The 143027-nt window shown below is 40.5% G+C and overlaps 11 protein-coding genes and 3 pseudogenes across 13 annotated transcripts; 3 read left to right on the forward strand and 11 right to left on the reverse strand.

Moving 5' to 3' along the window:
* Window positions 1-6697: 6697 nt before the first annotated feature.
* Window positions 6698-10610, reverse strand: LOC146501456 (leukotriene B4 receptor 1-like; annotated as a pseudogene).
* A 9529-nt stretch (window positions 10611-20139) lies between these two features.
* On the reverse strand, window positions 20140-22230 carry LOC146501457 (C-C chemokine receptor type 8-like). Its single transcript, XM_085133497.1, has one exon. The coding sequence runs from the start codon at window positions 21348-21350 to the stop codon at window positions 20418-20420; it is 933 nt and encodes a 310-aa protein (XP_084989623.1). The 5' UTR covers window positions 21351-22230; the 3' UTR covers window positions 20140-20417.
* A 1424-nt stretch (window positions 22231-23654) lies between these two features.
* LOC146501458 (leukotriene B4 receptor 1-like) lies at window positions 23655-26418 on the reverse strand. The gene has a single exon (XM_085131799.1). It carries the CDS (start codon window positions 26102-26104, stop codon window positions 25127-25129), a length of 978 nt encoding a protein of 325 aa, XP_084987925.1. The 5' UTR covers window positions 26105-26418; the 3' UTR covers window positions 23655-25126.
* A 2931-nt stretch (window positions 26419-29349) lies between these two features.
* Window positions 29350-32634, reverse strand: LOC146501459 (C-C chemokine receptor type 8-like). The gene has a single exon (XM_085131800.1). The coding sequence runs from the start codon at window positions 31933-31935 to the stop codon at window positions 30991-30993; it is 945 nt and encodes a 314-aa protein (XP_084987926.1). The 5' UTR covers window positions 31936-32634; the 3' UTR covers window positions 29350-30990.
* Window positions 32635-34628: 1994 nt separating this feature from the next.
* LOC146501460 (C-C chemokine receptor type 4-like) lies at window positions 34629-36269 on the reverse strand (annotated as a pseudogene).
* A 3125-nt stretch (window positions 36270-39394) lies between these two features.
* On the reverse strand, window positions 39395-46393 carry LOC146501461 (leukotriene B4 receptor 1-like). Its single transcript, XM_085134190.1, has one exon. It carries the CDS (start codon window positions 44987-44989, stop codon window positions 44015-44017), a length of 975 nt encoding a protein of 324 aa, XP_084990316.1. The 5' UTR covers window positions 44990-46393; the 3' UTR covers window positions 39395-44014.
* Window positions 46394-52052: 5659 nt separating this feature from the next.
* LOC146501462 (C-C chemokine receptor type 7-like) lies at window positions 52053-55428 on the reverse strand. Its single transcript, XM_085132607.1, has one exon. The coding sequence runs from the start codon at window positions 55237-55239 to the stop codon at window positions 54406-54408; it is 834 nt and encodes a 277-aa protein (XP_084988733.1). The 5' UTR covers window positions 55240-55428; the 3' UTR covers window positions 52053-54405.
* Window positions 55429-57614: 2186 nt separating this feature from the next.
* Window positions 57615-59946, reverse strand: LOC146501463 (leukotriene B4 receptor 1-like; annotated as a pseudogene).
* A 198-nt stretch (window positions 59947-60144) lies between these two features.
* LOC146501464 (clathrin coat assembly protein AP180-like) lies at window positions 60145-89417 on the reverse strand. The gene is made up of 25 exons (XM_085132615.1): window positions 88725-89417; window positions 88331-88607; window positions 78850-78992; window positions 78143-78218; window positions 76404-76506; window positions 76171-76264; window positions 75948-76059; window positions 75720-75826; window positions 75566-75607; window positions 74995-75068; window positions 74807-74812; window positions 74240-74252; window positions 74016-74149; window positions 73363-73436; window positions 73133-73147; window positions 72364-72534; window positions 69951-70049; window positions 67876-67950; window positions 67443-67529; window positions 66721-66795; window positions 63963-64049; window positions 63367-63428; window positions 62395-62478; window positions 62176-62287; window positions 60145-61540 (listed from the first exon to the last, which is right to left on the reverse strand). The coding sequence occupies exons 2-24, from the start codon at window positions 88458-88460 to the stop codon at window positions 62201-62203; spliced, it is 1950 nt and encodes a 649-aa protein (XP_084988741.1). The 5' UTR covers window positions 88461-88607; window positions 88725-89417; the 3' UTR covers window positions 60145-61540; window positions 62176-62200.
* A 3302-nt stretch (window positions 89418-92719) lies between these two features.
* Window positions 92720-98662, forward strand: pgm3 (phosphoglucomutase 3). Its single transcript, XM_085132608.1, has 13 exons — window positions 92720-93188; window positions 95180-95388; window positions 95490-95674; window positions 95778-95845; window positions 96014-96147; window positions 96292-96487; window positions 96570-96727; window positions 96811-96894; window positions 96985-97083; window positions 97189-97308; window positions 97393-97515; window positions 97776-97949; window positions 98073-98662. Exons 2-13 carry the CDS (start codon window positions 95182-95184, stop codon window positions 98160-98162), a joined length of 1638 nt encoding a protein of 545 aa, XP_084988734.1. The 5' UTR covers window positions 92720-93188; window positions 95180-95181; the 3' UTR covers window positions 98163-98662.
* A 3141-nt stretch (window positions 98663-101803) lies between these two features.
* Window positions 101804-107021, reverse strand: ngs (notochord granular surface). Of its 3 annotated transcripts, none has more exons than XM_085132611.1 (11): window positions 106107-107021; window positions 105810-105975; window positions 105432-105581; window positions 104220-104339; window positions 104019-104114; window positions 103594-103728; window positions 103396-103506; window positions 103208-103318; window positions 102992-103116; window positions 102196-102465; window positions 101804-102075 (listed from the first exon to the last, which is right to left on the reverse strand). In XM_085132611.1, the coding sequence occupies exons 1-11, from the start codon at window positions 106301-106303 to the stop codon at window positions 102072-102074; spliced, it is 1485 nt and encodes a 494-aa protein (XP_084988737.1). In that variant the 5' UTR covers window positions 106304-107021; the 3' UTR covers window positions 101804-102071. The 3 variants fall into 3 exon arrangements, with proteins under 3 accessions (XP_084988737.1, XP_084988736.1, XP_084988735.1); XM_085132610.1 differs by having other exon boundaries at window positions 101806-102080; window positions 105810-105972; XM_085132609.1 differs by having other exon boundaries at window positions 101806-102080.
* A 21-nt stretch (window positions 107022-107042) lies between these two features.
* On the forward strand, window positions 107043-118169 carry ccnc (cyclin C). The gene is made up of 12 exons (XM_085132614.1): window positions 107043-107191; window positions 107544-107650; window positions 107834-107918; window positions 108152-108221; window positions 108324-108375; window positions 108455-108510; window positions 112764-112799; window positions 112890-112981; window positions 113084-113151; window positions 113248-113327; window positions 114196-114314; window positions 116787-118169. Exons 1-12 carry the CDS (start codon window positions 107160-107162, stop codon window positions 116839-116841), a joined length of 852 nt encoding a protein of 283 aa, XP_084988740.1. The 5' UTR covers window positions 107043-107159; the 3' UTR covers window positions 116842-118169.
* A 1211-nt stretch (window positions 118170-119380) lies between these two features.
* faxca (failed axon connections homolog, metaxin like GST domain containing a) lies at window positions 119381-125969 on the forward strand. The gene is made up of 6 exons (XM_085132613.1): window positions 119381-119870; window positions 123040-123175; window positions 123357-123553; window positions 123645-123862; window positions 124429-124545; window positions 125473-125969. Exons 1-6 carry the CDS (start codon window positions 119611-119613, stop codon window positions 125775-125777), a joined length of 1233 nt encoding a protein of 410 aa, XP_084988739.1. The 5' UTR covers window positions 119381-119610; the 3' UTR covers window positions 125778-125969.
* Window positions 125970-132888: 6919 nt separating this feature from the next.
* pou3f2a (POU class 3 homeobox 2a) lies at window positions 132889-136816 on the reverse strand. The gene has a single exon (XM_085132612.1). The coding sequence runs from the start codon at window positions 136142-136144 to the stop codon at window positions 134753-134755; it is 1392 nt and encodes a 463-aa protein (XP_084988738.1). The 5' UTR covers window positions 136145-136816; the 3' UTR covers window positions 132889-134752.
* Between the last annotated feature and the right edge of the window lie 6211 nt (window positions 136817-143027).

The following is a 143027-nucleotide window of genomic DNA, read 5'->3' on the forward strand; positions in this document are numbered from 1 at the left end:
CTAGGGGTGCAACAATACTCGTATCGATATTGAACTGTTCGATACAGTGCTTTCGGTTCGGTACGCATATGTATCGAACAATACAACATTTTTATTTATTTTATCAAGTTTTCTTCTGACGATGCTGTCTGTGTTGAGCGCTCAGTGGATCTGTGTTCGAATACTCCGCCTAGGCTGCACTGTCGAGTGCAGATCCACTGAGCCCAGCACAAGCTAGCAAGGCAGAAGCTAAGCTCGTTGCAACATGGCAACTGCCTCAACGCTACCCGAAATTGAGCCTCCCCCACCCTCATTCAGATCTGGCGTTTGGAACTATCTTGGTTTTCATGTGAAGCATGACCCTGATGGTAAGCGCGTCATGGACAAAAGTAAACCAGTACGTCGGATGTGCCACGCAATGCTCAATTGGTGGGAACTAGTGCGTTAGCGCAGTTAGCTTGTTAACGTGTTGACGCCGTCCAGCCCCACGCACGGGGCGATCCGCAGTAACTCGTTAACGGAGATTTGCCGTGTTATGGCGTTAATGTCATTTTAACGAGATTAACGCTGACAGTAATTCAATTCAATTCAATTCAATTTTATTTATATAGCGCCAAATCACAACAAATGTCGCCTCAAGGCGCTTCATAGATACAGAGAAAAGCCCAACAATCATATGACCCCCTATGAGCAAGCACTTTGGCGACAGTGGAAAGGAAAAACTCCCTTTTAACAGGAAGAAACCTCCGGCAGAACCAGGCTCAGGGAGGGGCGGCCATCTGCTGCGACCGGTTGGGGTGAGAGAAGGAAGACAGGATAAAGACATGCTGTGGAAGAGAGACAGAGATTAATAACAGATACGATTCAATACAGAGAGGTCAGTTAATACATAGTGAGTGAGAAAGGTGACTGGAAAGGAAAAACTCAATGCATCATGGGAATCCCCCGGCAGCCTACATCTATTGCAGCATAACTAAGGGAGGATTCAGGGTCACCTGGTCCAGCCCTAACTATATGCTTTAGCAAAAAGGAAGGTTTTAAGCCTAATCTTAAAAGTAGAGATAGTGTCTGTCTCCTGAATCCAAACTGGAAGCTGGTTCCACAGAAGAGGGGCCTGAAAACTGAAGGCTCTCCCTCCCATTCTACTTTTAAATACTCTAGGAACAACAAGTAGGCCTGCAGAGCGAGAGCGAAGTGCTCTAATAGGGTGATATGGTACTACAAGGTCATTAAGATAAGATGGGGCCTGATTATTTAAGACCTTGTATGTGAGGAGCAGGATTTTGAATTCAATTCTGGATTTAACAGGAAGCCAATGAAGGGAAGCCAAAACAGGAGAAATATGCTCTCTCTTTCTAGTCCCTGTCAGTACTCTTGCTGCAGCATTTTGGATTAACTGAAGGCTTTTCAGTGAGTTTTTTGGACATCCTGATAATAATGAATTGCAGTAGTCTAGCCTGGAAGTAATAAATGCATGAACTAGTTTTTCAGCGTCACTCTGAGACAGGATATTTCTAATTTTAGAGATGTTGCGCAAATGGAAGAACGCAGTCTTACATATTTGTTTAATATGTGCGTTGAAGGACATATCCTGGTCAAAAATGACTCCAAGGTTCCTCACAGTGTTACTGGAGGCCAAGGTAATGCCATCCAGAGTAAGAATCTGGTTAGATACCATATTTCTAAGCTTTTCAGCGCCGAGTACAATGACCTCAGTTTTATCTGAGTTAAGAAGCAGAAAGTTAGTGGCCATCCAAGTCTTTATGTCTTTAAGACATTCCTGCAGTTTAACTAATTGGTGTGTGTTATCTGGCTTCATGGACAGATAGAGCTGGGTGTCATCTGCATAGCAGTGAAAATGTATGCTATGTCTTCTAATGATGCTGCCTAGGGGAAGCATGTATAATGTAAACAGAATTGGTCCTAGCACCGAACCCTGTGGAACTCCATAATTAACCTCAGTGTGTGAAGAGGACTCTCCATTTACATGCACAAATTGGAGTCTATTAGATAGATATGATACAAACCACTGCAGTGCAATACCTGTAATACCTACAGCATGTTCTAATCGCTCTAATAGGATATTATGGTCAACAGTATCGAATGCTGCACTAAGGTCAAGAAGGACAAGCACAGAGATGAGTCCACTGTCAGAGGCCATAAGAAGATCATTTGTAACCTTCAATAAAGCTGTTTCTGTGCTGTGATGAACTCTGAAACCTGACTGAAACTCTTCAAATAAACCATTCCTCTGCAGATGATCTGTTAGCTGTTTGACAACTACTCTTTCAAGGATTTTTGATATGAAAGGAAGGTTGGAGATTGGCCTATAATTAGCTAAGACTGCTGGGTCTAGAGATGGCTTTTTGAGTAAAGGTTTAACTGCAGCCACCTTGAAGGCCTGTGGTACATAGCCGATTATTAGAGATAGGTTGATCATATATAAGATCGAAGAATTAACCAATGGCAGGACTTCTTTGAGCAGTTTTGTAGGAATGGGGTCTAAAAGACACGTTGATGGTTTGGAGGAAGTAATTATTGAAGTTAACTCAAAAAGATCGATTGGAAAAAAAGAGTCTAACTTAACATCAATGGAACTAAGAGTAGCTGTAGATAATATTACATCTGTGGGATGATTATTGGTAATTTTTTCTCTAATGATAAAAATTTTATTTGTGAAGAAGTTCATGAAGTCATCACTAGTTAACGTTAAAGGGATGGTTGGCTCAAAAGAGCTCTGACTTTTTGTCAGCCTGGCTACAGTGCTGAAGAGAAACCTGGGGTTGTTCTTATTTTCTTCAATCAGTGATGAGTAGTAAGCTGTTCTGGCTTTGCGGAGGGCTTTCTTATAAAGCAACAAACTATTTCTCCAGGCTAAATGATGATCCTCTAAATTTGTGGCACGCCATTTCCTCTCCAGATTACGAGTCATCTGCTTTAGGGTACGTGTTTGAGAATTATACCACGGGGTCAGGTACTTCTGATTAGAGACCTTAGTTTTCACTGGAGCTACAGTATCCAGAGTCGTACGTAGTGAGGAGGTGAAATTATTAACAAGATAATCGACCTCTGTTGGGGTAGCGTTCAGATAGCTGCTCTGCTCTGTGTTGGTACAGGGCATTGACGATGATAACAGTGGCTGGATTATATTCTTAAACTTAGTTACAGCGCTTTCAGAAAGACATCTACTTTGATAAAGTCCACTCTCCACTGCTGCGTAATCAATTATTGTAAATGTAAATGTTATCAAGAAATGATCAGACAGGAGAGGGTTTTCAGGAAACACTGTTAAATGTTCAGTTTCTATGCCATATGTTAAAACAAGATCTAGAGTGTGATTAAAGTGGTGGGTGGGTTCTTTTACATTTTGAGAGAAACCAATTGAGTCTAACAACAGATTAAATGCCATGTTGAGGCTGTCATTTTTAGCATCTACATGGATGTTAAAATCACCCACAATAATTATTTTATCTGAGCTCAGAACTAAATTAGATATAAAGTCTGAGAAATCAGACAGAAACTCTGTGTAAGGCCCAGGTGGACGATAGATGATAACAAGTAAGACTGGTTTCTGAGTTTCACAGCTGGGGTGGACAATGTTAAGCATCAGGCTTTCAAATGAATTAAAAGTCTGTCTTGGTCTTTCATTAATTAATAGACTGGTGTGAAAAATTGCTGCCACACCGCCCCCTCGACCTGTGCTTCGAGATTTCTGGTAGTTAGAATGACTCGGGGGTGTTGATTCATTTAAACTAACATAATCATCCTGCTGCAACCAGGTTTCTGTAAGGCAGAGTAAATCAATTTGTTGATCAATTATTAAGTCATGTACTAACAGAGACTTGGAGGAGAGAGACCTAATATTTAATAATCCACATTTCACTGTTTTACTCTTTGGTTCAGATGTGGATACTGTATTGTTCTTTCTTTGTGATTGTTTAAGTTGTTTGTTGCTGGTTTTTAGTTTGTTTTTTGTCTTTTTGGAAGCAGACACAGTCTCTATGGAGATGGGTTTTTGGGGGGGTAGCAGGAGGAGAGAAGCTGCAGAGAGGCGTGTAAGACTGCAACTCTGCTTCCTGGTCCCAACTCTGGATAGTCATGTTTTGAGGGGTTTAATAAATTTGTCCATATTTCTAGAAATGAGAGCTGCTCCATCCAAAGTGGGATGGATGCCATCTCTCCTAACAAGACCAGGTTTCCTCCAGAAGGTTTGCCAATTATCTATGAAGCCCACATCGTTTCTGGGACACCACTCAGACAGCCAGCAATTTAAGGAGAACATGCGGCTAAACATGTCACTCCTGGTCTGATTGGGGAGGGGACCAGAGAAAACTACAGAGTCCGACATTGTTTTGGCAAAGTTACACACCGATTCAATATTGATTTTAGTGACCTCCGATTGGCGTAACCGGGTGTCATTACTGCCGACGTGAATTATGATTTTATTGAATTTACGTTTACCCTTAGCCAGCAGTTTTAAATTTCCTTCAATGTCGCCTGCTCTGGCCCCTGGAAGACAATTGACTATGGTTGCCGGTGTCTCTAGCTTCACATGTCTGAGAACAGAATCACCAATTACCAGAGTTTGACCCCCGGCGGGTGTGTCACCGAGTGGGGAAAAACGGTTAGACACATGAACGGGTTGGTGGTGTACCTGGGGCTTCTGTTTAGGACTACGCTTCCTCCTCACTGTTACCCAGCCTTTCCCCAGCTGCTTGGGGTCTGCCGGGGAACAGCTAGCGGGGCCTACGCTATCTTCGGCTGCACCAGCTACAGGGGCCTGGCTAGCTAAGGGTGAGAGCAGGGTGCAAAGCCGAGTCTCCAATTCAGTAATCCTGGCCTCCAGAGCTGCAAATATGCTACATTTGTTACAGATATCATTACTGCTAAAGGAGGCCGAGGAGTAACTAAACATCTGACACAATGAGCAAGAAAGTGCAGAAGGGACATGTGAAGTAGCCATGGTGCTAACGGGTCGGCTACGAGCTAAGCTAGCGAAACAGTACAGAGACAGTGAGTGAATACTATAAATTAGGTAGTGAGTACACAGAAAGTGTGCTTCGGATGAAGCACGTGAAGATTATACTGTGAAAAAAGAATGTATTTAAAAGTTGTTAATTAAACTGCTAAGCAAATAAGCTACTCAGAAACACCACTGTGTTTGAGCAGGAACAGGAAGCGATACTATACCACAGAGCGAGCGAGCGAACACCAAGTGACAGCGCCACCGACAGGCCCACTTGAGTCTCAAAAAGATCAAAAAGAAATGGGAGGAAACTAGTACTAGTGGAAACACAACGAATATGACTGCACATTTACACTGACATCATCCTAGTGCAAAGACAAGTGGAAGCAGACAAAAACAACAAGCACGCATGCTACAAACTTTACCCGAGTCATTTAGACAGCCGTTAGCACATGATTCTCCTTATGGGGACCTGATATGTTTAATATGCTGCTGAGAATATAGCCCAGAAGAAGCGTATAGTATAGCTTTTATTTTGGAAAGAGACATTTCTCTGTAATAAACTCTCTTTTCAAAAGATGATTGATTCCTCGATCAGATAGATTTATTTATTTTTTATTATTTTGTTGTTTCAGCAACATTAAATTTTAAAACTGTACTTTTGAGTTAAAATATATATTTATAATTTTAATAAATGACAAATTAAAAAGACATGAAAATTTTTTTGTATCAAAAAAATATCGAACCGTGACACCAAAGTATCGAACCGAACCGAACCGTGAAATTTGTGTATCGTTGCACCCCTACTACTCACCCGTCTTTACCACTTTTTCACGCTCGGAAGCTCAATCTCAATACTGAAATCATTACTCTAGCCCGATAATCTTCTCACTCCCCTTCTCTGAGCCAATCAGCCTCCGTTTCGCATGGTTTCAGTTGTTGCTGTCAGTCATTCTCCTTTTCAGAATCCCTTTCCATTTAACAACCTCCTTCCCAGCTCCACCTCAGACACCTCAACCAAAGCTCCATCCAGCCTCAGTCATCTTCACCACCACCAGTGTCTGGAGGGTCCTGTCCTAAATTCTATTGCTGCATGGATTCTGTTCTTACATGATGGGTCATCGGAGTCTAATTGCCTAGTACATTAGTTGCTCTTTCACAGTAAATCATGTTTAATTCCTCCAAGTGATTTTTCCTTTTTGAAAGGACTCATGCATCAGATGAATGAGAGGTGAAGAGCCTGTGTATTCATTTAACTACAGCTGCATGGGGCAGGAGACCAGTTGACTAAGATCTGATTTAGACTGATGGCTGTACTGTTTTAAGGCGCCAGATCTGTATCCACATGGTTTGAATTGCAATCTCAAGCTGTGGGGTCATGGTGCTGATTCAGAATCAGAGAGACTTAATTCCAGAGGGAAATTGAGTCTGGATGTCTATGAGGACCCTAAATGCAGCCCCGGTACCAATGAGTCCTTTGAGCCCCAAAAGTGATGGAACCAGTCATCGGAACTGGATTTTCTACAGTAATAACAATTTTAAATTTTAGTTTTTAAGATTTTTATTTTTATTTTATCTTTTGTTTTGTTTTTTGTTTTTTTCTGGTAGTAATATTACATATTTTTGTGATACTTTGGATTAAAGCTAGATTTACAAATTAAATTACAGATTTAAATTACAGTGATGAATGAATCTAGTAATTTTTTACATTTTTATTTTATTGACAAGGCAGACAAAATTTTATGTGTTTTGAATATGTTTATTCTGTTTGCATGTGAGAACTTTTTGAATTTTGCATTTTTGTAACACAACATAATTGAATGCTTTTCAGTGCTAACATAAAAGAAAAGAACCTATATTATAATGTTAGTAGTTTTTTATGAAGGTAGAAGTCTGCATCCATATATACTGCACTCGCTGATATTTAGATTAACATTTTATATTTTGCTACAGTTGAACTGTTTTAACCATCACACCATACAAGCTCATACAAAAAGTTTGCCTCTAAACAAAAATTAACCACAACTATAAAAAAAATCACAAGTCATGCAAAAATAGACACCAAATAAAACTAAACTATCATTCCCCTGCACAACATTCCTTCAGACGCTTTTCTATGAAAGGTAATCTGCCACCTCTCTCTGGCGATACCTTATACACAAGCCTTGTATTCCCCACTTGTTCCAAAACCACATTCAGCTCAGCATCCCAGTAAGTACAAAGCTCTCTCTCCTGATATCAATGACAATGCTATAACTAAAAGTAAGAAAAACAACAATCCTTGAATATAGAATGCTTTAAAAATAAACAAGAATTCAGAAAAAAAGAAAAACAAAACAAAAAAAGAAAACCGTCATGAAAAAAAAGAAAAAAAAAAACAGATTATACTATATGAAGTAAATATATAAAGTAAAAATTGTTAACATGTTCAATTCAATTTAATGTGTACATTGATTCCTTTTAATGCTTTTCCTTATTTCTTTTCCACAAACATCATTCCTCTGTCTGAGGACCAGCTGTAATCAGCACACAGATGATTTGAGGCAGGATGTTGCTTAACCTCAAAGTTTATCGTTACACCAGCAATCACCAACAGCTTTCTGTGATAAATAGAGCGGACGGGACACTGTGTGTATCAGTGGGATAGAGGAGGATTTTTGACTTAATTTCCCAATCAGCTTTTGTCATTGAGTTGCTTCTCCAGCAGTGAGATCTGTGGACATAGTTTGGGAAATTCTGAACTTCTGTATGAAAAGTTGAGCAGCTTTGTGGCACAGGCTGGACAAACGTAAAGTAAAAGCATACAGAAGTGGATTCAGGGCACTGTTTACAAATACTATTGCTGCAACAGTGTCCCTAATGTCATGAGAAAACTTCAGCAGGCCCTCGTTCTTTAGAGAAATCGCTGCCACACTAATTACATTAATGACAAGATATGGCACCCACAGGACAACCAAGGTCACAGTGATGCTGGTAATCAGTCTGGTGGTCTGTGGATTGCTGAAAAGTACTGCCCGACTCACTTTTCTGTACAGATTGATGTATGAAAAAACAATGACAGAAAGCGACACAAATCCTACAAGAGTCTCTGTCAACACCACAGCCATCTTCTGGCCCTCGGAGGAGTATTGATTACTGCATTTTGTCCATTTCTGATTTTCAGATAACTGTCCAAAGACTAAAGCAGGAGTGGACAGAATCATTGAAGCCAGCCAGAGTGGAAGTAGCAGAATCCTTGCTCTTACCCTATTTAAACTCCTCTGTAGGTTAGTGACCTGAAGGTTTCGCTGGAAACTCAGCACAGTCACAGTCAGCAGACTGGCATAAAGACTGCAATACACAAAGTATGTTATGATTTTACAGCCCACCAGCCTAAAGGTCCACCCATAGAGGAATGAGTAAATCCACAGTGGAAGGGTAACCAAGCAGAGCAGATCTGACACAGCTAGGTTCAGCATCAAACTCTGGCTCAGACTGGACATGGTCTTCCAGTTTGGCTTGAGAATGATCACAGCAATGTTTCCAGGACATCCCAGCAGGAAGCAGATGGACATCACTACTGCAGGAACCAGACCGCTGGAGTTCAAGGAAGGATAAGGTGAATCTCCAGAAGAGGAGGAGATGTTAGAAGTAACCGTGGTGGAGTTGAATTGTGCCATGCTGCAAACTTGCTTATTGTTGTGCACTGAGCAGGTGAGGATGATGATAAATGTGCAGCCACATGAACAAGACGTTACTTTTGATGAAGTGAAAGAGGAACTAATAATAAAGATACTGTCAGAGAATTGTGTCCTAATATGGTGTCATTGTGCAGGAGCTAGACGATTAGATGATTTATTTTCAGCTTTCTTAATTTTACACTGCAAGCATAGCCAGCTGCAACTTCCTGTTTTTATAAGTTTAGCAAAACTGCTCACTTCTGCTTTTTACATGCTTTGTACAACTTGGTTTGTTAAAGGGTCACGCCATAAATGTAGCGACTGAAAGACTGAAAGAGGTTGTGCCATAGTGACCAGAAATGTCACACACACATACAGTCCCTTAGAACTTCTGTATAACTTTGAAAGGAACATTAATACTGATAATATGCCATTTTCAAGCTGCCAAAAAGTGATTACCGCCTATAACTTGTCACTGAAATACTGTTACTACTTCAAAGTTGTTGGAAATCAGTTGTTGGAAATCAGTTGTTGGTGCTTTATATCTACATCATCATCATCAAGTTTGCTGATGGCACCATGGTAGTAGGACTCATCTCAGGGTATGCAAAAGAGCATCTCTCTCCAAGAACTGAGGCAGTTCAGAAGGAACACGGAAGTTCAGCATGTTACTAGGAAGAGATACCTCTTAAAGTGGCCGTGAGCATAGCTTATGTAAGAACAAAACAAAACACAGTTGCTTTGAGTATCCTTGTATCCCAAATTATTCATTTATTCGTTTATTTTTTAACCTCCTAGGACCTGGCGTCCAGATATGTGGACATCACATTTTGGGTTATTTAGACCAAAATACTCAATTTTGCTCTACAAGGGCCTGATATCCACGTATGAGGACATTATATTGCTACTGTTCTATCAAAATTTTAAACGAATATCCTCATATGTGGCTCTGATTTTTCATAAAAACAAAAATAAGGTAAAAAAAAAATCTGGTAATTCATTGTTTTTACATTCATTGGGCCCCAATCAGCCCAAATATAAAAGAGAAATTAAAAATGCATGCCGTGAAAGAGTTCGGGTCTTAGGAGGTTAATTCCTTCATTTATGTGTTTGATTCTGGATGAATTTCATTATTGTTCCCAACTTTTGAGTTCAGCTTTGCTTTCGATTGGTTTAATTATTCCAGTATTTTGTGTTTTTTTTACATGTTAGAGTTGTAGTTACTGGGGGCAAGGAATTTATATATATATATATACACGTAGTTCCTTGGTTTCCTTGTATTTAGCCTCCACTATACCCCCTGTTTCTGCTCTGTTAGTATAGTTCCATTGCCGTTCTCTTATTTACTTTGATGTAATTGTTGGGGTTTATTTGTTTTTGTTTTAATTCAAAGGTGCTTTATTGGCATGACATTTGTTTTTCCCTCGTGTTCTGTCTTTACTATTACTTACTGTCCCTGATTTGTTTAAGAAGATCTCCTCCCACCTGTTTACATTAGGCCATTACTCCATTTTTTGCGTTATTTTGTGAATTACAAGGTTTTGGACATTTGAGTTTCTTTGTTCTGTCCAATAAAGGCTAGCTTTAAATTTGGAGTATAATGTGTCACATATGACCCTTCTGAAAGATATCCAGCAAGTTTGAAGCAGAAATATTGTTACAGTGACAAGTTATGGGCAGCAATCCCTTTTTAGCAGCTGGAAAATGGCATATTAGCAGATTTAATGTTCCCTTAAAGGGTATTCAAAGGTTCCAAGGGATTGTTTGGGGTATAGGGTGTCACATATAACTCTTCTGAATGATTTCCAGTAAGTTTGGTGAAAAAAAAAGTATTTTAGTCACAAGTTATAGGCGGCAATCAGTTTTTGGCAACTGGAAAATTGCACATTATCAGTGTTAATGTTCCTTTAAAAGGTATTCAATGCTTCAAAGGGACACTTTGGGGTATAATGTGTCACATATAACCCTTCTGAATGACATCCAGCAAGTTTGAAGCAAAAATATTGTTTCAGTGACAAGTTATAGGTGGCAATCAGTTTTTGGCAGCTTGAAAATGCCATATTATCGGTATTAATGTTCCTTCCTGATAAGAGACAATATTATCAAGTAATCAGGTATAATGAAATAACACTCAGACACTTGTAACAGTTCAACGTGCACGGGTGGGAGCTCAAGTGAGGCCCACACCCTGGAGCAGTTTTCTGGCTTTATTTATACACAGCATGAAACATACAAGAAAGGAAGTAACATTCCCTAGCCAAACAGGCAGGTGTGAGATCTCGGAACTTATGTTCAAAAAAGGTTATGTTCTTACAAGGTCATTTCTTACTCTTTGGGTGGCGGTTTCCTGTGAGATAATGTGAGAGCAAAACAAGTCTTTTTAAGGCAAAGTGTAGACAGTTGTGCAAGTGGTTAAGTAAAAACAGAAATATGAACACTCTTAGCTTTAGTATATCAGCAATAATGATTAATAAAATGTCTTAATAATAAAAATCTTCTAACATCCCCTCTTGTTGTTCAAATTTCTGTAATAACAGCATTGCTATTGGTTCAATTCATAACCTCTTGCCTAAACATTTTCGGTCAGAACGTCATTGAGCAATCCTGGGTTCAATTAGACTTCAACATCATCACATGAATCCTTTTCCAAAACATCTTCCATTTGAGGCAGTGTTACATAAGCATTGATAGAGGTCATCACTATGTTTGATACCATTTTCTTCAGACAGGGTATTACACATGTTGTGAAAACACATAAAAGTAAAAGTAAAATTCCAACAAAAACAAGTCCTTTAATCAGTAGGGACTTCCAAGAACCACTTAGCAACCATGTGAGCCAATCTTCAGTGCTTGTGACATAGTCTTGTTGCTGAGCGTCCTTAATCTTTCTCAAAACGTTCAGAGCGTCAGTCATGTTTTTGTTGTGGTTGATACTTTACGTGAGTGAAGTCAGTTGCTTGGCTCTTCTGGTTTTACAGGTTAGATTGATCTCCTGTTTTTCTACCGGGCAGGTGGGGCCAGGTGGCTGTTTTCGCTGTGTCTTCAGTGGAGACCAGGAACACCCGGGCTTCCGGTGAGATGACTAAGAGCGAGAAGGTCAAGGGCGGGCGGGTTAGGCCCAATCAGCCCTTCCTCCACTCCTAGATCACCTTGGCCTGGGGGAACCGGCGTCTAGTCAGTTGGTGCGTTCTGCACTTTCTTTGTGTGGCTCTGATGAATCCACGAGGGTCGTTCTGCTATTTTGCATGCAGTTGGGGTCGTCAGCAGCACCTGATAGGGGCCCTCCCACCTCGGTGAACTCCAATTTTTCCTGTGGAGTACTTTAATCAGGATCCAATCGCCTGGTTTCAACCTGGAAGAGACTGGAGAAGAATCACTCGGCAGTTGGTTGTTTAGCACAATCTCTTTGTTTTCAAGCAGTTTGGTCATCCATTCAGCTAAGGTGGTTTCCCTTACTGATTTGTCTATTGGCTCGCTTGTGATTGGCAGTGGGAACGGTCTGCCATGAATGATTTCAAAAGGTGTGAGCTTCTGAGAGCCTTGCGTCAGTCTCATCCACATTTTTACTAGGCCTACACACTCGGGCCATGGCCTTCCTGTTTCTTCCATGCATTTTCTTAATCTTTGTTTTATTGTACCGTTAGTTCTTTCCACTAGTCCGGCACTTTGTGGATGGTATGCACAGTGATGTTTGATGCTAAATCCTAAGGCTTCAGAGACCTTGCTAATTATGTCATTTACAAAATGTATTCCATTGTCACTCCGTATCAGGCTAGGGATGCCATATGTGGGTATGAAATGATTGCATAAGCATTTTGCTACTGAAATTGCATCTGCTCTTTTTACTGGATAGATTTCTGGCCATTTTGAAAATACATCTATAATTACTAGAGCATATTTCGAATTTTGGCATTCATTCAATTCGATAAAGTCCATGTGGATTGTATGGAATGGGTGAGGTGGTGTGGGAAAATGACCTCTTTTGGGTCTGAGATTTCCCTGTGCATTGTGTTTTTGGCAAATCATGCATGTTCTGATAAATTCTTTTGCTGAATTTTCGAAATTTTGAGTGTAGAAGTGTTTAGAGAGAATATCTATCATCCCTCCTGTTGACACGTGCGTCGAGCCATGTGTCACTAATGCTGCTGTCTTGTGTAGAGATTTTGGCAATATTGGTTTGCCATTACAGGTCATTAAGTCATTTTTCAGTTGTGCGCCACATTTTAACCACTTGTTTTGTTTTGCAGTGGGTGCGGCTTTCTGTTCATCTTTCAGTACATCAAGTGGTATTAACTCTGTGGTTTCAGACATTAAGGTTTCTATTGGCTGATGTGCTGCCTTTTTTGCAGCTATGTCTGCAAAGTTGTTGCCTTTAGTAATTTCAGAGTCATCTTTTTGGTGTGCAGCACATTTGCATAATGCCAGCTTCTTTGGCAGAGTTATAACTTCTAGTAGTTGTTTTAAAAGATTTCCGTGTTGCACAGGGTTACCGGTAGAAGTAACCATACCTCTGTTTTGCCAGATTTTTGCAAAATGATGTACTGCTGCAAAAACATATTGGCTGTCTGTGTATATGTTTATCTTTTGTCCCTCATGTAGTTGACATGCTCTGATGACAGCCGTCAGTTCAGCTGTTTGAGCAGAGTGTGAGGAAGTTAGTGGTTTAGCTTCTAAAACCTTGTCAGCTGTGGTTACTGCATAGCCCACACAGTTTCTCCCCAAACTATTTTTGGATGCTGAGCCATCTACAAAAATGTTAGTGAAGGTCAGTTGCGGTGTGCTATGAATGTCAGCTCGTGGTTTCGTTTCCTCATCTAATTTTTGCATGCAACAGTGTTTTTCTCCGTCTGCTGAAGTGGGGAGAAGTGTGCTTGGGTTTAGTTGTCCACACTTCTCAATTGTAATGTGTGACTGTGATAGCAGAATGCCTACATATGAGAGCTGTCTTGCATGTGTGAGATAAGACAAGTTTGCTTGCAGTAAGATGGAGGTTACAGCATGGGGAACTTTGATAATTAATTTATGACCGAGAACAATGTCGGCAGACTTTTTTACTGCCTCTGCTGCGGCTGCACATGACTGTATGCACGTAGGCAAGCCTGAAGCAACTGAGTCTAATTTACACGAGTAAAAGGCGAGTGGCCGTTGTTTTTCCCCAAATGCTTGTGTTAGAACGGCCTTCATATAGCCTGCTCCTCCGTCTACATGCAAATAAAATAATTTGTCATAGTCTGGCAAGGCTAAGACTGTGCGTGTTTGTAGGGCAAGTTTCAAATCATTAAATGCTTTTTCTGCTTCTGGTGTCCATTCTATTTTATCTTTCAGTGCTAGATTTTTTCCATAAATTAAGTTTTGCAAAGGTTGAGCTAACAGAGCATATTCAGGTATCCAGCATCTGCAAAAGTTGCAGAGACCTAAATAACTCATCATCTGTTGCTTTGTGAGCGGTTTTGGAGCATTCTGTACTGCTAGTTTCCTGCTGTCTAACAGTGTTCTCCCCTCCCTTGTAAGCTTGTGGCCAAGGTATGTGACCTCTGAGCTCCACAGTTGTAATTTGTGCTGTGAGACTTTGTGGCCTTGTTCAGCTAAATGTTGTAATACTGTTATTGTGTTCGCTTTGCAGTCTGCCTGTGTGTGTCCCGTGATCAGTATGTCATCTACGTACAGGAGAAACTGTCCTGGGGCAGGGAGAGTGCAAAGCGACATAGATTTCCTTAAAGCTTCTGCATACAGGGTGGGGCTGTTCTGGAAACCCTGAGGTAACCTTGTATATGTATACTTCTGATTATCAAAGGTGAAACCGAACAGAGCCTGTGAGTCAGAATGTAGCGGTACAGAGAAGAATGCATTTGATAGGTCTATAACCGAAAACCATTGCTCTTTTGGTGTTACTTGATTTAGGATTGTGTGTGGATTTGCTACCACAGGTGGGATTTGTTCTGTTACGTCATTTATTGCTCTGAGGTCATGTACTAGGCGATACTTTCCTGTGTTTGCTTTTTTCACTGGAAAGATCGGAGTGTTACAGGTCACTTTGGTTGTTTTTACTAAAATGCCTGCTTTCTCCATATCTGCAATTACTGGCCTGATGCCTGCCTTTGCTTCTGCTGTTAAAGGATATTGTGGTTTGACTGGCCTGTAGGTTGTGGTGGTTTTTACTACAACGGGATCTGCTCCTTTAATTAATCCTACATCTGTAGGTCCTACGGACCACAGTGTTGTGGGCAGTTGTTGTAGTTCTGGGTGTAATTCTAATGAGAGTTCATGTCAGTTCTCACTATCTTCCTGCACGTATACATTAGTGCTGTCAATCATGTGGGTGGCTGGGTGGGTAGTGAGTACCCACCCTAATGTGTATCTCATGCATCCTGTTCTGCGACCTTGAAGCCATCCCTCATGTGTTTCTTCAGTTTTTTCATATCTGTCCCTTTCAACTTGAGCGAGAACGCGGCCTAAATCTTTCCACTCAGTGCTGTCATTGTGTGCTACTGATACATGTGGTTTAGGCATCCTGTTCACTCGTTGCACTATTTCTGGCTGAAGTACAGAGCAGACTGCATTACCACTTTGAGTGACATATAGGTGCTGCAATGTAAGCATTTGTGGGCCCAGTTTATGCACCTGTAAGTCATACATGGGGTCATGACCTGGGCTTTGTTTGAACCTCAGTGTGTTGTGATACTCTGTGTAGCTCTGCCGTGTTGAGTGGGTTCGCAGATATTGATTTGCTATGTGTTGCAAAGGTTCTAGTGAGGGCAGGTCTAATGTCCAGTAGTAGTGCGGCTCTCCCTGCCCTTCACACACATTAATCTGACAGTCAGTGAGGTTTTGCTCTTCATTCAACATTAACTTAGCATACATGCCTTCTGGCCCTGGCAATACACCTATTTGCAGTTTTCCTAAGGAGTCTCTCCCTAGAAGGTTAACTGGGCAGGATGGGTCATATATACATTGATTTTTGCAGCTGCGTCCACTGTCTGTATGTACTAACAGTAGGCTCTCTGTTAAAGACTTAATGCTGGTGTGCCCTGATGCTGATTTTACTATCATGGTGTTACTGGAGTATTTCAGATTCGGTGGTTTTTGATTTAACACAGTTTTACATGCGCCTGTGTCACATAGCATAGTCATAGGTTCGTTGTTTACATGAATAATTACTGTGGGTTTATGTTCAGAGCCTAAAAGTAATTGTTGTATGTTATAGATTTCAGTTTCATCCTCAATGTTTTGTTCAGCTTCAGTATTTTGCTCTAGTCACATACTTTCTCTGTCACTATGATTCTCTTTTTTGTTTCTGCAGTCTCGTGCAAAATGTCCTTCTTTTCCACAATTATAACAACGGTTGTCTCTGTCATTTCTGTGCTTCCTGTTACCTTTGTAACCTCTGCTTTTCTGTCCCTTTCCTCTGTGTTGTCCTTGACCCTGTCCTCTGTATTTACCAGAAAATGCTATGACACCTGTGTCGGGATCTACAGTGAAAACACCTCCTTTTTCCTTCTTTTTCAGCACTCTAGTTGCATGCTCTGCATATTGTAGGGCGTCTGCTAGATTTCCTGTGTTTATTGTCACCCAGTGCTTTTCGACATGGGCTCTGACTGCGGGACGGAGACCATTTAGAAATGCATTTTTTAACTGCTGTTGGTAAGGTCTTTCAGGGCGGTCTTCATAATCTAGGCCTGAATGTTGTCGGAAAACCGGGCGTAGCCGATCGAGGAAGTCTGATGGTGTTTCGGCTTCCTTTTGTTTTACTTCTCCTATTTTGGAATAATCTGCTCTGGGGGCTAAACGAACCCTAATTCGGTCATATAAGTCTGTCAAAGTGTTCATTAAATCTAGGGAATCTGGGCCAAGAGGTCTTCCTTGGTCATCTGCACCTGTAAAACCGTCTTTCACTGTCCCCATTCTCAATCCTAGCAGGTCTTGCACTACTTGAAGCATTTCATGACCGTTTAGGCCCCATTGAGTTCTAATTAGTTCCACTGCGTCTCTCCACTGTTGAAAGCCTTCATTTAAAGATGGAACATCTTTTTCGACATTTTGTCTGTCAGCTTGGGTCCATGGTCTAAAAGCATACACAAATGGGTTTATATCTCTTTCTGCGTTCTCACCACCTATCAACTGTCCATATCTGGGATTAGGCGCAGCTATCATTGGAAAAATTCCAGAGGGTCCTGGAGGATCTACAATACCTCCCATGTCCCTGCCTGACGGGTCTTTCCCTATGTCTTCCTGTGGGTTTCTTGTCATACAGTTTAATGCACTTCGGGCTTGGGCATAAGGATTAGGATTAGGTTGACTAGTGAAGGGATTTTTTGATTGTGGCTCTGGTGCTGACGGTGCTGGTACATAAAGTGGCGGCTGTAGGCTTTGTAATGTTGTTTCCTTTTTCTTTTTTCTTTTTTCACTACGTCTGTCTTCCTCCTCTTTCCATGCTTTGAAATATTTTAACTCTTGAGTACGTTTTATTTTCTTTTTAGGACTTTTTGCATTGTTTAATTCTGCTTGGAGGGTCTCCTTTAAAGTTATCACTGCAGAGGGATTACATTTTCCCTCCCACGCAGGGCATTTAAACTTTTTTGGATTCCTCCATCTGTTTGCACTAATTTGTCCGGCGCCTGGACATTTTTTCTCTAACCACTGCTCGTCAGCAGTGAGTTTTGTTGATTTATTACCCATTTTCACTAATTTGTTTTAAATGTTTTATGTTTAGGTACCTTGAAAATTACAGCTTTTTAACTTTTTCACACACAAACAGCCGTGGTGCTTTCTCTGGCACGAGGGATGAGAGAGGTTATTAACACAGCCTTCTACTTTCAAGCTACCCTTGAAAGCGGTGTTAATTTTATGTGATGAAGCACAACCTTTTTCTCGTCCCACCAGTACGTGAGCACCAGTCGGCAAACAATACGGTGGAATAGTTCAGCCTCCCTATTGTGCTGTAAAATGTAACTTATTCCACCAACAAAACAATAAAATAGAAATATTTCGCGCGTTTAAAGGTTTTTATTATGACGCTTTTCCCTCTAAAATAGCTACCAACCCTCTTTCAGGCGAGCATTTACATTTAGAGTTTCCTATAATAGCTACCAGTCCTCTCTTAGGACGAGCATTTACATTGTAGGAGCTTCCTATAATAGCTACCAGTCCTCTCTTAGAACGAGCGTTTACTTGTAGGAGCAGCGTCAACTCTTATTCGAATTTTTCGCAAGATGTGGGTGAGTGTTAAATATTCACCTGATTTATTTCGTGGTTGTTTAGGTCTGCTCCATCAACCCCCAACGTCGTGGACCACTTTATAAGAACGCTGGCCAGAAATCGAATTATAGCGTCTCTGGTCTTTATCCTCTGCCTGGAGAGGAGCTGTCGACAGACTTCAGCGCGGGCTTCTCACGACGTCAGGACTTGATGAAGGTTTCCTAGTGGAGCATGAAAAAGAAAATAATCAATGTCCACTCCGGCTCGGAGGACCATTAAAAATGATAAGAGACAATATTATCAAGTAATCAGGTATAATGAAATAACACTCAGACACTTGTAACAGTTCAACGTGCACGGGTGGGAGCTCAAGTGAGGCCCACACCCTGGAGCAGTTTTCTGGCTTTATTTATACACAGCATGAAACATACAAGAAAGGAAGTAACATTCCCTAGCCAAACAGGCAGGTGTGAGATCTCGGAACTTATGTTCAAAAAAGGTTATGTTCTTACAAGGTCATTTCTTACTCTTTGGGTGGCGGTTTCCTGTGAGATAATGTGAGAGCAAAACAAGTCTTTTTAAGGCAAAGTGTAGACAGTTGTGCAAGTGGTTAAGTAAAAACAGAAATATGAACACTCTTAGCTTTAGTATATCAGCAATAATGATTAATAAAATGTCTTAATAATAAAAATCTTCTAACACTTCCAAAGTTATTCAGAACTTCTAAGGGACTGTTTGGGATACTACTATGTGTCACATATTGTGAGTAGAATAAACCAAAGATTAGAATACAATGTGCTCAGGTTTCCTTAGGTAATAGGGGCGGGTGCAGATCAGAAGAACAGGAAATGTTTCATAAGTTTGTTTTGTAAGGATGACTTGGTCAACCCTTGTTTAAAGGACAGTTGTGGACTTTTATTCTCAAAGCATTTAATGTGACCTTAAAGCTCTCAACCTCTGAATGCCAAATGAGTTGGATTAGCTATAATTCCTGGTGTGCAACTGTGTAAAGTAAGGACTTTATTGACAGTGGGGGTTTGCCTGTCATAAAATGAGGAGTACAAGTTGCCTCGGTAAGATAAACAGTAAGCCGCAGTTACAAGCCAGGCGAGGACAGTCCCCCTGTAGCATCTCCAGTTGAAAAGATGGTGTCTCAAACTGATGGTTCACAATCCTTTTATTAAACAGCCGTGTATGTGAACACACTGTAAGAGCTACAGCATACAGGACCATTTGTAACTCAAACAGTGTGTTACCTTTAACCTTTTCCTTTTTCATTAATAACAAATTAATTATCTTTACCTTACATAACATATAACAGTGAAACTTGTAAATCATTGCAATCGTTACCAACCTTGTTCCCTCATCAACCAGGTGCTAAGGAACCACTTGCAACTCAGAATTGCACCTTAATAGCCGTTTTTTCCTCGTTCCCGTTCCTTAACTTTCTCTCTGTGCATTAAAAATCTCACGCTTCTACTGTATAATTTACACCGCTTGATTTATCGCACCTTGTGGCTCTATAACTTTCAAAGTAAAAGCATCAGCTGGGTCCAAGCTGCAACAAAATAATAGCCACTCATAAACCAATTTAACCAACAATAGAATTAGTGGAAAACTACTGAAGAGGGGTGACACAGGGCGGCCCCCCCACTTACTCTATATAGGTGTGTGTAAAAGGAAAGATCCTCAGATCCACTTGATGCTTGCTGTGACTGCATGTAGTGTGATCTCCCAGTGTGCATTGGTAATAAAGCTTTGATGAAAAATACTCCAGCCTCATCTGACCCTTCTTCTCCACCTGGGATATCAAACGGATCGGTGAGGTCAAGAAAAAGTAAACCTCAACAGTAGCTTTGTTTATGTTCAGCTGGGAAGTTCACCTCCTTGCTGCTTATTTTAAAGTTAGTGTTTAGCGTTGGTCATGATCACAGCAGACCCGAAGACATGAACATGCCTTGCAGCATCCTTTATTAAGACTTTCACGGTTCTCTTACAAATATTTGGCTGCAGTTTCCCAGCTGCCAGCCACACACCAACAACAACCTCTCAGGACCCAGTACAATACTTAGGTCGGCAGTGCATATTTGCAGATGCCGTGTAAGTGCATCCGCCTTCCCTGCATATCACCGCAGACCACGCCCCACCACATACCTCCATAGGCCGACTGAGGTCGGGGAGCAATCTGGCCGAACCTACTCCCCTCCCCCCGTGAGCGGGAGAGGGAATCTGCCTGTCAATCCTTGAATATCCTTGAATGCTTTAAAAATAAACAAGAATTCAGAAAGAAAAGAAAAACAAAACAAGAAATGACAAAAAAGAAAAGAAAACGGAGATTATACTATATGAAGTAAATATATAAAGTTTGCATGCTGAATTCAATTTAAAGTGTACATTGATTCTTTTTAATGCTTTTCCTTATTTCTTTTCCACAAACATGTAATTCCACAGCTGAGATGTTGCTTAACCTTAAAAATGTTATATTTACACCAATCACCAACAGCTTTAAAATGGAGAGCACCACACCCTGTGTGTAACAGTAGGAAAAACACATCACCAAAGAGCTTTCAGCTTTGAAATATTACTTCTGCACTGACATCACTTGACAAATATAGATTTTAAGGAATTCTGAACTTCTGTATTAACTGTTGAGTAATTTTTTCGCAGCAGGTGGCCAAACGCTTAGAAGTAAAGGCATACAGGAGTGGATTCACGGCACTATTTACAAATGTTACTGATCCAAGTATGCGCCAGCTGTCTTCAAAAATCTTCTGCAGGTTCTCATCATTTGAGTAAATAGCTGCCACACACAGCACAGTTACGGTACGATATGGGATCCACAAGACAACAGAAGTCACAATAATGCTGGTAATCAGTCTGGTGGTCCGTGGATTGTTGAACAAGGGGGCCTGATTTACTTTTCTGTAGAGACTGATGTATGAAAAAACAATGGCAAACAGTGACACAGTTCCTACAAGAGTCTCTGTCAACACCACAGCCATCCTCTGCCCCTTGTAGGCGTACTGACTACTGCATGTTAAATGGTGCAGTTCTTCCACCGGCTGTTGAAAGACTAAAGCAGGAGTGGACAGGATGATCACAACCAGCCAGAGTGGAACCAGCAGCTTCCACACTTTAACCTCATGTAACCTCCTCTCAAGGTACACTGCCTGAAGGTATCGCTGGACACTCAGCACAGTCAAAGTCAGCAGGCTGCTAAAAACGCTGCAATAAATAAAGTACATTATGAGTTTGCAAGAAACCAGGCCTAAAGTCCAGCTATTGAGGAAAGAGTAAATCAGTACTGGTGTGGTAAGCGTGCAGAGCAGGTCTGAAACAGCCAGGTTCAGCATCAAACTTTGACTCAGACTGGACATGTTCTTCCAGTTTGGCTTGAGAATGATGACAGCGATGTTTCCAGGGAATCCCAGCAGGAAGCAGATGGACAGCACCACCGCACCAAGTGCACCACTGGACCAGAAAGAATGAGGTAAATATCCAGGAGTGGAGGAAATGTTCAAGGTAATCACAGTAGAGTGGAGTTGTGCCATGCTGCAGGTTTGCTAACAATGTCACGCACCGAGCAAGAGATGATGATAAATGTGCAGTCAAATGAGTGAAACAGAAACTAATAACAAAGACACTGTGACGCCGATGCAAATGACAAAAAAACCAAAAAGCCAAATTAAATATGACATTTGCATTTAGTGCAGGATTTTACATGTCATGCCACTTTCTTATTCTTTGGAAACAACAATTTTCTTACGCTCTTTGCAGTCAGTTTGACATGATTATACTCAAGAAAATGACAATATGAAACTAAGACAATGGCATCTCCATATGATGATAACATGAAATTAAAACCACTGGAGCAGATCATAAATAAACCTTGAGGCGAGATTATTTTGCAAACTGTTGTTCACACAAAAATGTGCTCAATAAAACTGCATCAAACCCTTCTTGCAAATTCTTTAGGTATTAATGCATGTAGTACACATCCTTTACTATTCAAATGGAGTTTATGCAAAAGATCAACAAGAAGATCTGTAATCACTCATCTTGCTGCTTTCCTGGATGTTCGGCTGCTTTTCTGTTCTTTTAATGACTACCACTTTTCCACACTCAATCTCAATACTGAAATCATTACTCTAGTCCGATCATCTGGTTTCAGTTGTTGCTGTCAGTCATTCTCCTTTTCAGAATCCCTTTCCATTTAACAACCTCCTTCCCTTCTCCACCTTAGACACCTCAGCCAGAGCTCCATCCAGCCTCAGTCATCTTCACCACCACCGGTGTCTGTGGGGGTCCTGTCCTAAATCCTATTACTGCATGGATTCTGTTCTTCCATGATGGGTCATCGGAGTCTAATTGCCAAGTACATTAGTTGTTCTTTCACTATGAATCACGTTCAGTTCTTTCAAGTGATTTTTCCTTTTTGAAAGGACACATGCATCAGATGAATGAGAGGTGAAGAGCCTGTGTATTCATTTAACTACACCTTGGTGTGGCAGGAGACCAGTTGACTAAGATCTGATTTAGACTGATGGCTTTATTGTTTTAAGGCTCAGGATCTGTGTCCACATTGTTTAAATTGCAGTCTGAAGCAGTGGGGTCACTAAAACTAAATTTATGATGCTGATTCAGAATCAGAGAAACTTTATTAATTCCAGAAGAATATTGAGTAATTCACCCCTGTTTGACTTTTTTGTATTGGTTGTGGATGTCTATGAGGATCCTAAATGCAGTACCAATGAGTCCACTGAGCCCAAAAAGTGATGGAACCAGTCATCTGAACTGGATTTTTAAAAATCCATAGTAATAACAAAGTTAAATTTGAGTTTTTAAGACTTTTATTTTTATTTTAACTTTTGTTGTTTGTTTGTTTTTTCATTTTTTTGCTGGTAGTAATGTTGTATATGTTTGTGAAACTTTGGATTAATTCCAGATTTACAAATTAAATTACAACCATAAATATAAAAATTGACTAAAGCCAGAAAAAAGGTTGTGTTGTTGAATAATTTAAACAATGAGATGTTAAAAGGAACACACATCATTTTAATTATGAAAAAAGTGTGCCATCTGCTGGTCACTTAACTCTTGGCCTCACTGTAAAATGCAGACAGTGGTATTTCACCCAATCACTTTGCCATGATAATATATACTCAGCACGTCTCTGTAGAGACGGATGTATGCAAAAACAATGACATAAAATGACCCAAATCCTATCGGGAACCCTGTCAACAGCAAAGCCATACTCCGGCCCTTTGAGCAATAGTGAGATTTGCAGCATGTTATTGCTCATCTTTTACCAGGAGAAACACTAAAAGGACAGGAGCTACATTGCCAACTTTTAGGCCTTGAATGTCCAGCTGTAAAGGAAAGAGTAAAACCACACTTGAATAGCAAGCAGCATGCATAGCAGGTCTGACACAGCCAGGAAGCAGGTAGACTTTACCGCTGTGGGAGGAGATGTTGAGTTGTTCCTTGCTGCAAGCCAGATGGCAGTGTTGTACACGGAACGACTGATAGTGATAAATGTGCACTCAGGTAAATGGTAAATGGACTGGTTCTTATATAGCGCTTTTCTACTCATCTGAGCACTCAAAGCGCTTTACACAACTTGTGCATTCACCCATTCAGACCCATTCGCACAAGCACATCTTTCTAAGTGCTTTTATAGCTAACATTCACACACATTCATACTCCGATGGATGCATCGGAGAGCAATTTGGGGTTAGTATCTTGCCCAAGGATATTTGGCATGCAGACTAGGGGAAGCCAGGAATCGAACCACCAACCTTCCAATCAGTAGATGACCTGCTCTACCACCTGAGCTACAGCCACCCCATACTCAGGTGAACAAGATGTAGTCGAATAGGAACAAATAAAAAGGAAACTTTAATGCTGAACATTTGCCTTCATGGTTTCAGGATTTTTGCACAGCTCTTTCCATGAATCTTTATTTTTAATTTGAAGATTCCTACAGAACACCAGTGTAAGAACACCTGGAAGTAGAAATCAAACACTTATTTTTATACTCAAATATTTATGGCTATATTTATTGGATATTTTCTACTTTTTAAGCACTTTGAGACACATGGAACTAACATGAGGACATCTCCATCAGAGACAATTTTGAGGCAGACAAAATTTTATGTTTATGTTTTGAATATGTTTATTTTGTTTGCATGTGAGAACGTTTTGAATTTTGCATTTTTGTAACACAACATATTTGAATGTTTTTCAGTGCTAACATACAAGAAATGTTATAATGTTAGTGTTTTTTTATGAATGTAGATGACTGCACATATACTGCACTCAATGATATCTAGATTAAGATTTTATATTTTCCTACAGTTGAATTGTTTTAACCATCACACCATATAAGCTCATACAAAAAAGTTTGGCTTTAACCAAAAATTAACCAAAACTGTAAAATATTAGAACTTTGACAATAAAAGTTCTAACTTCTATGTACAGTTGCTTGCACAATGAAAAAGTCCAGTCTTTATTTTTGGGTAGTGTGGCGGAGGGCCTCTTGGTTGTCCCTGTTGAGCATCTACATTAAGTGTCATATCTGAGTCATCATACTCAGATGTGTGACCTCTGTAATAAGGAAAAATCCATAAAACATTGGTTCTGGGAATCCTGACGCCTCTAGTACTGGTTTGTCCATAAGTGCTGTAGTCTCTTCTGTGGGAGTTTTCCATACATTCAATGTATTTCGATGGAAGGTAAACTGCCAACTCTCTATGTCTGTACAAGAGAGAGGTGGCACTTGCACCAAAACCACATTCAGCTCAGCACCCCAGTAAGTACAAAGCTACCCCCCCTTCCCTCTCCCTGCTGATAGCAGTGACAATGCTATAACTAAGAGAAAAAACAACAATCCTTGGATATAGAATGCTTTAAAAAGAAACAAGAATTGAGAAAAAAGAAAACCAAAACAAGAAAAGAAAAGAATCCGTCATTCTGTATTTCCATAAAAACTAATGTGCAAAAAAAGCAAAAAAAGAAAGAGAAAAGATTATACCATAAATTAAGGTAATAATTGATTGCCTATAATGGTGTTTCATTTAATATGTACATTGATTATTTTTAGTGTTTAGTGTTTCCATAATTCTTTTCCACAAAGATGTATTTCCTCTGTCTGAGGACCAGCTGTAATCAGCACACAGATGATTTGAGGCAGGATGTTGCTTAACCTCAAAGTTTATCGTTACACCAGCAATCACCAACAGCTGTCTGTGATAGAGTGGACGGCACACTGTGTGTATCAATGGGATAGAGGAGGATTTTTCTGACTTAATTTCCCAATCAGCTTTTGTCATTGAGTTGCATCTCCAGCAGTGAGATCTGTGGACATAGTTTGGGAAAATCTGAACTTCTGTATGAAAAGTTCAGCAGCTTTGTGGCACAGGCTGGACAAACGATTAGAAGTAAAGGCATACAGGAGTGGATTCAGGGCACTGTTTACAAATATTATTGCTGCAACAGTGCGCCTAATGTTGTCACAAAATTTCAGCAGGCCCTCGTTCTTTAGGGAAATCGCTGCCATGCTAATTACATTAATGACAAGATATGGCGCCCACAGGACAACCAAGGTCACAGTGATGCTGGTAATCAGTCTGGTGGTCTGTGGATTGTTGAAAAGTACTGCCCGACTCACTTTTCTGTACAGATTGATGTATGAAAAAACAATAACAGAAAGCGACACAAATCCTACAAGAGTCTCTGACATCACCACAGCCATCCTCTGGCCCTCGAAGGAGTATTGATTACTGCATGTTGTCCATCGCTGATCTTCAGATAACTGTCGAAAGACTAAAGCAGGAGTGGACAGGATCATTGAAGCCAGCCAGAGCGGAAGCAGCAGCATCTTTGCTCTTACCCTATTTAAACTCCTCTGCAGGTGAACGACCTGAAGGTATCGCTGGACACTCAGCACAGTTAAAGTCAGCAGACTGGCATAAAGACTGCAATACACAAAATATGTTATGATTTTGCAGCCCACCAGCCTAAAGGTCCACCCATAGAGGTATGAGTAAATCCATAGTGGAAGGGTAACCAAGCAGAGCAGATCTGACACAGCCAGACTCAGCATCAAACTTTGACTCAAACTGGACATGTTCTCCCAGTTTGGCTTGAGAATGATCACAGCAATGTTTCCAGGGAATCCCATCAGGAAGCAGATGGACATCACTACTGCAGGAACCAGACCGCTGGAGTCCAAGGAAGGATGAGGTGAATCTCCAGGAGAGGAAGAGATGTTAGAAGTAACCATGGTGGAGTTGAATTGTGCCATGCTGCAAACTTGCTGACTGTTGTGCACTGAACAAGTGATGATGATGATAAATGTGCAGCCACATGAACAAGTCGTTACTTTTGGTGAAGGCAAAGAGGAACTTATAACAAGGATACTGTGATGATGATCCAAACATTTGCATTGATGGTTTCAGGATTTTTGCATGACTCTTTCAATAAATCTTTGCATTTATTTCCATTTATTCAGAGAGCACCAGTGTAAGAACATCTAGAAACATAAATTAAACTTTATCACTTTGATGTCATCAAATTGTAGATTTTCTACAATTTGAACCATTAAACATCATAGAAGCCTAGAAATGTGGGTGCACAGCTACGTTTTTATTTTATTTTTTATTTTTTTATTTTTTTTTACAATGAGGACAGCATTTAGTGGGAGCTGTGGATGTGTTTATTTTATTTCCAGCTGGGCATTTCTGGATTTTTGCATTTTTGTATCCAAGCATATTTGCATGTCTTTCGCTAACTTTCACATGAGCTTTTTTTAGACATAGAGTGGAAAATGAAACCACATCAAATGTTTTTTCCACCCACAAACCATCATAAGATTTTTTTGTTGTTGTTGTTGTGTTTTTTAACTGTCATGGTCCTGAGTCTGACGACTCAGTTTTTTGTGTTTGCTTCTGGCCGGGCAATAACATGAGTGAGGCACAAGCTCATTATTAGCTCATTCCCTCTCTTATCCTGTTCATCTTAGTCTTGTCTCTGTCTGTTCTTCCTACCATCCCCTATATGTAGTCTGTCATGTCCCCATGCTTGTTTATCTTTTGTCTATGCCAAGTTTGTGTGTCTTAGCATAAACACTCACTGTTTACTAGAGACAAAGACCATATCTATAATCACACTCTTGGTTATCTGAATCTCCAAAGACTGTTATTTCTCCTGAGCTAATCCCTCCACTAATCTTAACCCCAGGGTGAGAGCAGCCAGGCCAGGTTCCAGCCAGTCCCTGAACCTTTCCTTGTTCCTAGGGTGAGGCTGTCCGATACCCAGCTTGTCCCTGCAACTCTCAAGGTGAGATCAGTTGGGGTCTATTCTGTCCATACACTCGTCCCTCTTCCTAGGGTGAAGGTAAAAAAAAAAAAGACCCAGGAGGTGAGATGGTGGTTTATCAACTTTGCTCAGTGGCAAAGACATCTGATGATTTGATGTATCAGAACTGTTATGTGCACGCCGGTGTACCAGGTGTTTACATCTGAGTCAGACAGGAAGCAGGACATGCATGCAGTAAAGGGAAGTTGCAGAAGAGGGTGGCTGGGGTGTTTTCAAGCCATAGGTGGAAATTGAGGAGCGTGAGCAGAAGGACTTAAATGATGCAGTGAGATTCACACCTATAAAATATCCCAAGATCTGCCACTGGATCCTTGAAGTCTTTGTAAATATGTCTGAACATTGTGAGATTATTATTTATCTTATGCCACGTTATACCCCTAATTAAATACTGTGAAATCATTATGTAGTTTTAGTTTGCATTATTCTCCTGACGTAGAAGAAGGTGATAACTAGTACAGTTATTAAACTGATTTGTATTACATTAGATTGCCGATTTATGGTGAATGAATGATGTTGTTTTATGATGCATGCTACTGCTACGTTATAAGAAATATCATTTTCAGAATCTGTCTGATTTGAAAAGAACAGAACATACTGCACAGGAAGCCAAGGTTATAACTTAGGCTCACTGAGAGAGAGAAAGAATGTGGATGTTTAGGTTTTATGACTGTGGAGGGGGGCTGAAGGTATAAGAATGTGAGAAACACTCAGACACAACGAGATCAGGCGCGCTCATCTCCCCTCCGGATGGTTTATCCTCAAAAGTGTTGTATGGAATAATGAGAATTGTATGGAATAAAATGATTGTTGATTGAGCATTTATACACCGAGTGTTGTCCTTCCTTCAGCCCAAAGATCAAAGAACTGAGAATTTAACAACATACAAAGCAGTGGGTTTGTGGGAGGCAAAGACCTGGTGTGACTTTGCAAGAAAGATTTTTGAAGCTGGACAGCCGTCACGGTCCTGGGTCTGTGACCCAGTGTTTTGTGTTGTTTATTATTAGTCTTTGCTTTTGTGTTATTTAGAGTTCTTAGTCTTTTGGTTTCTCTCTTTGTCTCACCTGGCAGGCGTATCCACTTGTCAAGCCCGCGTCTTTGTGTTATGTTTCCTGTTTTACTTTGACAGTCTGCATCCTATGTTAATGTTTTCAGTTTTGCTTCCCCTTGTTCGTGTCATGTTTGATTACTCCCAGCTGTGCTCTACTCCTTTGTCTCGTTCCCTCGTTATCCCACTGCGTATTTAAGCCCTGTGTTTTCCGATCTCCTTATTCCATGGTGTGTGTTCTGCCTGTTTAAGTTAGGCTACATTCACACTGCAGGTGAAAGCGCATCAAATCTGACTTTTTTGACCATATGCGACCCATATCAGATCATGGTATGACAGTTTGAACAGCACAAATCCGATATTTACAAATCCGACTTTGGCCACCTTTGTATGTGGTACTGAATCCGATACATATCTGATGTTTTAGAAAGCGACTGCTGTTTGAATGGTCATGTCGCATTAAATCCGTCTTTTATGTCACTGGCACAAGACAGACACCAATTATCAGTGCCGGAGAAGACAAACGAGAAAGTATGGTGGTGGAAACTGGAGACGGAGTGAGTCAATGGACAGAAAGTGAGGTTTTGGACTAGTTTAGCATATGGGGAGACAATTCTATTCAAGCTAAACTTGAATAACTAGCTCTGTAGCCGCCATTTTTACATCCGTAAATAGCACGCGTTGTGTGTGACGACGTCTTTTGCGCATGCCGGCCACTTTGAGGGCCGTGAACCGTTCACACTAGAGCGTGTTTGCTGTCATATTTTATTTCTAGTGTGAACAACCAGACAAAAAAAATCGGATTTGATCAAAAAATCGGAATTGAGCATTAAGACCTGCAGTGTGAACGTAGCCTTAGTTTCTGTTTTTTGCCCTCCCGCAATAAAAGCTGAGTTTTGCGTTTGCCTCCTGGAGTCTGCATTTTGGGTCCTCCATTCCTGTCTGCTGCACACAGTCCATGACAACAGCAGAATTTATTTACAGATTTACTGTAAATAAGAAGACTGAGGTAAGGTAATTATTTTGTAGATTTATACATATAACACAACGAAAAAAAAAAGAAAATCAAGTTGTTTTAAAATGTGAACATGATTGAATGTAATGTTTTTTGATACAAGAATGTGTGGAAGAAAAAAAGAACATGGCTAAAAGAAATAAAAAATGGTGTAAAATTCTGGAGGAAGACCCTGCAGAAAATGACTTTTGAGAAAGTCATTAATGGACACAGAAGTACCTTTTCAAAAAAAATAAGGGGAATTCATTTCTGCTGCAATATTGTTTTCTTAGGTAAGACATAATCAGTCAGTTGTTTTGTTTTTTGTTTTGGCTCATATTACCATGAAGTATCAAAGCCTCTACTGCAATCTAGTGGTAAAGCATAATATTGCTATACAAGAGGCCAAAAGCAGCGAAACCAGATGATATTTTAAGCTGAAGAGTAAATACGCTAGAATAACAATTCTTCAACACGTCATGGGGCATTTCAGTGAAAGAACAATGCAGAGCTTTGTTGAGATTTTCCAGTGAATACAATCACAGAGGCGGTGAAAGAATTGAAGTGAGTGAAGCTTTCAAAAGTAAAAATACATTTCTCTAAAACCTTTTCTGAAGGAAGAACAGAACACACACAGGTACTCTGTAACTGTGCCAGATATAGTTGTACCTTTACAGGTTTTAGCTAAACAGTTGAGAAATGTGTATAATATGATGCACTGTAAAAAAACAAAAACAAAACTGTGCAACAGTACATAAAGCAATGCAAAATTAGTTCCACTTTAACCAATTACAACAGGGAAGTGATGTTAGTCTTATTTACTGCATCAGTATTAATAATCTCATAATATACAGAGTTGCAGGAGACAATTTAACTACTTTTTGTGTCGTTTCTACATTTAATGCATTTCTACATATTATATTACTTACATATGGTATTTGGGAAATTTACTTTATTATTGAGTGTTGTGGAAGTTTTCCATTTAAATAAAGCTGCAGACAAGCGGTGAGCGGTAGCTAACATTATTTAATCACAAACAAAGAACAGAAAACCCAAGCTTGGTGGATAGCCTGCATGACCACGGGGCCGACGGTCAGCAGTCTCTTCCTGAGCCTAGCATGGCTCCCAGTTAAATACCTTCTCCAGGAACAAAAGGCAGTACACAGCTGTTTCACACCTTAAGGTTCACACTCCCTTGCTACTTCCCAGAGTCATCGAAGAGACAAAAGATTCTTCCTGTGGAGTTGTCTGCTTCCCCCCAACTTCCTTACCAGACCCCCACCATCTGTCTAACTGCATGAGTGTGAGACATGCTAAAATCCAGTGGCACCAAGGCATTATACAATAAAATAATGTGATTGATACATAAATAAAAGAAATTCCTATACATTGAGTAAGGTCAATCTCTAGTTAGCCAGCTGATCTCATCAAATCCTCGGGAACATAGATAAGCACAAACACATCATCAGAACTGGCAAACATTTCTCTAAGAAATATTAAAACTATTACAGAACATTTTCAGCTATAGTGAAGTCATTTTTCATTGTGTTCCCACTCTTACCAGGAAGAACACACAGCTGCTTCCTCTAATGTAATGGGTATTTTAATTCTTTCAACATTTGTCTGCTTCCTTGTCAACAAACATGTATTTTCACATTTAGAGCTTAAACCAAAAACTCATTGTGACAAATAGAGAGCACCACAACCTACATGTAACAGCAGGAGAGAAATCACTTGACCAAAAGATGCCTTTTCCAATGTCACAAGGGGAAAATTAATTCAGATTTGGGGAATTTCTGAACTTCTGTATTAAGTGTTCAGCAAATTTTTGGCGCAGAGTTGTCAAACGGATTGAAGTGAAGGCGTACAGGAGTGGATTCACTGCACTATTTATAAATGTTAGTGCTCCAACAATGCTCCAGCTGTCTTCACAAAACTTCAGCAGTCCCTTGTTTTTCAAGGAAATAGCTGCCACACCCAACACATTTATAGAAAGATATGGCATCCACAGGACAACAGAGGTCACAATTATCCTGGTAATTAGTCTGGTGGTCTGTGGATTGTTGAAAAACGCTGCCCGATTCACCTTTCTGCAGAGACGGATGTATGTAAACATTATGACAGAAAGTGAAAGAAATACTACAAGAGTCTCTGTCAACACCACAGCCAACCTCTGGCCATCAGAAGAGTGTTTATTTTTGCATTTTGTCCACTGTCGTTGTTCTACCAGCTTTCGAACTACCAACTCAGGAGTGGACAGGATCATTGCAGCCAGCCAGAGTGGAACCAGCAGCTTCCATGCTTCAACCTGATTTAAACTCCTCTGCAGGTGAACGACCTGAAGGTAACGCTGGACACTCAGCAGAGTCACAGTCAGCAGGCTGACATAAATGGTGCAATACACAAAGTATGTAATGAGTTTGCAAGATGCCTCACCTATCATCCAGCTATTGAGGAAAGAGTAAATCCACACTGGAATGGTAAGCATGCAGAGCAGGTCTGACACAGCCAGACTAAGCATCAAACTCTGGGTCAGACTGGACATGTTCTCCCAGTCTGGCTTGAGAATGATGACAGCGATGTTTCCAGGGAATCCCAGCAGGAAGCAGATGGACAGCACAACTGTAGGAGCCATGCCTGTGGACCAGGAGGTGATGGGTGAATATCCAGGAGTGGAGGAAAAGTTAAGGGTGTTCACTGTGGCGGTGAGTTGTGCCATGCTTCAAGCTTGCTGACAATATTGTGCACTAAGCACGTTATTATAATAGATGTACCATCAGGTGAACAAGTTGTTCTCATTTGATGCTGTCAAAGGGGAACTAATAAGAAAGAAACTGTCGTGTTGACGTAAACACCTGCTGTCATTGTTTTCAGGATTTTACATGCCTTCTGTATGCATTCTGTCAACACCCAAACTTGATTCATAGTCCATATCTCTTAAGCTTGAGCATACGCTTTCATATTTAGGAGTTCATGCTATACAATTGGAGATTTTGCCATTTTTTTCCAGCACTGACACATTTAAAAAAGGGAGAAATAATAATATCATATAATAAATCAAAATAAAGGCTGACAACACGAGGCAAACAATAAAATCCCCGTCTGATAGTGATGGGCCACAGTATTTTGAGGCTTTGAAGTATGTGTCAAGAAATCCAGGAAGTCCTTTATCAAGTGTGTATTGAGGCTCGCTTGCAAATGAGAAGTGTACGGACTAACGCGTTATTAAGTAACGTGTTACAGTAACTACGTTATTATTATGGTAACGAGCATGGTAACTAGTTATTATGCCAAAATCAGGAACGCGTTAGTCGTTACTGGGATTTAGATAGGGTCGTTATTCGTTACTTCTTGTGGTGGCTATCGCGGAGCTTCCACAGATTCAGTAACATTAGCAAGTGGTGGAGGCCAGCAGGTGAATGAGGGTCAGGAGGACTGAACTTCAGGTAAGAAGTTATGACCTGATGTCTATCTGGGTCAGATAAAAAACAAGTTTAGGTGGAGTTTATTTTCGTTATAAAATATGCTGATTATTTTTTCCTTTCTATTGGTCGGTGGCACAGTGCACTTGTGGCAAGTAAGCAAGCTAGAAGACTAGCAATCTCGCTGGGTATCCAGTTATGGAAGCAACACATTAACAAGAGAATTCTGAGTAAAACCAAAGTTACTTTCCCTAGTAACTAGTTACTTTGAAAGTAATGAGTAACTTGAAGTAACTGAGTTACTTTTGATAGAACTAACTAGCAGTGTTGGTCAAGTTATTTGAAAAAAGTAATCAGTAACTAATTACTGATTACTTCCCCCAAAAAGTAATCCCATTACTTTACTGATTACTTATTTTCAAAAGTAATTAATTACTTAGTTACTTTTTTATAAACACAATTTACAACTTGAATAGGTGATAAATCGATAAAAATCTTTTTCTACATAATCCATCATACAAAATGTAATCAAATGGAAAAGTCCCTTTTTAAAACTTGTTTTATTAGTTTTAATCTTTTAACTTTATGCATCAAGCAAAAATTTAATTAAATTTTATATGCAACATTCTCTGACTGGAAGAAATTTGTTTAATATTTAAACCTATTTTCTGCACATTCCAGCACATAAAATAAAATACTTTTTGTGTTTACACTCACTCTTTCAAATAGATGCAAGTAAAACACAGCAGAAAATAAATAAAGTCAAAGACTCAGCGGTCCTTTTGCTCTATTTTCACCTGTAAAGCAGGAGTAGGGTAGGCGGAGGTATACCCTGGTGCAGGTGTGCCGCAGCGGTCAGTTGAAGAATCCGCGAGTTTCTCTGTGAATTTCCCATTACGTGGTAGTGCACTCGGTGCTTGCTTGCAAGTTTAGGGGGTTTCTTTCACTGTAAAAAGAAGTTTTCTTCCCACGCACATGGACGCTAATGTTTTTGTTACTTTTTATGGAATCAAACTCAAAGTAAGGTCAGTACTTCCAAGCTTTAAATGCTGCACGCTCATACTCTCTCCCGCACTCGATATATGATCCATTGTTGATCTGCACACAGCTGTTGTCACAAACGTCGCACTTGCTTACGTCACTGTCATGAGACATTCTCGCAAAAAAAATCACGGTTTTAGTAATGCAGTAACGCAGCGTTACTTTCATAATATTCAGAGGAGAGTGGGCTTGCTAGCAAAGTTAATGACTGAGGTAATGTTAGTGGTTTCAGTTTTTTAGCTGCTTGTACCCAGTAGTTAGGATTCAGTACACATGCCTCTTTAAATTTAGACAGATGTATCTATTCTAATGTGTCCTTCACTCATACAGACTTGTTATTGTTTCTTTCAGTAGATTCATTATGACTTGTTGGTGTCAAGTCAAACTTACCTTACTTACCAAAAAGGTAAATTTCAACCACAAGCATTTTAAGGATGTTCAGAAATTACACATCTCAATGCTGTGGTGTGCTACACCTGGTTACACTTAACTACTACTTTGGTGAAGGAATAACGTATCTATCTATCTATCTATCTATCTATCTATCTATCTATCTATCTATATAACAATCTATTAAGCATTATTAGGATATTATCAAGCGATTAATTCATCATTTAAATAGCATTACCCCTCGTTGGTATCCTACTTATAAATGCCCATATTTTATTATGACTATTATAACGACTATGGTTTTTACTAGCAGTAACTGTACATAGTTAAACAACGTAAAGCAGTGATGGTGTACATGGTTTTTGGTATTAGTAACAGATGGATAAACATATTTATTTATAAATGAAATACCAAGGAGGAGTAATGATATATAAATGATGAATTAAGCACTCACTACAACCATACTAATACTTACTAATGCTTAATAGTGTTACATTATTGTAAAGTGTTACTATTTTTTATTAAAATACACACAAAACCCATTAGACAGTTAGTATAATAAAAAACAAACATAGGATTGCTGTATTTTTAAACCCATTTACTAGTTTAATAAAAGTATTTTGACTTTTATTTAATGGGTGTTATATTATTATGACATTAATTATGGATTAAAAGTAAAAGTACAACATTGCATATAAGATACATAATAAAATCCAACAGCACTGTAATGTTAGGTCTGATTAATTGTATTAGAACAGTGATTGGCGATATTATTAGGTAATTTTGTTGTGTACACACAATTATTTTGCTGTATATTTCTGTTGTTGTTGTTTTACAGTGCAGGACAGAGAAGATCCAGCATCACAAGGGGAAAATCATTTGAAAAAAAAAATCTAAATAATTAAAGAGCTTTCAACGTTGTCATCTTACGTCTGAAACGGTATTTGCTGACTTAGATTGTGGGGGAATTCTGAGCTTCTGCATTAAATGTTCAGCATTTCTTTGGCACAGAGTGGACAAACGATTAGAAGTAAAGGCATACAGGAGTGGATTCACTGCACCGTTTGCAAACGTTAGTGCTGTAACAGTGCCCCATGCTGCTTCGCAAAACCTTAGCAAGTCCTTATTGTTTAGGGAAATAGCTGCCACACCCAGGACATTTATGGCAAGACATGGCACCCACACGACAAAAAAGGTTACAATGATGCTGGTAATGAGTCTGGTGGTCTGTGGATTGTTGAAAAAGGCTGCCTGATTCACCTCTCTGTAGAGGCAGATGTATGAAAAAACATTGACAGAAACTGAAACAAAACCCACCACTATCTCTGTCGACGACATGGCCATTGACTGGTTCACCGAATAGTATTGATGTTTGCAATATGTCCAATCCGACTGTTCTACCAGCTGTCGAACCACTGAACCAGCCAGAGTGGAACCAGCAGCTTCCATGCTTGTACGTGGTTTAAATTCCTTTGCAGGTATACCACCTGAAAGTAACGCTGGACACTCATCACAGTCACAGTCAGCAGGCTGGCATAAATGCTGCAGTACCCAAAATATGTTATGATCTTGCAGCCCACCAGGCCCAGGGTCCAGCTGTTAAGTAAAGAGTAAATCCAAAATGAAACGGTAAACATGCAAAGTAGGCCCGACACAGCCAGGTTCAGCATCAAACTCTGGGTCAGACTGGACATGTTCTCCCAGTTTGGCTTGAGAATGATGACAGCGATGTTTCCAGGGAATCCCTGCAGGAAGCAGGTGGACAGCACTACTGTAGCAGCTATACCACTGTAGTCCCATGAAAAGTGGGGTGAATATCCAGGAGAGGAGGAGATGTTAGAAGTAACCACAGCGTTGGTGAGCTGTGCCATTCTGCAAGCTTCCAGGTAATGTTGTGCTCTGAGCAAGTGATGATAATAAATGTCCTGTCACGTGAACTGTCAAAGAGGAACTAACAACAAGGAAACAGTCATTTCAATGTAAACATTTACACCCATGGTGTCAGGATTTTGCATGGCTCTTTTTATACATTTTTGAATTTATTACAGGTTATAACCATGTACCAAAGTTTGCTGCTGTTCCCACAAAAATGTGCTGAATAAAACTCAACCCAAATCCTGCAAATACTGTAAATGCTTTATGTCTGTAATACACATCATTTGTTAGTAAAACTTGAGAATTTTTATGTTTGCATTTATTTATTTTTGGATTTTGCATTTTTCTACCTATACACATTTGCATGTGTTTGTATAACTGGCATATTAGTTTTATTTACAAATTGAAATGAAAAAAAAAGAACATTAAATTTTTCCAACCCATACATTATTGCTTTTTAGCCTATAACAACTATAATCAGGATATATCGGCCTAAAGGAACAAGTGAAGTGATGAGGAATAATCTGTCTGAAATCCATATGTGGCTGTCATCAATGCATTACAGTAAATATCAGTCTCTCTAGTATTCCTATTCAACATGCACCAAAAAATGGGAGGATCGTCGAAGGGAAAATGTTGTCTGTGAAGGTTCCCAGTCATCCAGGTCATCGTAGTCTAATGAGCTTGGAAAGAAAAGCATGTGGACTTCTTTAAGTTGCTTGAAGATGCAACTTGAAGGTGACCTCTCATCCGAGAAGTTTCTTCGGGGCTAGAGTCAAATGGTGGAGAGTCCCAGATTTAAGCTCTGAGTTAAATTGTATTGATATAGCACTGAAACACAACACCATTTCTTTACCTTACAGTACATATACTGTAAGATAAAGACCCTACAGTAATATAGAAAAAAAACAACCCTACAATCAAATGATACCCTATGAGCGATCATTAGGTGACATTGAGAAACAAAAACTGCCTTTCAACAAGAAGAAGCCTCTGGCAGAACGAGGCCATGTAGTGGATTGGTTGGGGTAAATGAAAAGAAATTAGACTTTCACTTAAAAAAAACTGCATCAACTCAGAGTAAACACAAACATCTAAAGTTGAGAAATAATAAAATTTAATAAAAAAAATGTCTAGAATCTGTTATTACGGTCACTGATAGGGTAGGTGGTAGCAGGTGTTTGGTTATGGTTAGGCAGTAAAGTTAATTAATTTGGTTACGAAAACATTGTAGTTGGAGTTACATTTGCTTACTGTATGTACTCTCAGTTGTTTTCTGTTTGTTATTCACTAGAATTGACAAAACATGTCCTCAGGCTTAAAACTTGTATGAAATTTAGAATAATAATAATAGAATAATCCTTTAATTGTCCCACAAGGGGAAATTTGGGTGTAACAGCAGCAAGAAAGACACATATACAAACAAACAGTACACAAGACACAGAACAGAAACATACACAATTTTTACATGTTTACATCAAGGACAATTGTTACCAAAAACAGAGTACTGTACCGTTATTAAATTAAATAAAATTAAATGAAGTTACGAGGCAAACCCTGGTTATAGTGTGAATCGGTTGATAAAATAGTGCCAAGTTACAGCGCTGATACAAGCCTCTGTGTTTGTTGGGAGCAGTTTTGATTGTACAGTCTAACAGCTGTACAAAGGAAGGACCTGCAGAAACACTCCTTCATGCATCGAGGATGCAGCAGTCTGTCACTGAAGGAGCTCTGCAGTTCAGTAACATTTACATGCATGGGGTGGGAGACTCTGTCCATCAGAGATGTTATTTTGGCCAGAGTCCTTCTGTCTCCCACCACCTGTACTGGGTCCAGGGTGCATCCCAGAACAGAGCTGGCCTTCCTGATGAGTTTATCCAACCTCTTCCTCTCAGCTGCCGACAAACTGCTGCTCCAACATACAACACTGTAAAAAATGACAGATGTCACCACAGAGTCATAGAAGGTCTTTAAAAGCGCTCCCTGGACTCCATATGACCTCAGCCGCCTCAGCAGGTAGAGTCTGCTCTGACCCTTCCTGTAAAGAGTATCAGTGTTGTGGCTCCAGTCTAGCTTATTATTCAGGTGAACACCCAGGTACAAATACGAGTCCACTATCTCAATGTCCACTCCCTGGATGTTCACCGGTGTCAGTGTGATGGGTCTGCGTCTCCGGAAATCCACCACCAACTCCTTGGTTTTCCCGGCATTGATCAGCAGGAGGTTCTGCTGGCACCAGTCCACAAAGTCCAGAGTCCACTGTCTGTACTCTGAGTCGTCCTTACCTGTGATGAGGACGACTATGGCAGAGTCGTCAGAGACCAGCTCTGACCAGCTTCCCTGTCCCTGCTGAAGACAAGCACCCCCAGAGCATGATGCTGCCACCACCATATTTGACAGTGGGGATGGTGTGTTCAGAGTGATGTGCAGTGTTAGTTTTCAGCCACACATAGCGTTTTGCATTTTGGCCAAAAAGTTCCATTTTGGTCTCATCTGACCAGAGCACCTTCTTCCACATGTTTGCTGTGTCCCCCACATGGCCTGTGGCAAACTGCAAACGGGACTTCTTATGGTTTTCTGGGAACAATGGCTTTCTTCTTGCCACTCTTCCTTAAAGGCCAACTTTGTGCAGTGCACGACTAATAGTCGTCCTATGTACAGATTCCCCCACCTGAGTAGTGATGGGATTTCCGGCTCTTTTTAGAGAACCGTCTCTTTCGGTTCGGCTCACTAAAAGAGCCGGCTCTTTCGGCTCCAAACCGGCTCTTCAGGTTGTTTTGTTGCTTTAATTAATTTATTATTAACAATAATATAAAATTATGCACAAAAGCAATTACTAATGTAAAAAAAGTGGTTTTATTTATATATGTTTATATATAAATATATGCGATGGCCCCTAGAGACAAAACACGTACAAACTCCAAAACACATTTCTAGCATGAACTGAACTTCCAAAGCAGAGCTACTAGATCACTTAAATTACACAATTGAAAGCATGTGTGTATTGTTTGTGTATTTATACACAGACACTCATATATATTCAAATAATAAAAAAAAAATTGTTCATTTACCTGTTATTACCACACACCAAATCTGGTCGTTGGTACTTGCTGGCTTGTGTAGCCACTAGGTAACAAAAGCTCAACACTGCCCCTAGCATCCTGGAGCACTTCTGTTGTCTTTTGTACGCGTTTTGAGTTTTTATGTGCTTCTGAGTTTTTACGTGCTTTGGAGTTTTTACGTGTTTTGGAGTTTGTACGTGTTTTTACGTGTTTTGGAGTTTGTACGTGCTTCAGAGTTTGTACGTGATTTGAAGTTTGTATGTGCTTTGTCTCTAGGGGCCACCGTAAATATACTTTTATTTATTTCCTTTTACAAATTTAAAGTGAAACAACACAAAACACTGCAAACCACAACACAATTGTGGTAATAAAACAATAAATTAAAACATGAAAAAAAATAAGATGCACATTCTCTGTCATATGGGCCTGCATGAATAAACTTTCTGAATCCTTTATCATCTGCAACTGAAAATAGTTGTGGACGATTACTATACCTTTCTAATGTGACGTTGTTGTCCCTGGCTCTCTTTCTCTCTCTCTCCCTCTGGCTCTGTTCCTGTGCTGAGTGTAACTACCGCCCCTCCCCCCTCTGCCCAGCGTAAAGCACAAGGCTCGCGTGCTGAGTGAAGCAGAAAAAAGTGCAAGAGAGAGGCTGAGAGAAAGAAAAAAAAAACCCACGCCATAAGGAGCCGGCTCGCGTCGTTCACGTCAAAGAGTCGGCTCTAAGAGCCATTTCGTTCGCGAACGACCCATCACTACACCTGAGCTGTAGATCTCTGCAGCTCGTCCAGAGTCACCATGGGCCTCTTTGCTGCATTTCTGATCAGCGCTCTCCTTGCTCAGCCTGTGAGTTTAGGTGGACGGCCTTATCTTGGTAGGTTTACAGTTGTGCCATACTCCTTCCATTTCTGAATGATCGCTTGAACAGTGCTCCGTGGGATGTTCAAGGCTTGGAAAATCTTTTTGTAGCCTAAGCCTGCTTTAAATTTCTCAATAACTTTATCCCTGACCTGTCTGGTGTGTTCTTTGGACTTCATGGTGTTGTTGCTCCCAATATTCTCTTAGACAACCCCTGAGGCCATCACAGAGCAGCTGTATTTGTACTGACATTAGATTACACACAGGTGCACTATTTAGTCATTAGCACTCATCAGGCAATGTCTATTGGCAACTGACTGCACTCAGACCAAAGGGGGCTGAATAATTACGCACACCCCACTTTTCAGTTATTTATTTGTAAAACATGTTTGGAATCATGTAGGATTTTTGTCCCACTTCTCACGTGTACACCACTTTGTGTTGGTCTTTCACGTGGAATTCCAATAAAATTGATTCATGTTTGTGGCTGTAATGTGACAAAATGTGGGAAAGTTCAAGGGGGCCGAATACTTTTGCAAGCCACTGTAAATCTAATTACTATAAGTTTGACGTATAATATTTCTTTAGCATGAATTATTGTAACAGTGCATCCTTTTATCAGTATTCTTCTAGTGCATTGATACAGGAATGATTTTACAGGTACATGGAAGAAGTCATCTTGGCATTGGAAGGATGATTGGTGACCAAAGGCTCTCCTGCAGTAGTTCTGACCCTTTGGGTGGACCATTTTTTTAACAGTGGTGTCTAGACAACAATAAAGGGTTATAAATGAATCCAGACAGCTGTTCAGAAAGCCTGAGGGAGCGTACAAGATTGCATTTCTTCTGCTTCTAAGGGCAAGACTAACAGAGTTACTCTAGGAAAGACCCTTTTTACTTAAACATACACCCACACACAAAGGGCCCCTGGATGGCCTGAAAAAAAGGATATACAGATGGATGAACCAAATATCAGTGGAAGTGGAAGAACAATGGTGATCTTTATTCAGAAGTTCCAGCAAATATAATCACAGAGTGATGAAAACAAAAAATCATAAATAAAAAAGTAAAAGCTGAAAGTACTTTGAAAAGATTACAAATTTACTTCTCAGGGAGGCTCCATGCTGAACGACTTTAGCCTGTATAAAATAATATGAAGCACACACAGTTACTTTGTAACAGGTACAGTTCATACTTTAAAAATTGAGACGCTACGTAGGGGGAGGTGTTGAAAAAGTAAAACTATGCAATAGTATATAAACTAGTGACATTACAAAAACCTGAACCGGGGAAGGAAATTATTAATATTTACATCAATAAAAATGATTAAAGTAATTCTAACTGATTTCTATCTGTTAATTATCTATTTCATTTTTGGGAAATATTATATTAATCATATACTAGTACAGTATTTGCAAGCTAAGTTACTTGACTTTGTGTCCTGTAATCGGGTGTGTGAAGTGAGGGCCCAAATGCAGGATGTAAAGGCAAAGGTAAAATGAAAAGATTAGAGATGGGATGTTTCACACTGAGGCTACAAAGCCTGTTTCACTTTGTTAAAGCAGACTTTAAAGCAGAGGTTTAAAGTCTGCTGAAAGAAACTTTAAACAGAAAGAAAACTATGATGATGGAGAATATGAATGGAAGAAAACAGTCCTCTGTCTGGGGACACTTCCACCTTTTGTCACCCATAGAGGTAGGTGTTTCAATAATATATATAATAATGATATGATGTTGCTAATTTTCTCCCTTTAAATAAATGCATGTTGTGCTAAACAACTGTTAAATTGTTTCTGACAAATGTGGCTGTTCAACTGACTAATCATTAAAATCAAAGCCTGTAACATACCTTTATTAATTTTTATATTATTTTGAATGTTTCAGTATTGTGTTTAAACATATTTAAAATTTAACTTCAGTACCTCATATTGTAATGAATATTATAAAAGCCCCTCCTATATGTTTCAGCATCTTTGCAGAAGTTTCTTCCTGTTAAAATGGAGTGTCACCAAGCACTTGCTAATACTTGTTGTCTGTTGATGTTTTCTCTGTATAATTGTAGGGTTTTACAATATAAAGCAGCGGTCCCCAACCTTTTTTTTGCTACAACAAAACAACAATATTTTCATGGACCGGCCTTTAAGGTGTCGCGGATAAATACAACAAAATAAAACTAGTACCGGTACCAAAAAAAAAGAAAATTTATTCCTAACACACGTGAAAAGACCAAGGAAAACAGAGTAAACGATAAAAACGATAACAAAATAACGCTGAAAAACGATAAAAACCCTGAAAACTATACATTTCACACCTGAGCCTCAACTCTCGCGGCCCGATACCAAACGACTCACGGACCGGTACCGGTCCGAGGCCCGGGGGTTGGTGACCGCTGATATAAAGCACCTTGAGGTGAGTGTTATTGTGATTTAGCATTATGTAAATAAAACTGAACTGAACTGATAACATGATTTATAGACTTGTAGTGTCAGTGCAGCACCCTCTCTGCCCTTCTTCTTGTCTATTTCTACCTCTTTCTGTTGTTAAGAATGGAGAAAGATGGTTAATTCTGGTGAAGGAGGAGCTCCAAAACAAACATTTATTCATTTTTTTCATTAATTGTTGTTTCCTCCTCTGTTTAGTTTCAATGCAGTTTTATTTATATGTCACCAAATCACAGGAGCAGTTGTCTCAAATCACTTTATACTGTATACTACACTTTATAACTGGTTTGCGGTGAAAAAAAAATTACATTAACTCAGAATCTACACAAGCCTCTAAAATCGAAAAAGAAGAAAATTAAAAATATGGAGAAGCTGCTTTGATTGTCATGAACTTGCTGAATGGTAAGTATGAGCTGTTGTCACTGTCGTAGGTACGTATTAGTGATGTACGATGTGACTTTTCCATTCCGATCTAATAGCAAGTCAAATTCAGGCTGTATCGATGGTACTGATCTGATGCCAGTACAACTTATGTTTGGAAAATCAAAAGTAGTGTATTTAATTATGAATAATTATCATAGAAGAAATAAAAAAAATAGTACCAATCAAAAACAAATGTGACTGAATGAAAATAATAATACAGCTGAGAAACACCTTTTTAGATTTTATAGATCCATGTTATTTTAAAGCTATCTTATCTACAAAATATTTTGCGTTGTATTTTGGGATTTTTCAAGCCTACAGCAGTTGTTTTACTGAGAGTGCCCTGTATATTTTAAAGATACCTAGTCTACATAATCCACTTTTAATGCTCTACAATTTAAAAAAAAAAAAAGAGAGAAAAAAGAAAAAAAAGAAAAAAAAGGAAATCTGTGGTTTTAAGGATGTGGGGAATTCCCTCATTTAAACACAGATACAAAAACCTAAACCTAGATGCAAGTCACTTTCCAAAATTCAGCTACAGTGCTACATATTGCCAGCAGCTCCACATTTTGAGTGAGCACACATGAGCAGTGATGCATTTAGACAGTCGAAATTAGGATATCATTATGACAGACGGAAAAAGAAGTCGTTCCTACCAATCATTTAGACAATGCAGATATTATAGATACTTTCCATTATGTTCCTGTTAATCATAAACTACAAATTTTCCCCAATTTACTATGGGAATTTCTAGATAAGAGCTAGATTATTTCTAGAACATAACTATCTGGTATTATAATTGATATTTCAGCATCAATCCACAAACCAATAGTAGTAGCAGCCCCGAGGGGCTTAGTTGTCTCAGCAGGCTTCTTTGGAGTAGCTGGATGTAGTTTGCTTGGTTAAGGTTAGGGTTTAGGAATTCATGTAGCTGGAGACATGCTACACAGGTCCTCTGGCTAACAACTAATCTAAAGTCCAATCTGAACTATGATCATAAGAGTTATGACAGTTGATAAGAGTCAGTTAATGGGCCTCATAGCCTTCATAGCAGGTGAAAAAATATTTTAGAGAGTATGATATAAGCTAAGGGAAATTATATGTAATTAGATGTCATTTAATAGGTACTTTGATTTTTTTTTTTAATGCTGTTTGAATTCTCTGGTTGAGAACCAGCTCAACGAGTAAGTCCATTATCTGACCAATCGCAACAGCTTGCTGTGACAAATAGAGATGACCACACACTGTCTGTTTTCAGAGTAAAAATCATTTCTCAGGGAGCGTATATCAATGAGGTGCTGCTCCTGCAGTGACAGTTCTTGACTGAGACCGATTTCTGAACGTCCTTCTTAACTGGTTACCAATTCTTTGGCCCAGAGTGGACAAATGAATAGAAGTAAATGTGTACAGGAGTGGATTCATGGTACTACTTAGAAATGTTAGTGTTCCAACAACGTTCCAGGTGTCTTCACAAAACTTCAGCAGGCTCTTATTTTTTAGGGAAATAGCTGCCACTGCTATCACATTTATGGCTAAATATGGCACCCATAGGCCAAAAAAGGTCACAATGATGCTGGTAATCACTCTCGTGGTCTGTTGATTGTTGAAGAAAGCTGCCCGATTCACCTTTCTGTAGATACTGGTGTATGAAAAAACAATGATAGAAAATAAAACAAAACCAACCAGTATCTCTGTCAACAACACAGCTATTGACTGGCCCTCTGAGAAGTATTGATGTTTGCAATAAAACCAATGTGGTTGTTCTACCAGCTGTCGAACCACTAAAGCAGGAATGGACAGGATCATTGCAGACAGCCAGATCGGAACCAGCAGCAAGCTTGCTCCTACCTGAGGAAAACTCCTCTGCAGGTGAACGACCTGAAGGTAACGCTGGATACTCATCACAGTCACAGTCAGCAGGCTGCCATAAACGCTGCAGTACATGAGGTATGTTATGAGCTTGCAGCCCGCCAGGCTTAAGGTCCAGCTACAGACAAAGTAGTAAATCCATATTGGGAGGGTAGCCAAACACAGCAGGTCTGACACAGCCAGGTTCAGCATCAAACTCTGGGTCAGACTGGACATGTTCTCCCAGTTTGGCTTGAGAATGATGACAGCAATGTTTCCAGGGAATCCCAGCAGGAAGCAGGTGGACAGCACCACCACAGGAAGTAGATTCCTGGGTTCCAAGAAGAAATTAGGTGAATATCCAGGACAGGAGGAGATGTTATAGATAATATTGGTGGAGTTGAGTTGTGCCATGCTGCAAGCTTGCTTGCTCGGGTGTGTACTGAGCAAGTGATGATGACAATAAATGTGCAGTCAGGTAAACAAGTTGCTGTTGTTTGATGTAGTCAAAGAGGAACTGATAACAAGGAAACAGAGCTATGCAAAATCCCAAAGACACCTGCCACCATGTTTTCAGAATTTTGCATAACTCTTTCCACAAAAGGAAATATGGACACGAATAACTGGGAGTTTTGAATCTTTTTATTCATTTATTTTGCTAGTAGGAATCTTTTGGATTTTCCTTTTTGGTTTTTGCATTTAGCAGCACATTTGTATGTCTTTGGTGAAATGGAAAATTTCTTTTAGTTTGAGATGGAGTGGAAAATAAAAGCAAACATATCTTCTGTCTTGGACTATCTGAAAAGGACACAGTTTCTTGTCCGTTTTTTAGCTTTGTAACTCTGGAATATCGTCAGATCTTCAGCCTTTTTTGCAATTCTGACATATTACCCTAAAGCCTAAAGTTTTTGTGCTGTTGAACTACATTTCAATTAGGCTGTTGCTTGGCTCTGTGGTCTCCACCAACAAGTCCTATCTGAACAGGATATAGTTCGTTTTTTGTGTTTGTTTGTGTAACTTGGACTTGAGTTAGAAAAAAACAAAATCCAAGGTTTTACCCACGTCCCCTTACTCACACAAAGAGCTCTACTAATAATGTGATCTGCAATGCAAACACACGTGGAGCTCAGAGTGGCACCCTCTGCTGCGCCCCTGACACGAGTACACTTCGCACTTCTCAGAAGGGAAATGAATGAATGAATGAATGAATGAATGAATGAATGAATGAATGAAATAGCTCTTAGAGCCAGATCTTTGAATTGAACGATGGCATCTGGTTCCTGCCTGAGAGCTGGAGAAGCTTTACTTTCTTCTTTTCCAAAGTCGCATCTCATTAGTCAATGACATGATATGTGGTGATGCCTGACTGTCCGCACCAAACAGTCATTGGTCAACACTAAAAAAAGGAGGGGAGGGTTACTTACCCAGGGCGTGCGCGCACACACACATACACACACACACACACACACACACACACACACACACACACACACACAGGATGGAGACAAGTGAGAGAGAGAGAATGAAAGGAGGTTATTGGAAAGGTTGAGTGATGGCTGGAAATAGTAAAATGTTTGATGCATTTTGATTGCATGATTACAAATTACTTTGTAGTCCAAAGAATAGCTCGAACTGTTACCTAGATGCTGCTTTTTTCTTTGTTCACATATTTTAATCTATTTTTTGCTTTGTGATTCTCTATGGATTTTCTAAATACTATACATAATCAGAGACCAGATCTTTCTGTCAAATTGAGTAGGATATTATGGAAGACCAGAAGAGCCATCAAAATCAAGAATTTTGTGCTTCAGTAATGAACTCTGCAATCAAATATGCATTAATAAATTAATTAATTCATTAATTATTGCATGTATTTATTTATTTAAACATTACAATAGTAATTTAAAAATAAAGACACTTTTTAAATTTCAAAATAAATTTTAATCCCTTAACAAATACTTCAAATCCAAAATGGATTACACAAAAAAAGTTTAAAAAAATAATAATAATAATTTCCAAATAAAACAAAACAGATTTTTGAGATTTTTTTAAAAAAAAAAATACAATTTAAAAAAAAAGTAGATGGATTATAAATTTAAAATATTTATTAATTATTTATATACTCATTTTCAAATTACGTTAGTTCACGGATTAGCTATTGCATTAGCAAAGGGATGTGCTTTGGGATTGGGATTGGGTTGTTTAAAAGAATTTTCTTGGTTAATTTTCGTTCGTTGGGATAAACATATCTATAATCACTTTTTCTTTTTGATGCTGTGCTTTTTTTTATAATTCAGTGCTAAAATCATAACTTGTAAATCATGTCATCACACTAGTTGTTTTTATCCCAAAAGTTAGCTAATATAAAAAAATCCAAAAATATATAAATACATTGTTGACCAACAATGATATTGTGATTTGGGAAGATAATTTCACATTTCTACATTCATACATACAACATGAAAGTGATCACAAAGATACCTGAGAACATGTTTCATGAGTATATATGGTGGTGTTTGCAGAAAACAGGGGGACATCATCACTGCAGGATCCATCACCATACTGTCCATCACCGCAGAGCTCCTTACCATTCTTCATATATCCGTGTTGGACAGAGTGTAAATACTGAGGCTGAATGACCTTTGTACAAGCACGCACACTTCTTAGCAGTTGCTGGCCAAAGTTGGTTTTGATTGTTCTTGCTGAGGCCAAGAATTCTCTTTATTGACTCAACAATTGGAAACATTTCATTCTGTCCTTCCATCCCAATTAATATTTCAGCCTAAGTTTATATCTTAGCATTTTTAGTGGCCATTTCAATTAAAAACGGCCAATATTGGTATGGTATAAAACTGTCTGCTGCACAAAATATTCAGGCTTTTGACTGAATTATAACCCAGCCTCTTAGTCTCTGCAGTGTCAGCTTATCTGTATGCCATACAGTTTATTATTTAATTTTTCCTTTAACACTTTACTGCAACAGTGAATTGGCTTAATTGACTTCATTTAAGGAGATGAGGCTTGGGATGAAGAGGATGATAATGTTTTTATCCTGATAGAGATGTATATACTGCTAACAACAACTTGCTGCTTATTTCCAAGATGATAGCTTCACATTAGAGCTCTGAAACTTTAAACTGGATCCATTTAAACATCAAATATTTCAGTCCCCGAGCCTAATGAAGAGGACATGGAAATTACTTTAGTTTGTCAGCAGCTTCAGTTCTTGTAGCTTAAGAGACTCTGCAACAGATTAGAATACAGCATGTATATAATGCAGCACTTCATTTGGTGGTATTATGTACCAATACAAAATTAAAAAAGGGGAATTGACACAAGAGGATGGGACAAAAAAATGTGTCTGTGTCCTGGTTTACCAAACACACCAGTGCTGAAGTAATTTCCAGTCAGTTCAAGAACAATGCAGAGCTTTATTGAGAATTTCCAGGGAATGTAATCATAGAGACTGGTAAAGAAACAAAGCAAAAAAGAAAATACAAATTAAGTTCTCAGTTAGTTTCTATGTGGGAGGTCTATGGTCTAAATATACTCCCATGAAGCACACACAGTTACTTTGTAACAAATAGAGTTGTTACTTATATTGGATTTTATAAATGGATGTTATAAAATGGAGAAACTTTTAGAATTATGTTTGTTAAAATAAAATATAAGGTATCCCATCACTGTAATCCCTAACAGTTGTTCTAGCTCATAACTAATAAGCTCATAACACTCAAATGTCGTTTTGTAGTTGAGCAAACTATAAAGTATTGAGCTCTGTTGGCTTTTATGCAACTTTAATTGAATAGGGCTCAATATTTTTTAGCTAATTTGTTTGGAACGCTCAAAAAGTTTAAGAAGCATATATTAGTGACGTTCTGGTGGGTGGAGTCTTGTCGCTCCCTCAGGAAAGCTGAGTCAGCCATCTTGAATTTACCTTGATGCGGGGAAGATTTGGCCAGCCCGTGTGGATTAAGAGTCCCCAACTTCAACCCACCACGACCACCACCTTATTTTTTTTCATCAACTGCCCTAAATTTGGTAAGTCTAACGTGTTTTTGTTTTGTTTAAATTTAATTTCGATAAACATTCTTTTTTATTTTTTACTGGAAATATAGTCGTACTTTGTGCACAGTGAATGTTTGTTATAAATAAATTCGAATCCAAGTAATTGTAATTTTAGAAGTTTTCGAATGTGACAAATACGTAATGTTATTTCAAATTAGTACGGTGTAACGTTTTGGCGGTTTTCCGTGGGGGGCAACATTTCCCATAATGCATTGTATTCTTGCCCGGGAAGTTGACGGTGGCAGTTCTAGCTCCGTGTGTTTGAACTTTCTACTAAAACTTTCTACTGTCCGTTTCTACCGGTTGTCGTATCCGCCGGTAATGCACGTGCGTATTGTGAGTATACTTATTTCAATAAGTGTCCCTGTTACACAGTAGTTTACGCTGTTGAGCTATGTGTGTGTGCGCTAGCATGAAGCGAACAATAATAAACAACACGAGTGTGTTAGCATGATGGTAATTAGGCACATGTTTGTATTTTTTCGTAGTCTCAAATGTGTGGTTGTGAGATAATCTCGAAATCCTTTTAACAGTTTAGAGGGGTATTCCACTAAGCGAGCTCTACAAGTCAAGGCTTGCGGAAAAATGCATCGCCTGATTCAGCTTAACATTACACACTGGTCAAACTCGGTGCTACGAACGAAGTTCAGCTAAATTGTTCGCGCTAATTCGACAAGGCTCAACCAGCCAGACTGAGGCGCCTCCTTGACACCTTTAAGCCAGACCCTATCGATCTTTGCTAGATAAATTGAAATGAAATGAAAATAAAGAGCCGCGTTCTGCTCCCAGGCTAAGAAAGAATCATTGATGCAGACTGTGCGGATCACAAATACTCCCTAACCTGTAATGAGGATTTCAAACCTGTTTGAAATCCTCGCGACCGTCGTGAGGGTGTCACTGCAGTTTCTCACACTGCGCACGCGCAAACACAAAGCACAGAGAAAAAACAAAGGGGAAAATAGGACGGGTAAATTTCAAGTTTGTTACTTAAGTTATTAAGCTTAGCAACACACCTATTAACATTAGTTTGAAACGGTTAACATTAACAGACTGAACTGGACTTAATAACAGGAGTGCATATAATCTTAGTAAATTATTGTGGTGAGTATCAGCTGTGCTGGGTATGTAAATCGGGCCATCCAGCTGCGGTGCTGATTCGACGTCACTGGTGCCAAAAATCCGGACAAATGTCACTTGATCAAGGAGCAGATCTGCATCAGATGAGATCAGCTGACTACGTGTGTGTGCTGTGCAAAAAATGTTTTTGAACATTAATAAGTCGTCTTTGTGCACATATTGTTTACAGATATCAGACTGCAAAGAGCGCTACAGAGAGTCAACATTTCACCAGTTGTCAGTGGGTGAGTTTTATAATTTGTGTCCTAATTTAAATAAAAAATAAATACAAAGAAACTAGAGAATTTTGCCCTGAATTATTCAAAATATTTAGATTTTTTTTTTGCAACAGAACAGACAAAATTAAATTACTGTGTGAACTTGTTGGCATAATTATGTTCCACCTAATTTAAAAATTTACACGCATTTTAAGTACAATGCGTGTAAACAGTGCATTTTGAAAAGCCAAAAGTGCAAACAGGGCTGAAATGGTTTTGACTTTAATTGCAAATATTTTAATTGCAGGGGTGAAGTTGGCCCAATGGAGTGGAAATGCAAGTTGTGTTCTGCAACTTCAAATACTCGGGGACAATTATTTTGGCACTACACTGTATTGCATACCCAATATTCACGAGTGTCCCCCCCTGCCATGTCTCTATGACAGTTGCATTTGTACTTTTCCATCATTCGAGGCAATGAAAGCTCATCTGTCAAGATCACATAATGATTCACATAGAGTTGATGCAACTGAAGGAGCATGTGGTTGTTTTATATGTCCTTTGTGTAACTTCACACAGCCAACACACATGGTAAATAACAAAAACAAATATCTTGGCATATATTTATTATTGAAAACATTTATTTAAACATATGTTTTGAAACCAAACCCAAAATAAGATTATTGTAATGCATCATGATGTATCGCCATATCAAATTAAATCGTTGACATTATAATCCTAAAAGAAACGTGCGACTTATGAAGATTCACACCTCTAATCAATAGCATGATTTGTGTCCTTGTGGGGCTGAACTCATTCTTGTATTATTTTTGTTTTGCGGTCAGCAGATGGTCCAGACTTCACTGACACTCCTGTGGCTCTGCTGACAATTGTCACGGATGACACTACTGATTCGGCCCTCTTCAGTCCCGAAAGCATCTGCATTGTCGTTGAGGATGAAATACTTGTGAATGGTCCCACAAATCTGGCTGAGTCATTTCTCCTGCTCTTTGGGTACATCTATGCACTAGACCTACAATACCCAAAGAAACTTGAGCTTACATTCACATTTATCCAGGTTATGATGTGCCTTGAGGACAACAAACCACTGAAAGGGCGTCTACTGACGCTGAAGAATGATTTGTTCAATGAGTGAATCACTCAGAATGGACTACTTGTTGAGCTGAGTATTGAGGAAGCTTTTTTTGTTTGTTTTTTTTCCTAATCATTTGGCTTTTCTACCTCACATTTAAGATGAATGACTGTTCAGTTCATGCACTATTCATGTTTAATGTTCTGTTGCCTAATACATAAATGCACTGCCTTGATGTTTGTTCCCTATAAGTACAGCAGTGGAAACCAGTACTGTTTTTTTTATGTATTTTTAAAAAAGAAAGTGAGCTGCAGCTGTCAAGGTACAGTAAGTGTTAAATGCCTCAATGTTCTAATAGCTGCAATTGCTGTTAATACTGAAAATGTTATTGAATTTTAGAATTGAGATGGAGACCCTTGAAGTCTTTTTCTCTTGTTTTATTTATGAAGCACTTTTTTATGAGTGGGCTCTGTTGTTTGTGCCTTTTTAAAAGCACATTGTGTTTAATAAAAAGTTGTTAAATTGTTAGTGTTGTTACTTTCATGTTTTCTAACACTTTTAGCTGATTATAATTTACTGGGCAAACAGTTTAGAATTATTTGTAAGTGTATTTCCCACAGTATTTTAAAAATATCGAAGATTTTAAGTGTTATTTCCCATATTATAAGTTAGAAAATATGAAAAAGTTTGAGTTTATTTCCCACATCGTATGAGTTGCAATATGTAAAATATTTTGAGTGTATTTCACACCTTAATTAAGTTGAATAATATTGAACATTTTGAGTTTATTACTCCCTAATTATAAGTTGAGGAATATCAACATTTATGAGTTAACATTGAGGTAATTTAAGGCAACTGCAAATATAATTTTTATTTTAGTTAAACTTAAAACTTTTAAAAACATCACTCAAAAATTGTTGTGTAGTCTGTTACACAACAATTTTTGAGTTCTGTGAACTTATTAGGTTTTACAGTGCACATGAACCAAATCATAGGTCTCCATGTTGAACCTCCAACTACTGAGATAAAGAATACACTTTGATTACACCTAAAATGTTGAACACTATTTTTCACACATTGAAGTTTATGTCATAGAATTGGATATTGACCTTTTTGTGTGGGGTCTGTTTTTTTTTTTACATTTGCTTTTAGTAATTTGATCAGTTTACCATCATGTTACCCTGTAATGGAAGAAAGGTTGACTCAGACTAACAAAACGATGGTCCGATCATCAAAAAAGATCAAAATCTCTGGAGCAGAAACTGCTGAAACTGCTGACTCTTACCTGATATTTAACTGCAAAAGTGCAAGGTAAACCCATACCCATGTTCCTCTCTCTGAACTCTTATTTTAACAAAAGCTTTATTGTTTTGAATGTGTTGGTTTTCTTTGCACCCAAGAGCTCTTTGGTTTTTGTATTTTTCCTCCTCATGGGTATTTGCATGACCCTTTTTTGTATGTAACCTGTGTGAGCTGTTTATCATGGACCCGAATGCAAATAACTGTAGGGAGGAGTACACTCATTAAGTGAGTATTAGTTCAGAGCTCCACAAACACAGAGAATTCCGGAAGAGAATCCAAAAAAAACCCCGGAAAAAAACCAAGAAATCACCAGGAAATACACATAGTCAGTGTTATGTCACAAAGCTCCAAAGGACGACAAAACAAAAGAATAACTGGAGACTAAGACAACACATATCCATGCACCCCGTATGTGCCTGTAGGTCAAATTGGTTCAAAAGTTTGCTGGAACAGGGAAGGCAGTGACAGATTTCACAAGTGATGAGAGAAAAGATAAGTAGCGTTGTACATGTTTTCATTTACAAAAACAAAAAAACATACAAGAAAACATTTCATCTTTTGAGCAGCTTTACATATACTGATGTGAACCAACAGTAAAACAGATAAAATGATCGTCCCCGGTGTGGTTTTAGTATCAGGGTTACAATTAGGTTGTGGTTAGGTTTCGCCTAAGGGTTAGGGTTGGGCATTCATTTTTGATCGTTAGATGTCCTCACTAAGATATAAAAACAAGTGTGTGTGTATGTGTGTGTGTATTATTTATTTACTTATCTGAAGCAGCATTCAATTATAAATAACAAAAAATGAAAATATTCCTCTAAATATGTTCACAAATGATACATTTATATTCCTGTCAACTGACATTTTGAACTGCAAAAGCACGAGATAAACCCTTGTCAGATCCCTCTCTAAACAACACAATGCATCTTTATTTAATAAAAGATTTTATCTTTTATACAGGAAGGAGAAAATAAATAAGGTGGAATGTTTTTCTTGTTATTATTGGTTTTGTTTTTGCTTGGAAGCTGCTTATTGTTGACCCAGATGAAAAAACACAGGAGGCTGGAGTAAACTCAAAGCAATCATTTATGCTGATTAGTAAAAAAAATTCCAGAACACGGGGAAATCAGCAAGGACCCCCCCCCCCCCCCGTAAAAAAATTAATAATAATAATAATAAAAAATTACATAAATACATGAGAATGAGGGGATACGATAACAGGTGCACAGCTGGAGATAATAGACCTAATGAGATGGGGGAACTCAACAGAAGAGCACTGCGCCTTCTCGCAGGATCTTTTTCTGGGCAGTTGTGTAACCACTACAATATGGCGCATTTGTAAAGACTTATAAACGTAATAATATGTAAATGTAAAAAAGAAGTGAAGAAAGAAAAGATAACTAAACATCTTTTAACTTACATTTTCTTTGTGAATTATAACTATAAACTATATCATCATCATTAGTATTAGGATTAGGATTATGAAAATATACTACTTATTCCTTCTTTGCTAACTCGTGATTTTTGGACTGGCTGCTTTCAGCATTGGCAGGGTCGGTGCTTGGCTAGGTTTATTCTGCAAAGCTAATTGATTTGGTTTTGGACATTTAAGATCTACTTGTATGCATTTGATGTCTGAAGTATGGCATGCAATAGGGGATGATAACAGTTAAAGATGATTATAATGATGATTTAAACAAGATTAAAAACTATGGAGATTATACTATAATTTATGGTAAAATTATACGTATATCACTTAATACTGGGTACTTTGTTTTGAATGTTTACCTGATTCCATGTCAACAAACATTGCATTCTATACAAACATGTTGTTTTGCAGCTCTGGGTGAGGACCAGCTGTAATCAGCACACAGCTGATGTGAGAAAAGATGTCATCATAAAACCACCAAATACCTACAGTTTGCTGTGACAAACACAGAGTACCACAGCACCTTCATCACTGAGCAGTTTCTGCAGTGATATCTGATAACTCGGGCAGCTTTTGGAGAATTCTGAACTTCTCCATTAAATATTTAGCACTTTTTTGGCAAAGAGTGAACAAATGATACAGAGGCAAACGCATTCCAGGTGTCCTCGCAAAACTTCATCACGGGCTTGTTATGTAGGGAAACAGCTGCTATCTCCACAATATTCATGGCACGATATGGCACACGTAGAACAAAAACAGTCACAACAATGCTGATAATCAGTCTGGTGGTCTGTGGATTGTTGAAAAAGGCTGCCCGATTCACTTTTCTGTAGAGACTGATGTATGAAAAAGCTATGACAAAAAATGCCACAAATCCTATCAGGAATCTTGTGAACACCACAGCAATCCTCTGGCCCTCAGAGGAGTAGTGAGCTTTGCAGCGTATCCAGTGCTGATCTCTGTGCAGCTTTTGAACCACTAAAGCAGGGATGGACAGGATCGTTGAAACCAGCCACAGTGGAACCAACAGCTGCCATGCTTCAACTTCATGTAGCCTCCTCTCAAAGTGCACCACCTGAAGGTAACGCTGGATGCTCATTGCAGTCACAGTCAGTAGGCTACCATAAACACTGCAGTAGCCAAGGTATGTTACCAACTTGCAGGCCTCAACCCCGAAGGTCCAACTATTGAGAACAGAGTATGTCCACAGTGGAATGGTAAGCATGCAGAGCAGGTCTGACACAGCCAGGTTCAGCATCAAACTCTGGCTCAGACTGGACATGTTCTCCCAGTTTGGCTTGAGAATCATCACAGCGATGTTTCCAAGGAATCCCAGCAGGAAGCAGATGGACAGCACTGTTGCAGGAATCAGACTTCTGGAGTCCAAAGAGGTTCCAGATGAATTTCCAGCAGAGGAGTTGTCGTTATAAGTAACCATGGTGGAGCCGAGTTGTGGTAAGTTTCAAGCTTGCTGACTGTCATGCACTGAACAAGTCATGATGATATGGTGAGCAAGCTGTTCTCCTTTGATGAATCAAAGAGGAACTAATAACAGAGAAACAGTTATGCTAATGCATACATTTGCCATTTAAATTAGGTGTGGATCATGACGAGCTTGTGGAATGAATTATTCCACCATCTATCTAATAGACTCCAATTTGTGCATGTAAATGGAGAGTCCTCTTCACACACTGAGGTTAATTATGGAGTTCCACAGGGTTCAGTGCTAGGACCAATTCTGTTTACATTATACATGCTTCCCCTAGGCAGCATCATTAGAAGACATAGCATACATTTTCACTGCTATGCAGATGACACCCAGCTCTATCTGTCCATGAAGCCAGATAACACACACCAATTAGTTAAACTGCAGGAATGTCTTAAAGACATAAAGACTTGGATGGCCACTAACTTTCTGCTTCTTAACTCAGATAAAACTGAGGTCATTGTACTCGGCGCTGAAAAGCTTAGAAATATGGTATCTAACCAGATTCTTACTCTGGATGGCATTACCTTGGCCTCCAGTAACACTGTGAGGAACCTTGGAGTCATTTTTGACCAGGATATGTCCTTCAACGCACATATTAAACAAATATGTAAGACTGCGTTCTTCCATTTGCGCAACATCTCTAAAATTAGAAATATCCTGTCTCAGAGTGACGCTGAAAAACTAGTTCATGCATTTATTACTTCTAGGCTGGACTACTGCAATTCATTATTATCAGGATGTCCAAAAAACTCACTGAAAAGCCTTCAGTTAATCCAAAATGCTGCAGCAAGAGTACTGACAGGGACTAGAAAGAGAGAGCATATTTCTCCTGTTTTGGCTTCCCTTCATTGGCTTCCTGTTAAATCCAGAATTGAATTCAAAATCCTGCTCCTCACATACAAGGTCTTAAATAATCAGGCCCCATCTTATCTTAATGACCTTGTAGTACCATATCACCCTATTAGAGCACTTCGCTCTCGCTCTGCAGGCCTACTTGTTGTTCCTAGAGTATTTAAAAGTAGAATGGGAGGGAGAGCCTTCAGTTTTCAGGCCCCTCTTCTGTGGAACCAGCTTCCAGTTTGGATTCGGGAGACAGACACTATCTCTACTTTTAAGATTAGGCTTAAAACTTTCCTTTTTGCTAAAGCATATAGTTAGGGCTGGACCAGGTGACCCTGAATCCTCCCTTAGTTATGCTGCAATAGATGTAGGCTGCCGGGGGATTCCCATGATGCATTGAGTTTTTCCTTTCCAGTCACCTTTCTCACTCACTATGTGTTAACAGACCTCTCTGTATTGAATCGTATCTGTTATTAATCTCTGTCTCTCTTCCACAGCATGTCTTTTATCCTGTCTTCCTTCTCTCACCCCAACCGGTCGCAGCAGATGGCCGCCCCTCCCTGAGCCTGGTTCTGCCGGAGGTTTCTTCCTGTTAAAAGGGAGTTTTTCCTTCCCACTGTCGCCAAAGTGCTTGCTCATAGGGGGTCATATGATTGTTGGGCTTTTCTCTGTATCTATGAAGCGCCTTGAGGCGACATTTGTTGTGATTTGGCGCTATATAAATAAAATTGAATTGAAATTGAATTGAATTAATCATTGTTGCATGTAGCAGTAAGGCTGGCTGTAAAATAAAGCAACAAGTGTTAAAAAACAAAACAGGTTAGATCTGCTCTGGCCTTGTGCGTGTGGTAATAACATGCTCATGACAGGACACACTTAAAAAGGCCAATTAACATGAATTTGAAGTTCACAGTTTAACTGCAAAAGCAGCAGATAACCCCATAATTAAAGTTGTTATATACCAGATTGGGATGTAGATGAGTACCTGCATACAGCCTGCCCTTGCATTTTTCCCCCCCACTTTGAGCTCAAATGATGGAACAAATTGGGAAGATAAGCAGGTTTCCAAAGAATCAATGAGACATCCACAGGAACAACCCCGGCACACTCTGCTGGAGTTCACCACAATATCTTATCTCAGAATCCTGCTTTATCAAAAACGATCCATTCTCAACTGCGGTGCACCTCTCTACAGGCTGCTTTGGAGTCCATAACTCCAAAGGATAAGCTAACATCAGCACACTACCTGTGGAGTGCCAAAATACAAATGATGGATTTTTGCATTCACATGCAGACCCCCTGAATGTCCGGGTTAACCAAACACATCATTGCTGTAGTCAGTTCCAAATGTGAAAGCTGGACAGAGCATAGCGGAAAAGACGAGGATGCTGAGATGGACATGAGTGGAAGATTTGAAGAATTGCTTTAACATAAATGAAGTTCTCAGGGAGTTAACTTCTGCGCTGGAGCATTGCTTGTAGTACTGGGCTAATAAGCTTATTTCACAGAAGAAGAAGAATAAAACACAGAAATTGTTAGTGCCGGAAAACAAAAAGAGGTGCCAGTTTATTAGACACATGTGCACTCATACATCTCATATGTCCTTGAAAAATCAGGCTTTTCCTCATTACAGATGTAGTATGGAGTCTGTCCGACACTGTAGCACCTGTTGCAAATTACTGCATCAGTGAGATGGGAATTGATAGGAATTTAGCGATACCATTATCAATATCACTTATTGAGCTGATTACTTATCGATTCTCACTGGGTTCTCATTGGCTCCATTGATGTCACGATGGGGTGCGCCGGTGTGTTTTTTGAGACAGGCCCCAAAAGCAGATGTGGACGAGGAGTTGCAGGTTTAAACAAAAGCGATCCTTTATTTGGATGATGGCAGGAGTTAAACATGGAACCCTAAGCACCAAGAAACAAACACTATGAAGGTCTATGACTAAGACTATAACAATGGCAATGACTACGACAATGGTGGGGATAACAAACGACCTGACAATGACATTCAGAAAACAGAGGACTTAAATACACACGAGGCGATCAGGGGAAGTGGAGACACATGAGGAAACAGCTGACTAGGATAAACATAATGATGCACAGGAAAGAGTAAGACTAACCACATGAACATAGAACAGAAGACCCTTTTCAAAATAAAACAGGAAACATGCAGACTTAGGCATGACAACACAAGCTTAACACACATGACAGACTAGACAAGGAACCAAAACACAGAAACCAACGAGACAGATGATAAAAAATCACTAACCTAAACCTCCACTAACCCCTAAATAAGAACAACACACAAACTTATAACCAAACTAACATGAAAACTTCAAAAATTACAAAATAAAACACAAAATACTGGGTCAGAGACCCAGCCTGTGACAATGGATAATTTAAGTTCAGCTTTTTAACTCATGTAAATGAGACCTTCAACTCGGTGTGTTTCTTTTTTTTTCTGTTTTTTTTTTTTGTTTATACAAAGCATAAAGTTTTTTTGTTTTTTTTTAAGTGTTATCTTCATTTTAGATGTCAAAAAGTATTTGCAGCTCCCAGGTTGCTGACCCCTGCCTTAGTCCAATTTGGGGGAATTCAGATATTTTCCATTACACATTTAGCATTTTTTGGCAAAGAGTGAAAAAACGATTAACCCTCTCAGGCTCAAATTAAACTTTTTGTTGCTAATGCACAACCAAGTCCTGCAGTGGTACTTCTGAGAAAAAAAAACTCATAAAATATGTATGTGGGGTAATCAGGTTGTTAGTTTTCAACTGTTGCAAATCGGCAACGCCTGCCTCAAGAGGGTTATAAGTAAAGGCATACAGGAGCGGATTCGCGGCACTGTTTACAAATGTTACAGAGGCAAAAGCATTCCAGGTGTCCTCACAAAACTTCATCACGGGATTGTTATGTAGGGAAACAGCCACTATCTCCACAATATTCATGGCACGATATGGCACACGTAGAACAAAAACAGTCACAACAATGCTGATAATCAGTCTCGTGGTCTGTGGATTGTTGAAAAAGGCTGCCCGATTCACTTTTCTGTAGAGACTGATGTATGAAAAAGCTATGACAAAAAATGCCACAAATCCTACCAGGAATCCTGTGAACACCACAGCAATCCTCTGGCCCTCAGAGGAGTAGTGACTCTGCAGCGTATCCAGTGCTGATCGTCGTCCAGGTTTTGAACCACTAAAGCAGGGATGGACAGGATCATTGAAGCCAGCCACAGTGGAACCAACAGCTGCCATGCTTCAACTTCATGTAACCTCCTCTCAAAGTGCACCACCTGAAGGTAACGCTGGATGCTCATTGCAGTCACCGTGAAACAGCTGCCCCTAGCGCTGCAGTAAATAAGGTGTGTTACCCTGCACAGTATGTACCAGCATATAGAGGAAGTGGCTCACATCCAGAAATCCTACTAGTGGCTGGACAAAGATCAAGTGAAAGACAGCAAAGAGGCTCTAATCATGGCAGCACAGGAACAAGCTCTAAGTACAAGATCCATAGAGGCTGGGGTCTACCACACCAGGCAGTACCCCAGATGGGTGAGAAGGGATTTATTTATTTTTTTTTGGAATGTATACATATGCAAAACATACAATGTTCACAAGTGCTCAATATGTCCCCCTGCGACCGATAGCTAACAATCATATTAGATTCATTATATGAATCTAATAATAGGATAGCACAACTTACATTTGCTTTTGCAAGCATGACTAGAGTCACTACAGCCTGTTTTTGTTGTTGTGCAATTTTGCATTTAGATTTTCAAGGCCACTGCTACCTACCAGCAACCATGTGAAACTCATGAATCCCCTCTTTCTAACAATATGTGCTTCAATTGTTAATTGTGAATATCCACCTTTTATTTTTTTCAGTTTCCTTTTTCATTATTTTGGGTAGTGTTTATGTCACAAACACGTTTTTTGTTGTTAAATATAAATAGTGCTGATAGAAACCAAAGCAGGCATAAGTGATAAGCTGAGGTCACTGAGATCAACAGATGTGTCTTTTATTGCATCTCATTTGGACTCACATGCAGGTGGGGTTGAGGGAGGGAGGGGTGATGCCATCCATGTAACAAAAAGCAAAAGAAAGGAATCCTTCATTTTTGATATTCATCCACATTCTTCTTGTTTTTAGGTGCCATTTTTATTTTTCCTTCAACACTTTGTTAATGCCACAATGGATTAAGATACAGTCACTTTTTGAAATAATACACAGAACATCCAGCGTATACTTGAGTGCTTTACAGTGAGCCCGTTATCCTTAAGCAGCACATGAACAAATGTACCAACTGCTGCTCTATCACAAATCGCCCAAAAACAACTGAGGCCAATCACAAACACTTCCTCGTGTCTTTGTTTCCACGTTAACTTGGACTCATCGTACGTAGAGACAAAACAAGGAATGGAGCTCTTTCAAAGTGCCTCCCAGATTCACCTGTTTCACGTCATCATGCAGTACCACTCCACACCAGCAAAGGGCGACACAGCACACACTCTGAGCAACATTTCCACTCAGTATTTGTTACAGCTTCAGAGGTATGTACAAAGTGGGAAACTTTTTAGTCTACTTGCATTTTTATCCAACCATATAATTTAATGTAACTAAAAATATATGATACACTTTTTCACTTAAAATAAAGAAAATATGTATAATCTGTCATTTAAAATAGTCTAAAATGCATATGTCAATTTTTGCATGTTTCATACAATCCCTAAAAAAAGATAATGTGAAAATGAAACGAAACACTGTTTTTTAATGTCTTTAGTGATAAGCCCAGATTTGCAGTGCAAGTGGTGTTTAAGTACATTTTGATAAGGAGCTTTCGTCCAAAAAAACTTGAAGTAGACAGGTAGGATGGATGGCCATCAGATATATATGGGTACAACCAAGTCTTTAATGACAATAAACAGTATTAGTCTGAACAACAGGGATAGAGGAGTGGGAGTTGGCCAGTGAAGTTACACCGAACACAGTTCACATTGAACAACACAGTCCTCGTCTGGGAGATGCGCAAAGAAACCAACATATATCCACCATTCCAAGTCAGCTGATACGCCAAAATCCAGAATGAATCTAAATACACATTTACTGATTTTTTTTGTTAATTTTTCTGTAGTATATTAAGTAAATGTTAACACTGAATAACACACACACCCACACACACATAAACGGAATTCTCTTTTTCTGTATCTAGGGTTCACATTCACAGTTGTGCTACAACATTAGATAAAGAGGGCAGGTTGCTTTCAGGGGTCGTGGCTGGTAGGGGGGGGGGGGGGGGGGGGGCAAAGATCGAAGAGTTGATGGCTGGCTGAAGGGGCTGAGAAAAAAAGGGGGGGGTGCAGACATCCACATCCACAGAGCTCCAGACACAATGACAAACCTACAGAGAGAAAGAACATGGTCTTGTCTTAGCTTAGCAGACACAACATATTGCATTATTAACACTATTGTTAAACGGCCTGAAACTGGCAGGTGATATCTGATTTACTGTGACAAGATGTTTTCCCTAACCCTAACGTCACACATTTGGTTTCTTTACCTTATCGGTACTGTTGTGGATCCCAATCCAAAGCAGCTTTTAGCACATTTTATTTTGTAAATGCTGATCACTTAAAATTTGTGAAGTCTACTTTCAGAAAAGATCTTGATATTTGCCAGTGACTTCTGTCTGTTTACAAAAAAAAAAAACCCTCAGAAAAACCACCCTTAATTTTATCTTCAGGTCTGGGAACCACTTTTCTAGCATCAAATTGAACTTGCATGTGGTTATTGTTTAAGGCTCCTTATGCTTTGCTATTTCATGACATATGAGATATTTTAGTTTAGCAATTGCACAACAGGTTTACAACAAGCAACGAGCATGTCTACATCTTAAGCAGAATAACTGATGGTAGAAGTGCTGTAGATCACTGTTATGCTGAAACCCCAGCCTGTTCTACAGAGAAAAACTATATGAATGTTATCCGTAATGAGAGGAATCTGCAGTTTCAGCATACTATCAGTAAAGATGTGTACCTTGGGGGTTTCTGGATCAGTCAGTCTACATGAAGTCCTTAATATTGAGGTCATCCAGAGCGTTCCTGGGTGGTGGAGGCTTCCTGGGGCTCTGGGCCATTCCAGGAGACATCTGTAAAACACCTTATTTTAGCACTCATATTCTTTCTTTTGTCATTGTAACCTGTGCAAATAATAATATTTTCCATTGTAAAAAAAAATAAAAATCTAGTGTGTTACCGGTGCTCCTGGGGTCACCCCGGCGGCTGGGAAGCCTGGTCTCGCCATTGGCATCATGGGAGCCCCAGCAACTGGTGCTCCGGCCTGATGGAATGGAAAAGAGTCAATAAAACTAGATGTCTGTTATTTTATGGGTGTGTGAGGGCCACCCAAGGGGGGTGATTGTCCATTAGTTATCCAGTAATGTCCTGCCGGGGCATTACTAGACTGGACTGGAGGTCTTACCATGGTGAAGCTAGGGTGAATCCCCATAAAAGGACTGACACCCATGGGTATGGTCTAAAGGTGTGGATGAGAGGGGATGGAGAGGAGGAGGTGGGATGTTACTATACTACATTTCAGATGAAAATATGGCAAAATGAACACAGAAAACAAAAATTTAAGGTAAAAAAAAAAAAAAAAAGGACAGACACACCGAATGCTGGACAAAACAAGCTGGCACACAAGAAACGAGGACACGCCACAACAGAAAGCCCAACTTCATCTTCAGTTTTTGTTGTCTATTTGCATATGAACAGAGGTTCAGAGAGCAGAGAAGCTTGTTTCATGTAGCCTTCAGATGGAAGCGTCAAACCAACTGCAATGTCCAGGTTTGCCTCAACTCAATCAGGTTTCAAAGAAAACTCAAAAATTAATAGCTGTTTCCAAGCAACAGCTTCTTAATGCAGTACTATCACTTCCCCCTCCATCACTCTCCAGTAAATATTCCAGAAACACACATTAGGCTGAATTAAATTTATGCCCTGCTTCCTAGCTTTATGGTACACCTGGAACCTGGAGAGCTGGGCCATATTGAAAAGAAAGAGGACAAATCTCCAAAACATAAGCATTTGTTATTAGTTGTTTTGTTTTTTTCCTGTTTCTTTTCCATATAGTGATGAAGGCGACACTTGTGACTGCTGCTACAGGTTTGCCCTATCTGTCGCTGGCATGCGGCTCCACTCCATGCTTTAAGACACAGACAACATTTACCATCGGAGCACCCCAACTTGGGGGAGCTACCTGAGGGGCCGCTGGAGTTCCCATTGTGAGATCTTGGAAGGAAAGAAAGAGAGAAAAAAGGTACTGCAAAAAAATCTGTCGCATCATTTGTAACTTGTAATTTACTGCAGTGATTTCTAAGTTACAAGACAGTCAGTTAAAGCAGATGTTTGCCATTTTAGTAGATGAGTTTCTTTGCTTTCTTTTAACAGAGGTGGAAAGATTAATAAGTTGGCTTATCTTTAACACAAGCACTCTTAAAGTTCACAAGAATGATTTACTTTCATAAATAATTTTAAGTGTAAAGAAACATATTTGTGGGTTATAGGGGAGTTAGAGCTACTGCTGCTATTTTTACTTGACTTTTTTTTTTATTGTGAACTAAGTGTCAGATGGAGTCACACACTCAAAAAATGACTCTTTGCCCTCATAAACTTTAAGCAACAATTTTGAATAAAACACAGATGAAATGTATAAAATCTTGCAATTTAAGAATCTCTGCTGGAGAACAAACAAGCATATTTCTCAAAATGTTAATTTACTGCATTACATAGTCCAGAAATCTAGAAATCTAAAACTCTACTTACTACTTGCCATGTTAGCCATAGAGGTGTCAACATCCCCAGCCTGGGGAGTCACTGTGGGCTTCATTACATCCCCTAAGCCATCAAATACTACAGCAGGGAGGAGGTACAGCAAGGAAGGGAGAAGATGGACAGGGGAGGGAGATATTAGTATCCTTCACTACAAGCAATTCTCACACTCTACTACAACTCAGGAGCAGGCCTTCTTATTACTTGGGATATTACCATGACAACCAACAGATGTCTCCATGACAACAGCGAAAAGAGAACATTGAAATGTAACCTACTGAGGATGAGTTGGTTCATTTAAAATACGACATATGGTTTCTTTTTGGAAAATACTAAATCTTAGTGAATTTCAGTCATGTGAAATAGAATATAACATAAAACCATCAAATATATGACTCAGGAGACATCTGTTATGATCAATTGCAGTAAGATAAAGAACTTTAAAAGTACATATATATGTGGGACAGATATAAACCTGAGCTTGCTTCTGCATAGCATCAAACATGATGTCAAGAATGTGACCGTTAACGTAGTTTTCCCATGAGTTTGTGACTGCTGCAGAAACTGGCATGAGGGCAGAAGCACTGAAGCTAGAATGAAGCTGGGTTAAATGCTAAAGAAGCACTGAATAATAACTGCTACTTCACACAGTCCTCATAACCATCAAGCATCTGGTGTTTCAGGAGACAGTGCAGCTGAGCTTGCCTTGCACCACCGCAATGCAGTGCACTGTGGGAAATTAGCGTGTTAAAGAGCAAGGGGACTCACCCAATCAAATGGCAGGAAGCAAGAAATGAGCCAGCCCAAGAGCCAGATGGAGAAAGAGAGCAAGGGAGAGAGAAAGAGAGGAGAGTAAAAAAAAAAAAAAGCACAGATGCCAAAGAGAGAGAGGGGAAAATGCAACGAGCTTTCAATAGAGTGTTTTTTTTTTCTAAGGAGGTTATTGTATGGTTGATAGAAAGGAAGGAAAAGAGAAAGAGTTAAGCCTTAAAGCAGAAGTATTGCAGACCATTAGTTATATAATATGAGACCAGCAGCACAAAAGGAGAGGACCAGGAACCACATGAGCAGGGATCAAGTATTGAAAGGTGAGAAAAATTGGAGGATTTTCCCAAGAATATAAGTCATCATAAGCAAAATGTGATGCTGTTATCATGAAACTGAAGCAAAAACCAAGCCAGCAGCAACATGCACCATTTTGTGTGGCACAAACAATGTTGATGTATGTTGCTGTTAAAAGTTAATAAATACAATCCAAAGAGAAGCTGCTGACAGCAAACTATTTCATTAACCATTACCAAAGTTAATAGAAACAGTAAGTGATACATTCACTGACACGAAACAGCTAGTCTGGCAAGCAAACCGATTTTAAGATTATCAAAGAAAGTGTTAGTAAAATATTGTAAAGTGATATTATGGTATTAGCAGGACAACAACAAGGCATCGTGCGTGTTATTACAAGATGAACAGCTGTAGCCATGGATGAATTATCAGGTTAGGGCCTCTGAGCTAAGCAGAAACCCCGACCTATTCTTTTTTGGACAGGGCATCCAGGGCCCAAAAGGCAGGAGAAGCAAGGTCGACAGAACTATTAACACATAAAAGTTCGAAAATATGTTTAAGTCATGTTAACTCATCAACCAAAGCCTTACTGTATTCAAACAACATCCATCCATTCGCTTATCCTTTTCAGGGTCGCGGGGGGCGCTGGAGCCTATCCCAGCTGTCATAGGGCGAGAGGCGGGGTACACCCTGGACAGGTCACCAGTCTGTCGCAGGGCCAACACACAGGGACAGACAACCATTCGCACTCACATTCATTCGCACCTAGTGACAATTTGGATTATCCAATTAACCTATCCCCACAAGCTGCATGTCTTTGGACGGTGGGAGGAAGCCGGAGTATCCGGAGGGAACCCACGCAAACACGGGGAAAACATGCAAACTCCACACAGAAAGACTGTGTGTTGGAATTGAACTCAGGACCTTCTTGCTGCGCGGCAACAGTGCTAACCACCGTGCCACCGTGCTGCCTTCAAACAATATATTATTACTAATATTATGAATCAAATCCTTTTGTGCTGTCATTTGCAGAACATGCATGTGAACCTGTTGATGTCAAGTATGCAACTGTCTTTGTTTTTGGCAAGTGTCAGAAAAAAAAACAGAGTAGCTCCTCTGTGCAGCAGCATTATAAATTATGTTTAGCAAGCCAAAGCAAAAAAAGGTGGTCCTTAAAAGAGGAAGGAGAGCAGAGGGGAGGACTTTGGACTTAAGGAACTTGAGCAGCACTGACTTTGCTGAGAGCATGGTCTGAAAGGTGAAGTTCTGATGAGTGAGTAGTTTGTTACCGCATATATATTAATAATATAGACTCATATTTGGAGCGCATGAGTCCATCATTGAAATAATTGTTGAGTGGGGAATTCTATAAATGAGCGTGCTTGTTTGGTACCATAACCCCATCCAGTCAGTCTGTGAGGACCTCTGGTTAATGTTCTCTCTTTTATTCCACGCTTACAGACTTTACAAAACAATACCATCAATCTATTTCCACTTTAAACTCGACTAAAACAAATCTTAATACAGAGGCTTTAGCTCAGGAGCCTCCAGACCTGTGCTCATAATATCTGTTATGAAATCCATCCATGACCACAAAACATGCAGTGAGAGGGAACTATTTCATACAAACATGATGATATAACCTTCACTGATCACATTCAGGTTGGCACTTCCACATCTGAGGATTTACCTGACATCAGTTCAGCACCGGGGGCAACAGGAGCAGGGGCAGCAGCAGCAGCTGGAGCATCTCCTCCTGTGGGCTCTGGCAGGTCAACCAAAAAACATAAACACAGTCCACCATTCATTCCATGACAGGGTCGCAGTGGGTCGAGCCATTTCCATCGCAGCATTAAGGCAAAGAAGGGGAACAATCAGCCTTCAGCTTCACACTATTAATGTCAGACAAAATGCTTAGAGTTAGAAAAGAGGGCTTGAAAGCATGAGCGCAGGATTTTCGATTTCAGAAAATGAAAACATCACACACACATACTGCTTATAAAAATGGCCTTTTCACATGTAACACTCAGATATACACAGCAAGGAATTTTAGTTGTTAGATTTGTGCTCATAATCCTATTTTTCTAGAGGATAAATGAGAGCAAGTATAATTGTGCTGAAGTAGTGTAGCCACTTTTAGTTTAAAAGAAAGAAAATCTTGAGCCACAGTCATTATTAGCAGCTGATAAATACTTTGACTCATCTCAGCTATCTGTGTGCGAATCTCCAATAATGTATCCACCCACATGAATAACAAAAACAAAATATACAGCAGCAACAATCACAATAGCTATGATCATAAAGGAGAAAACCTGATGGTTTCAAAATCACTTGTTTCATTTTATGTCCTTTGCTTCCTCAGCGTGAACAAGAGAGGCAGAGTGAGGGGAGGTGGTCATGTGAGTTACCCACCACCAAACAGATTCATGATGGCTCCTGTGTCAATTTTGGATGGGGGTGCTGAGGAGAGGATGGGGGCAGAGGAGCTGAACACATCCGCTGGAGGAGGCAAGGTGGAGATTATGTTTTTAGACCCCAAACACGCACAAATACACACTAAACACACACACACACACGGAAACTATTCATTATAATGCACAGTGCGCTTTTATCAAGTTCAGTTTCAGTGCACGCAGTACATGCCGGAATAAGAAAAGAGGTAAGTGTCATTCACTAAATGCTTCAGACAGCTCAGTGGCTTTCAGCTGACCCATAACAGAGCAATCTCATTTCCTTCTTTACTTCCCTAATCAAAGCCAAGGACAAAGCTGAAAAACACAAACAGCAAGACAGGATATGAGAGTAAGAGCACGCGCAAGATGGCAGATTGAGTGCAAAAGGGTACCTGCTGAAAACAAGTCAGCACTGGGAGCGGGGTCTGTTTTGGAGAAGCTTGTGTCTGGCATGGAGTCAAAGATATCTACAAATACATGCGCACCCAAGAGAGGAATATTAAAAAGCTCAAACTCTTTCAACTGGAGAGGCAAAGCTGCAAACATGTGCACATTTTCCCTCATAAAAATAATGACAAAAACAAATGGCAAACAGCCTCAAACCACAGAGTCAAGAAGACACCAGCCTGCCTCAGTATGATGCGATAGTTACTAATGCCGGACCACACACATCTCCAATGTTTACCACTGAAAAGGTCAATCCCAGGGCTGGTGGTGCTGGCGGCAATAGGAGCTGAAATGGTTGCAGTGGTGATGATGGTGTTGGATGAGGAGGTGAAGAGCGGTGAAGGGGAATGGGAAGGGGAGGGCTGGGGCACACCGGAGCTAAAACAGGCATCCAGGGAACTAGCCGGGTTATTGCTCTCCACTGACATCATGCCGAAAAGGTCTAGACCTGAAGACGCTGCGTTGGTGCTACCATCTGAGGGAGCAAAGGGGTCTTTTGGGAAGAAATGGGGGGTGTTGGGGGTAGGAAAGAAATGTAAAACATTGAGAGAAGGGGAATGTTAGACATTGACTTTGATACAAAAGAGAGCAGACATACGGCACTGAGCAAAGGCTTAGGTCAATTCTAGACATTAGATATCTGGTCCCCCACAGAGGCCTGATCCCAATATCAATGCGTCAGTCTGTCTTTACACAAAAAGACAGTGAAAAGTGAGAGACAGGCTGACACAGAAAAACTGCAGCAAGTGCTTCAAGATGCTTTGAAAAATGTTCCTTTGAGAACTGGTGCTGCATCAAAGAAAAAGTGCAAGCACAACAATTACTGATTTGAGGGTGAACTTATGAAGCTACTCACTGCATTATTTTTCAACATTTTTTCACAATACTGTATGTTACAGGAGTACCGCAATAACCACAAGAAGGAGGTCAGAGAAATGGAAAACATCAGATGGGAATGATAGGAGGTGAAAATGTGCAGAGCTCCAACATACTCCTGCTGTCAGTCATAACAGTTACAGCTATAAATAGCATCTGTGATGATGGGAGAGAAAATGACAAACAACTGGAGCGGATATTAAATCCTTTCACAGTCCATAACGTTAGGAACTTCAAATAAAACCAGGCAGTCTTCTCCATAACAGAAAGTCTAAAGTTTTCTTGTGATGACAAAAGACAAGCATGAATATTCTTGCTCTTGAACGCCAATAACAAGATTTCCCTTCCATACCCAAGCAGTAATGATGAATGAATCCATACTACCTGCACAAAGACGTGAGTTTAAACCCTCATTAACGTTTACACATTCACAACCACAGGCACCTACATCTTTCTCTGTAAAGTTATAACATTTTCTTCTTTCACAGTCATAATAAAAGAAATACAAAAACAACATAACAAACAACATATTCCATTAAAGTCCTGCATTTTAACAACTCTTTGTTGTGCCCATGTTATCTCCATGTTCTGAGTTCAAACTACGGAAATGCACGGAAGTCGAAAGAATACCTTCCTAACTAGGAAAATAAAGCATGTAAGTAAAATATAGTAATTATTGATGAGAAACTCTGACTCAAACAATTAAATAAATATGCGCATTTTTTAAAAGTTACAGGAGAAAATATAAAGCCACGATAGCCTGACTCAACGTACATAAACAAAAGCTAGCATTATTTTAATAATGTACCTTTTCTACTGTGAGTAGGTTTTTTATTACTCTGTGTAATAAAAAAAACAACAACTTTGAAACAATTGGTTTTTATTTTAGATAGCTATAGCTGTTGAAGCCAGCAAATCTTTAAAGCTAATTAAGCTAATATTAGCATCACAAATTAGCTCCTGTTGAGGTTTTGAGTTTTTAGCTAACTTGCTTTGCTGTATTGTTTGTATGTTTTCATGCAGAAAACATGTAAAGAAAGAATTGCTTAACTGCGTGTTTTTTGTTGTTGTTGCTTTCTCATGTATGCCACTGGCTGACACACATACACACACTCTCTCACACAGACAGATGTTAGTCACCCACCAGTTCCAGCGTTGGCAGCTGGGGTGGATGTAGCAGCAGCCCCACCTTCAGCTGCTCCTGCGGAGGCCTCAGCGGCAGGAGCAGAACTTGCGAAGGCTTCTGCAAAACCCCAGGAGAAGACAGAAACGCGGACAGAGACAGATGAAGAAATAAGGATAAAAAAGAGAGAGTCAAAAAGCCAGAGGAAAACAAGACTATTAAGAAAAAAGAACAGAAGATTAAAGCGTTTAAGTTGCAGAAGCATTTTTAAGCTGTTTTCAGCTTTTAGAAACAGCAGCGTACAGAACTGTTATGTGACATCAATGACTGACAGGTGAATGAGCAAATGGGAATACAGACAGGAGGCATTACAGCAAGGATTAATCTAGTGCACAAAGAGCCGAATAAGCCAGGACTCTACAAGTGTTACAGCTGCCATCTGTAGCTGTAGACATGTGACAGGGTTTGATAGAATTGCTTTTCAGAGATCAAAGAAAAGCATTACGGCCTATCAAACAGGATGCATGAGAGCAGCAGTGTATATACAAGCCAAAAGTGAACATGTGGTGAGTATGTGGAGAATATCTGTAGAAATATTAAGTCTAAATCTGATTGTACATTTTGTATGGATTAAAATAATGTGATTAAATGTGATTGCTTTCCCAAAAAAGCACATCACATAAAACTGCGTACCACCGATAAACGATTAAAACACAACTCATCACTAAACTGCTTGTTAGTCATTCTTATTATCATATTAGCTAGTTCATTCATTTAAATTCTATATTGAGATATTTTTCACATCAGAATTTCACTTTTAATAATTTAAATAATGACACTTTTCATGACACTAAAGCATAGTTACTGCCCACATAGTTACACACTTTACCCAAGTAAATTTCTTCCAAGAAGGAGCAACCCTGAATGGTGACAAGATTTCATGTACCTCTTGAAATCTGATCAATTCCGCTCGTAGCATTTTGAAACAAAAGTTGCGATTGCAGTACTGTACTTAGCTGTGGAAATAACAGCTCATGGATAATTCGGACCACCCTGTGCACCACTTAGTGCACAGTACTTTTAGTAATAGACTGATTTTTTGTTTGTTGCTACAAGATCAGACACAGGAAATTTTTTATACCACACGTTAGCCACTATACCACTCTGTGTAATACAGTAGATTATTATTATGTCACGGAGCACAGGAAGAGCAAGCCAAAGTTCCAGAACTACAATCCTGGCTGTGCACAAATTCAGCCAAGCAATGAACTGATCAAGAACAACTGGCATGCAACATCTCTCAAAGCTATGCTAGAATGATAGTTTACTGAACAGGTTTTGATGCATCAACTGCAAATTAACAATGCCCTATTTTGCCCCCAAATCTTTATCTAGCAAACCTTTCAACTATGACGAGAAAAACCCCACTCAGCACAGCCACGCATGCCTGGGAGTGGAACCTAACCAGTCAGCCGGCTTTTTTGTCTTTGGCCTGTGGTGGTAACGCTGTCTGGATTTACAGTTTCTTGTAAATCTTGTAGAGTTTCTATCAGAAGAAACTTTGCAATCTTCACCTTGTAGTTAGACCCTTCATGTTCACCCAATATGTGTTCCTGTCACTAATGTGCACACTCTGTGAGCCCAAAGCAAGAGGCACACCTATTGAGTCTCCTCACTAAGAAACACTTTTAATAACCCTGCTGAAGTATAGACAGTGATAAGTTACAGATTAATCTTGTGAAATAAGTCAGCATTGCTGCAAGGTAGCTGATAGTTCCCCCAACTCTACCCTCACATGAAAATGAACAACGTCACAAGAAAATGAACATAGTAACCTCCAAAATGGCAAACCCTAGTTCACAAACCATCTTTTCTACACAACCTGCATGGAAGCATTTCTTTCTTTTCACCTTCTTTTAACGCTGAGTAATATCAATACCGGCCAAAATTACGATCAGCATCTTGTCAATAAATTGCTGTTTTTAGGGCATCAAAGTCAAAAAGATGCTAACAGAGGCAGGGACTACTACACTGTCATGAAATGTGGCATTAGGAAATGAAAAGTGAAAATTCAAGTGATAAGTTTTTCTAAACATTGAGTAGCATTTTAAGCTATTAAGTGTATATATTTTGACACGGTTAATCCATAATCAAATGTATTTAGTCTGTTTAAATATAACTAAATAATGTGGGGCTATAATTTTAAGGCAGTTGATAGGGATGTGCATCAATCCAGTACGCAGTGAGAGTTTTTGATGATACAACTTTGCTTGCAGTGGACAGACAACAACTGCCATAATTCAGCAAAGTTCTGTCTACATACTGTACGTGTTTGAGCATGCAGTCGTCTGTGTTATCATATCGTGTGATGGGTTTTACAGTTGAGCTTCCCAGAGTGATTCCTTCGTAGAGAATTTTCTGGAAGCCCACTGACCTCCCAACAGATCCACATTGGCGGCACCAGGGGAGGTGGCAGCTGCTGTGCTAGTGGGAGGAGCTAGAGAGACTCCAGGTTCTGCTGCTGCAGGAGTGGGCGATGCCGCTGCAAGGGAGGGGGTGGGCTCAGCTGCGAGGGTGGGTTCAGATAGCAAGGAATCGCCCATTTCTTCCAGTACCAGCAGGGGTGTTTGAAATCCCCATAGAAAGGAGGCAAAATAAACCACAAAGAGGAACCAAAATAGCCAGTGGAGTCACCGTTGTGAGAGTGAAGGAAAAAAAAGCCAAAAGAAAGGTCAATCCAAATAAAGCCCAATAAAGATCATTTAGAAGTGGCCAAAAAAAAGAAGAAGAAAAACCCGTATTTTTAAACAAATTAAAAGTCGCCAAATGATCCAGCATTGTCCAGTCATAACCAAGAAATAAATATTAAAAAGCAATCAACCAAAATAGCCCCCATTATAAACCAAAAACAGACAATGGAGTATGTGGAGGGAGGGGAGGGAGAAGGCAGAGAGAAACAAAGAGAGTACTCAGACTAAGAGAACAGCTTGAGGAGACAAACAGGGAAGTAACCATGTGACACTGCTGCAATGTTGTCTATTTTTATATTTTCTAAATAGAGAAACAATATATTGCCTCCAGGTTGCTTCAATTTCATATTACAGCAAGAAAACCAGGAAAATCAAGGCAACCTGGAGGAGGTTTTAAGAATGGACTAGTCTGGACCCGATCCTACAGGTGAAGTAAAGAGGAGTTGCACTCACCTGATCCAAGAAGATCTACGGAGGCAGAAAACAAAGAAACAGGGAGAAGATATGTCTTATTCTGGAGCTTTGATTTGATTCTCTAGTCAACTCCAATGAAAATAGACTGTTACGTGTTCACTAAAAGGACTAGATTACCTGTCGTTCTTTCTAACAATGACTACGACGAAAACCACGTGCATGATATCAGACGAGCCAGCAGCTGTTCTAAAGTAAGGAGGGCTACTTACCTCCCCAAGATGTGGGGCCAGCTGATGGTGGTGAAGGGCCAGTAGAGGCCAGTGGATCCAGATCTAGCAATGAACTGGAAGATGATAAAGTTTTAACCACACTTTTCTGAGTGAAAATTTTCTGCTGCACATGATCAATAGTTTACTTGCACTTAATCAGCTGGGTGAGGTTAAAATAGCACTGTTAGACTGACATTTTGTTACCTAGCACTAAAAAAAGTGGAGACAACATCGTGGGAAATGTCTTGCTTCTGAGATCATTTACCCATCATCCAAATTATACATGTGAACTAAATGAAATGAGAAACTAAACTGGGCAAGCAGACACCAAAAAATCACAATTCGTGATTTCTGTCTGTCTGTTAAAATTCTGTTGTTCCCAATCACTTCCACTTTGTTATAATACCACTTACAGCTGACTGTGGAATATTTCATAGAGAGGAAATTTCACACTGGACATGTTGCACAGGCGGCATCGTATCATGTTACCACGCTGGAATTGGATTGATTGATTCTGATGGGTGGTGACTACTTTTGGCAATACTGACAATACAGATACACTGTAAGTATATGGTATTTTATAGATGTTAACAAAATCCAATATTTTTTGAAAGGTTGTATTGTCGGGGTATTTACTAGAAATAGGAACCTACTCTTCGGCCGGTTCAGGAGCAGCTGAAGCAGCAGCGCTGCCAGCACTGTCCCCAGGAGGAGGCTGCAATGTGGGAACAGCATTTGAAGATTTGGCTGGAGTTGACGTTGGAGACACATTGTTTGTAGGAGATCCCTGGAAAGTAGACAGACAAGCCCCCTTTCAGTGCTGATTCACAATATAAAAGGCTAAAGAAAAAACAGACTACTTTAAATGTTATCTTACCTTTGTTGGAGACCTGAAAGTGGAAGAACAAGAGGAGGTATAAGTGATGTGCTTAAAACAAACTGCTTGACAAAAGCTCAATTTTACAGATCATTTTAAAGTCAATATCGGGGATTCAAACAAACATTTAAGATAGACTGCATCATATGTGATCATATGAAGAGTTCATTTCCAAAGTACCATAATATATAATCAAGTATGAAAACAAGAATAAAATCCAGCGCATAAGATTTGTTAAATCAGTCTGATTTTGCCAGCTTTTATTTCATTTTCAGTTTGACTTGGGAATGAAACCCTTCATATAGCGATTCACATTGCATATTAGCGTATGACAGTACACACGTGGTGACCTGCTGTTTACCAAAACATATGTCTCCCAGAGGTCACGCATGTAATCACACCAACACACACATTTCCACATGTGAACTATTCGATTGATCCAGTTCATAATTCACATGTGAATAATGTGCACATTTATTACCTGGGGGAGGGTGGGGCGAGAGGTGGGACAGTAAATACATCTAAATAGTTAGTAAACTGCAAACGAAACATAACACATATGCTCACCCTTCACTGGTGTTTCCAAATCAACGTAAAGGAGAGTAAAAGAGAGGAGGGGTTAAAGGAAACTGTAGAAATACAAAACCTGTTTCTACCAATATTTCTATTGGCGACTCGTGAAAACAAAAGCGGGAGATAGAAAGAGTTATCCTAATGTTTTTACTATGACGTTGCAAAGAAATGTTACGTCTTACCCCTTCTTTCCACCTTTTATATCCTCCAGGCCGTTCATGTGGGTTTCCAGAGATTCTAGGATACTGCTGGGAGCCTGAGCAGAACAAAGAAAATTCAAACTGGAATCGCAACTCCACACAAATCTTAAATCATCTCCTCAGATACATTCCAGCCGAGGTTTAATCGCCAGAAACAAGAGTGAGAGAAAATCCCACCAAAATAGTTGCATGCATGTGTCTATGCACACACAAACACAAGAGTGATTTGTGTGTTTTGTGTGACTTGTTTGTCAAATTAAAGAAAGGTCAACGTGCCAACACTTCATCCTGTAAACAGGCACTCAGCCAAAATAACCCCTTTGTTTCTGTGGTTACCGGTTCCTCGAGAGGTTTAAAGGGGCAGTCCTCGTCATCCGAGTCTGCTAGATCCACCACTACCCCTGGGTGGAGACACTGGGTGGGGAGATGGTGGTGGGTGAGACATGGGCTTCTGTGTATGCATGTGTGTGTGAGAGGAGATGGATATATTCTTGATCCCATCGCTTGCAAAGTGGGGATTAAAAAACCCTGAGAGTTGTGATATGTAACTTACATAGTTGATGTCGGGAATGTCATTTTTGTCAACTCCAACTGTCTGTTAAAGAAAAGAAATATATATATATTTAAAAAACAATATTATCACACTGCACAAACTCAGTTTTTACAGTCACTATGTGAGTCAAAAGAAAAAGGACCGCTGAGGCTACCTCAGCCAGCTTCATGAATTCTCCAATCTTTGTCACCCTGGTCAGGAAACGCTTGTAGATCTCCAAGGCCTCCTTGCATTCACTCTTCTTCATTTTGAAGAATTTCTCTGCACACAAAAACAAGAGGTTTGCTGACTGACAAACACCTTGTCCATCTTTTTTGATTATCATCGGTGAAATGAAAAAAAAACAACCCTGCACTCTATTCACTTTAAGTGGACTACTAACCTAATAGGTTGATGATCCCATCATTGTAGGATGCAAACAGTTTCACCAAGTCCTTGAAGAGAAGCAGAAATGCAGCATTGATGATCCCATTGTTCAGCTCCTTGGGATGAACCTGAGAGGAGACAGGACAGAGATAAGTAGGGCTGTCTGAGGTTCTGTTCATCCAAATAAATAAAGAAGAAGAAAAAGAAGGAAAAGTGTGCGAATCAAAGCAAAGACGCACATCAAACTCCAGGAGTGTGTCAATCTGTGTCTGCAGAACAGGCATGCCTTTCAGCAGCTTCTCAGTGGTCATGGTTCTCATCACTCCATCAGCGCTGAGGTAACACAACAGAGACAGTATTTTACATAAAAGAAGAGCTACAGGTTATAACCACAAGCTAAGTAAAAGCATGTAAAAGAAAATGCTAATGACCAAGTGTTGCTATGACTGCATGCACACCGAGTTTACCGTACCCTTTCTTGACTCTGGTGAAGTCAAATGCCATCTGGCGGTAAGCAAAGGCTTTCTCATTCAGGTATCGTCCATACCGCCTGATGAATGTAGACATGTCATAGCCTACACAAAATGAAATCAAAATTAATTTGATTGTTGAACAAAAAGCTAATAGGCTTCTTGCTGTCTGCTCGTATTTGTTTCTTGATTATTTCTATTATTTGTCATTTGTTTCTCAACAGCTCACTTCATGCATTGATCTCTTTTTGTCCTAGTGGGAAAATATATTTTAGAACCTGCAGTAAACAGTGTATCCCTAAAGCAGTCAATATAACAGGAATCACAATTTCTCCATGTGTAGCTGAGACAGTTTGGTCCATAATTTGCTGAACACACAATTTTGTAGCCTCTGTACATTACCACAGTGGTAATGTACCACATCAAACAAAAAATATAATGCAAATGCATTTAGGAATTTTAGCAGTTTTTTTTATGTAGCCCCCATTTGCAGAGGCTAAAATGAATCTGCCAATTCAAGTGAGACCTGTCATCTTATTATTTCATGACAAATTAAGTCACAAGACACAATATTTGATATAATAAGGTTTCATAGCTTTTCACTGTAATTATAGGGGCCCAAAGGGATGTCAGTGCAAGTTAGTGAGGTCGTCATTTGGCTAAAAATACACCTTTGTGAGGGTCAAATCAGTGATCTGGTACATTCTTAAAAGGAAAAAATGCATTGGCCAGTTAAGCAACTCTAAAAGGTCCGAAATACATCAGAAGACAACAAAATGCATGATGACGGCATTTTTTCCATAGTTAAGAAAAGGGACATTCTTAAGGAAGTAGACATATCATTATCGAGAGATGCATTCATGAATGGAAGATGGCTTATAACAAGGTGCAAATCACTGGTTTCACTCAAAAACAGAAAGGCCAGAATTAGATTTTTAGGACTGGATAATGACCCAAAATACAAAAGCAATGCAACAGTTTGTCAAGGCAAAAAAAAAAAATTCTTCAAAGGCCAAGTCAGTCACCTGACTTTCAGTTAATGAATAAAACCGTACATGGAAAGACTCTGCAATAAAGGTGGCTGCAGTAAAGGCTTAGCAGCCACCTTGCAATGGAACAAATACAGCCTCAGGTGATGTCCATGGGTTCTAAACTTCAGCAACCATAAACTGGGAAGGATTTCCATCCAAGTATTAAAAACAGTCCTTATATTTAAAATTATGTTAGTTTGTCCAATTCCTTTTAAATCTCTGAAAATGAGGGAGCTGTGTATTTAAAGGGCTGTAACTCTTCAAGTCTGCACATCACTTAGATTGTCTGGTTGTGTAGAGATGAAACTACAAAAATTCTATCCTTGTCCAACAAATTATGGATCTCATTAGTTGACACCGATTAAGTCCGAGCGAGTATGAAAGGTGGAGCAGGAAAGGAAGTGGTTTGAAAAGCGTGCAACAAATTAAACAACACCCTAGATTGAATGTATATATGGAAGGGTAGCGGCTGATCCATTAGCACTGAGATCGGCTGCTGGGATTGTAGCTGATATGTGATATTTGTTATTTTCCTGTTAGTTCCTATTTTTCCTAACTTAATGTAGGTTCTTCTCTAAAATCTGTAACCTAAGGAGAAAAGGATGAGAAAGTTCAGTAATGTGCGGTTATTATCAGATTAGCCATTTACAAAGAACGATACACAACGATACAAAGGGAGAATATTACAGTTGATCAGACTGTCGTCTTACCATGAGATCCGGTTTTGTCAATAAAGTTGCTGAGGTTGAACAAGGATGTCCTGGATGCCAAGTACTGAATGAACCTCTGAGAAAGAGAAAGAAAACCCAGTGAACATTCCTGTAGAAGTCAAAGCTGAAAACTACAGCCAACAACACAGCTTTGACATCTCTAGTAAGGGCTTTCTTTGTTGTGCTTTTCAAGCTTTTATTACATCATTTAACCCTCTCCAGGCAGGCATTGCCGATTTGCAACAGTTAAACACTAACAACCTGATTACCCCACATACATATTTTATGAGTTTTTTTTTACTCAGAAGTACCACTACAGGACTTGATTGTGCATTAGCAACAAAAAGTTGAATTTGAGCCTGAGAGGGTTAATAGCTTTTACAGGAGTAATGCACAGTGGACCCATTCCACTAACTTGTGGTCAAAGCCTCTATTTATTTGTGAAACATCAGCCTTCCTGCAAATGCCTTGAAAGACCAATTTCAGTTCTCTAAAGTGGTAACTTCACACCACACCAGACATTTATTATTTATTTCAAAGGGGTGACTGTTTTTGTCAGCAATTAGGAAAAAAAACTTTACTATATCAAAGTATACTATAATATATACTATTCAGCATTTCTATTTATCTTTTATCCTGATTAGAAGAGATTCAAGCTTAAACCAAACTGCTTCACATGTTGAATGGTCTGTTTACTGTTCACTAACCTCATTGCCATAGACACACATGTGGTGTGTGGTGACGAGGGCCTTGAAGACGACCACCCAGCTGGCGTTGGTGGATCGCTCAAACAGTGTGTCAGCCATCTGAGGGATGTTCACGTTGGTGGTATTGGTGGCTGACACCAGGTCTGCAACACAGCAACAAAGAGTTCTCCTCATCTGTCAAAGGTTCTCTCACAGAGTGCTTTAACCTTGTGATAACTTTAAACAGCTCATTGTCGTCGTCTTCTTCTTCTTCTTTAAACTACAGTGGATTGCCTGTCTCCATCTCACCCCATCACTTACATCCGCTTCTGTCATGCAAAGAATCTGCATGCTCTCCTTTACTACATCTAAGAGTCTTCTCTGTGGTATTCTTCTTTTCCTCCTGACTGACAGCTCCATATTCAACAGCATGCCTCCACCTCTCTAGGCTCTCTGCTTTGATGCAAACCAACTCCACCTTCAATCAATCTGTCACTTCTACCTTACACCTCACTACTGTCTCACTGTCCTCATACATGTCCTGCACCACCCTCACATGCTTCTCTGTCATGCCTGACTTCCTCATACAGTACCCCATCATGTGCTTTCTCTAGATCTACAAAAACACACTGCAACTCCTTATGATCTTCTCCATTCAAGCCAAATATCACGTCTGTAGTGCCCTTTCTCTGGATGAAGCCATGCTGCTGCACACTGGTCTTCACCTCTCTTCTTGATCTAGCTTTAACAACTCTTTCCCATATCCTCATGTTATGGCTCATTAGTTTTATTACTCTGTAGTTACTACAGCTCTGCACATCACCGTGTTCTTGAAAATTGGTTCCTGTAGACTTCATCTCCTTTCCTCAGGCTTCATCTCACTCTCCAGGATTGTATTAAACATTCTGGTCAAACAGTCCACTGCCATTGCTCCTAGACATCTGCATACTTCTGCAGCAATGTCTCGAAGACCAAACACCTTTCCAATCTTTATTCTCTTCATAGCTGCCCCCACTTCCTCTTTACTAATCCTCTGTACTTCCTGATTCACTAACTTTCCTACACCCTTCATTAAATAGCTTATTATATGCTATTAAAAGGGAAGTGAACTTATTCTTAGACACATGTCTGCAAGATTTTCTGCCCTGATTTAACTGCTCTGATTAAATTTTGATTAAGTGAGGAGGCAAAGTGCTCACTGCAGAGCTGCGCCAGACAGCTTTGAAAATATTCAGGCAGGAGAAAGACCTGATGCACATACCAAATGTTGGTGCAAGAACCCAGCCACCCACACACACACACACACACACACAGACTCACATAAGGGGGGGACACACGCTGACAATGCAGAGAGAGAAAGAGAGAGAATTATGCTTTGTCATCTCTCCCTGGCTGCCAGTTCAGATACTCAGACAGAGAAGTCTCCAGAAATAAAGAGTCCTGACTATTGCATCAGTAAAAAATATAACAGAAGGTACAACGTACTTTGACAGTAATGATACAGATAAGATGAACCTAGGCGTAACCCAAATACCGATTCACAGTTTTTCTGTTTTGAGAAAAACCAAAAGATTCGGGTTTTGAAAAGGTTTGACTCATGTGATTTCTCAATCTATTTCAGACTCATGTTCGTCTTGTGAACACTCAAGATTTTCATTCTCTATATCTAACATACCACGGCTGATAGCAAAAGAAAACTGAGTTTTTGTATTGAAAATGTAAAAAAATAAAAATCTAATAAGCAGAAATAAAGATAGAGACACTAAAGACACATGAATGGTCCATGGCTTGAAACTAATAAAGCTATAATCACTAATCATGCATTACACCTACAGAAGCTACTGCTCAACCATGGACACTTATGATGTGAAGCACCCAGTGCACACTTTTTGTGCTGATGTTAATGTCCGTGGGCGCTGGTGACTTTTTCACACTATGCACCTCAGCACTCAAGCACCCCACTGTGTGACTTTAAGTGTTCTCGACTGACCGAGTTACTGTGCTTCCACTTTGCATTAATACCACTTACAGTTGATTGTGAAATATCTAGGTGGGAAGAAATTTCACAAACTGACTCTCTGTAATGCTTAAGTGAGCTCTTTAGAATGACCCATGTTTTCAGGAATGTTTATAGACTGCATGGCTAAGTACTTAGTACTTGATTTTATATACTTGAATGAAAGCCCTAAATTCAAAGATTAAGAGGTGTGGGCCAATACTTTTGTCCATATGCTGTGCGTCAGCATTACTCACAAGCTTAAAATAATGGTATGATGACATGAACTGTGAACGGTTCTGCATCAGCCATGATGGCTGATGCAGAACCGATGCCGATGCCTATCTGCAATGAATAATGAACAGTTTGTTTATTCTTTTTTCTTTTGTTCATGCTTTGATTGAGTTTGGCATCAGTTTGTTTTCTTTCCAACAAAGAAAGAATATGGCATGTGGCTGAAAAGTAGGCACAAAAAGTTTAGCTGAAACAGAAGTAGTAACACTTTGAGAGGGCACTGACAGGCATTTATGAAGTGTTTTGCAGGATGTTTTCAAATAGGCCATAAATACATTTGAAATACGTGACAGAAATGTATCCATTGGTAGATTTTGTATATGTTGTGCTCACTGTGGCAGTAGAACAGATGAACATTTTGTTTTATATGTTCTTGCTCGCTTAAACGTAGCATAGTGTAGCTGTACATTGTTTTGTGTCCTGCTGACATTGGCATCTGAACAACAAGGACAGAACTGAGTGCATCCATACAGAAAGAAATGCAGCAAATATTGGCGGGCATCTGTGATAATGGAGGGAGTGGAAGGCCATTGTATTCAATAGACCTTGAGCTTGTTTCAAATAGGTAGAGAGCAAACTATAAATTAAACCAGACCACAAGTCTGCAAGGTGATGAGAAAAGGGATGACAAGAAGGGAGAGAACAGTAGGGAGTCAGATGAGTGTGCAATAAATGAAGCGATATACGAGTTTGAGCAATGAAGCTGCTCAGGGTCCAGACAACAGGCTGGTTGGGGGGTTGGGGGTTTTAATGCTTGGGGTGCTGTAAACGGATTATTACTAATCACTGATCCTGTTCTTTTCTGTTGTGGTTGGTTGCTACACCTCACACACCCTGTTCTACACACTGCTCATCACCTAACACGTCTTCATTATCAGCTTTTTGTCTGTGGCGTTGTAGGATGTCTCACTGATGATCTGATGGAACTGATGATCTTAGCACAAAACGAACCGGACAAAATGAAAATAAACAGCAGGTGGATGTGCTCCATGAATGTGTTTTAGCTGGTTCACAGTGATGATCGCAGCTCTTCCTTTGATCTTTGTTGAACTAATTACACCCCAGTCCATCTGTACAGCTTCACCAGATGGTAACAGCGACACTTCAGCTGCTCCAAAGATGTCTGATGTTTTTAATGAAGGCTGGGGTGACATCAGTCCTTCCACTGTACATGTTTAGATATGATGTTGTCTCCATTTTCCCACTTTAGTGTCATTTAGTCTATGTTAAAGCAAATCTTCTCTCATTTTTTATAATTTAAACCAATCATCCCCCTCCCATATTTGAATATACTCTATGTTTTGTTAAAGATTGTCCTGATTGTCCTGTTTGTGTGTCCAAACACACACAAACAGAGTCAGGATCCACAATGGCTGAGATTTGATTATATAACATTATCATGTCACTGGCACAGCTACAAGTTTAGATTTCTATTAGCAGCATGAACACAGCGCTAACCAAGAGCCATTTTCTCAGATGTCCAGCTCATAATAAATATCAATTTACATGCATAATCTCATCCTTTTATGGATGTTAGCTATGTTGCCATATTAGCCATATCACGGGTTATAATCCATGCTGCTGTGTTGTGGTACCATAACCCGAAACAAACACACACTGACATACAACTGGTGTGCCTATGTGTGCATAATGAGGATTGGCTGAGCTAAATAAAGACTCTTATGGTAATCCACGAGTTCTAAGAATGAACTGCGAGACCTCACACTGAGTATGTCTCTGCACCACAGTGTCTCGGTGTGCGTTTTCTACCCTACATCTTAGTCTGAGACTGAGGAATGAGTTTCACAGTTACACAACAAAATCGTGCAGCAGCCCGAATATTCTAGATAATGTAAGCAGAACACATCTGCTTGCTGTGCTACATGTGAAGATTTATAATGCTATCAATAATACTATAGGCGGTTGTTCATTGGAAATATATAACACATAAATTTCAGACCTAGCATATACAGCTAGCTAAACATTACAATCTCTGTGGTAAATAAAAGCAAAATAAGGAGCTTTTAATGTGACCAGTATCTCATATGGGACCTCACTGCACCACTTAGCAGAATGTTTTAATCAGCTAACATTTTGGGAAACATCTAACTTGCTGACAGAAGGTACCATGGATTCCTGCGCCACTCCGAGCTGGCAGCCAGTATCAGCAGCTCCGACCTGACCGAGTCCTTTTTTCTCTTTTTTTGTTGTTATTGTGTTTCTTGTTCTTGTTTTTTTTTATTGAGGACTGTACTACTCCACAATGGAGCTCAGAATTTTATGGACAATCGTGTTTTTTATCACATTTTTTACGGCATCTGTGTCCGGGGAGCGCGTGGAGGTCCGACCGCCCATTGTTTACAGCAGGGATCAGCTGTTAGCCCTCGGGGCCTCCGCTGTTCTGCCTACCGCCAAGCGAGCCAACATCCCCTGATAGGTGAGGAGGAAGAGACGCGGCACTCGGGCCGGGATTGGGCGTCGCAGTAAGGTTAGGAGGTACCGGCCAGCGATTCCATCTGTTATTATGGGGAACGTGAGATCGCTCCCCAAAAAAATGGATGAACTGGCGGCTCTAATCCAACATCAGAGGAGCTACAGGGAATGCAGCGTGATGTGCTTCACAGAGTCGTGGCTAACCGCGCTAACTCTGGACTCACACATAAACATAGACGGTTTCCATCTGATCCGGGCAGACAGAACAATGGAGAGTGGTAAGAAGAGAGGAGGGGGTTTGGCTGTGTTTGTAAACGATAGATGGTGTAACTCTGGGCATTTATCTATCAAAGAGATGCTAGGCTGTAAGGACATTGAGCTGCTAGCGGTTAGCATGAGACCGCACTATTTACAGCGAGAGTTTACACACGTCATTATGATAGCTGTGTATGTCCCGCCCTCTGCTAACGCTGCACCAGCCTGTGAGATCCTGCACACTGTAACCAGCAGACTCCAAACACAGCATCTTCAGGCCCTTTTCCTGATCTCTGGGGACTTTAATCACATCTCTCCATCCTCCACTCTCCCTGCCTTCACCCAGTATGTCACCTACCACACCAGAGACAATAAAACATTGGACTTATTGTATGCTAACACCAAGGAGGCATACAGCTCATCACCTCTCCCTCCCCTGGGGGGCTCAGATCACAACTTGGTTCATCTCCAGCCTGTGTATAAACCTTTAGTACACAGAGAACCAGTTGTGAAATGGTTGGCAGAGACTGAAGAGGCCCTGAGGGACTGTTTCCATTCTACTGTATGGGACAACCTCTGCAGCCCTTTGGAGGATGACCTCAACAGCATCACAGACTGCATTACAGATTACATGAACTTCTGTGTGGACAACACCGTACCCATCATAAAGGTACGGTGTTTTTCTAACAACAAGCCATGGATAAATCCTGAAATAAAGGCTCTCCTCAAGGAGAAGAAGAGAGTCTTCTCCGGTACCGGTACCAAAGACCTCCCATCCCAAGGACCTCAGCAGCTACAGGCTGGTAGCCCTGACATCACATCTGATGAAGACCCTCGAGAGGTTGGTTCTAAACCATCTGCGCCCCCTGGTGAGGTCTTCATTGGATCCGCTGCAGTTTGCTTACCAGCCTGGCATCGGGGTGGAGGACACCATCATCTACCTCCTGCACCGAGCTCTGACTCACCTGGAGAAGCCTGGAAGCACTGTGAGGATCATGTTCTTTGCTTTCTCTAGTGCTTTCAACACCATCCAGCCACGACTTCTGAGAGACAAGCTGGAGCTATCGGGAGTGGACCACCACTCTGGACTACCTCACAGAATGCCCACAGTATGTGATGTCACAGGGCTGTGTCTCTGATACGCTTGTCTGCAGTACGGGGGCCCCACAGGGAATTGTGCTGGCACCGTTCCTCTTCACCCTCTACACTGCAGACTTCTCCATCAACTCCCACGCTGCCACCTACAGAAGTTTCAGAACCGATTCACACTATAACCAGGGTTTGCCTCTGATCTGTATTAAATTTTATTTAATTTAATAACGGTACAGTACTCTGTTTTTGGTAACCATTGTCGTTGATGTAAATATGTAAAAATTGTGTATGTTTCTGTTCTGTGTCTTGTGTACTGTTTGTTTGTATATGTGTCTTTCTTGCTGCTGTTACACCCAAATTTCCCCTTGTGGGACAATTAAAGGATTATTCTATTCTATTCTACCATTACTCTAGTGTTTATATGTGAAATACAGTGTATGGATAAAGATATTTGATGGTTAGCACAGGTTAGCATAAGTTCTCAAAACAGGGGAAAACTTTCTAGCCTTGCTTTATCTAAATACATCAAAATTAGCCAAAGCTAGTAAATTCATCTCACGCTGACAACAGGAAATTAGGAAGTTAGTGCTCCCATGATACTTTAGCTACTTTTGGCTGCTCACGAAAGGTCACTACAGCAAGTAGCTCCATATGTTTGAGTTGGCAGAATTTTTATGCAGATGCAGACCCAAAAGGAAGTTGTGTCTCTTCCCTTTGGGTCTGCATCAAACAAGGGATCTTTCACTTGTTAGGCAAATGTGTAATCCACTACACCATAAAGCCTCTTCCATGTTACTCTGCAATCTGAAAATAGCAATATTCCACTTACAATATATACAGTGTTTCTTTAAAACACTGTTTAGAAACTTAATCTAACTAAACAGACTGTGAAGAATTAAAAAATAGGACATTATAGTATGTTGAAGTTGTCAAATATGTAAGTTAGTATATTGTACTGTCTGCTTAAGTTAGCATGCTAATTAGCTAGCACCAGGTGACGGAATAGCAATGTTGAGGATTTTTTTACAGTCTGTGATTCATTACTCTTTTTAATCATGTTGAATGAAAGACAGTCAATGAAAAAAACATAAACTCAATGATGTCTGACATCTAAGCAGTTTGGTTTCTTCCTGCATTTATACTTCCTCACACATGCTTTAGATGCCCCCTCCCAGAGTCACTGACAATAGGCAATACCAAGGACTGGCCCACACAGCATATAAGTGAGGTCATATAATTTATCCAGCAACCCCTTCCACTTATGAATTGCATCTTTAAATTGAGGAGATGTAAAATTTTAGTTTGTGAAGTTTATAGATGCTGGTGGGGATGTGTTTGGTTCTTTTGCCATCAAAAACTAAACTACTGACTGAATAATCTAAAGCTCGTGTGACATAGTTCTAGACCAGGTAAGAACACTGGGACACTCTTCATAACAGCAATTTTTATACCAATTTGACCTTTAAAAAAGTGACAATCAGTGCCTGTAGTGATGAGAAAACACTACGCTTTCATTGACCTTGGGTGGATACATCAACTCTGTACATGCCCTCCATTGTTTCTTTCACTATGTTTGCCATAACCATGCATGACTAGACAAACCAGAAATACAAAATTCAATGCAGTGTGTTGTTTAGCCCCAGCCCGTTTCATAATAAAATCAAACACAGACATCTAAGTCAAAAGACAAGGCGGTTTTTGCTCCAAAGGAAAAGCACATAACATTTTGAGCTTTTAGTTTGTAGTTTATTCATGAGTGGAAAGGCACCTGTATGTTCTTACTAATCCATATTTACACACCTGCTTCTTCTAAGACTACTTATTATGGTGCTAAAGACAATCAAATCAGTAATTTGTTCTCATAAAAGTAGACCGTGTCACTAAAAAGGTCAGACAGTTAACTGTACTGAAAGACCAAAACAAATGTCTCAGTTTAATAGCTACACATCCATTGTGATTTCCTCTGCAGTCTAGTGATGACAGGCCTGTCATTTCCACTCTTTCTTCTCAGAGTCCCCTTCTGTCATTACACTGCCCCCTGACACTATTAATCTGTTCCCTTGGCAACTGCACTGCACAACCACCGCTACACATGCATGTCAAGCCCAAGGGTTGAATAACCCTAATAATCACCAAGCAATAACTAAAACCTGTAGTTGCATAATTTATTGAATATTATTAATCAAAAACACTGAAAGCTAGCTAATAAGATATGTTTTGATAATTAAAAATTACCCTAGTGCGCCTTTAGTTGTTTATTAGATTTTTGTTGATATGTGTGGCTCTTTATAGGTCTTCATAGTGAAAATGTGTTTTACTGTTTTGAGGTGAGGAATTTCCTCCAGCCAAGACTGCAGCAGAGGCACAGTGGCCTACATACCAGAAGTCTGTTGAACTGCCCTGTTGAATTGCCCTAGAAATAGACCCAGTATAACCTATTTGATGATGGAAATAAAAGACACATGTTTATGTTATAGCTTACTAAATGAAAATATATAGAGAAATCTCTACATGTCTGCAGCAGTTTTATGTCCTTGGACAAAAAGGCTACAAGCAGTGCCGGTAAACGTTTTCCCAACACGTCCACACATGCACATGTCCAAATCTGCACCACTGAAAGCTAGAAACACTGAAACTATCACATGGAGCAGCAGAGAATGAGGAAACAATGCTCTCTGGTGTAGTCTAGCTTTTGCATTGTCACCTTTGGCTTTGTAAATTATGCAAGACAGCCATTGGCTGATTTTTAAATTATTCAGCAGGGGAGTGGATCACAAGATATAAAGTCCTAGCAGAAGACACAGGACCAGACTAGACCTGACCACACACACACACACACCCTTGGAAAACACACAGGCAGACATACAAGAAAAAGAGCCAATCAAACTATCCAGAGCAGTGCCACTGCTTTGGTTTGACTCAGTGTTTGTGGTAATGATGATTTGTGGAGGTGGCTCCTGCTGTCATCTGTAGATGTGTCAATGAAGCTGTGAGGTTTGTAATTTAATTCAGCTGTGACTTTATTGGTCTTAAATGGCTCCACTCTAACCCAGTTAGTGCACAGGCTCCTGTATGCTGCCACCACCTCGGTTACAGTCGGTTTCAGCATGGAGTAAAAGAAAGTGGCCTTGAAACAGCACAGGGAGGGAGGGGAACTTAAATGTGTCTGTCAAACTACCTTAAAATATTACATGTTTCTCCTTCCCAATCTCTCCTTCTTTCTCCCTGGGTGTCCACCATCTTCCCTGGACACAAAGGGTCAACAGAGGGGGTCATCACCATGGCTACTATATCCTGCAGCACACCCATTTAAGTAAACGGAACGAACAAGCCCATAATGCTGGCATGGTCTGCGTGTGTGGCTGTGTAATAAGTAAGGCCTAGGACCTATAAAGCTACAGTCAGTGCAGTGAGGATGAGGGCCACACTTACATTCCAGGTGCTTTTTCTTGGGCGCCATCACTTCGTGAGTGGTGGCTTTGCAGACAGCCCGGGCCATATCCGATCCCGTTAGCTGGTACTGCGCAGCGGCAATGCGATCCGTGAGCGTTTGCCCCGACATTTTCTCCTAGTTGTTTCGACCTCCTCAGGAATTTATTTCACCACAGGACGGTGAGGGGGAGGGGGGAAATACGAATACAACCCAGCTTCTTCCCTGCGGTTCAGTGAGATGAGTGCGTCCCTCTCCTAGATGATATAGGCCTGCGACCTTATGTGTGGGAGGGGGGTGGGGGAAAAGCAGAAAAAATGAGCTGGATAAATGTTATTTTCGCAGTAAATCGTGTGGTCACGTTGTTAATATTCGCCGTTGCATGAGTAGACTTACGCAAGGTTGTGAATTCCCGGCGGCTCGTCCTGTTATAGGCTCCGAGCGTTCAGTTCAGCACCTTGGAGAGCTAAAGCCACTCGGTTATGTAACAAGCTGGCGATGAAAGCTATTTTCTCAACCCGGTGAAATTTATTCCAGCAATGGAATAGACTCGTCTAATCGTACAACAGTGTTTCTGAAAAATAACGTATATAAATCAGCGCTGCATAGGTCGGTCAAATATCCCTGTTGGAGGGGAACACCGGTTTTCGCTCTCTTTCCCTCCTTCGTTGTTGCATTAAAAAAAGCTTTTGAATAAATGAAGAACCCGCAGTGCAAAGCAGGTCGTCAGATTGCGGCTTTTCTTTCCTCTTTGATCCGTCAGTCTCGGCTCGGGAATGCCGTTTCAGGCTGTGGTCCTTAGAGCGATAGAAAATTGCGCACCGCTTCCCGTCGCCAACACTGCGCAGCGCAAGAGGCTCGGAAACAGGAAAAGCGAGGAGGGAATTTCCTTTTCCCCTTCCCCCTGTGGTTTGTTTATTTATTTGACCTGTCTACAAGTCCATCCAGACTCTCCTCCTCTCGGCAGCTTCTCGGACAGGGTTGGGTGACACACGTCGCATCACCACGTCTCTTAAAGGGGTGTGGGCATGGGGGGTCACAGTACAGAAATCGCTATCAATTTGCGCCAAAGTCTTAATACACCACCGTCATGGTGGCATACTAGTTGCTGCATGTGGGCTGTATCACACCGGGGCTGCTCGTAGATCACGCGGAGTGACAGATGATGAAGGTGAAACAATTCCTGCTCTAAGCAGGCTCCTTTTAAATATGTGATCGGCAGAGGTATTTTAATCACACGTTAAACCACAAAAAACTACTGATCACATTTTTTTTTTTTTTTTTTTTTTTTGTATTTGGGAACATCACGTATTTTGTATTCAGAGCAGATGATATTGGGGATGTATGCCATATGGTGAGTTAGCGCATTTGCTTGTAGCTCAACTCTGCCAGAGAGCTCGATAATCACGATGCATTCTGGGTAGACCCGGCCATGTTGTTGCTCACGTAAAACCAAAGTAAAGATAGACATTGTATAATCATTTATGCTGCTATTATGAGCCCTTATCTGATATTGTGAATCTTGTTTGTGTTCTTGTTATTTAGGCTAGTTTTTTTTTTTATTTAATTATTAACAAGATACTTATTAAAAAGATGGACACCAGCCTGTAGCCAGATTTGGGCTTATCCAGGTAACTTCAAGGTTGACTCTGGATTCACTTCTTGCCAGGCTAAATTGCCATGGTGACTTACGCTGCCGAATTAGTGATCAGTAGGTGTGAAACTACACACATACATATATTTAAATATAATAAGAGTAAAAGGTTTGGACACACCTAATTATTTAATGTTTCTTCTTTATTTTGATGACTATTACAGTGTAGATTTTCACTTAAAGCATATGGAATTATGCAGAAACAAAAAAGTGTAAAATAACTCAAAACATGTTTTAGGTCTTCAAAATAACCACTCTTTGCTTTGATTACTGCTTTGCACACTCTTGGCATTCTCTTAATGAGCTTCATGGGGTTGTCACCTGAAATGGTTTTATATACAAACCGGATTCCAAAAAAGCTGGGACACTAAACAAATTGTGAATAAAAACTGAATGCAATGATGTGGAGATGGCAAATGTCAATATTTTATTCAGAATAGAATATAAATCATGGAACAAAAGTTTAAACTGAGAAAAGTTATCATTTTAAGGGAAAAATATGGTGATTCAAAATGTCATGGTGTCAACAAATCCCAAAAAAGTTGGGACGAGGCCATTTTCACCACTGTGTGGCATCTCCCCTTCTTCTTACAACACTCAACAGACGTCTGGGGACGGAGGAGACCAGTTTCTCAAGTTTAGAAATAGGAATGCTCTCCCATTCTTGTCTAATACAGGCCTCTAACTGTTCAATCGTCTTGGGCCTCCTTTGTCGCACCTTCCTCTTTATGATGCGCCAAATGTTCTCTATAGGTGAAAGATCTGGACTGCAGACTGGCCATTTCAGTACCCGGATCCTTCTCCTACGCAGCCAAGATGTTGTGATTGATGCAGAATGTGGTCTGGCATTATCTTGTTGAAAAATGCAGGGTCTTCCCTGGAAGAGATGACGTCTGGATGGGAGCATATGTTGTTCTAGAACCTGAATGTATTTTTCTGCATTGATGGTGCCTTTCCAGACATGCAAGCTGCCCATGCCACATGCACTCATGCAACCCCATACCATCAGAGATGCAGGCTTCTGAACTGAGCGTTGATAACAACTTGGGTTGTCCTTGTCCTCTTTGGTCCGGATGACATGGCGTCCCACATTTCCAAAAAGAACTTCAAATCGTGACTCGTCTGACCACAGAACAGTCTTCCATTTTGCCACACTCCATTTTAAATGATCCCTGGCCCAGTGAAAACGCCTGAGCTTGTGGATCTTGCTTAGAAATGGCTTCTTCTTTGCACTGTAGAGTTTCAGCTGACAACGGCGGATGGCACGGTGGATTGTGTTCACTGACAATGGTTTCTGGAAGTATTCCTGAGCCCATTCTGTGATTTCCTTTACAGTAGCCTTCCTGTTTGTGGTGCAGTGTCGTTTAAGGGCCCGGAGATCACGGGCATCCAGTATGGGTTTACGCCCTTGACCCTTACGCAAAGAGATTGTTCCAGATTCTCTGAATCTTCGGATGATGTTATGCACAGTTGATGATGATAACTGCAAAGTCTTTGCAATCTTTCGCTGGGTAACACCTTTCTGATATTGCTCCACTATCTTTCTGCGCAACATTGTGGGAATTGGTGATCCTCTACCCATCTTGGCTTTTGAGAGACACTGCCACTCTGAGAAGCTCTTTTTATACCCAATCATGTTGCCAATTAACCTAATTAGTGTTAATTGGTCTTCCAGCTCTTCGTTATGCTCAAATTTACTTTTTCCAGCCTCTTATTGCTACTTGTCCCAACTTTTTTGGGATTTGTTGACACCGTGAAATTTTGAATCAACATATTTTTCCTTTCAAAGGATACATTTTCTCGGATTGAACTTTTGATCTGTCATCTACCTTCTATTCTGAATAAAATATTAACATTTGCCATCTCCACATCATTGCATTCAGTTTTTATTCACAATTTGTTTGGTGTCCCAACTTTTTTGGAATCCGGTTTGTAGTTATAGGTAGACATATACACACTTATTCAAACTATACATTTTAACGCATGTCATAAATTATGTTTATATATTTTGTATTTATATTTATGTCAGTATATTTAGCTTATCTAAGTTTTTTTTTTGCACTGTGTGAAGAAGTATTGCCTTCATTTTGTTATGCTTGCATAATGACAATAAAGTCTAGACTCTTGAAACTTTTAACTCACACAGTTGACCTTTTTTCCTCCTTTCATATAGGCTAAACTTTATTAGTTCAGCAACTCTTTCCCCTTTCTTACAGGCCAAACCATTTCAAGTACACAGACATTCATAAAATGCTTTTAAAACCACACAGATGTACAGTGCTTACCCACCAACAATGCTGATTTAAATGTAGAAGCTGGGTTACTTGCATTCTTTACTATAAGTTCAACACAGAATGCAACATTTTCTCAACAAAACATTTGTGGGACTCAGTCAGGCAACCAATGAGGCTTGGCTCTGTGATTCATGCAGAAAAACATTTTTTGGATCTTTGGCCCTGCACAGTTTCTTTTTACTTGGTATTTTTAATGCTGCAGGTTTACATATTTCTTTTCTTTTCCAGTTTATAATTTGACATCTTATAGCACCACATACACCTTTATTAGGCAAAAGGTTTTACTTGGAATTTTAATATTGCAGTGTCATAATGCCCTTGCGTTTCTACACTATAGTTACACTAAACTGTACAGTGAATCTTTCAGAATTAGAGTAATTCATACGTTAAATTGTTTCTCATGTATTTTATTATTGTTGCATTTCAAAAGCTGGCTGAAACAAAGGAATAAAGATTTTGCTTTCGCAGCTGCCCTGCAGCCTTTACGCATGAAAGAGATGTCTGATATGAAGTGTACGGGAGGTGCCCAGTCAGGGCACTATAATGCATGACGTCGGCGACGTCACGATCCCGTGCTCTGCAGAGCTCTAAATAGAACCCTCAGTTGTATCACTTGTATATTTTAATTTTGTTTTACTTCTGTGTTGTTTTAATTTTGTTTTGTTGTTTTTCTCATTGTGAAAATGAGCTAAAAATACGATAATTAGGAAAATAAAATGTACCAACAGTAAAGTATAAAAAAAGAAACTAAAAAAACGCTCGACTCTAGCTGAGCATGCGCTGTGTATTCGCAACACGTGACGTACGCGGAAATGAAGCCACGTCGCCCGTGAGAAGGGAGAAGGAGGAACCTAGATCCAGGAAGCTTTTCACTGACTGCACTGTAGTGGAGATACTTCAGAAAACACAACAGTAAGTAAATTAAAATTAAGCGAATCTGCTGCACAGCGCAACCTTTGGTTTAAACACAACGCGTTTATTGTAGTCTCTTGGTTTATGTGGCTTGAGACGATTTTATGTAACTTATTTTACTTGGAAGAAGCAAGTAACTTTCTTTGCCATTCATTTGTTGTGCTTCATTTTATTGAGCTTCATACTTTGCCCTCATTAAGTGCTGTCAGTGTTTAGTCCAGTCGCCGTGTTTTTAGCCTATTAAATGTGGTTAGATATGATAAACAGCATTTTAATAAAGTAAGCATTTCCAGACAAGGGCATGTGACCTCAAATCAAAATCACGACTAATTAAAACATTTTACCCAAATTACGACTAGCGAACCATTATTTATAGTAATAACCTTCATGGTTTACTAGGCTTGTTTTGGAAATATGTTCAAACAGTAAAGCTGGGACACACACAACATATACAGGTGGTATTTTTTGCTAGAGCCAAAATTGTATTTATTTATTTATCCTTTTACTAAACTGCCTTCAAGTAAACAAACTGGCATTACTGTCAAACATGTTCATCAAATATTCCAGCTAGCAAAGAAAAACAGAATATAAACAAATAAATGAAGTACCTTAAATTAACTTAATTCATTTTGCTGGAACTCATTCCAAGTATTTCTGTTTTAAAGCATTCCTCTTTTCCAATCTTTTTATACACTGAAGATAAATTGCATAATTTTTAAATGCAGAAAAACTTGGAATAAACAAAACTACACTTATAAATATAAAACTTTCCAATAATCAAAAGGTTTACACACCAAAATTCCACCTGGGTTATTTATAGAAACCCGAAACTTAATCATATCATATTCTTACACAGGAAATGCTTTTTTTTTCTTTCTCGGACAACCATTAATGAACACTGTCTATGTAACTTAATTAACAGCGTGATAATAAGATAACTTGAAACTTAACTAACTTTTAATTACATCAACATTAATGTTATTCCTCCAGCTTTTTGTAAAAGATATGCCAGGATACTAAACCATAATGTTATTTTTTTACAAATGCTCCAACCATTTTAACATAGTACTTAGTACATGAGTTACTTCAAACTCGATGACATTCATACCTCTCGTTTCTACTGATTTTACAATATTGCTTTACTGAATAAGATGTTCTTTATTACTCCGATGAATTTGGTTTAATAGTTCTGTTTAATACAGCTAAAGTGTATGCTAGATTTACTAATGTGGCAATGCAAACTTCTGTAAAAGGAATTCTTTTTTTCTTCACAAAAAATGTGAAGAACCTTTTTAGCAAAGGTTCCCTGAAAAATGTAATTCTCTGAAACCTTCAGAGAGGCTTCAGGAACCTCCAGGGAGGCTTCAGGAACCTCCAGGGAACACTACCTGAGGAGTTACCCAGAAATTATTTTGTGAAAACTATTGTTTAGAGGGAGCACACCCTGAAGATTCCCTCTAGGACTTTATGAAAAAGAGTCTTGAGAGAAGATGCGTAGTGTTTCCTACAAATTTAGTGTTTGTAATTTTCTTTTTTTTAGGAATGTTCTCTGAGGGTTTGTTTTGTAAAACCTTCATTTAACCATCATAAAACTTTCATTCAAAATTAAATTGTGAAACTTTAAAGACAAACTTCAAAGGGAACGTTCTATAATAACAAAGACTTCTTTCTCTTTCTCCAAAGAACATTTTTCAAGTATTCCTTATTTAAAAACAATATCAGGGAACTTTTAGGGAACTTCAGAACTCCTCTAAATAGTCCATTGTTTGTTAAAGAGTTTATTTTAAAAATTATCTGTTGATAAACAGATAATCATTTTTTTTTGTTAAGAATTTATAGTGTTATGGTATGCATCGGTAGCTTGAATCCCCTGCTTTTATTGCATAATAATAACTGTAATAACTGTAATTCAAGTAAGGTTAACATGGCGGGGCTTTTAAGGAAGATCTTAACACTTTCTCTGCCACTGATGCTTTTCTGATATGTTTCAGCAATGGCCGAATTTCAAGAAATATCAAAGCTGTCCGCTTTGCACCCGAAGCCCGCAGGGCTTGTTTTGCAGTATGGTACTTCTGGCTTCAGGACCAACGCCAAACAGCTGGACCACATCATGTTCAGGATGGGTCTGTTGGCCACAGTCCGCTCCAAAAAGACCAAAGCAACCATCGGTGTCATGGTTACTGCATCGCACAACCCAGAGGTTAGAGGGATTCATAAGCGCAAATAGCTATGGTTTATTTTCCTCATAAATTACAACTTCAGCCCATTCCTGTTTGTCTCATCATGTCTGTACTTGTGTAGGAAGACAACGGGGTGAAGCTCGTTGACCCGATGGGCGAGATGGTGACACAGGACTGGGAGGAGCATGCCACCCAGCTGGCCAATGCAGATCAGGAAGACTTGCTCACTGCTCTGAAGAACATTATAGAAAAGGAGGCCATTAACATGAGCCAGGAGGCTAATGTGTTTGTGGGAAAAGATACTAGGTATAATGTCTTACTACAAACAAATAAATCAAAAAACTGATCAAATATAAACCTGTGTGTATGAGTAGAATAGCTTCTTTACAGTCGTGTCCTCTGCCTGTAGGAGCAGCAGTGCCAGCCTTTCACAAGCAGTACTGGATGGGGTTTCTGCTCTTGGTGGTCACAGCAAAGGTAAGAGAAGTGGATAGCTAAAAGATATTCCTGTGATTGGCTGCCCCTCAGCTGGGTTGCATTAAAATATATGCTTTGCAATGTATTAGCTCCCTGCTTGTTCTTTTATTGTTGGTGCTTCTTCTGGCTCCTTATCTGCCTTTTTATCCTTTCCATCTGTCCTTTCAGACTATGGTTTGGTGACCACCCCTCAGCTTCACTACATGGTCTGCTGTCAAAACACACAGGGTAAATATGGAGAGGCCACAGTGGAAGGATACTACACTAAATTCTGCCAAGCTTTCATTCAGCTCACCAAGAATGTAAGAAGCAGAAGTGTGTCGTGTGTTATTTTGCGCTTGCATTCAGTCGCTCTTTGTTTGTTTGTGTCGACGTGTTTTATGATACATTCATTCATCCAGGAACTACTCCTTTCTTTCTCTCCTCCATGTTTTTCTTTCCATTAGACGTCCAACCGTACGGATGACCAGAAGCACCTCTGCCTGGATGGCGCTAATGGCATCGGGGCTCTGAAGGTACGTGAGATGGAGAGTCACCTGAAGAAAGAGCTACAAATTTCTCTTAATAATGATGGCAGCAAAGGAAGGCTGAACCACCAGTGCGGAGCCGACTATGTGAAGGTGCAGCAAAAACCCCCAACAGGTGCGCATAGGGCCAGTTAAATTACTTGAATGTACTGTAATCGTTTTAATATGCGAGACCTGTCTTGCATTCTCACATGAAGGCGTTAAGATTAACCCAGGAGAGCGATGCTGTTCCTTTGATGGCGACGCCGATCGAATAGTTTATTACTACACGGACTCTGAAGGAACATTTCACCTGCTGGATGGAGACAAGATGGCTACCCTCATCAGCACTTTTCTCAAAGAGCTGCTCACACAGGTATACTCTAAAAAAAAAAAAATCATGTAAATGACATACAGGCACACACTTACCAAGAATTTTTTCTCCCTTGGAATGCACAGGCTGGACTAGAATTGAAGATAGCAGTAGTGCAAACTGCTTATGCTAATGGAAGTTCAACACACTATCTGGAGAACACAATGAAGGTGACAAAAAAAAATTCCACAGAGAATTCAGGTGTTTTATTTAGTATTTATATGGAGAGGACGGTTCTCACAGATTTATTTGACACTTAGGTCTTAGTGAGGTGTACGAAGACTGGAGTGAAGCATCTTCACCATGTAGCCCAGGAGTTTGATGTCGGTGTGTACTTTGAAGCCAATGGCCACGGAACAGTGAGTACACACATATGCACACATATTTAAATGCACTGAAAATCACCTGTAAGGCTAAAAATCAGAAGTAATGTGTCATCCTGTGTTTGTTTGTGTTTGGATCAGGTGTTGTTCAGCAAGGCAGCTGAAGAGAAAATCCAGCAGCTGGCTGAGGACACAAACGTCAACGACGAGAGGAAGAAAGCAGCTCTCCTGCTGCGAAACACGATCAACGTCATCAACCAGGCACGCTCACGCTGACATCAATGTTGAACTGAGCTCATGCAGACAATGGAGCTTTGTTGTTAACGTCGATATTTTCTTTTAAAGACTGTAGGAGATGCCATTTCTGACATGCTGCTGATTGAAGCCATACTGGCCATCAAAGGAATGACTATCCAGCAGTGGGACACCATCTATACCGACCTGCCAAATAGGCAACTTAAAGTCAAGGTGCTCTTATTGTATAGTTATGTATTATATCCAGGATATAAAGTGTGACTGATAGAAAGAAAGAAATACGCACTTTACATTTAATTTATTCCATAGTATGATACAGCAGTGCCGAACCAAACTAAGGAGGCTTTTATTTTGTTAGATAAACGTTTGTCTACTATAACCCTGCACATAGTAGAGTGTCTGTGTCTACTTCAAGCCAGTTAGAGATAGTGGCTCCTGAGGGTGATCTTTTTTCTTTTTCTTTTTTTGTGTAGGTGGTGGACCGCAGGGTGATAGACACAACAGATGCAGAGAGGCGGGCGGTGACCCCAGCAGGCCTGCAGGAGGCCATCGACAATTTAGTGAAGAAGTACAGACAGGCTCGCTCCTTCGTGAGGCCCTCTGGCACCGAGGATGTGGTGAGAGTATACGCTGAGGCAGACACGCAGGTGAGAAATCTATTTTCCAAGTTTTCTCTGTTATTGATTCTCATGCCAGTGTTACTGAGGTTAAAAAGTATCTGGAAGGGAATGGTTTTGTGAATAATACTCCGGCTCTCTGTGTTGTTTCAGGAGAGTGCTGACGCCCTGGCACATGAAGTCAGCCTTGCAGTGTATCGCCTTGCTGGAGGAGTTGGGGATGAACCCAAACCATTGCATTAGAACCATAATCACACAAACACACAATATTGATCAATCAGAATTACAGAATTGCTGATCATTATTTTATTTTGTATTTTTTTAAAGTCAGGTGATACCAAATGATTTTATATTGTCCTTATTTTCTTTGTATTTCTGTCACTCTGATGATGGGGTACACATCAGGGGAATTAATAAAGGTTGGGGAAATTGTGTGTGTGTGTATATATAAAATCTAAAGAGTCAAACAACTGGTTTTAATGTGGGTGGTCATTTCACTTGTTCCCAGATATTTGTGAACAGTTATTTTAAATAAGTTATGTAATTAAGTTTACATAATGACTGTTGAATCGGCTTTGCTGCTATTATTTGAATTAAATAATGGAAAAAAGGAGAGTGGGTTTTTTTAATTACAGTGAAGTAACACTGATAGAATTCTATGATTGAAATGAAAACCACAACTTGCAACATTCCGGATAATAAAAGTATGAACATGTATTTCTAAGTTACACTTGTAACTTAGAAATACATGCAGCTTATCACACATTTGATTTCCATGTGTGACAATTGTAAGTGTCCAGAGTGAGGACAGACTGAGGGACCCACTGCTGCAGATGATCTGTGAGACTTTGCACCCCTGATCATTCCTCTAAGTCTCCTTACTCACCTGATTTATCTCGGTTGGGTTACGTGTTCCATACGCTGCTGCCTCCACGCTCAGACTTCATTCCCGCCGCTCCTGCAAAAGAAAGGACCGGAACACACTTACCTGCCCTCTCCAGTTCTCTGCCATTGATTACCTCATATCTGGAATATTCCTCTTTGTCGCCCGCAAACGGCTGACTCCCTCCTTTCCGTTGCTGCAAATCAAGTAAGGCAAACTCCGCTATCATATCACACAGTCCCCGCCTTAGGCTCCATTTCAGAAAACGCTTCTCAGTGAAACTCTCCCTCTGTTCTGTTGTTTCCTGCCAAACGATAAACCAGTTGACCCCATGAGCATAACTTTGTGCTGAACATTGGGGGGGGGGGTGTCTAAATAAATACATCTGGGTGAAATTCCCAGATGATTAAACATGGAACTATGTTGCTGGTAATAACTGAAATGAGTAAAGAAGATCAACAGCCTATTTATGCAAGATGATTCATAATTGTATTGGGGGGGTCATAACCCCCCTGGAAATTATGCCATATTGCAATATGTATGTATATATATATATATACACACACACACACACACACACACCTACCTTTGCTTGTAATAGGTGCACAACTCACAATCCTCTCCATATATGCAGAAGCAATTGTATTTTCATTCCCAAAATGTTCTTCAAGAAGTTGTTTGGCTGGAATAGCCCTGCTCAGGAGGTAAATGCTGACCACAATGCACAAAGTCTTTAGGCTGCCCCCTAGTGAGCTGCTCTAAAAAGTGCAGTTGATCCAGTCATCAGTTTTAATTTCCACTCCATTTTCAAAGGCATTCATAAATGATCTATACTGTAAAGGGTCTCCATCAAACACAGCGATGTTTTTGGCTGGGAGGACAGAGGATAGGTTTAGTTTTACAAGCAAAGTAGTGATGTCATTTTGTTTTTGTTAAAATTATGTAATTTCATTTGTACAGTTCTCAGTCAAAGTAGGAGACTGAGGCTGTTTGCTGCGTCACTTGAGCTGAAGCATCAACTTTTACCATCTTATCCACCTGATGTTGGTTTTGACTTTACATCTGAACGCTCAGCCACAACGCAAGCTTATTTCCAAGACACAAAGCTTCGCATTTGTTGCTGCCAGCTCTCTCTCCAAGGATAATTTCTCCTTTTCTTTTCTCAGTTTTTCTTCTTGCGCTTCAATAAAATGTTTTTGTTTTTTTGTTTTTTGTATTTTCTTTAATGCAGGGAGTCGCTCCATGAGCGCTGCCTTGTCAACCGCAGCTTTAATCCACGAAGAAGCTGTTGATGAAATTCGACTTTGCTGTGAAAATGTTTTTTTAACGCGGCTTTACACTTGAGATATTACTGACACTGTCTGCAGTATTCACTTCATCCAGATTTGCAACAACTCAATCATCAAGAACAGTATTGTTTTGTTCAGTATACGGATCGCCTGCTTCCTGCAACCAAACCTTTACATTGTGTATGAAAACAGAGAATGCCATCACCTTAGACTGAAAATATGCAGTTTGCAACTGCCAGAGGCTGAAGTGAAAAGGCAAACTTAAAGGATTCTTGCAAAGCGGTTGCATCTTCGTAGCATTTAATAAACTTCTCAAATTCAGGAGACACTTCCTTAACATTTTCATGTGACTAATGTCACTAATGTAAAGATTTTCCCCATGTACTTAAATGCTTGCTTCCATGTTAAACTCTGCTTTTCTTGTTTTTGTAGTGAAATAATGTCTTTAAACTCTAATAGCTTCACCCTTTTCCTTTACGGCTTAAACAATATTATCATTCACCAGTTTTGATGAATGAGTGACGTGTTGATCCAAGCTTCAATGAGCAAGTTGGTCTGGATTACTCAAAAGATGATCCAGTAACTTTTGTTCAATGGTGATCCATGAAATCCATATATCCAACATATCATTAATGAAGGACTAATACTTTAGTCCATGGGCAGGTTATTGGTGTATGTGTGTGTCCCCGTGTGTCCCCGTGTCCCCAGCTCAGTGTTCCCAAGTCCTGTGTTTTTGGGTTCACAACTCTTTCTTGCCACACATCTACAACTGTAACTATTTCATTGTTGGGTTTTCCGAAGCATTGGTTAAAAACATTATGAGGCAATTCAGGTCAGACTGTCATTCAGGCAGTTTTAAAATAAAAAAAATGTCATTGTGTAACAATTACTTAGACCTGCAATGGAAGGAATGTTGGGATTCAGGAATGTTGGGATTCAGGAATGTTGGGATTCCGGAATGTTGGGATATGTTGGGATTCCGGGATATGTTGGGATTCCGGGATATGTTGGGATATGTTGGGATATGTTGGGATTCCGGAATGTTGGGATATGTTGGGATTCCGGGATAATCCAATAGCACATCGACGATACTGAAGTTTCGCCCATCCCCTTCTTATGAAGTGGTGTTGGTAATGCATTCCTGCCCATGCACTGCTGGCTCAGGGTCCATTGTGTAACTGAAGCCACCAACATTAACAGGATGTATGACGCCTTTTCTATGGCCTGCTTTAACAACGTGCTAACCTTATTTACACTCAAGTGTATTAATTTTAGATGTAAATTGAGTATAGAAATAACATCTTAAAGGCAGGGGGTTGTACTTGAACCCAGGTCAGCCGCTCGCAGCCATGCGATATAAGACTACGTTTTCATCCAACTGAGCTAAACCTGCACCTGACTGCATCTAATCACTAAAGTTGGACAAGGCATAGAGAGAGGATAGTCTAACATATGAAACAGGAAATGACCGCCATGTATTCGATTTATTTCAAAGTAACTATATTCTGATTACCACCTATTTAAACAGTAACTGTAATGGAATACAGTTACTCATATTTTGTATTTTAAATGCATAACGCCGGTACATGCATTGTGTTACTCCCCAACACTGGATATTTGTGAACAGTTACTTTCATGTATTTGAATTACATGATAGACAAAGAGATTGGCTTTTTTTTTTTATAATTACAGTGAAGTAACACTGATAAAATTTTATGATTGAAATGACAACCACACCTATTTTTGCTTGCTGTTTATTTTTCTTACTTTCAGTGACATGCTCATGTCACACAGGAGGGTTAAATAAGCAGAGGCTGGGAGCGAGTTAGGACCAGGCAGAGTGGAGTGATGACGGCACACCAGATGTACTCAAAAAGAATCACAAAGCTGGGGATTTATTCCTCATCTGTATCATCGGCTGCTCCGGAAATGACGATGGTGCACTCCTGTGTGTCACTTTCGTAAATGTCCCCATCTGTCTTAACTGTTCTGGGAAAGGGGAGATCAGACAGAATAATATGATTACTGTGTAGTCATTAGAGATCTGGCTGAAAATGTTACAGGTTTTATGTGTCATGCATTCCGTGCCAAAGTCGCCCTCTACCTGACGAGGACCGTCTTTCTCTTCGACATCACTGTTGCCTGCTTCTCTAAGTTACCATCAGCCTGGATGTCTGATGAGGCTGCTGCTATTTGGCCAGCACCTGCAGCTCTCTCAGTGCTGTTACCGCTTGTATCACTCAAAGATCCACCCAGCTTTGAAGGTGCTGAGAGAGCACATTTGCTATCACTGGAAGGAAGTTGCAAGCCTCCAGTCAAGGAAAGGTTTTGGACCATGGTGCCCAATCGGCTGTCTTCCCCCTCAATCAGTTTTCTAACACACAAACATACGAAAAAAGAAAGGAAAACTGATGACAATTTGAACCAAAGTTTTACCGGTTTACATCCATCTGATCTGTTGCCTGATTTTCTTTCCACATCTTGTGTAATTTTGCATACCTCCACCTTTTCTTCCTGTTTTCCTTCTTGACAGACACCCTTCCACTAAGGCCATTTCTAATGAGGCTTCATTTATCGGTTGTAAATGAATGATTAATAGGTCAGTGTTAAGTGGTTTACCAAATAAGGACAGGTACAAGAACTGGACTGAAAATTAGTGAAAAAAGGTGGCAATGTCCAAAGAAAAACATTGAAAACCTTCACAAAGCCTTGAGGAAATTAGAAGGGAAATCTGTTTCTTTGGAAGCAAACTGTAAAGAAAAAAAGGAGTGTCTCAAGACTTTTGCATAATACTATTTATTTTCTACTTGATGTAAAAGCCACACACCCACATCTGTGTGTGTGCACATTAGCAGTTTAAGTGTTCTAAGTGCTTAAAACCTATTGTAATGCTTGTTCACCTGTAGGTGGCGATCTCAATCTCCAGAGCCATCTTGACATTCAGGAGGTTCTGATATTCTCGCAGCAGCAGAGCAGTCTTTTCCTTGCTCACCTTCAGATGCGCTTTAATCCCCTCAATGTGCTCCTGTTGAAATTACATCAGAGGTGTATGTTTTTTGTTGTGATCAGGCCAGAGGATGACAAAAAATATCTCTATAAGTCAGTCAGTTAGTTACCTCTAAGCCCTTCTCTTCATTCTTATATTTCTCCAATCTGTCACGGATCTGGGCCTCCAAATACTCATTCCTTGTCTTCAGTACCTCCAGTTCATGTTCTTTGTCTAGGATCTAATTGTGCACATGTACACTGAGTATCCAGAAAAGTTGCAGAATGAACCACAAGAAGAACACAAAGCAACACTCACATTCTTCCTATAGGCAGCAATTTCCTCTCTCATACTTCGGACTCTTTGAATATGTTCACTGGAGGTGTTATCAAGGTCCTGAAACTTGGTTCTATACCAGGTCTCCATTTCCTGGACAACACAGAATGAGATGCAAACAGATCTAGAGACAAATTCTCCAGAGTCGGGGCATACTTCAGCTTCATCAATGCCACTTACCTCCAGGTTTTTGGCAGCAATGCTGTCGTACTGAGACTGAATCTGTTTTAGGGCAGGGGAAAGGTCTGGGAGGCCAAACATGAAGCCAGATTCAGAGGATGCTGAAGAGATGTGCAGGATCAACTCCTCAATTTCCTTTCAGTAGACCAAAAACAAACACGGGTGGGGGGGAGTTAAATGAGCTAGGAACATTTTCAATTCTATGAAAGCAAATCTACCACTCTGTCCCACAGATTAATCAGAACTTGTCTGTTTGACTTCCTCTGAAGTTTTCACACCAAATAGATAACTACAATATTTATGGTCTTACTCACTCTGTCCATCAACACGAGCTGGATTTGACAATAACCAGCAAATTTACAGCCCGTTAAACCACTGATGGGAAATATGAATGACATGCCAACCACGAGGCAGCTATGTGTTACCTCTTTGTGAACTCTCTGCAGGAAGGAGAGTTGAACCTCCAGATTTTCCAGCTGCCTCTCCAGCGCAATCCGGGCTGAGGTTGCTTCGTCCACATTCTGAGAAGAACAGAAACAACAAGGATATAAATGTAATTTATTTTCACAAGCAGCTACTAAGTGTCTTTATTCAAAGTTACAAATTGACTTTTCATTGTGTCATACCGGGCGTAGAGCCTCAATCTCATACTCTGACTTCTTCCTGGTCTCCAGGGCTTCATTATATCTTGCCTTCAGCGTGTCCAACTGGCCCAACATTGCCGCCTTGGCTGGCAAAGACAGATCCTGTACAGGCCACAGATACAACTGTCAAACTCCTGTAGAATCAAAAAACAGTGCTACCCCTCTGCGCTAGTGCTACCCAATGTGGGAAAAGAGGTAAGGGAGGAAAACAGGACACAGTTGCAAACCATTTGACAATACACAAAAAAACAAGAACATGAAAAAGAACCGCATCATTTATGTGCAACAAAATATTACAAACACACGCACACACATAAAATTTTAACACTTTGGCCAGCTTATTATCCCAGCAGGGTACTTATTTTCTTTTTTCTGCAAAAAGAAAGAAAAAAACAAACAAAAAAGAGAGACTGGAATCATGACAGCACAAGAACAAGCTCTAAGTACAAGATTGATAGAGGCTGGTGGTTTTTTTTGTTTGTTTGTTTTGTTTGTTTTTATTTTTTGCCCGTCCCTTTTGGTTCTTTAGCCCTCAGAATTGTTGTCTGAAGGCCTTGCCGTATTGGTCCATTTGATCGACCTCTGCTATTATTATTTATTTTATTTTCAGTTGTTACAGACGGGATAGACATGGCTGGGGGACAGGAAAGGGAGAAAGAAAGGGAGAGAGAGGGGGGGGGAAGAAAAACAGAGGGGAAGAGGGACAGTAAGAAGGGGCACTTATGAAGAAACAATCTCCTGGATCACCTGTTGAGAAAGGAAAAAAAGAGAGCAACATAATAAACACAACACCATCGCAATAATGTAGCTTAGTGTAAATAACAGTAAATACTAAATATTGAATGTTGTAGTGCAGCACGCAGGACCGGCAGCGCACAATGTCCTTTGAGGTAGCAGTCAACAAAGGTGTAGTTTGTGTCTGTGAGCAGTGAACACCCGTGTGTGCACCTGTGCGTACACCTGTGTGGATGAGCGTGCTTGTATTCAAAAGGTTTGCCCATGTAACAATCAGCTAGAGTGTGTGGGGAGCCATAGCCCCGTCCCCCAGGACGACACTCCATCAATATTTTACTGCTGAGGGGTAAGAACTGAACAAATAAGGGAGTGAAATAATGCAGTGGTGACTACAATAAGGACCCACACCAGCTCTCTCAGTTTGCCACTTAAAAAGTCACTTGACTCTCTCTCTCTCACCCTTTGTTCTCTCATTTTCTCTGCGTCCCTGTTCAGTTCCTTCAGCTGAGACTCGTAGAGTTTCCTAAGCCCAGATGATCTGTCATAGCTGCTTCTCAGGGCCTCAATCTCAGCCTCCAGCTGCTTGTTTTTTGACTCCAGTGTTCTTACCTAAAGCAAGGAGCATGAGAAACAGGTTAAAAGTAAAAAAAAAAACCCACAATGTACAATGTGCTACTGTTTCATCTTAAAAGGTTATGAAGCACTATGTGTAATGTTAACTTTTATGTTCTTGTTCATTTCTGAACAAGAAAAACAGACAACTGAACAGACCTGTGTGTATGTGTTTTAGGTTTTATTATAAACACAGAAGCAGAATATGGTTGGACTGTAGATTACCTTTTCGATATACACTGTCAGACGGTCATTGAGGATGACCATCTCCTGCCTTTCGTGGGTACGAGTCAGCATAAAGGCCCGGTTCTCCTCTGCAGCCACATCCAGGTCCAGTTCCAGCTCACCATCCTTAGACACACCAAAGCACAGAGCTCCCATACTTGTACTGCTTTAGGAAAGGAAGAGAAAACTTTTTTCTGATTGATGTTAGTATTTTTTTGTTTCACACTTCTTTAAAAAGACAAATCTGAACGCAACTAACATAAATAACCAATAAATACATTTTTACACGTTACCCACCTGGTCAGTCGAGCCTTGTTACTGAGGGCCATGCGCCCCCTTGTCTCACCACTCCGGGTGAAGCTTGCTGACCGATGCCGGTTCTCCTTCCGGGTGGGAGATGGACTGGAAACCCGCAGCTGGCAGGCGGAGCTGGCTGCCAAAGTGCCCTCGAAATGACGGCGGTATGAAGACATCCTCTCTGGACTGCGGCTCATCCTGGCAGACTTGACTGATGGAGCTGAACACTGGAAACCGGTCGCTTACTTTGTCTCACAGTCTGTGCTGGGGTCTTATATTCTCCGCAGCCCTTCCCTCAGCACCTAAAGAGGAATGTAGAACCTCCCCAACCCAAGGGTGCATGTCTCTACAAATATCTGTCAAGCTTACGCCAAATAATTTATTAGACCTATAGACTGCTGAAACAATATTACTGACAATAATGACAGAATTTTCTGCTGAACTACTTTTAAAGCCTCCTTTAAAGCAACGTGTATATGCAGTGCACTGAAATCTGAATTTAGAGCCCATATTATTTTCAGCAATATACCAGTCACACATTTTGGTGGATAAAAACTTCCAGACAGAAGGACAGACTTACGACGACTGATATATGTTTCTTACTTACTCACTGTTTCTTAGTGTTGTCTTGTATCTGGTGATTTTTGTTTTACCTGTACAGTGCAATGTTAATAGAATCAGGCTAGCTTGAATATAAAATATCAAAATGTTATTGCATCATGTTACTGTATTACTGTAAATGGTAACTGTATCATTAACACAATGATATTGACTGGACATGGACTGCTTTAGTCCTTTGAATAATGTTACTTTATTCAAATTAATTATCAATTATTTAAAACTCAAATCAACACTGTCTGAAGAAAAAAATCCCACTTTTGACATTTTAAAGGATTTTAAATACAATCCGGAACCATCCCCTTTCGTTTTCCGGAAGGTTTTTGATGTTACTCTAGGTTCTGCTTAGCCTAACTACTTTCCGTCTGGTATTCACTCCTTTGCAAGCGAGTAATATCAGTTTAAAGCTTACTTCTCTACCTCAGCTGCTACGATATGGCGGGGAATTTTTGGCAGAGTTCTCATTAGTAAGTTTTTATTAAAACTTCGACATGTTACGGTTTTGTTTATGAATTCGCCTTCTTTGTTGTGAGGCCTAGCTGTGTTTGCGGATGCATCGTATGACGATGCTAACAGTTTCTCCTAAACTGCTGCTAGGATCTAAAATAGTCAATATAAATAAGACCGAAAGAAAACTCAGTAAGATTGTATATGCCATAAAACGTAATCATGCAAGCGTTGTGTTATGTTGTCAGCGACACCAGAGCCGGCGGCTAAATCTTAGCTTTATGTTGTTATTGTTGTCTTGCCTGCTAGCTTCATTGCTCACGTTTTGACGTCTAAGCGGTTTGAAACAATATTGTTTCATGTATTTGTCAGTCTGCAGTGGGTCCTGGATAAGCAGGACCTGATGAAAGAGCGCCAGAAGGACCTGAAGTTTCTCACAGAAGAGGAGTACTGGAAGCTACAGATTTTCTTTGCCAATGGTATTTGTTATATTTGGCTGATAGTAATTGATAGCCTACCAAGTTATGTTGGTATTGTTCGTGTAAGCTGTGTTTGCTTCAGAAAAAAACATCTCCAGGCTTAACAGTTATTTATAACCAATCTATATTGGTATAATAAAATGGGCTATACCTCTTTTCAGTATTTAATTCTGTGTCTTTCAGTGATCCAGGCTTTAGGTGAACACCTGAAGCTGCGTCAGCAGGTCATTGCTACTGCAACTGTTTACTTTAAACGCTTCTATGCCAGGTAAACGGATCCCATCCAAATAGACTAAAAATCTTTTTTTTATACTCCTGTGGGAGTGGCAGTGAAATGTGTCCATATACTCCATTCAAAAACATCTATCTTTCAATATAAAACGTTTTAGTTTATTGTTATTGTGTTCAGTTTTTTAAATAGTTGTTTGTATTATTATTTATTTTTTTTACTTTAATACCTACTACTCAAACAAATAATTTTCTTTGTCTTCTTCTATGTAGGTATTCTCTGAAAAGTATAGATCCAGTTCTCATGGCTCCTACCTGTGTTTTCCTGGCTTCTAAAGTTGAGGTATGAGTGTTTCTGTGCTGCCACGAAGCCTCGAAGTTCCTTACTGTCTTTAAGGTTCCCACTTATTAACTGATCTGATCTTAATCATTTTTGTCCTTTTAGGAATTTGGAGTTGTATCCAACACCAGGCTGATCTCTGCAGCAACATCTGTGTGTAAGTGACTGTGTTCAGCAACATTTTTTTTTTTCCTGCAGTGTAGGTTGTATAATGCTGTTTTATTTTTCTCAAACAGTGAAAACAAGATTTTCCTTTGCCTTTCCAAAGGAGTTCCCCTACAGAATGAATCATGTAAGTAAAATATTCTTGCGGCAGTTAATATAACAGGCACAACATCATAATAAAAAGAGGTAAAGGGATCTTTTTTATGACAGTCAAAAATACCTGTTTTGAGTTTTGATGGTAAATTGCACAGGACAGAAAGAGTTGAGGACATTAGACATGAAAAATATTTAAGTTGTTGTCTTATGTACATGATATTTTAGTAAAGCAGAGACTGAGGAAAAAATGGACAGAATTCAATTGATCTGAAAAGTTATTTATTAACCGCCATGCCGCTTTACAACATAACAAGAACCTTTTACTCTATATCACAGTGTCATGGCATTAATGTCTATTAATATGTGAGATTCCCCAGCTAATGTTCACACCCTTGTGATGAAAACTCAGTTACTCTGAGAGATAGCATTGTACTGTGTGCTACAGTACGCACAGTTGTCGTGCACAGCATCTCACATTGTGGTGGCAAATGCAGTGAGCTGCCACAAGATTATTTATCTAGCATCACTTCAGGGTTTGCGGGACATCACCAGCACAGCTTTGACATGCCCTCTGACCAGAAAAGTGTGTAAATTATTATTTATAGAGGGCCACTGAAAAGTGATAATAGGAGGGAGTGGTTCACACAGTAGGAAGGGAATTTGCAAGGTGATGCTACTCATAAACATAAATTTTTGTGTCTGCTTTTGCAGTCATAGTAAAAGAGAATGATGGAGTAGCACACAGACAGTTCTAAACAAAAAGCGGTGCAGATTGTGAGCAGTCTAATATTTGCTGGTGGAGTTTTTATCAGAAGTTTAATTATTTCTAATTGTGCTACAAGTGACTGCTTATCTATTTGAATGTTTACTAAACCATAAAAATTCAAGAACGGGTAGCTTAACTTCCTCAAGTTATAAGTCAGAGAAAATAAACAAAGAGGGATAAATAAAATTGTTATTTTGCATGTTAATTGAGAAATTTTGGAATTGCTTTATTAATTATTATATATATACACTGTGTATATATATATATATATATATATATATATATATATGGGGGGAGATATCATCACCCCCACCCGAGATTGGGTACATAGCCCCAAGTGTGACAGGAGAAGGATCGTTGAGTGCGAGAGGAACTGACCTGAAATATAGGATCATGGCCAAGCTTGAAACCTGGATCCCCCGAAGCCGGTTACCAAGATTACGTGAAGTACCCTCAGAAGGTCTGCTAGAGGATGTTAATGCAGCACTACGGACAATACCTACAACCACGATTACCGACACTAACAAGCTGATCTACAACACGGCAGCAGTGATCAGTGAGATGCTTGGCTACAAGTTGAACAGCCACAAGGGGCAGTACCCTCCATGGAGAAGGAGGCTAGAGGGCAAGATCAAAGTAGCACGGAGGGAGGTTAGCCAACTAACGGAGTTGCAGAAAGGTGCGACAAAGAAGGTGCATAAGAAATACAGCAATCTGTCCATACCTGAGGCCTTGGAAACTGCCAAGCAAAGACTCACAGCCTTGGCCAGCCGCTTGAGGAGGTACACCAGAGAAATAGAAGGCAGGAGAATAAACCAGCTGTTCTCCACAGAACCAGGAAAGGTGTACTCTCAGTGGCAAGGGAACAATAATAAGAGAACAGCACCACCAAGGCTGGAGACGGAGCAATACTGGAAGAGCATATGGGAGAAGGACGCAACCCATAACGGCAATGCTCAGTGGCTAGTGGATCTGAGGGCAGACCATAGCGATCTCCCTGAACAGGGTCCAGTAACCATCAAAGTGACAGATATCCTAGAAAGGGTCTCCAGTATGAAGAGTTGGACAGCACCAGGGCCCGACATGGTTCACGCCTACTGGCTAAAGAAGCTGACTGCACTCCACGAGCGTCTGGCAGCACAAATGAACCAGCTGCTAGTTAACGAGGGACACCCGGAATGGCTAACCGAAGGTCGGACGGTCCTGATCCCCAAGGACCCCAAGAAGGGACCAGTCCCCTCCAACTACCGACCAATAACCTGCCTCAGTACTACATGGAAGCTCCTGTCAGGCATCATATCGGCTAAGATGAACAGGCACATGGGTCAATACATGAGCGGGACACAGAAAGGAATTGGCAAGAATACCAGAGGCGCAAAACACCAGCTACTGGTAGACAGAACAGTCAGCTGAGACTGCAAGACCAGACTGACCAACCTGTGCACTGCCTGGATTGATTACAAGAAGGCCTATGACTCAATGCCCCACAGCTGGATACTGGAATGCCTAGAATTGTACAAGATCAATGGGACCCTAAGAGCCTTCATCAGGAACTCAATGGGGATGTGGTGTACAACACTAGAGGCCAACTCCAAGCCCATAGCACAAGTCACCATCAAGTGCGGGATCTACCAAGGAGATGCTCTGTCCCCACTGCTGTTCTGCATAGGCCTGAACCCCCTCAGTGAGATCATTAACAAGACTGGCTACGGATACCGGCTACGGATACCGACTACGGAACGGAGCAGTTGTCAGCCACCTCCTGTACATGGATGACATCAAGCTGTATGCCAAGAGTGAACGAGACATCAATTCACTGATCCACACTACCAGGCTATACAGCAATGACATTGGAATGTCGTTCGGGCTGGAGAAGTGTAGTCGGATGGTAACAAAGAGAGGGAAGGTAGTAAGAACTGAGGGGATTGAACTACCAGAAGGCAACATTGCAGACATAGAGGACAGTTACAAGTACCTGGGGATCCCGCAGGCGAATGGGAACCATGAAGAGGCCGCTAGAAAAGCTGCAACCACCAAGTACCTGCAGAGGGTCAGGCAAGTCCTGAGGAGTCAGTTGAACGGTAAGAACAAGATCCGGGCCATCAACACGTACGCCCTGCCCGTGATCAGGTACCCTGCTGGGGTAATAGGCTGGCCAAAGGAGGAGATAGAAGCCACTGACATAAAGACAAGATAGCTCCTTACCATGCATGGAGGGTTTCACCCCAAGTCCAGCACCCTGAGGCTGTACGCTAAGCGGAAGGAAGGGGGCCGGGGACTGGTGAGTGTCAGCACCACAGTCCAGGATGAGACAACGAACATCCAAGAATACATCACGAAGATGGCCCCAACTGACAGCGTGCTCAGTGAATACCTCAGGCGGCAGAAACCCAAGAAAGAGGAGGGAGACGAGGAACCATCATGGAAGGACAGGCCCCTGCACGGTATGTACCACCGGCAGATAGAGGAGGTGGCTGATATCCAGAAATCCTACCAGTGGCTGGACAAAGCTGGACTGAAAGATAGCACAGAGGCACTAATCATGGCAGCACAAGAACAAGCTCTGAGTACAAGATCCATAGAGGCTGGGGTCTATCACACCAGGCAAGACCCCAGGTGCAGGCTGTGTAAAGATGCCCCAGAGACAATCCAGCACATAACAGCAGGGTGCAAGATGCTAGCAGGCAAGGCATACATGGAACGCCATAACCAAGTGGCCGGCATAGTGTACAGGAACATCTGTGCTGAGTATAACCTGGAAGTCCCGAGGTCAAAATGGGAAATGCCCCCAGGGGTGGTGGAGAATGACCGAGCTAAGATCCTGTGGGACTTCCAGATACAAATGGACAAAATGGTGGTGGCTAACCAACCGGACATAGTGGTGGTAGACAAACAGAAGAAGACGGCCGTAGTGATCGATGTAGCGGTTCCGAATGACAGCAATATCAGGAAGAAGGAACACGAGAAGCTGGAGAAATACCAAGGGCTCAGAGAAGAGCTCGAGAGGATGTGGAGGGTGAAGGTAACGGTGGTCCCCGTGGTAATCGGAGCACTAGGTGCGGTGACTCCCAAGCTAGGCGAGTGGCTCCAGCAGATCCCGGGACTAACATCGGAGATCTCTGTCCAGAAGAGCGCAGTCCTGGGAACAGCTAAGATACTGTGCAGGACCCTCAAGCTCCCAGGCCTCTGGTAGAGGACCCGAGCTTGAAGGATAAACCGCCCGCAGGGGCATGCTGGGTGTTTATTTATATATATATATATATATATATATATATACTATGTCACGTATGTTGAATAGTATTTAAAAGCTTTGCAAGCTTTTAAAGGTGTATAATATATTATACTGTCCAGATGGTCTTCTCTCAGATGTCTTGGTTTTTAAGCATTTTTAATTTGTTTTGTGAGTAAATTATCTCTGTAAGAAGCTGCCATGTGTTTTCTTTGGAGTCTTCTCTGAACTAGTTTATGTTGCCTGACATGTTGTGTCCTAAACCCAGTCCTGCTTTGTGTATTTACAGATATTAGAATGTGAATTTTACCTTTTGGAGCTGATGGTAAGTACAGAAAGATTTGTGTCTTTAGTGCTGGCTTGACTGAGTGTTGTGTTACTGATTTATTGATGTAATATTTTTCTATGTTTTCAGGACTGTTGCCTGATTGTGTACCACCCCTACAGACCACTGTTGCAGTATGTGCAGGATATGGGACAGGAGGACATGCTGCTGCCTCTGGCCTGGTACGATACCATCTGCTTAACATTTGTCGCTTTTGTTTATTCGATTTAGTTGTTTTTGTGTGTCCTCACTCTGTGCCTGCCCTGCCAATGTCTCTTTACCAGGCGAATAGTGAATGACACGTACAGGACAGATTTGTGTCTGCTCTACCCTCCCTTCATGATCGCCCTGGGTAAGACTTGTACCCATGCATTTCAGATTGTTCTCTAATATAGTTACTGATTTTAAATAAGCTTTAACCTGATCAGTTTTTCTTTTCCTCCCACAGCCTGTCTGCATGTTGCCTGTGTGGTGCAGCAGAAAGATGCCAGACAGTGGTTTGCAGAGCTCTCGGTCGACATGGACAAAGTCAGTTTGATATCAGTTTCAGTGTTGTAGAGTTTTACCCATTCGTACTTAGCCTCATAACATATAGCAACTTGAGGTTCCACACATTGTGATATGGCAGGCACATTGTTGCCTGTTTAAATCAAGTTTTTACATCTTTGTTCTCACTTTGCCACCATAAACTGCTGATGAGTTATCTGCCTTTAAGTAGCATGAGGTCATGAGATTGACCTAGTAATTAAAATCACTGCTATCCTTTTATGTGGTGGCTGTAGCTCAGGTGGCAGAGCAGGTCAGCCACTAATCGGAAGGTGGTTCGAGGTGGTTTGATCCCAGGCTGCCTCCTGGCTGCATGCCAAATATTGGGGCAAGATACTAACCCCATGTTTGCCTACTGGTGGTGGTCAGAGGGCCCGGTGGCGCCTGTGTCCGGCAGCCTCGCCTCTGTCAGTGCGCCCCAAGGCAGCTGTGGCTACAATGTAGCTTGCCATTCCCAGTGTGTGAATGGGTGAATGACTGAATGTAGTGTAAAGTGCTTTGGGGTCCTTAAGGACTAGAAAAGCGCTATACAAATGCAGGCCATTTACCATTTACCATGTACTGTATGTGTTTGTGCTAGTAATATTTTGTGCTCAAATATTAAACAAATAAAGTGATATTTTTGCTGTGGATTTGAGCATGTAACATACTGACACAGACGGATCATGTCATTCACTTCATGTATATGTTTTTACATAAGAAAATGCTCATTTTGTTCAATGACTACTGTATATTTTACTTACAGGAAAATGACCCATTTTACTTTGATTTAACATTTGTGAGTTTTCATTACTGATGTTGCGTTGCCTCACGTTGTCTTGTGTTTTTTGTGTGGCTATTTTTTGTACAGATCCTGGAGATTATCCGTGTCATTCTGAAGCTGTATGACCAGTGGAAAAATTTTGATGATAGAAAGGAGATAGCTGCTGTCCTAAATAAGATGCCAAAACCCAAACCACCTCCAAACAGGTATGTAGTGTACTTGTTTCTTTCTCCTATAAATCCTATATTTTAAAACACACAGGACAGATTAAGTAGAGTAAAATATCAATCATATATATTTCACCTCTGTAATATTCTTGATGTTTAAATTGAGCTATTTGTGTATATATTTTAGCTATTTCTTATATTTTGTAAACTTTGTAATATATTGTATTAATTAGTTTAGTCTGTACTGTTATTGTTTTGGAGCAACTGTAACTCACATAATTTGCTTAGGGATTATTAAAGTATTCTGATTCTGACAAACCAATTTATAAAAGAAGTTGGGAGGTTAGACCTTTGTGCAAATAAAACAAAAATGCAAGGATTTGGTGCAGAAACAGAGATTGAACAACACAGTGCTGCCTGTACAGTGGCTTGCAAAAGTATTCGGCCCCCTTGAACTTTCCCACATTTTGTCACATTACAGCCACAAACATGAATCAATTTTATTGGAATTCCACGTGAAAGACCAACACAAAGTGGTGTACACGTGAGAAGTGGAACGAAAATCATACATGATTCCAAACATGTTTTACAAATAAATAACTGAAAAGTGGAGTGTGCCTAATTATTCAGCCCCCTTTGGTCTGAGTGCAGTCAATTGCCCATAGACATTGCCTGATGAGTGCTAATGACTAAATAGAGTGCACCTGTGTGTAATCTAATGTCAGTACAAATACAGCTGCTCTGTGACGGCCTCAGAGGTTGTCTAAGAGAATATTGGGAGCAACAACACCATGAAGTCCAAAGAACACACCAGACAGGTCAGGGATAACGTTATTGAGAAGTTTAAAGCAGGCTTAGGCTACAAAAACATTTCCCAAGCCTTGAACATCCCACGGAGCACTGATCAAGCGATCATTCAGAAATGGAAGGAGTATGGCACAACTGTAAACCTACCAAGATAAGGCCGTCCACCTAAACTCACAGACCGAACAAGGAGAGCGCTGATCAGAAATGCAGCCAAGAGGCCCATGGTGACTCTGGACGAGCTGCAGAGATCTACAGCTCAGGTGGGGGAATCTGTCCATAGGACGACTATTAGTCGTGCACTGCACAAAGTTGGCCTTTATGGAAGAGTGGCAAGAAGGAAGCCATTGTTACCAGAAAACCATAAGAAGTCCCATTTTCAGTTTGCCACAAGCCATGTGGGGGACACAGCAAACATGTGGAAGAAGGTGCTCTGGTCAGATGAGACCAAAATGGAACTTTTTGGCCAAAAAGCAAAACGCTATGTGTGGCTGAAAACTAACACTGCACATCACTCTGAACACACCATCCCCACTGTCAAATATGGTGGTGGCAGCATCATGCTCTGGGGGTGCTTCTCTTCAGCAGGGACAGGGAAGCTGGTCAGAGTTTATGGGAAGATGGATGGAGCCAAATACAGGCAATCTTGGAAGAAAACCTCTTGGAGTCTGCAAAAGACTTGAGACTGGGGCGGAGGTTCACCTTCCAGCAGGACAATGACCCTAAACATAAAGCCAGGGCAACAATGGAATGGTTTAAAACAAAACCTATCCATGTTTAGAATGGCCCAGTCAAAGTCCAGATCTAAATCCAATCGAGAATCTGTGGCAAGATCTGAAAACTGCTGTTCACAAATGCTGTCCATCTAATCTGACTGAGCTGGAGCTGTTTTGCAAAGAAGAATGGGCAAGAGTTTCAGTCTCTAGATGTGCAAAACTGGTTGAGACATACCCTAAAAGACTGGCAGCTGTAATTGCAGCAAAAGGTGGTTCTACAAAGTATTGACTCAGGGGGCTGAATAATTACGCACACCCCACTTTTCAGTTATTTATTTGTAAAAAATGTTTGGAATCATGTATGATTTTTGTTCCACTTCTCACGTGTACATCACTTTGTAACGAATACTTTTGCAAGCCACTGTAGTTAGTGTCATACTGATGTAACACTGACATGGGGATTTCCATGTTAGAGGTGGCTGAAAAGATGGAGATGATTAAAAAATAGTCTCAGGTGAAAATGATTGTAGACGGTTGTCTCATCAGAATCTGTATTATTATTTTTTTTATTGCTAAATTTGTACACAAACGAGGATTTATCTTGGTGTCATGGTACAAAAATAAATAAATCAAACTGTGGTACAGAAATGGAATATATGGTGTTTACAGTATCTTTAATATTATTATTAATCCTCATAACAGAAAAAAAATGATATATATACACATACACGCTAACTATCGACAGATATTAGAATAGAAATTAAGAAATATGTAAAGGTTATGGGGAAGGTTGTGCAAAGTGTAGGTAGAAAATTATTGTACATGTGAAGATGAGGTTTGAGCTTCTTTTCTCTGGAAATGGTTTCACAAGTTAATTGTTTTTAATTGCTGTGGGTCTGCTTTCATTAGTACAGTATGTTCTTGTACACTTGGACTCCTCACAGTCTATCTCAGTGACCTGTATGCACTTCATTTTTCTCTCTGTCTGCAGTGAGAGTGATCAGAGCTCCAATGGGAACCAGAGCAACTCCTACAGTCAGTCTTAGCATGCCGTCTATATTTCCGTGGGAATCCATAATGTCGACGTGGAGGATCTTCTAGTAATGTCACAGTGCAACCATTACAGTCACAATCAGAAATTTGATCCTCAATCAACCCCCACTCCCCAACAAACTGAGTGTCTTTACCTTTTCCTCCTTGTCTGATCATTATGGGTTTGTGGACTGAGCGAGAAACACGGAAATGCCTGCAGTGAACAGCAAATCGAATACAACAAGCCATGACGTTGTCTCGATTAGGCTCCAACTTGAAACGAACTTAAAAGCCAAGGAACATTTTTGGGGTGGGAGGGAATGTAGGGGGAACAGATGTAATGGTTCAGTAGACACTCGCCATTGTGATGATCCTGACATCCTTGAACAGTCCAGAGGAGTGAGTGTTTACACGTCGAGCTCCGTGGGATTTGAAAAAACAAAACTTGATCACGAGCACTGTGCGTGCATGTCTGTGTCTGTGTGTACTACATGTGAGCGGCCACTCTGGGTGGGTTTTAATTCCTCAGGGATTGCAGTAGACTTTTTTTTTTTCCTGTTAATTGATTTTGAGCTTACAGGGTGGATCTTATTGGTTATCACCCTGTTCAGCTGTGATGGGATGCACCTGCCCTGTTAAGTGTTTCTGCTGGCTGATTGGTAAACTGTGGCTGGAGAAATGCCAAGAGAAGCTCCTCATGAGGGCACAAACGAGCTCTTTGAATACAAGAATTTACTGTTTTGAATCATGACAACCCCACCAACCCCCACCTCCTTGTAAATAGCCTTATGATACTTTTCTTTTATCTTTCATGCTTTCGCTTATATAAGAAAAGTTTAATGGAAATCATGAGCTGGTTTGTGCTTCAGATAAAAGTGCCCCTGTTTGTTTGTTTTTATAGTAATTTTTTTCCCCCATTTACCCTACTTTAGTTGTATAGTGCATTATCTAACACTTTTTTTGTTTTTGGAAAAACCTTTGCTTTTAATTCGTCACGGAACATCTTTTTTAAAAATGTTTTTCTGCAAAGTTTTGGTTGTACCTTATTTTAATTTACTCTATTCCCTGAATTTAATCACTGAGTTGTGGCAATATGTGTGTGTAAATGTCTCTATATTTTTGTGATGTAATACAGCGGAAGCTGTGTGTGTGGCTGTACTTAAAAAAAGGTGCTTGAAAGCCTTACAAAATAAAAGCTGCTGGTTAAAGAGAGAACCCCTCATGAAAGCACATTGTCCCATTCAGGTGAACTGCACAGTGTGCTGCTATTGTTGCTTATTATTATTATTTTTCTTTCAGGCCTTTTTTTTTCTTTTAAAGAAAGAAAGAAAAACAGATGTGGCAGGGTGCCCTCTGGCCTTTTTCCTGCCATTCAACTCATCTATTGTTGGTGTCCACTTTAAAATAGGGTGTGATCCTATGATCCTACATGGATATATCTAGTTCTAGTTAAAGAACAAAAAAATGTTATTTTTAAGGCTCATTTCGAAGCTTAGTTATGGTAATAAAGTCTATTGTGTATTGTCTACTTAACAAAGTGGGCCTCCGTTTTTGTGTAATGCACATTGAGGCATATTCCAGCATGTTACAAAAGTCATAGGAAGTCCTTTTTACCAGCAGCAGTATCTGCTCAGAGTAGGGGCTGTGGTGGGACCCCTACTGTTGATTACAAAGAGTGACAGCTGACGTGTACTGGTAGAAAATTCGGAATGTGCACAGCCTGGGGCTCCAAGTGGCGACATTAAAAATGAGGATAAATTGTACGTTATGATTATGAAAATGAAGCGCAGAGGTGCAGTAAACTCTGGTAGTTGACGCCTTCGGGGTACAGTCAGTTCCCGTGACGTCGCTTTAGCTGCATAAGAGAATTTCTGAGGGCAGCGGAGGTCGTACGGCAAGCTATGTGATGTCTCCTTCAAAATAAAGGTCTAAAGTCAAGATTACATATGAACTGACAAAATGCGGAAGCAAAGCTATTTTTAAGTGCTTCTTCAGGAGTACTTAACCATAATGTGAAGTCTGTGACACATCTGTTGGCAACCGCACCGACAGGGAATTAAGTTTAAAATAAGTGTAACCCCAAAGAATTAATCATGGTCAAAAGATACAAAAGCCTGTTTGAAGTTCGACTTTTAAAGCTACTACGCTTCAGTAAACTTGAAACAAATCTTCATATTTTCTCATTCTCTGTGGCACACTTGTTCATTTTTATGGCCTTTTATTGCCACAAATATTGTGCTGTTTCTAATATTTTTATTAGCACTGTTGCCTCATTTATAAGAATTTTATCTGTTTTAATAGGTTAGATATAAAGTATTGTCAAAAGGGAAGGAATTTTGTCCTGAATGAATGCCACTCATTCATTTGGCTGTCCACTAGTAAAGTAGCCTTATTATTTTGTAGTAGTTTAATAATGGTTTGTATTTAGCTTTGTATTTATCTATTTTTATTCGGCACTTTTCTTGACATTACTCGAATTGTTTTGCAAAGGATGACCCGCAAATCCATCCAATTTTATATTGAAAGGCTAACCGGAAACCCTTTTGTGTTTCTCTCACTCTTGACAGTAATTATAAAAAGGGGGACATAACCTGGGAGCTCCGAGCGGGCTTCAGAGAAAGTCGACCCCGCTACGGGGACGGGCTCCGGGCGGGATGCTTGTGTCCGGTCGGCTGGTCCTCGTGCCGTCGCGTCTCACCTGCATCCGCGTGCACTGATGAAGCCCCCGCTGATGAAGCTCTTGGCTGCCAGAGTGAGGCGGAAAGTGGCCAGAGACAGAGAGCATGTACTGGCGTGTCGGGTTCGCCTGGACTCGGTCGTGTGTGGTTGATCTCGGTCCGAACCAGAGCCTCTCCTCCGGTCTGCTGGGGTCCGATGAGCAGCTCTCGTTTTACGGGTACATCATCGCGTACCCACTGCAGGACTGCGGCGGGATCATGTCAGCTTTGGGCTCGGACTCGTGGTGGCGGAAAACACTGTATTTGACCGGAGGGGCTCTGCTCGCTGCCGCTGCTTATCTGCTGCACGAACTGCTGGCCATCAGGTACCAACAACAACAACAACAACACAGGGACTGCCAGAGAGAGGCAGACCTCAGGATCCCTGTACGCAGGCCTCCCAGGCCAGAGCACAATCCGTGTGGATTTGATCTGCTCATATTTTCACTCCAAAGCTGTATTTTCCACTGAGGTCTGATATTACTTAATCTCGTCTGATTGGGCTGGGTGAGAGTGGAGACAGGGGAGAAGGAGTCGTGAGTGGGGGTGGGGGTGTTGTGATGTAACGGAACCTCCACCCCTTGAGCTTCCTCCTCATAAACACACACATATTAGGGGAGATTTCCATCTTCGCTAGCTTATTTCTGTGATCAGTGATATGATAATAGTTTATTAGTGTTATTGTATGTCCGTGTGCTACCACGGCCTTCACATAGCTCTGCTGCCAAATGAAAGGACATTAGAGGCAGTAGGTCGCTTTCATTAGTCTCTGCTAGAAGGACGAGGGAGGTGATGGAGGTTAACACTCCCGCTGGTGTTTAGGTCCAGTCTAAACGCTGCAGTGGTGTGTGGGTCTTTTATAACCTCTGATGTAAACACCTTGAATCATGAAGGTTGCGGGAGGGGATGTGGCAGCTTTAAAGTAGAAAGAAGCGCTGTGTGCTTGATTATTCATTTTCAGGGTGAAAGCTTTGACTGAGCGAGTTTATTTCTTCGATTTACCCGCAGTCCAGGCCAGGGTCTGTGCTATGTTACAGTTTAAAGGGTACTTAGTGTTACTGCAAATGGCACTGGACGATGTGCTTTTAAGATGAGGAAACGGAAGCTTCCTCTGCGGTTTTTTTTGTTGGTTTTTTGTACCTGTATGAGCGGATATGTTGCAGTTTTCCCCTGCCTCCCTTTCTCTATATCGTCCTGTCAGCAGCCATGCGTGCTGTAGGTGATCCTCTATTCTGGTGTCAGCGGCTATTTAAGCACCGCACTGAAAATAGACAGCTCCTGCACTCAGCCGCCTGCTTGTTTGTCGTTTCAGCACTTTACACGGCGGACAGCTCCTTGTCCTAATTCTGCATCCTCTCCGCGTGAATGTGCTGCTTTTCGTCTGGCTGTGGTTGTGGCAGTTTTGACTTTAACCGGTCGGTGATTCGTTATTATAATGTTACAATTTTCGTGCAGACAGCCCACGTGATGCACATACTTGCGACCTTTTCATTTTTATTTTTATTTTTTTGCTGACGAAAGCAAGAGAGTAACTTAATAAAAACTAAAGCAGGATAAAGCAGGAGGACATTAACTGTGAGGAAATGTACTGACAGTTTCCTCAAATAATAAAAACCAGATCAGAATAATCTGGAGAGCGGAGAGCCAATCAGAACAGCCGATGAGGAAGTGATTCAGTCAGAAGATTAGAGTCGCAAATTTGATCTGGCCCCGGAAACAGTGCAGCAAAATTGCTAATTTTGGTATGATCCAATACCAAGTAAATACTGGGCCACTATTGCCGATACCAATATCAGTACCAATACTGATTTCAGTGTATAAAGGCAGTTTATGTAGGGGAGAGTAAGTGTGTCATGACTAATGAGACCAATCACTATCAATTTTCAAATTTTAGACCACTGAATCGCTGTGATTTTTACTTTCCACAATAATTAGTTAACACAATAAAGACACAACGTTCACCTTTTCATGGATATGAAACTGTGTTGTTGTCGTTTTTTGTTTGTTTGCTTTTTGGAAACTTTTTGGAGTGCAAATGTTCCTGTCTCTAAAGGACTTTTTTCAAGTGTGCTTTACGCTGTAAATAAATCCATGACAGTCAAAACAAAAAGGTTTCAAAAACACAATTCAGGGGGCTTCATGCCTTACTTAGAGGATAGAAACAGAGTATCAGCGCTCTCGTGCTAGTATCAATCCAATACCAGTTCCAGCGTTGGTATTGATGCTATCCATATTTGGATCAATCTGCCCACTACTAGGTACAGCTAGCGCCCATGACCCCCGTTTCTCACGGAAATGCAGCAAAATTCTAATGCTTGGTAGGAAGAGAAGAGTAGACATATGGACATAATTTACATTTGATGTCAAGGAAAACAGGACGCTGGAAAAACTCTCAACAGTAAAAACACAACATTTTTATATTTTGTCACCTGAATCAGCTTCAGATCTAGTCTGCTATAATCTTTAGATATTTGGCCAACTAAAACTAGACTGAAAGTAAAAGATTTGAAAAAAATATGGCTAAAACTAAATAAAAATGTGCTGTCCAAAATAATACTGCTTCCGAGACTTACCTTAACCATAAAATCTGCTAAACTACTTTAAGTCTTTGCATGCTCCCCAAAACTAGCTAAATACATACACCAACCTTATTACTCTAACAATAACCACAAAAATAAGTGCTTTATGAGCAACTATGATGGCTATCTCCATATTTGTTTGTTCATGGACTCTTCTACAGTTGCAGTATAGTTCTTTATCTTGTAATGGGCTTTTGGCTAGACTTCGACTGTATGAAGCTAATAGCTCTTCTCCCTTTAAGGCCGCCCTCCAAGCCAGATTTCCTCTGATTAGCTGCCCTTTGTAAACCCGTGTGCCTGTGCCAAAACTGACTATTCAATGATACCCACTCTCACTGACATCAGAGGGGCTAATAACATCAAATAATAGAAAAAACTACACTCTATATATAGTTGACACAAAATACTTGGCTAACACTCATCCTAACTTAAATTTAAACATGGTCTAATGTTATATCAAGTGTTTGTACATCTAAGATCTAAAGATTTGTGTCATGCCGACTTCCTTTTTGTTCCCTAAAAGCAGGCCTAATTGCTTCCCTGTTTTCAGCTATAATATGAAGTAGACTACTAACAGCCGGCTGTGAGGATGGTATCAGTCTTCTAATCAAAGTGAAAAGCAGGGATGTAGTCGAGGCTGATAGATTGGTCTTAATCCATCATATTTACAATGTAGCATCAAGAGAAAAGGCTAAACTTCTGATGAAGAACACAACCCAAACGAAAAAATGCTGAAAACTGCAAAGGACTAAATGTCTATGTAGAAATATAAAAGACGAGTGCTATGTCCATGTATGCAGTTGACTCACACCCAACCCACACACCCACACTCTACATTTTAGTGTTTAGTTGTTGTTTTTTCACAACCCTCGGAGTGTATGTGACATGCAGCTCTTTCCTTCTTTGCCTCATACAGAAAGGAGGAAGAGCTGGACTCTAAAGATGCAATCATACTCCACCAGTTCTCCAGGCCCAAAACTGGCGCCCCATCTCTGTCGCCTTTCTGCCTTAAGCTGGAGACCTACCTCCGTATGGTTGACCTGCCCTACCAGGTATGACTGTGTTTACGTGGCTGCAAAAGAAAAACAATATTTTGTCTGTTATATAATAAAATGAATTTATTAAAAATAATCTCTCCTGCAAAGATCACTCAGTTTCTTTTGCAGCATTTACCAACCACTTTGAGAATTTTCTCATCATCTTCCCACCCCCTTTTCCTTAATCCTCTTCTAGAACTACTTTGATGGGAAGCTTTCGCCGCAGGGAAAGATGCCATGGATCGAGTACAACCAGGAGCAGGTGTGTGGGACAGAATTCATCATCGACTACTTGGAGGAGAAGCTGGGCGTGAGCCTCAACAAGAGCCTGACACCCCAGGAGAAGGCCTTATCACGCGCCATCACCAAAATGGTGGATGAGCACTTCTACTGGTGAGGGACCGCTGAGATTCAAGCTGATTGTTTTTGTATTAAATGAGTGCATCTGTGTGTCTGTATATATAAATATATATGCATATCACAGGACCATAGCTTACTGTCAGTGGGTGGACAACCTGGAGGAGACCCAGAAGATGCTGTCGGTGAGCGGTCCACTGAGTGACCTACTCAAGTGGATCCTGAGTCACCTGACAGGTGGGATCGTTAAGAGGGAGATGTATGGTCACGGGATTGGACGATTCTCTACCGAGGAGGTGTACGCCTTAATGGAGAAGGACATGCGCACCCTGGCCACCCTGCTAGGTGAGGGTTTTTTTTTCCAATTTAAAATAGTATGAGTCAGCCTATGGGCAACTGAATCTATTTAAGTATGCATTAAGGTTAGAAGTACGTTTTTCCAGAAGACAAATGGAAAACACTTTTTTTTCTTCCTTTTTTTTGCTTTGTTTTGTAAATCTACAAATCACTTCGTATCGTGAAGCTCGATCTCAGTGTGTGTCACCATTTTGCTTGCATATTTTACCCCAGGGCCAGATCAGTGGCTTTTCAATATGCGCCTTGAGACCTATAACCAGAGACATCACGTTTATTAGCAGCAGTAGATGGAAAAAAACTGAAGGGATTGCTCAACACTGACCTGCTGTGGTAGAAACTTAGCATTGCAATCACTGTCAAACCGGGCAGTTCATGGTAGACGATTTGCAGTTGTTTGGCCATGACAGGTGGCTTCTCAGGTTAAATGTTTTTCACTAAAGGTGTCAGTTAATCTGTTACCAGTATGTGTTTATTTATTATAAAACAGAAGAAAATGGAATTCAAGGGGGGAAAGCTTCACTGTTTGACTTATATTTTTCTGTCTGCTGTCTAAGGTGATAAGAAGTACATTATGGGCTCTAAGCTTTCAACAGTAGACGCCGCAGTGTTTGGTCACCTGGCCCCTGCTATGTGGACGCTACCGGGATCGCGGCCAGAGCAGCTAATCAAAGGTGAATTCACCAGAAAGGCAGTCTACCTAATTTCAAGCAAACGTGCACTTGAGTGATGTATGTACAGTATACACAACTCCAATTCCAAAAAAGTCAGGATGATGCGTAAAGTGTAAATCAAAACAGAATGCAATGATTTGCAAATCTCTCAAATCCATATTTGATTCATAATAGAACACAGGAAACATATCTAATCTTTTTCTTTCTGAATTTTCAATGGCTCTATGAAATATAGAAATGTGATCTTTTGCATGTTCTAATTACACGTTCAGCACAGAATTCATACATTTGAACACTACGTATGAGAGGAAAACAACACAATGTCCTTTAGCGAAAATCATAATCAACTGATGCAAGATGAGCAACATCAAAATGAAAATGAAATTCACTAAACTGTAAATCAAGTTATTTGTTTATCTAAGAGAATAAGAATAAAATTAATAATAAGAAACTGTCTGATCTTTGACTTAGACACTTTTTTTTAACCTCTTCTGCTAACCTTTAAAGCTCATCAGTGCCTAAAAGGACCAATGGAAAAGTGATGAATTATCATTTTATTACTATTTATACATAAAAATGTGTTTTCTTCTTCTTTTAAAATCTAAGTCATCATTACTGGAAAATAATATTTCAGTTAGGACCACTTTAGTCAAAAGAAGGTGTTATTTTCCATATGATGTATACACAACAGCCCAAGATGGGATTAAAATGAGCAACTGGTGTTTAGGTGGGTTGCAAAGCAGCTTGTAGGCAGGCTAGAGCAGTTGCACAGAAATCCGCAGTAAAGTGTTTCCTGAGCTATCAGCTGCCGTTGCTATTTGCTGTTTTATGGACTGTGAGATCTAATCCTATACTCACTTATATCACTGGTGTCTCAGTGAGATACCTTATGGGCGCTGTACCTACTGAGATGTTTGTTCCACCCAGGTGAGCTGATCAACCTCGCCATGTACTGCGAACGCATCCGCCGGCGATTCTGGCCCGAGTGGTTCGTCGACCTGGAGGACTTCCGCTACAACGACACCACAGAGGGCAGCGACTCGCCCTCGAAGCTCCCCGACCTCGGCCTCTACTCCCGCACGGACACTTTCCAGGACGATACGCGCTCAAACACTTTACACACTCACACGCCACAAGACCCGCCATCGTCTCAGAGTGACCCCACGGGCCACTCGCTGTACGACTCTGACATGGACACGGAGTGCTCTGAAATAGACCAGCCGAAGTGCTGACGAAACACACACACACACTTATAGTACACACTACATATAGACACGCCGCAGGAGGGAGCTGCATCCCACCTATGTTCTACGTCTTAGAACAGAAAACAAGAGGGGGATGTATTCGGCGTTCGCCGGCCGGGACGTTGAGGGTGTAGAAGGGTAAAGTGCCAACTGTAGTGGAGGAAAGATTGCAGAACAAGGGGTAAAAAGGTACAACAGAGATGAAACTAGAAAAGAAGTGAAGAGAAAAAAAAGAAATGTAGGTTTAAAAGTGAGAACTAGACGCATTCAAATCAGGAGTAAATGACGCAGTTGCCGAGAAACTCCTCCACATCAACTGCAACCACGACCTTCTACCCGTTGTCCGTTGCGTGCCCACCGTTGTCCCTCGTAGCAGCTCGCACCACCCAGCAGCGTTTTGCGTCTGTGTGTGTGAGTATTTGTGAGTGCATGTGTGTGTGTGCGTGTACCAAATGAACCTTTAATACATGAAAGGAACTGTACAGAATCCATCAGAAAGAAAACATTTCAGTGTAAATATATAAACGAATCTGACTTCATTCTCAGATTTAATAGATAAAAACTGTATTATATATGAGTATAAATAATATAGATAGGCTGGAACTATAGTATTATGTCGTCTGTCATATGGTGTAAATATTCTAGGTGTTTCTCTTATGAATTCCTACCCTGCTGGTCTAAGATCAGCTAGAGGAACCCTGTGAATTCTTTTACTGTATGTATCCGATTACAGGGATATTACAGTATTTAAACAGTTGAGAAAAGAAAAATCATAAAACATAATAGGTAGTAAACTCCCAGTTTCCATTAACATCTTGTCTAACTGAGGCAATTATTTTGCCTCCAAAAAAATCCCCCAAATCTTAATGTACGCTGCTGTATTTAGGAGATTTTACATGCATTCAAGCATTGAGCGCACGCCAAACAATCGTGTAGATATAGAGCAATAGATAGAAGACTGAAGACTCAAAGTGCATGGCTGATTCAGGCCCATAAGTCTCTCTTAGCACCCCACATTGATAATCTTTAGCTACATTTCTTAGTAAGCCTAGTGTGGTGGAACGATGTAGCTTGTTTGTCGGTGCCTCTGGCCAAATCAGCCGTGCGAGCATGTATCCAATGGATTATGGAAAAAAAGCACTTGTTTTCTTTCAGGATTTCTGTCAGGAAATGTTACGTAAAGCAATAAGAGACACAGACACAGGTTCAATTTATGCCAGGCTGTGATAATTGTGGTGTGTGATGGTAAGGGGCAGGCTCTATGTGCGCTTGTCGTTCATCAAGCGCACGTACCGACAACGTTTCGTATGCATGGAAGAAAGGGCGAAATACTATTTATGTTCTTGTGCATGTTAGCCTCACGTCATTTTAAAAATATTTAGCTCTAGAAGTTTGTTGTCTGTACTTACAGTCCTGGTATAAAGAAAGCACACCCTCTTTCAACTCTAAGGTCAGAAAACATGTCAGGACATATTAAAAAGTCACATGGTCTTAACAGATTCTAAAATAATGTATATATAGCCTCAGGTGAATACCAACACACGACGTATTACACTGTGTTGTTATTAAAAAAAAAAAAAAAAAAGCTGAAATGCAGAAGCAGGATGTGAATAACCAAGTATACCCCATGGTCCAGTAGCCATCTTTAAGCATCAGTAATCGGACGTGATTGTTTTCTCCATGACTGAATCAGTCTCTCACATTGTTGTGGTGAAATTCTTTTCATGTGGCTGCAACACAGACCGACATCATCACACCTCCACTCCTGTACTGGACAGTTGGTGTGACATATTTGTGTTAATTTGCTTTGTTTGGTTTTCTCCAAACATGGTGCTGTGCATTATGGCCAAACACCTCCACTTTAGTCTCATCTGTCCAAACGGCATTGTTCTAGATGTCTTGTGATATGTTTATATGCAACTTTGCAAACGTTAGCCTTGTTGTCAGGTTCGTGTCATATTTTAAAAGGAATGGGCAAACGAGTTACCAGGAGAAAGTTCAGTCTTTTTCTAACTGTCCTGTCAAGAACTGTAATGTTTAACATGCTAACTGAGGCCTGTAGAGTCTCAGATTTAGCTCTTTGTTTTTTTCAATTTCTGTAAACACGGCACAGCCGGACTTTGGGGTGAATTTGCCAGGATGTCCACTCCTGGGACGACTGACAAATGTTTTCCCCTCATCTTTCTCACTGTTGAATGACAGACTTCAAATTGTTTGGAAATCGCATTATAACCCTTCTCTATGAACTTTGCAGAAGTCTTCGCTCCTTGGCAGTGTGTTAACGCAAACAAGCGGCAAAACCTTTTCCTTTCAGAGAATTGCTCACACTTCCTGATGATCAGTTAATGAAGTGCATTTGATTAACAGCATCCGGTTGCTACTTCTGTGGAAACAGTGAGGGTGTACACACACTGCATCTGTATTTTTGGCTTAGTTTTAGTTAAGTAAATAATGACATGGTGTAATAATGCATGTGTTATTTTTCACATCAGGCTGTAGTTACCTCATTTAAGGATCTGGTAAGGACCAGATGTCCTGATGCTCAAAACTGTAAAACTTAGTGTGGGTGTTCTTTCTTTTTCACACGACTGTACCTGAGCTAGTTAGGTGAACTCAGCAATCACAGTCAGTCCCAGACATTTTATTCGACCTGTCCTACACTCTGTCCATAACGGAGTTACAGAGTTGCTGAAACTAAAAGTTCTGTTAGGGAACTTTAGGGGAAATTACAGACCTCACAGTAAACAAATTGTGGATGTGATCAGTAACTACAGTTGGAAAAACTGCAATTTAAACCCAGATGAGAGGCCTTTAATGGGCGTATACATGATGTCAGCCAGTAAGTTACACTAAAATATATTTGGCGTAATTTTAAAAACCGCATCTCCAGTTAGTCATTTGTCCACCAGAGAGCACTGGAAGCAATTTTTCCAAATATGCTCACAACTCCTGCTGCTCTCAGTTCTAATAACCACATTTATAGGATAACATTAAAAATGTCTTTTATGCTATAATAAGTTGCTTTTGTATGTTTGAGTCTTTCAAATGCTCAGATTTGTCTCCCAAATGTGCAAGCGTGGCTTCGTTTGTGGGGATGCTGCATGTATGTAAGACTAGAATTAAAAACAGATGTAGCATTAACTTACCTCTAATTGGAAAGAAGAAGCAACAATCCTACATAACGAAGGGAACTGATGGGGAAAGAGTCCAAAGGATGAGAGGGCTTTTTATTTATTTTTTGATCCTTAAGGCACTATTACGATTCTGATGTCGTTTTAAAACCATGAGTTTGAATGTGATGATGCCTCTCTGTTGAATTCTGCTCGATAAAACAATGCCATAAGTTGTTGGTCCAAACTCTGAGTCTGATATAAGCCTTTTGTGGGGACACAGCAGACACTGAAGCCTTTATGGGTGCGTGTGTGTGTGTGTGTGTGTGTGTGTGTGTAAGTGTGTGTGTTCAGCAGGTGAATTTCAGTGGAGTAACAGACTGAAACTAAGAAGCTAATGAACTAAAAAGTTTGGTTTGGTGTCTTAAAACCCCTGGCCTGCATGCTATTGCCTTTTAACGTCAGTAGTCAGATTCAGCCTGAAGCTAAACTGTTTACTTCATACCAGTGCCAGTGTATGACTTCTGTTTTTGTATGTTACATTTATTTATATATTATATTTAGTTTATGCTATTTCTATTAATTTATTAAGATGACTGATGTGCTTGAATTTGATAAGCAATTCTACTTTTTTTCTACATTTTGCACTTTAGTTATGTTTACACGTGTTATGTTTCTATGTCTGAAAATCACTGTCAGACTAATGTATGCGTTGGTGTATTAGTGCGCTGCTGGATTTTCTTCAGGCTTCTGCTGACATATAACTCTTATAAAAGCTACACATGTCCATGCAAGTCACAGCAGTGGTTGCATGTATATCCACAACCTGGAAAGTTTTGCAGCTCATACATGCGGTTTGCTGCATGTCTGACATTTGCTGCAGACTCTGCCTTTACAAGACACAATAACTCAGCTTCGCCCCGCAGTGATTTATGTTCACTTGAAGCCGAGATACCAAACTGACACTCGATCTTCTGTAAGCAGGGTGAGGTGAGTCATCCTGCTGATCGGCTGATCATCGGTGTCTCCTCTCTCTCTCGTGCGACTTCACCTCTGGCAGTACAAATTGCAAAAGTCCTCCTGATAAGAGTCTGTTGCCAACTCTGTCTGTCTCAGTGTTCCTCTGCATTTCGAGGTGAGAAGTCGGGGTTTAAGCCCCGCCCTGCGCGTCACTGTTCCCATTCTACCCTGATTCCTGCTTGTAGACTTGTAGAAGCCACATTGCGCTGTTGTCTTGATGTTGTGCGTGTGGAAAAACACTTGTGGTATCTTGTTGGACTGTAAATAAGTGAGCCAGAAAAAAGCCAAACTAAATATATAATTTATAAATATATATATATATATATATATATATATATATATATAAAGACAGAGAGAGTGAGATAAATGAATATGACCTGAAAGAATATGCTCTACAAGGGTTTTTTAAAAAAAGAGATTCTTATGAATGTATCATAAACAGAGATAAAATGCTGTATGACAATGGATTACTTCTAATATTTCATTAAATATAACTGCCATATTTTCCTCTGGTTTTGTTTCCGTCATTGTGTGGATTGCTGCATGCATGAAAAATTAGAATATTTCTGCATGAACTGTTCAGTATCAACATGTTGAACTGTGTATACTCTGGCATATCTATCTCATAATCCCTCTCCCTCTGTGCTTGCTGCCATACGACAATACTAAGCCCACCCAACAATGCTGAAGGATTAGCTCTCTGCCCTTTTCTTTGGGCTCTAAGGGAAACAGACAGGAAAAAGCAGGGTATAGAAAGAGAAAAGGCAAGTTGCGGGAGCACCAATGTAGAGACGGAGCGTGGGTTTGGGTGCGAAGCGGGCTTGAAAAGGGGAAGAGACAAACAGCTCGAGAACAGATGAATGATATTTGATAGCTTTGGCTGGTTGCGTTTCTGAGACCATTGTGCAAAATCCCTGGGAGATCGCTTCCACACAAGATAGGGGAGACAATTCAGGACTGACAATGACACCAGAGTATAAATCATCGCTGGTGAGTCAAAGATGGCATACAGTGTCAGAGGGAGCAGCTGTGTGTGTGTGTCTAACACGTGGCTGAATGCATGATATGTGAGGTGAGACAATGTGTGCAGTGAGAACTAAGCGTGTGTGTGTGTGTGTGTGTGTGTGTAAAAATATGAAAAATGCAGAGGATGCCTGTAGGAGCGTGAGGGCCGGGAGGAGGGCAGATGGTCGCTTGCTGATAGGGCGGAATCCAGGCAACGGGGTCCTCCAGAGAGCTGGGTTCAAACCAGGTTTACACACACACACACACACACACACACACACACACACACAAATATTCACGCTTATCTCTTTCTTTCTCTTTCAGGCACTCTCTTTTGTTGCCCCTCAACTGCACACACCAGTTTCAAGTCGTGTCAAAATAAAAGCTTGTGTATATCAAATGATAGTAAAATAAAATACAGGCGCACAGTTAGACAGATTCCTTGTTATTTTAAGGTTGATAGCAAATTATATATCTACATATTTTTTTCATTTACTTTAACTTTAACTATTATTTCAATATTTGAAATTACAAAAATGTGCATTGTCAGTTTGTTTAAATAAAGATGTCCCAGTTCCACATTCTCAAAACGCAAAGTGTCAGAATGTTTTTTAACCACCATTCACCTAGAAATTCAACACAGGTAAATAAACTTTGCCTCCATCTCCCCTTTAATTAATACTACAATAAACCTTTTTTTTTAAAAGTATGTTTGATCAAGATTGTGGTGGAGAAATACAGGAATCTGGTAAAATAACATAATAACTGGATCTCAAAATTAGGGGAAAATTGGGAATCTTTATAGTAAAGAAGGAATTATAATAACAATAATAATGATGATAATAATTTCACTCAAAAATGAGTAAAATTCAAAATCTGCATGTGTTGTTCACTTTTTACCAACTTTTTAAAATTTAATGCCATTTTTAAGCTCTGTCTGCTCTTGTTCTGTAACCTCATCACATAACTAATTGCCTAATGATTATTCATGAAAATCGATGATTATGGAATAATGGACACACTGGCCTGTAAAAAATAATAATATTGAACATCGGCGTTCACCGTTCAAAAATCGACCACCTTACATTCAACTTAAGGCTCTTGAGGCTTCCTTTAAACCACCAGGTGGCGTCAGGACACTTTCCGATTTGACCACCGATCAGGCCAAGGTGTAATAAAACATACAGTACAGACACGAGGTGAACAAACCCAGTGCAGAGATGTACTGTTAAATGCATTTCCACCTGGTGAAGGCTCGCACAGGTTCTGAAACAACAGTTTAAGCTTCATTTTTTTTTTTGTAATTTAGACTGAAGCCACAACCTTTTAATCTCTATTTGAAAAACCCTGTCGATATTTTCTTTTTCCTTTTTTTGCACAACATTTCAGTGTTGATTTATTTGCACACGTTTCCCATTTAAACTATTTGTATATTACTTCATCGTACATGAAAATGATAAATAGGACAGGTTTATGGCTATTTTTAGTGCGCATGCTGATGGCAGCAGGCCCAATTATACACAATAACACTATTGTTACATCAGCTTCTGTACCTCACCTGCAGTGAGGCCTATATACCTTCATTTCACATCCTTTACAGACAGGCCTGCTTTTTATTTATTTATTCATTGCCTAAGAACATTTTTTTAAATTTTGCTTCGATGGTCAGAAATTTATCTCGCCGTGCTTGTCGATCGCATTTCGCATTTATCCTAATAATAATAATAATGTGAAGTCACTTGCTGAGCATCTTCTGTAACATCCATCACACAGCAGTATCAGAGCACATCAGCGGTAGCAAACACTTCAGCGAAGCAGGTGAAACATTTTAAACAACCGAGACGAACTGATAAAATCCCCAATTTTAATGCGAGTCCGCACACAATAAAAAATACAGTTAAATGCGACTTTTTTCCCCTTCTTTCTTCAACCCTGAAGCGCAATGAACGTGCAGGACTGCAGAGTTTTAGAAAACAAATACGCTTTAATGACAAAAAGCATTTAGAAATTGTGCAATCGTTGATTTCTTTTTCCTCTTCGTTTGATCACAGATTTCAGGTCACTGCTATTTTGTTTTGGTTTGCCTCTTTTTTCCCCTCCACACATCAGAAACTCAAATTCAGCTGAAGATTAAACAGGGTGTGATTACAGTATTTTTTTAAATTTCACAAATATGGGGCCTTATTTTTTTTTATCGGGGGCGAATTGTTATGTAATACCTACCCATAAATAAAAAATGCCATGTGCGTATTGCAAAACGTTACATAAAAATATTGCTATGGTTATTTTTTATGATTGGCGATGAAAAGGGAGGTTATAGACCGACTTTGATGTTGTTAGGTAAGACTTATACATTCAGGTTTGTTATTTTTTTTTTGTACACTGTCTCACATTAACAAGCTTTGGTCTATTAAAAATGTTCCTCTCCAGTCATCAGTATTCCTCAGCTTTATTTGAGTTTCCGCTTTCTTTCTTTCTTTCTTTTTTCTGTTATATATATATATGTATATTTATTTATTCATAATTTGGTAAAAGAACCTTTTAGTGGTTTTTTTCCTCCCACATACACTCCTACTATCAGATCAGGTTATCAATCACAGGATTTCAGTGGCACAAGAACACGTGTCTGTGTTTGTGCTTTGGCACAGACTGACAGAAAAGAAACTGAACATATAAACAACCGAACGAACGAACGAACGAAGCAATACAAAAACGAATGAAGATACATCCCACAGATCGCCTTCTCCGTGAATGAATGAGTCATACAGTAGTAGTAGTAGAAGTATAGCCACTGTGGCCAGAGCTGGTACCAGGATATATTCAGTTTTTTTCTTCTTCTCAGGAAAAGAAGGCAAAATGGGCTGGATTGTTCAGAGTGTTCCAGCCGGACAGTCTCGGTCTTTCTCGTCACAGCATTTTGGAAAAGTACAGAAATAACAAACAGCAAAAACACACTGTAAACAGGCGCACAGACATGTCTGCACAAAAGGAAAAGCCTTGAAGTCCACCAATACTCAGTCTCAATTGTATTATTATTATTATTATTATTTATTTATTTTGTTATTATTATTTGCTGCTAAATTAGGAATGTAAAAATGTAAATACTTTCACATTTTATTATATTAAAGCAATACTGTATTTTTATTGTGAATAAGTTCAGGTCGTCACAATAAATTTAGACGAATACCTACAATTTTACAATAATAATAATAATAATAATAATAATAATAATAATAATAAATTATCTGGCTGGTATTGGCTTTAATTTTTAAACATTGTACAGCAGGTGTCTGCCATTTCAGCCCTCTCTTGCCACAAGCCGCGAAGAACCCCTGTTGCTTTTGTTATGATGGAAAGATGGCGTTTATTTACCCACACTCACTGCGACTAAATCATCATGCCCGAAGCGAGTTTTTATGTTTTTTCTCCCCGCGGACACGTCTCGTCCGTGTCACACTCTGCCTTTTTTTCATCTCTTCTTCTTCTATTTTTTTAAATAACATATTTGATGATGGCACACTGGCGCCTGGGTCTGGCATAAAGAAAATGTCGCTGTTTTTTTCTTATTCTTTTTTTTTTCTGGTTAGCACACACCACCCCGATACGTTTGGCAGTTCTGCGCCACGAAACCTCTCCATACGGCTCTGCTATGAGTATTTTTAGCGCTCGCGTGCCACTGCGTGTCCCCACTGTGTCTGTCCGTGGGTCCAACATCTAAACTGGCTGAGGTCCAGTTCCGAGCGGTCCAGCACAGAGAATAAAAGAAATAAGGAGGCGTTATACCTCCTTTAAGGGGTCCGTGTTTTTACTCGGGATTGAGAACTGAGGTCACTGCACGGGAGTTTGTCCTCCGTGGCGAGGAGGGGTGTCCCCGTACATGTCCTCTCCTCCAGGTATCTGTCCCCCAGCGGGCGTCATCCTCTTCTCCTTTTGCCGCCGGTTACAAAACCAAACCCTCACCACCTCCTTCTCCAGCTGCAGGCTGTCCGCTAGGGAGTTGATCTCCGCTGCTCCCGGTTTTGGACATTTGAGAAAATGGCTCTCCAGAGCCCCTTTGACGCCCACCTCAATGGAGGTTCTCTTTTTCCTTTTCCGTCCCTGTGCCGCGATTTTATCCAAGCTGGTGGGGCTCCCCGAGGTGGAGTCCGCCTCCTCCAGCCACTTGTTCAACAACGGTTTTAGTTTGCACATGTTTTTGAAGCTGAGCTGAAGCGCCTCGAACCTGCAAATGGTCGTCTGAGAAAAAACGTTCCCGTACAGTGTCCCGAGAGCCAGTCCCACGTCCGCCTGGGTGAAGCCAAGCTTGATTCGCCGCTGTTTGAACTGCTTGGCAAACTGCTCCAACTCGTCAGAGGTCGGCGTGTCCTCGTCAGACTGATCCTGATGGCCCCCGTGCTGGTGATGGTGTGTGAGAGACTGCTGGTGGGCCCCGGGGCCGCCTCCGTGTTCACTGAGGTGCGGACTGTGGCTGTGATGGTCCTCTTCGCGCAGAGGGTGGTGGTGCATCCCCCCTTGCTCTCCCCCCGGCATCAGACCGAAGCCGGACTGAGAGTACACCAGGCTCTGGCCCTCAGATGTCGCCATACCGGAGATGTGCGTTGTGGCTGTGCTGGTTCGCCATGCTCTGGCGTCGTGATGCGCCTGCTGGTGCGCTAGGTGAGGGTGTCGCTGTTGCTGCTGTTGCTGCTGCTGCTGCTGCAGACTGCTGGAGTTCTGCAGCTCCTCTCGGTCACTGTCATGCAATACGGGTTTCACGTCCTGTTCTCCGAGGGGACTAGACGGCCAGGGTGCCCCGCTGTCACCGTGAGACAGCGCCGTTATCCACTGGTGCGCGTGGCTGAGCGGATGCCCAGCGCCCGGTAACGTGCTATAGTCGTTCTGGAGCAGGGTGTGCGCGTCCCTGTACGCTGCCGCCTGCTGCATGCTCCCGGACTCCGAGTGCGGCGGCGGCGCGCTGCTGGGGGTACTGAGGACGCTGTAGTGGTTGGACGTTGCGGTCGCCATAACTATCGGAGCCAGAGTGATAGCTGGAGTTAAAAGGAGGCTGCCTTTGACAGTAACTCTTTTGCGCCACGGGGCAGCTAGGCGTCTCTCTCCAGCATCTCCCGGGCGCTGTGCCAAGGGGACGCAGAGGCGCGCACCTGTGGTCCGCCTCGCTCCGCTCTTTATTGGCCAAGAACGGTTGACAGATGTGGTTACCCCTGACAGCACCCCGCTCATTGGTCACGGGAGATTGTACAGAAACCCCAATCACTCTGCCCAACAATACAGGCAGTCCTGCAGGATGCTAGAGTACTACAAAGTGGAGGGAGAAATCAGGCAGTGTAAACACAGAATAGGCAGAAGAACCTGGGTTGTACTAAAAGAAAAAAAAAGGGGGGGGTCTGACGTTTCTGTCTTTGTTTTAAAGTACTTTTATAACCTTGATCTGGGTCACTGGGTCACAAGTGTTGGATTTGTGCGTCAAAACGCTGCGTAAAAGTTACACACGAGATGAAGACTTTAAATATTAATTATTGTAGGATAGTCATCATTCCCGTTTTAATCGTTTTTTTAAACGCAACTTTCAGAGAGCAAAATGTTCAAAATTACCAAACATTCCGACCACGTCTGATTCCACGCGCGTGAAGTTGGATATCTGGAGGTTATTTTGCGCCACGAAAACAAAGCAGCGATCGTGACGAGAAACTTCCAGCTGCCTCTCTGCCCCCAGGACGCTGTCCAGAGAGAGGGGCTGCGTGCTTCCAGCTTCTGCCCCGTTACCATGGCGAACGCAGTGAATGGAACAACGACGCCCACGTCACAGCTGCAATTCGCTCCTTCTTTTCGTTCCGTTCCAAAGGGCTCATTGGGGCCGCGCTCTCGGCCGACGGGACAAATAATAGGGAGGAGGGGGCGGGGGGCAGAGGAGAGGAGAGGGCAAATCGGGGCCGAAAATAGAGGAGGCTTACAAGAATGGATCCCTCAGCCTGCTCTGAGCCCACTCCACCCTACACCACCCGCCCCCACCTCCACCTGCCTGTTGGGTAAACTTTGAGATGTGGCACGCGAGGCTTGGCTTTTCAGACAGCAGGCCTCGACCTTTAATGTGCGGATGAGGAACAAAATGTAGAAAATATTTCCTCCTTCAGCAAATTAGTGCTCTCCAACATGAGTTTTAAATGGTATACCCACAAGTCCCATAAATACCATTTAAAATATCCACTTTATTGCACTTTAAAATCTCTTAGCTGAATAATTAATGCAACTTTAGACTAATCCAGAAAATTCCACACTTATTTGACAGCTAATGTTACCTGTAACTATGAAGATTGAGCTTTTAAACATAATCTGATGCACTGATGTTTGATTAAAGCTGTGCTGTAATGACGATTTTAATGTATATTATATTATAAACACTACATTGTGTACATTTTGAAGACTTTGAATTCTCCATGAAAGTGTTTTTAATGGAAACTAAGCTTTCACTAAAGGCTTTCAGTACCTCGTTTATCATTGTAGGACAGGATCATTAAGGTGTTGGGAAGACAATATCAGTTAAGTTAGTGAAAATTCATCAAAGCACTATTTTTTTGCAGCATCTGCTGGTCCTATCTTTAAATTAATGCAATAATATTGAAATTAAACTATTCTTCATTCTGCTGAGTCCCCCTGAAACCCTATTAGACCCCTCGGGGGTCCCTGGACCTACTTTGGCAACTACTGGTATTTAGGAGATGTGATTTTATTGGCTCAAAGTGGGGCACTGACTGTAAGACATCATAGCTATTAGGAGGTTAAAGGAACCTCAAAGGACCAAAAAACATCAATGTTTCACCTTCAAACAGGGATGCTGTGCAGCATCATGGGCATCAAGGAACATCTGTGTAATCTTTTATATTTAAATATATATATATATATATATATATATATATATATATATATATATATATATATATAATAAATTTAAAGCCAGAGGGACTCTAAGGCATGCAAAGAAAATAGCATTTATAAGGTTATTGAAGACCACAGTGACCTACAATAAAATTTCGTATAAGAACTGATAGGTTAACCAATAAATCCTTCAACTGATTGAGCCGAGGATGCATAGACATAAACTGACGCGCTCAGATTTATAGGGATCGAAAGAACACTGGCTTATGATTAGGGTGTAATTCGGAGAATTACCAAATGTGTCGCCAGGGGCTCTGGCAAGCCGTGTGTTGAGAGAGGCAAAACATATTACCCTAATAGACTAATATGCAAACTACTGGCTGCCCAATTACAGGACTTAATAACGCATAAACGATGCGGGTCCTGTTCTTACAAGACGAAGAGGTCGTTGTTAATTCAGTCAAAGGGCCGGCTATGCTGTCAACACAGGCAGCGCTTTTGCACACACATGCAGTCTTCGTTTCCCTGTCTGTATTCACGAGTGAAAGTTAATGATGGAGATTCTGAGCGTTAAATTAACAGTAATTATGGCCCCAGTGCTGTAAAGATTCAATTTCTTCCCAAGTCTAATGGGCCAAAGTGTCCCTGTGCGCAGGCACAACTCTTTATGAGATATTTATGATTGAATGATTATGATTGAGATGGAACGAAAACAAACACGCGCACGGAAAAACCCATAGAAGAAAGGCATCTGTTCCTTTTTTACATTTCCTACATTTTTGCTGTATTTGAATTTGTTTTTACTCTCTCTGTTTATTTCTTTTTTGGGTGTAGCAGTGCAGCAGGAGTACTACATTAAAGGCCAGCACTTTTTGAATCCAGATGTGAAAAGCCTTTTTTTATTGGCTCCTGTGTAAACAGTACCACCCGCTCTCCCACACTGCTTTGAGAACGAACAGTTCAAGTGTGAGGTGAAGCCATTAATGTGAGCGAATGTTTGCAAGCACACCAGTACTCTGGCTGCTTTCACTTTCTCTAGACCAGTATGTGACCAGCCCATGTCCCTCCCCCTGTGGGAACTCTAACACAGGGGTAACTGGGGCAAGGGGGGCTCCTTTATGCTGCCGGACACAGGGAGATAATGGCCATTCCTCCACAGCTGGCCCACACAATCAAAGGAAGAGGGGGCTCGGAGGATTCCAGCTTTAACCAGCCCATTGTCTGGGCTAATTACATCTGAATGCAAGACTCGGAGAACCCACCTCCCCCCTGAGCGAAACCTGAACAGAATACCCCAAACAACCCTTCAGAGATGAGGGAGAGTGCACAGACACGGGGCACACACACAGAAAAATATAAACCCTGGACTAATTCATTACCCCTAAATGTAAGCACACAAACACTCACACGCGCACAGACACACACTCAAGCCTCGTTCATTACCCATACACACTCTTGTCCCCAGCAGGCTCTTATCGTAGTTTCGTGTCTCTCACTCGCTCTCACACACATACTCACTCAGATGTGGCACTCAGCATTAGATCAGATCTCAGCTTGCTCCTCTCAGAAGAGATGAGGAGGTCTTAGAGGACTTAGGTTGAATGGAAAACACAGACAAGAGCCATTCCCCAATGCACCCCCAAAATCCCAATCTACACACTCCCTCGCGCCCCCAACCACCAGTGCTCAACTCCATCTGCGGCCTGAAGTACGTGGCCTGGGCTCTGTTCGGTGCGGTCTGTTAAAACTACATGTCAGGAGGTGATGTTTTAGTGTTTTCGGTTGTTTTTTGGGGGTTGGAGTCAGAGAATACATCCAGCTGGATTGATATGGATTTCCTATGATGAGCACTGCATTGAATGCTGGTGTTTGAAACAAAAAGAGCAAAGACAGAGAAAAAATGTGTTGCTGTGATGGCTTATACTAGAAAGTGCAGGTACAAACACAGTAAATGGCTTTAAAAATGTCTGGAAGAGTTTACTGCTTGCATCAGAGATTTTGAATGGATGTTGGAATTTAGGCTGAAGCTCTGAAAGAGTTTTAAATGCAAGAACCAAAAGCAGCTGAAATCAGTCAATGATCATTTGCTCCGAGAATTTAAAAATGTAAATTTTTATCATGGCATTTAAAGCAGTTGGTGTGCGTGTGAGTTGAATTGTGAAGGATGACGGCTGTCGGTTTGTCGTTCAGAAAATTTACAGATGAAAGCCGTTAAAATGTCAGCTAATCTGTAAACGATGACTGCAGATGAAATTTAATCTGAAGTCGAAGTGCCAAAGATAGTTTGGACTAAATGATAGAAATGTCAGTTGGAGTATAGTTGTGTAGTGAGTTAACATGCAGAGGCTGAATGCTGTTTATTAAACTTTAATGTCAAGTTAAGGACTGTTAATCTGCTGGTGTGCATGTGGGCACTGAAAATGCCAGATGAAGTGTGAAGGATGAAAGCAATTGAAACCACTACCGCAGATAGTTTAAGTGCATCGTAAATAGTTGTAGAGTCAGTTGATGTGTAGTCACCTGGAGGGTTGAAACATGAAGCCAGTGCAGAAGTGCCAAAATGCAGTTCCCTGAACGGCCATTCGAGGCTGGCACCAAAACTCATATCAGTGAGTTGGTCGCCTTAAATATCAATTGTAAAATCTTCAACTAAATACCAGCATTATCCATGTTTACAGCCTAGTACCAATCTATAAAGATAACCTGCTCATTTAAATTTTATGAAAGCTTAAACGTCTGCTTTATTATTACGGGCATTGCAGTTTTCAGTTGCAGACTGATGCCGACTAGGTACCTTCTGCTGAACCAGACCTATCGAACATATTTGCAGGGTTAATTTAATTTGGGTCATTTTGCTGCAGTCATCTAGCAAATAACATTTAATTCAGTTTTTTATATAGAGCCAAATCATAACAACAGCCACCCTGAGGGGCTTTATATTGTAAGGTAAAGATTGTACAATAATGGAGAACAAACTCCAACAATCAAACGACTCTCTCTGAGCAAGCATTTGGTGACAGTGGGAAGAAAAAATTATTTTATAAGGAGGAAACCTCTGGCAGGACCAGGCTGCCATGACTGGTTAGGGTGAATTAGGGCGTGGCTTGCTGTGCAAACAGTCATACCAACAGCTCATACAAGAAGACTATAATAACTTAGACTTTGGTCCTTCCATGCTACATATACAAGCATATAGGGAAACAACCTTTCTCAAGAATTCCCTGTCTTTGGAGGAGGTCTTGTTTTTTTCCCAGCTGATGAAAAACTGCTGCAGATGAGCCGTATCTGAAAGTCAAGTCTTTAAGAAATATGAAGAAATACATTAAAGGCATGACACAAGACCCGAGACATGCAACTGACTCATCAGTTGATCCATTGACTCTTCAGTGAAACCTCATCAGAAATGGTCTCAATACAAGGTGGACTTCTAAGGAAAGAAAACAGGGAGACAAGGCAGAGAAGAGTTATACCAAATTACACAAGAACTGGCAAAAAGGTTTCTTGGACCGGTTTCTGAATACAAATTCGAAATTTTTGGTACAAGTTGTTGCCAATATATATAGAGGTCAAGAGAGAGGTACAAGAGTGAGTGTCTGGAAACTGTCTGATTGGCACCAGATTAATTTTTCAGCATGACAATGACCCCAAACACACTGCAGTACACAAACACAGCTGGATCAAAAAAACAAACAATATCTTCCCCCAGAGCTTGGACCTCAAAATTACTGGAGCAAGATGGAATAAAAAGGCAGCCAAAATCCAGTGAAGAGCTTTAAATACCCTTTAGGAAGCCTGGAAAAACTATTCCTGAAGACTGCTTAATGAGATGACGAGAAATCTTGCCTAAGAGGTAAACAAATCACTGCGCCAATTTTCAATTTTTCTAGCAAAATACAAAGAAATGAGGGGGTAACTCAAGATTTTTGCACAGTGCTAATGGTTTGCATACATATAAACAGCCAACTTCTCTTTTCCTAGCTTGTAAGTACTGATATATGGACATATACACCAATTTCCATGGACACGTTTCACATTGTGCATTTCTGTACGTGTGTGTGTTTATGTGTGTAAGAGGTGGTGTCAGGGTTGGGAGGTCTCACTGGTGCTCAGTTTAGCATTGATTTATTCTCTTTCTCCAATTTATTTCCCCTTCGCCTGATCTGCCTCTGGGAGGACAAATGGAGGAGAAACACCAAACGCAGTAAGTATCTCACACACACATGCAGACACCACTAGCTGTATTTTACACAAAAAGTGACAAATGTTTCAAAGTACAGAAATACACTCAAATACTCAAATTCATATTTCTGTATAGGGGGTGGAAAGCCAACACACACATATAGTCAAATACCTCTAAAGCCTAGATCTCGATTTCCAGTGTTTCTGTGGTGGACCAATCAGACTGGTGACCATTCTGTGGATCTATAAATTCACAACACTCCTCAAGTCCCAAGACACCAGAGCTACTATAAGACTTCCCATGTTGTCCCATATAACTGTCTTCAGAGAACCTATAAAGACATAAAGGGACGCTCCTACCTCTAGCTGAGTGGTCATAATTCACCGGCAGGTATTTTTACCGTGACATTGCTGTCGAGGTGCACAGATTCATCTCTCCTCCTTCTTTAAAATGTCCTACACAAACTCCAGTCAGGGGAAGCAGTCGTATTTTACCAGCAGCTACTTGTCACAGCCTGGTGTAATGGTTTGGAGGTGTAGGGTTGTATTGGAGTGTGTGGCCTCGTGGATACAAGCTTAAAGCCTCGTGTCACTTCTGCTTTGGGGGGTGATAACAAACCTCTCCCTTTTCTCCTCAAGCAGAAAAAGAGCACATCAGGAAAAGGGGGAGTGCGGGACGGGAGAAGGGGCAGGTAGGTCGTTAAACCCACTTGAAAGCTCAGCGCCTTGATCGATAGTCTTGGGCCAAGCAGGGATTAAAATCAGGCTAAGTCTGTTCCAATCAATACTGATGGCTAACCCTGGGGTTAAAGCAGGAGTAAATCTCCATAAACGTCCATACACAAATCTGCACTGCGCCCTACAGTACAAATAAATCTACAGCTATCCATGCAAATGGACACACAATGGGTTACTGTGTGAGCACAGTCGATATGAATGAGTCCTGTATAGGCCTTCAGCGAAGACAGAGACTGGTTGTTTGTACCTGGGTATACACTGTTTATGTGAAAGATTGAAGTAATAAATTGGAGTTTGTCGATGAAAATGAGCA

This window comes from Neolamprologus multifasciatus, chromosome 15 (assembly GCF_963576455.1).
Source record: "Neolamprologus multifasciatus chromosome 15, fNeoMul1.2, whole genome shotgun sequence".
Taxonomy (NCBI): Eukaryota; Metazoa; Chordata; class Actinopteri; order Cichliformes; family Cichlidae; genus Neolamprologus; species Neolamprologus multifasciatus.

Excerpts from the sequence above, each read along its gene's own strand:
- LOC146501457 (XM_085133497.1), bottom strand. The coding sequence starts at position 21,350 with ATGGCACAACTCCACTCTACTGTGATTACCTTGAACATTTCCTCCACT.
- LOC146501464 (XM_085132615.1), bottom strand. The coding sequence starts at position 88,460 with ATGTCGGGGCAAACGCTCACGGATCGCATTGCCGCTGCGCAGTACCAG. Across the intron at positions 76,265-76,403 it reads TTCACCAGAGTCAAGAAAGG|CGCTGATGGAGTGATGAGAA; the intron begins GTACGGTAAACT and ends GTGTTACCTCAG. Across the intron at positions 67,951-69,950 it reads AGCTGCCAACGCTGGAACTG|ATATCTTTGACTCCATGCCA; the intron begins GTGGGTGACTAA and ends ATGTATTTGTAG.
- LOC146501462 (XM_085132607.1), bottom strand. The coding sequence starts at position 55,239 with ATGGTTACTTATAACGACAACTCCTCTGCTGGAAATTCATCTGGAACC.
- LOC146501461 (XM_085134190.1), bottom strand. The coding sequence starts at position 44,989 with ATGGCACAACTCAACTCCACCAATATTATCTATAACATCTCCTCCTGT.
- LOC146501459 (XM_085131800.1), bottom strand. The coding sequence starts at position 31,935 with ATGGCACAACTCACCGCCACAGTGAACACCCTTAACTTTTCCTCCACT.
- LOC146501458 (XM_085131799.1), bottom strand. The coding sequence starts at position 26,104 with ATGGCACAATTCAACTCCACCATGGTTACTTCTAACATCTCTTCCTCT.
- faxca (XM_085132613.1), top strand. The coding sequence starts at position 119,611 with ATGTACTGGCGTGTCGGGTTCGCCTGGACTCGGTCGTGTGTGGTTGAT. Across the intron at positions 119,871-123,039 it reads CACGAACTGCTGGCCATCAG|AAAGGAGGAAGAGCTGGACT; the intron begins GTACCAACAACA and ends TGCCTCATACAG. Across the intron at positions 123,176-123,356 it reads TGGTTGACCTGCCCTACCAG|AACTACTTTGATGGGAAGCT; the intron begins GTATGACTGTGT and ends ATCCTCTTCTAG.
- pgm3 (XM_085132608.1), top strand. The coding sequence starts at position 95,182 with ATGGCCGAATTTCAAGAAATATCAAAGCTGTCCGCTTTGCACCCGAAG. Across the intron at positions 95,675-95,777 it reads TTTGTGGGAAAAGATACTAG|GAGCAGCAGTGCCAGCCTTT; the intron begins GTATAATGTCTT and ends CTCTGCCTGTAG. Across the intron at positions 96,148-96,291 it reads TCATTCAGCTCACCAAGAAT|ACGTCCAACCGTACGGATGA; the intron begins GTAAGAAGCAGA and ends TCTTTCCATTAG.
- ccnc (XM_085132614.1), top strand. The coding sequence starts at position 107,160 with ATGGCGGGGAATTTTTGGCAGAGTTCTCATTA. Across the intron at positions 107,192-107,543 it reads TTTTGGCAGAGTTCTCATTA|TCTGCAGTGGGTCCTGGATA; the intron begins GTAAGTTTTTAT and ends TGTATTTGTCAG. Across the intron at positions 108,222-108,323 it reads TCCTGGCTTCTAAAGTTGAG|GAATTTGGAGTTGTATCCAA; the intron begins GTATGAGTGTTT and ends TTGTCCTTTTAG.
- ngs (XM_085132609.1), bottom strand. The coding sequence starts at position 106,303 with ATGAGCCGCAGTCCAGAGAGGATGTCTTCATACCGCCGTCATTTCGAG. Across the intron at positions 104,340-105,431 it reads AGAAAATGAGAGAACAAAGG|GATCTGTCTTTGCCAGCCAA; the intron begins GTGAGAGAGAGA and ends TGGCCTGTACAG. Across the intron at positions 104,115-104,219 it reads AGATTGAGGCTCTACGCCCG|AATGTGGACGAAGCAACCTC; the intron begins GTATGACACAAT and ends TGTTCTTCTCAG.
- pou3f2a (XM_085132612.1), bottom strand. The coding sequence starts at position 136,144 with ATGAGCGGGGTGCTGTCAGGGGTAACCACATCTGTCAACCGTTCTTGG.